The sequence below is a fragment of the Triticum urartu genome, chromosome 5A, assembly GCF_056163025.1.
Source record: "Triticum urartu cultivar PI428250 chromosome 5A, HENAU_Tu73, whole genome shotgun sequence".
Taxonomy (NCBI): Eukaryota; Viridiplantae; Streptophyta; class Magnoliopsida; order Poales; family Poaceae; genus Triticum; species Triticum urartu.
This window is the reverse complement of record NC_141877.1, coordinates 605138729-605282907: the sequence shown is the minus strand read 5'-3', so window position 1 is coordinate 605282907 and position 144179 is coordinate 605138729. Positions and strand designations below refer to the sequence as shown.

Genomic DNA, 144179 nt, shown 5'->3' with positions numbered 1-144179 from the left:
GTTTCTCGCAGTGTACAATACTGCAATATTTTTATTCCCGAGGAAATTTGACGCAACTTGTGACCTTGTGTTGTGCACGCACACTCCACAGTAACCTGCGCCATTGCACGTGTGGCTCGCCGCTCGATCGCCAGTAAAGGCATGCAATAACCAAGTCGGTATCTCAACGTACCCCATAGGTCAAACGCATTGTTAACTAGAGCAGAGTAAACAACTGTGTATTATGCACCAGAAATGCTGTCACGGGATGCTAATCCTGGCAGCTGGCTATACTGTCTAAGTTAATATAATATGAGCGCTGGCCGTGTTATGGGATCGAGTTGCAGCAGACCGATACAACAAACAAATGTTTACTTTTTTACGGGGCACAAAAAATATTAATTTAGTAGCAATGGTATATTCCTTTTGTCCTAACGGTCGACGCCAACTCGATCCTACAGTGATTTATGCATGCATGCATGTGCGCGCGTGTGCATGCACGATGCACTTGTCAATAAAGATGTTGGGTCCAGTCGCAAAAATAATAATAAAGAGGTCATACTCCCTCCTTCCAGAAATACTTGTTATCAAAATGAATAAAATGTGATGTATCTAGATGTATATTAGTTCTAGATACATCCCTTTTTATCCATTTTGATGATAAGTATTTTCGGACGGAGGGAGTAGGTTGCAACAGGGGGCACGTGCATTGGATATGCTCTATCTTTTGTTTTTTGTTAAGAAAAAAATATGTTTTTGATCCCTGTAGACTTGATCCCTCAAAAAAAAATTGATAGAAATTTGGCTCCTCGAGCCTCAAAACCGGGCAACTTTCGTTCAAAGCCAGATTTCGATCACGTTGAGCAGGTTTGACTGTCACGTAATCTATGCTTGGTGAACAGTAAATTTAAAAAAAGAGTAAACCTTTTTTAGAAAAACTCTGAAATATTTTGGCATCCAAAATGCTCGGGTGTACAAGGCGTGTGCAATTTTTTTTTCATCTTTGGACATTCAAGGAGCTCATGGTTAAAAACCAAATTTTGGCACACAAAAAATAGCCATCTTTTTTGTCTAGGGTTCCTTGGATGTCATTTGACCAAAAAAATTTGCACGTATCTAACGCATCCAAGCATCTTTGTTCCCACAAATTTCAGATTTTTTTAATCTTCTCACTATCTTTTTTGAGTTTACTGTTCGCCTGGCCAACATGGTCAAAATCTGGTATTAGACGAAAATTACCCGGTTTTGATACTCGAAGGACCAAATGTCTGCCAAAAAAAAATTGAAGGACCAAGCCTATACTTTCGGGGATCTTGAGGACCAAAACATACTTTTATGTTTTGTTAACTTTGCACTTATTTGTCTCTTTGATTTCAACACTTTAAACTAGATTTAAAACGGTCTAGTTATGGCTTATTCTAAACCTAATGTTTTTTTTGGTTTATTTGGTCCACTAATTTGGGCGGTCATCAGTGTGCACATTGCCAGTTAATAAGCGGCTATAGGTCACGTGATATCCCGTCATACCTTTTATGAGACCATTTGAGCTCCGAAAATACAAGGTAAACATGGTTCCGTGTGTTGAGTAATGTGATTGTATTAGTAAATATGGGTTAGACTAGGAAATATTCAAGCTTGCTTTGTACTTCAAGTAGATCATGTACTTCTATATATGTTCATGAGGCTCAAACAATACAACAAAATTATTTCACCAATCCCCTCTCTCCCTCTAACATGGTATCAGTTTCCGAGTTCTAAACCCTAGCGCCGCCGCTTCCGCACCCGCGCGCTACCCCTGGGGCGGTTGGCTTCCATGACCGTCGCTGGAGGCTGCGCCGCCCGTACCTAGGGTTTGTCCGCCGGCCGTGTTGCCTGGTTGCCCTAGAAAGTCTTTTTTCCTGATCCTTTGATCCGGGTTTTCTCTCTCTTGTCAGTCGATTTAATCGGCGTCCCCTTTTTGGTTTTCCGATCCATATGATTCCGTTTGCGTCGCCCACCGCCGCCGTCGACCCCGTGCGCCTCTACTCCAACACCGGCGCGATCGTCCGGCTTGTTGACCGACCCGGCGGCCTCGCGCGTCGTCCGCGCGTCTGCCCGTCGGTTGCCCCGACCCGGCGGCCTCGCGCGGCGTCCTTGCGTCGGCCCGCCGGTCGCCCCGACCCGGCGGCCTCGCGTCATGCGGCTGTTGGAAATATGCCCTAGAGGCAATAATAAATTGATTATTATTATATTTCCTTGTTCATGATAATCGTTTATTAACCATGCTAGAATTGTATTGATAGGAAACTCAGATACATGTGTGGATACATAGACAACACCATGTCCCTAATAAGCCTCTAGTTGACTAGCTCGTTGATCAATAGATGGTTACGGTTTCCTGACCATGGACATTGGATGTCGTTGATAACGGGATCACATCATTAGGAGAATGATGTGATGGATAAGACCCAATCCTAAGCATAGCACTATATCGTGTAGTTCGTGTGCTAAAGCTTTCCTAATGTCAAGTATCATTTTCTTAGACCATGAGATTGCGCAACTCCCGGATACCGTAGGAGTGCTTTGGGTGTGCCAAACGTCACAACGTAACTGGGTGGCTATAAAGGTACACTACGGGTATCTCCAAAAGTGTCTGTTGGGTTGGCACGAATCGAGACTGGGATTTGTCACTCCGTGTGACGGAGAGGTGTCTCTGGGCCCACTCGGTAGGACATCATCATAATGTGCACAATGTGATCAAGGAGTTGATCACGGGATGATGTGTTACGGAACGAGTAAAGAGACTTGCTGGTAACGAGATTGAACAAGGTATCGGGATACCGACGATCGAATCTCGGGCAAGTATCGTACCGATAGACAAAGGGAATTGTATACGGGATTGATTAAGTCCTTGACATCGTGGTTCATCCGATGAGATCATCGTGGAACATGTAGGAACCAACATGGGTATCCAGATCCCGCTGTTGGTTATTGACCGGAGAACGTCTCGGTCATGTCTGCATGGCTACCGAACCCGTAGGGTCTACACACTTAAGGTTCGATGACGCTAGGGTTATAAAGGAAGTTTGTATGTGGTTACCGAATGTTGTTCGGAGTCCCGGATGAGATCCCGGACGTCACGAGAGGTTCCGGAATGGTCCGGAGGTAAAGATTTATATATGGGAAGTCCTGTTTTGGTCACCGGAAAAGTTTCGGGGTTTATCGGTAACGTACTGGGACCACCGGGAGTGTCCCGGGGGTCCACCAAGTGGGGCCACCAGCCCCACAAGGCCCAAGGCGCAGCAAAGGAGGAGAAGGGGAAACCCTAGGCTTAGATGGGCCCTAAGGCCCACCCTAGGGGGCGCCCCCCTCTCCCCTCTTGGCCGCCCCCCCTTTTCCCATCTAGGGTTGCCGCCCCCCTAGGGGTGGGAACCCTAGAGGGGGCGCACCCTCCTCCCCTCCTCCTATAAATAGTGAGGCCTAGGGGCTGCCCAATACGCGATTCGATCTCTCCCTGTTGGTGCAGCCCTCCCTCTCTTTCTCCTCATATCTCGCGGTGCTTGGCGAAGCCCTGCAGGATTGCCACGCTCCTCCATCACCACCACGCCGTTGTGCTACTGCTGGATGGAGTCTTTCTCAACCTCTTCCTCTCTCCTTGCTGGATCAAGGCATGGGAGACGTCACCGAGCTGTACGTGTGTTGAACGCGGAGGTGCCGTCTGTTCGGCACTAGGATCATCGGTGATTTGGATCACGACGAGTACGACTCTTTCAACCCCGTTCTCTTGAACGCTTCCGCATAGAGATCTACAAGGGTATGTAGATGCACTCTCCTTCCCCTCGTTGCTGGTCTCTCCATAGATAGATCTTGGTGACACGTAGGAAAATTTTGAATTTCTGCTACGTTCCCCAACAGCGGCGGCCCTTCATCACCGCCGTTCGCGCAACGGCCCGCCCGTCGATCTACGTCGACCGTCACCGCCCTGCTCCGACTGAAACTCCTGCATCACCCCAACCCGGCGGCCTCGTGCCATGTGGCGGCCAATCATAGCCGCACTGCGGCCCGCCACCGCCGGCTTCATCTCGGACTCCGCTGCCACCGCGCCTTCACCGAGCGGCGTCCCCGACCTCGCGCGCGATCGGATTGATCACCCGCCCGCCGCCGCGATCCGCCTCATCTACGCCGTGCGACCGACCTGGCCCGTCGGTCGCGTGCGCCTCCACAGGCCCCGTGAAGACCGTCCTGAGTTCAGCGCACCCATCTACCGATCGAGCAATGGGCTGGCGCTGCGTCGCCCCGTCAGGCCGCAGCGCCGCCGCCCCGTGGTTCTTCTCCCAGCTGCACCGACCCGCGTCACCGCTGTGTCGCCCCTTCGGACCGTAGTACCGTGGCCCGCGGTCCACCGCCGTCGAGAGGCCGCCCGCTCCAGGTCGTCCCCGTGGTGGCACCGACCCTCGCGCCGCCACTACGTCATCCCGTCGGGCCGTAGCGAGCGTGGCACGCGGTCCACGCCGCCGTCCAGAGGCCGTCCCTGTGGTTGCACCGACCCGCGCTCCTCCGCCGCGCCGCCCCTTCAGGCTGTCTCGTCGCGGCCCGCGGTCCCTGCCGCCGCCCCGAGGTATTCCCGCCGTCACCCCGACCTGCCCGCCGCCGCTGCGTTGCCCCTTCGGGTCGTAGCGCGATAGCCCACGGTCCACTTCGTCGCCCACACACATTGACTTCCCGTGGTATGCGTCGTGCCACCTCCCTTGGCGCGGGAATGCCACCATCTGCGCCGGTCTTCGTCATGCTGTCGGGTTCTTTACCTACTTCGAGCACCGCCGCCGCGCTACTAACCTAGCCGCCGCCGCCGTCAGGCCGCCGCCGCCGCTACCCACGTAGCCACCGCCGCCCGTCACCTCCTTCGTCTTCGTCCAGCACCGGCCCGTCGCCAGCGTCGCCGCCATCTACCCCGACCACTTCGTCTACTCCGACAACCGCAGACGACATCGGCTCCGCGCTGATTGACGTCGCAACCGTCGTCGAGTCCTTCTCTGTTGGCCTCTCCGACTCCTCCGACATGGCGTACAACTTTTGCAGGTCCTCGTCTATGCATGCTCGGTGCTGGCAACACCGATGCGTGTCGTCGTCCACGACGTTTCCCCAGGCCTGGCAAGCCTGGTCTGGCGCCTCGTCAACTTCGTCTTCGTCCGTCTACGCATGCCCGGTGCTGGCAACACCGGTGCGTGCCTTCCTCTACGATGTGTCTTCGGGCTTGGCAAATCCACCGCGACGCGTCGTCAACAACGTCTTCTTCCCGGCGCACCACTACTTCGACACCACTGCGCCCATGCTAACTCGGCGCCCTCTTGCGCCCGTGGCTCCACGGTGACATCCTCGACACCGGCTCCTCGACTCGACATCGACCACGACATTCTTCGCGCGGCTATCTCGACCACGGCTAGACCACCCTCGGCTCTCGGCTACATCGACAAACGACACAAAGGGCTACCGCCTGCTTGAGCAGCCTCGTTGGTTTCCACTCCAGCCACGACTTCGCGATGCGTCGACCGTTCCGACTGTGGGGGGGTGTCCGTCGGCTTGCCTTCGGATTTCTTCTCCAGTCTCACCGTCTGCGTCGCTACCGTTGTGACTGCGGGGGGATGTTGAGTAACGTGATTGTATTAGGAAACATAGGTTAGACTAGGAAATATTCTGGCTTGCCTTGTACTCCAAGTAGATAATGTACTCCTATATATATGCCCACGAGGCTCAAGCAATACAACAATTATTCCATCAATCCCTCTCTCCCTTCCAACACCGTGCACACCCACGGAAATAGTAAATTTGTAAAAAAATACTAAAAAACTCTTAAAATTTCTGAAATTTCAAGGTATCAAACATGGCCAACTATTTTACTCATGCGTGAAGTTTCGTGAATGAGTGACACCTGGGCATTTCCTAGTGAAAAAAATACAATCCGACCTTAATATTCCTTAAACAGTGTTTTCGAATATAGCTTTTGAGCTTGTCATTCTTTCAGAATACTACGGATGTCATTTCTTCGTGAAACTTCATACACGAGTATACCAGTCGACCATGTATGTAACAAAAAAAATCAAAATTGTTTTTCCTAGTATTATTTTTCTTTCAAATTTACTATTCATAACGGGTACGTGTGGATTGTGGAACCGTGTTCCCAAATCGACGTCCTTTGAGCTCCCATCATATAGAGACCTCAAATTCACTCTCATTCCTTTCATCCTCAGTCTTGTGCAAATTTCTTAGTCATCGAAGCCATAAACGACTCTCATCCTCAGCATGCACCGACCAACCAGTGGTCTCCGAGCTAGCCTTTGTCGTCGTGACAACCTGGACGACCACTTGTACACTGCCTACCTCTATTTCAGTGTCCTGCCTGGCCCTTCATGCACCAATGTCGTTTCGTCAAGCCTACACCGGCCCGGGCTGCTACCTTTGTTCTAAGAGAATTTGAGGTGAATAAAGCAGACATACAATTTCCTGTGTACACCATAGGCAAAAACATATATACATTGATGAAAAATCATACACACATACCATACATCTATAAGTAGCACTACATGTACTCCCTCCATTTCTTTTTAGTCCGCATATAAGGTTTGGTCAAAGTCAAGTTTTATAGAGTTTGAGTAACTTTATATATAAAAAAATATAAACATTCACAATATGAAATCAATATTACCAGATGCACCATGAAACATATTTTCATAATATATAGTTTTAGTATTGTAGATGTTCATATTTTTTTAATATAAATTTGGTCAAACTTTGTGTAGTTTGACTTTGACCAAATCTTATATGCAGAGTAAAAAGAAACGGAGGGAGTACATTTTTTCATCGTTATTTTTGGTCACAAAATAATATTTTAGATATCTTCTTAATAAAAAAAAGGGCTCCATAGAGTTCGGGAATATCTCGCTTTTTCGAGAGAAGGTGCTTGTTTCCCACATGTCACATCTACTCCCTCCGTTTCGAGTTACTTGTCTTGGATTTGTCTAGATACGGATGTATCTAGCATGAGTCTAGATACATCCGTATCTAGATAAATCCAAGACAAGTAATTTGGAACGGAGGGAGTAGAAAATATAGCTCGGGATCTTTTCACCTTTTCGAGAGAAGGTGGTTGTTCCTACGTGTCACATCTGGATGATGATTAAGTCAAAAAAGAGCTTTATCAACATACTAGAAGATATAGTGTGCGTTCCTTTTGTAAATTTGAGCAGCAATACTCCTTTGCAAAGGTGGTATGGAAATATATATAGTCGTTGCTTGCGTGAAAATTGAGATACTACCGCCAAGTTGCTTGCCAGTGTCGCCATCCAAAAAGGCCTTATTGCGGATCATGCTTGCACACTTTGTGCGCAAGCACCCTCGTTCGTCGTTTGACTGCCGAGTCAATGCGCCGCACCACCGTGTGCATGGCGTGCCTCGCCAAACATAAGGAGTGGATGCCAACGGCATGAGGGATAGCACGAAGATCGTTGGGACAAAGAAAGGAACAGAACAATCTTTGAGTGCAAGTCATAAGTTTCCATGCAAGTTGGGGTGTTTCCATGCAAGTTGGAATGGAAAGGAGGTAAACATGTGGCACGCAGATCGCAGCACATTTTCTTGGGTAAGAGTAGTACGAGAATTCGATAAAGATGGCATCGTGGGAATTTTCTACGTGGTACATATACTATTTATTGGGGGCTGGCCTAACTAGAGTCTAGAACAACAGCTGTAGATTTCCTTTGTTTTTCCTGCAGACCGAATGGGGACTTATTCTTCAGAAGAACAAACAAGAAAGTCCTCGGACTCTCGGGTCGACACACATGCATAGTCTCATTTGTCCGCATCTCATTGTCCTCGATGAAATCTTGAAATTGCAAACACAAATCTTGTTGGTACGAAGCAACTCGAGTCATTTAAGGCCATAAAGGAACGTTTTCAACTCTTGGTGAGCGTTTCAAAAAAAAAAAATTTGAGGGAGCGTTTCATTTTCTTTTGCACCTCGGCATATGCGAGGTGACCTCGCTCGACCAATATCTCATCTTATCCCCTCTCATCCAGCCACTCTTTTTTCTTCTAAAAAAGGGGCATTTTTGTTCACTCATAATAAAGCATCAAGAAGTTACACACACACACACACACACACACACACACACACACACAAAATCAACCCCCAAAAGAGCAAAGTCAGATTTCGGTCCATGTTGAGAATCTCCCGCTCGAGACACCATTGTTCAAGATGAAACAGTCATCATAGCTCTGGACACCATTGTTAGAAGCGATTGAACATATTTTTGCGCATCTGAAAGCGCCGACAAAAGTTTCCGTGAATAGGGCACAGGGAAAAAGTAGTCGTTCATCAGCGTCAAATGCACTCCCGCGTTGTTCTGGTTCATCACTCGATGACCCTTGAACCTTGATCAATGACTTGAACTTGAGAACATGCACTTGTGCACGCTCCGCATCTGTAAGGATCGCCCGCATCATCACTTTCATTCTCATCCCTTTCATCCTCAATCTTGTGCAAAGTACCAAGTCATCAAAGCCATAGCCCACTCTCATTCTTGGCATGTACCGACCAACTGGTGGTCCCCGAGCTCGCCTTGTTGTCGTGAGAACCTACACGACCGCTTGCTACATTGCCTACCTCTATTTTCTATGTCCCGCCTTGCACTTCTTGCACCAGTATCCTTCCGTCAAGCCTATACCGACCCGGACTACTACCGTTGTTGGACTACACCAACAAAACCCATAAGCTCCAAGAGAGAATTTGAGGTGGATAAACTAGGCGTACAATTTCTTGTGTGCACCACAAGTAAAAATATATATTGAGGAAAAATCGTACACACATACCACACGTCTATAAGAAGTACATGCACAATTTTTTCATAATTATTTTTGGTCTCAGAATAATATTTTGGAATTTTCAGAAAAAGGGCTCGATAGAGCTTGGGGTCTATTTCACTTTTTTGAGAGGGGGTGTTTGTTTCCAACATGCATGTCACGTCTGGATGATGATTAAGTCAAAGGGCTTTATCACCCGCAAAAAAAGGGCTTTATCAACAAACTACTAGAAAATACTCCTATATAGCTCAGGATCTATATATTTGGCTTTTTGGGAGGAGGTGCTTGTTCCTATATGCCACATCTGGATAATGATCAAGTCAGAAAGAGCTTTGTCAATATATAGTGTGCGTTCCTTTTGTAAATTGAGTAGTAATGTTTCGTGCGAAGGTACTGCGAAAACCGAAAATATCTATAGTGGTTGCTGGCGTGAAAACTATGATACAAGGGGAGTGCTTCGGTACAACCCACCCACCCCCCTCCCCCCCCCCCCCCCTAAAACGTATAGTGGGTAGTATGGTAATTTCACATTAGGTATAGGAATACCCACCCGACGCCGTACGTCGCGCGCGACGTCGTACGCCCGCCCGCGTATGCCGCACCTGTCGCTGTACGCCCGCCCGCCCGCGTACCCGCACCCGTCGCCGTACGCCCTCACGTCTCGACATTGGCGTCGACAGTTGTTGGAGGAAAAAAAGACACGGTAGCCGCCGACGCCCGCCGTCGAAACCCTGAACCCTAACGCATCCACGCCGTCTCCACGTTGGCCCCCATCTGCACGAAGTCGCCGTCGCCCGAGTCGCGGCCCAAACAGGCCGCCGCGCGTGCCCCGGCGCCTTTACCGCTGCCGGCGCGCGTGCCCGCCGCCGCATTCCATTCCCGTCGCCCAGATGGCCGCCCACCCGCGATCTACGTCGCCGCCTCCCTCCGCGCACTACGCCTACTACGACCAGCCATCGTCCTCACGCCATCGACACCTGCCTCCGCCGGCCAGCAACGTCACGCCGTCATCACTTTCGTCATCGGAGGAAATGGATCCGGCTGAAATCCTCGCCGCCGTGCAAGAGGTTGGTTTGAGACATTGTTGTGCTTGATAAGATAGTTGTTTTAGGAATGATGTTACACGGCGTTTGATTCATCGTACAATTTTTTTTAACTATATATAGTTAGAGGAGGAGGGAGATTATGATGGCGATGATTACGGCGAGGACAGCGAAACCTCGTCACGGAATATGGATGAACCTCGTGAGGAGAACTACATGAGTTTGGATGAATCTTATAGTGGCAATGTAAGTGTGATCAATGTTGATAAAACAATAAATATGAGGGGGGTAAATATGATAGACCGCACGGAAAATTTAATATTTTTTTGCATGATGCAGCGACATGGCGATGATGATGATGATATGGATATAGATGATTCATTTGTTGAAAGTGCACTCCGGGTATGTTATTAATAAAATCAGAGAAGAAATGACATAATAACCATATGAGCGCTTACATGTTTTTTTTGCAATGCGCGCAGATGGACGAGGACGGGGACTTTGTGAGGAATATTGTGGACGATGAAAGTGACAAATCGCACGTTGATGCATCTCATGATGATAGCTCCAGCAAAGTAAGTTTTGAAACTTACATCACTACAGTACATTTTAAAATTATAACTGACTGACATAAATGGTTTAATGCATTAATTTACAGGGAAATGTAGATGGTACAAACGGGAATGATGAACATGTTGGTGATGATCTGTTTAATTTTGACATCGGATTTGATGAATATCAGCAAGAATCATTGGACATGCATTGAAAGGTCATGAGGAAGACGTTCAAGTCACTAGGAGATGCTTACAATTTCTATAGTCAGTATGCGTACGAGCGTGGTTTCAGCGTAAGAAATGACTCACTGAAATGTTCGAAAGGTCCTGAGGCAACTAAGCGCTTGAGAAAGTATGTGTGTGCGAGAACTGGGAAACGACAGGCAAAACGTTGTACAGTGGAAGGCAGGACCCCGCAGGCTGAGAGGGGAGACTCGTTGCTTCTGCGATGCACATATAACTTTGAAACTTGATAAAGAGCATGACGTTTGGTATGTCAGCAGTTTCAATGATGATCACAGTCACGTTCTAGCTAGACCGGATGAAGTCACGTTTCTTCGGTCTCACAATCAGATAAAAGAATATCAGAAGGCTGAGATCTTAACCATGGCAGGTGCTGGAATCAGGAAACATATGATTTATGATCAACTCGTCAGTAGGTCCGGGTCATATGCAAAGGCTGGTTTTGGGAGGAAGAAGCTTTATAACATGTGTTATAGAGAAAAAATGAAGTTGCTTGCACAAGGTGATGCAGACACTGCCATTGGGATCATGATGACCAGAAAAGAGAGAGATCCAGATTTCTTCTTTGAGCACACCGTCGATGATGAAGGAAGGCTGAAAAACATATTCTGGTGTGATTCTCAATCACGTCGAGACTATGTTGACTACGGTGATGTGACAGTCTTCGACAGCACATATAGGATGAATAGGTATGGCATACCATTTATACCTTTTGTCGGTCTGAACAACCACCATTGCACCACGGTATTCGGTTGTGCTCTTGTGTCTGACGAGACGGAAGATACATATGTCTGGCTACTTCAGACGTTTTTGAGGGCTCACTGTCAGAAGAGGCCCAGGTCAGTAATTACTGATGGAGATGCAGCTATGATTAAGGCCATAAGAAATGTACTTTTGGAGGTTTGGCATCGTCTTTGCTCGTGGCATATTGAGAAGAACATGCAGAAACACCTTCATCATAAGTCTCTAAAGGAGTTCAGATCTCTACTTTATTATGCCACTTCAAAAAAGGTATTTGAGGAGAGATGGGCAGCGTTTACCGCCAAATGGCAGTCGGAGAAAACAAAGACATGGTTACGTAGGATGTACAAGAAGAAAAGGCTTTGGGCTGCATCATATCTGTTAGGTGGATTTTTCTTAGGTATGCGAAGTAACCAGCGAAGTGAGAGTCTGAATTCATGCCTTCACTTGCATCTAGACTCCGGTATGACTATTGTTGATATGACTGTGCACTATGAGAACTGCATAGTTCGTCTCCGTGAGAATGAGGCGCATGACGATTACACAAACTCACAGACAGTTTCAGTACCAGTATTGGATGAGTGTAAAGATATTGAGAAATCAGCTGCCCGTGAGTTCACTGCGGCAAACTTTTATATCTTGTAGGAAGATATGAAGAAGGCACGGGAGCTAGAGGTCCTTGAGAGACTGAGAGGAGCAGACACTCACAGATTCATACTGACATGGAAGAAAAATAGAGATATCAGATTCACTATGGACTACACCCCAGGTAACTTAGAAAAAACTGTGAAGTGCAGTCGCAGAAGCATGTATCGCAAAGGACTTCCTTGCAAACATATTCTTCACGTTCTGATTCAGCTACGCTTATGTGAGATACCTAAGTGTTTAGTACTGCGAGGTTGAGCCAAGTTGCAAGGGGTGGACTTCCCGTGAAGCGCACTAGCTATCTGTTTGCATGGGGATGGGCAGGTGCAGGGGATAGAGCTAGGTACAACGAGTTGACTATCTTATCTGCTGAAGCAACTCATAAAGCATGCCATAAACCATTTTTATTCGACAAGTTGAAGGCGGCTCTGAGGGACATAATAGATAATGATTACACTGAGGAGGATGAGCCTGGTGCGGAGGTACAGTTTGTGAACGACGATGCATTCGAGCCTAATCAAGATCATGGTCTTGTTCGTGATCCCGCAAAAGTTAACACCAAAGGCGCACCAAAACAGAATGTTAAAGGCCGCGGTAAGGATGGTCCTGATGTCACTAAAAATGGGCGACCAAAAGCTTTTGATGAGAAAAGCAAATGTCAATGTGGACAGTGCGATGTTGCGGGTCATTATAAGTCCACGTGCCCTCAAAATCCTAAGTATGATTTTCTTATGTTATTGTATATGTTATTGTTCAAACCAAATTTATTTGTTCATTGTGAATTAACACATATCTTATTGTTATATAGGAACTTTGCTTAACTTATGGAGTATGGAAGATTGGTTCACCCTTTGATTGAAGACAGTTTTATTATGGATGGCTATGGAAGATCGTTCCACCCTTTTATTGAAGATAGTTTTTTAATGTCCTATACATTTGATCTTGAATAATTGTTATAATATGTTATATGAACTTATTTTACTTCGTTGATGTCAGACTATTTGGTTTTGATGACAGACTATGTAATGCAAGAATGAGTTTTACTTTGTTTATTTTGATGTGTTAATTTTTATTGTTAATTTTGTGCAAGTCGCTGTTATTTATTTTTGACGTGCTCATTTTTGCATAGTACTGCCGTCGCTGTTTACTGTATATTTTCTGCATTGCACGGTCGCCGTCGCTTAGAACGCCGTCATTTAAAAAAAACACCCGAAAAGTGCGTCGGCGGCACTGTCCCACAGTGGCAGCGTCGGCCGGCGGCACTGTCCCACAGGGCAGAGTCGGACGGCGGCAGCAGTACGAGGCAACGAAAGGAGTTCGATAGCCTATGTGCCGCCGGGTATATAAGCCGGTCGTCGCGCGCTCCGTCGGCCGAGGTGGGACTAAACATTCCAAGTCGCCCCGCGTGCTACTTGGGCCGTCGTCGCGCCGCGTGCTACTTGGGTCATCGTGGCACCGCGGGCGGAAACAATGGTATTGGGCCGGCCCACGCGGTCACGCGCGTCGCTGCAGGCACAGCGGCTACGATAGCTAAGTTTTAGTCCCACCTCGCCCGACGGAGCGCGCGACGACCAGCTTATATACCCGCGGCGCACTTGCAGTCGAGCATCCTTGATTAGTTATGCTACCCGTCGTTCGACGCTGCCCTGTTGGACAGTGCCGTCGGTCCTGTTTGACGTCAGACTGGCCGGCGCATTTGTCGGCAATTTTTTTTTGTAGAAAAGGAAATTAAGAACGTCGGTGTTATAATAAACGACGGTGACAGTGCTTTAAAGTGCATAATAAATACATGTAATTTTTTTTAACATTCAGCAGTACAGGAAAACAATTTGACGACTGCACAACTATAAATATGAAGATTTCAAATGTAAAGACAACAGCATGAAAACAACATAATAATCCAAATGTCATTCTCGACTTAAATATTCAAAATAGTAGTGTCTTCTTCATCACAAGACATGATAGTCGAAATAAATATAAACATTATTTGAGCCTACAAAATTTTCTTGTATAAATTTTTTGCCACATTTATTTCTTCTTTGCAAGCCGGGTAACTTTGTCCTTCACATCGTTGAGCGTATTTCTCTCCAAAAAAATAAGCTGCGCAATCATTAAGTCACTCGATTTATCAATTGACCCTTGTTAAAACTTCATATTAGTACAATTCAAATAGTATTACATAATGAATTTAATTGAATATAAGCATTTGAAATAAAACCAGACCTGAAAAAAATGGCTTGTCCATTTTTCACCGTTCCAATATTGAAAGCATCGAAGAACAAATATTCCACATGAATTGCTGGTCCGTACAAACAACGGTTCATAAGTTCGCATTTGAGGTAAGATATTAAAACAATATGAAAGTATTTACTCACCCATCTTCTTGTTGTGGGATGTTATACGTTTTGATAGGCCAGATAGACACATCCGGAAAATTCACAGCACCGCTCGCATTCGCATCATGTATGTCATATCCAAGTTGATTTTTCTGTTTATATACATGATAGCACGAAAAGAATTTAACATAGTTCAGTTACTAAATGATAATTTCAATATGCTCATGTAAATTTATGTCGTACCAGCTCCTCAACTTTTTCTGTAATTTCACTGTCAAGTTCGGGTCCCATCAAAGAATCAAGAACCTGGAACTCTTCCTTCGGGCGATGCATGACAACCGAAACCCAGTGGGTATTTTCCTTATTAAGTGGAATATAAAGCTGCATCACAACGAAAATATAATGCAATCAACATATACTATCTTATTATTTATATCCCATATATGCATACTTTAAGGCAGTTGAACTTACCTTATCTTTTTTAAAATACTCATCAGTGCATCTATTCAAGGGTCCATTCTTCTTCGCCACAACTTCGTTGTCATTTTTTCCTCCCTGGGTGTCCGGTCTAAATTCAAGTAACCAATTGACTAGCCAGGTCGGCATTATATGACGATCTTCACCAACAACTCCCAACAGATACGACGAATAAGCATTGATAACCTGAAAATAATTTAAATGATGTATAACAATTCCAATTTGCATTGAATGCTAATGGAAAACAGAACAATAACTTACATCACCGGTTAGCCATTCATGGTCAAGAATCTTACAAGCCCTCTCTGCACTCAGACCTTCGCGCATGCCATCATTGAATATTTCCTTCTTTCTATGTTTTGCTGACCGCTGATAAGCACGAACAAACTTAACACTAGCTTTAATCACATCGTATTCTTCTTCAAAGACTTCTTTCTCGAATAGTTCTGCAATACATGACGGTAATATGTTAATAATTCAACGATAAGTACTAATTACAGCTCGAAAATAATATGATAAAACTCACTTGCTTTTGCTGAACGCTTTGCACGCTTTGTAGGTATAACGGGAATATAAGGAGACTTTATAAGGTTTGATCGTCTCCGCTTCCGCTTCCGTTTCCCTACACCCTTCTCCTGTACCTCATCTTCTCCAATACAATCTACCGATCCACGTGATGCGATTTCATCTGTTCCTAAAGATGTAACGGATTTCTCATCAGATACCTCAGGAACTTCGATAGGATCTTCTTCATCACCCTTGAAACTATCGAAATATTCAGGTGTGCAATAATAAGGTGTCTTCTCTTCAGAATCATTAATATCATCTTCATCATCCTCTTGCACATTCTTTTTTCCCGGTGTTTTGAAATTGTCCACGTCAGGATTATATACAAATTCCTTACGAGGTTTTCCACCATAGTTTCTACTTTCACTATTTTCACCATAGTCATTCTCTTCTTCTTTTTCACTATCACCGACTTTGTAAAATACAACGCTTTTGTTCAATTTCTCTATGACCCTCTGTGATTAAAAATTAGTTGTAATTAGTTATGTGACACATCGAAAACCATTATGAACGGCAAAATCAGAAAACTTGTACCTGTGCGCATAGCTCCGGCATACGAAGCATATCCTTACGAATGTGCTTCAGCTCAGTCAAAATCCGATCCATAATAGGGTTCTGGGTAGCTGAAGCCTCTGATGTACTCACGCCTGTTCTCCTTCCAGTAATGTTAGACTTTCTCGTACTGGATTTCTTGTTCTTTTCAGCCTGTTCCATTCTTATTTTGTTTAAGCGGTACTCTTCAGTAATGGTGTCATCGATCTACAACATAAAGAATCATACAATCATATTTAATTAATAATTAATTGTAGACTTTAAATGGAAAATAAATATTTAACGTATTACCATTCCCACGCCTGTTCTCCTTCCAGTAATGTTAGACTTTCTCGTACGAATTTCTTGTTCTTTTCAGCCTGTTCCATTCTTATTTTGTTTAAGCGGTACTCTTCAGTAATGGTGTCATCAATCTACAACATAAAGAATCATACAATCATATTTAATTAATAATTAATTGTAGACTTTAAATGAAAAAATAAATATTTAACGTATTACCATTCCAACACCACGACCATTTTGAAAGTCGTACTTGTCTCTTTTCTCCGCTGCCGCTTCTGTCCAATTCCTCATCAAGGGGCTCAACAACGCTAAAGGATCATACTTTGGACCGGTGCTTGGCTGGACCTTCTCCCAATATAGATACTGCAAAACAAACAAACAACCATTTAGCATGTGTTACACTATTATTACATAATACAACTATTCAATTTAAAAAATAAATCATACCTGCAGAAGTGCTAGGTTGCCACGTGGCCATTCCCTAACACGACCGGGCTGCAAGACCGTACCAATCTCCGACAAACAAAACCGCAAAGTGAATGCGTTCCAGTTGAACTTTTTTATCTGCCTGACATCTTACACTAGTGCATAATAATTCTTCGGAATGTACTCATCAGACACTGGTGCAATTATAGTCCCTAACAGGACGAGAAACGCCATCCGAACAAATTCATCGTCCGCGTTTTTATTTCTCACAATCTTCTCAATAAGATCATCAATCAATATTTTACCATTCTTCTTGTTAACAAAACTAGCTGGAATTTTTTTATTGCTTTGCCTTGGTCCATACTCAAAAAACTAGAAACATCAACTCCTTCATTCTTCAAACCAAATATAGCAAACACATCATCAGGCCTCAGTGAAATCAACCCTTTTTTTCCGGCTGCCTCTTGCACCATGAATTTTTTACTACTAGGATTATAACCTTGAATCATAAGCGCAAGCAAATTATCACGCATCTTGACCGAAGGTATTCGTAACATGCCCTCCATCTCCGTTTCGTAAAACGTAAATCGCTGACTTGATGTTAACTTATCAACAAGAGTAACCCATTTTTCTACAGAACATGCAATCACACCATCGATGTCCATACTGCATATAAAAATATCTATGTGACATTGCACGCAGCTAATGTGTTATATAATGTTGAAAATTTTAAAATATATACCTGCCCGACGGCGACTACAGCGGGCGACCGCGATCACAGCGGCTGACGGCGGCGTCTGACGGCGTGTTCACAACCGGCGCTGACGGCGAGTGGTGACGTCGGCCGCTGACGACCGGCGCTGACGGAGGGTGGTGACGTCGACTATTGCTGGGTGACGACGGGCGTTGACGACCGGCGCTGACGGCGGGTGGTGACGTCGACTAGTGCGGGCTGACGGCGGCGCGACGCTGTCGGGCGGGGAACGACAGTGTGGACGGCGGCGGGCGACGGGGATCAGATCGGGCGCGTCGTCGGCACGTATGACGCAAAAAGGGCATGCGCGACGTGATTGGGCGACGTGCGCGGTTGTCGGGAATATTCCCTCGGATAGCGACGGCTCGTGCAGATATTGGGCAGATATTTTGCTGCATCGGGCCCGCGGCGATTATTAAGTGGGCGACGGCCAGTCTACAATATTGAATATGTATTTATTTATTTATTTGTATAATTTTGTTATTTAGTGTATTTTTTATAAACTTTGCACGAAAAACAAACATGTTTTGTGCCCAATTTTTTTTCACGGGCCACAGTGACCATGCAGGGCACGCACGCAAAAATTTGCCGCGTTTCGAGTCCGTATGGATTTTCTACGATTTTCCGGGCCGAAAACCCCTAAAATACTGCCCAGACGTGACGCAGCTTGCGTTCGTTGTCGGATTTCGTTCATTTTGGCCGTGGGTGCCCGGGTGAGGCCCCAAACGCGCTGCAAATAGTTGGGCGCATTCCGGCAAACCGCACTGGCACTTGCTGTGCAACCTGATGGTTTCGGTGCGAAAATGTTTGTACCGAACACTTTTCTTTTTGTAACTTACAAACATGTCCAAATTTTTTTTATCGCCTTCTATCTACATGAGAATCATGCGTGCCAATTTTATATGCATTTTGGGTCTGTTTGCATTTTCTACGGTTTTTGGCTTCGACAGTTCTAAAATACTGTTTTTAATTCGAAATTATTTCAAACTAATTTTCTTAAAAAAATTACAAATTCCTTCTTCGAATTTCATTTTATACGTTTTGCTTTCTTCCTCTCTTCATATTTTTTCAATTATACCGGTAAACTATCTAATTTTAATTTCTTTTGGGCTACTTTTATTTTATAAAATGATTCACTTTTTGTCCATAATATTTCATACTAATTTTCATTCCAACATAACGATAAACGAAAGTTCATTCAACACAACAACGGTTCATTTTACATTAAAACATAAAAAACTTAATTAAACAGGACTTAACTAAACTTAATTAAAATAACGACTTAATCCTAATCTACTCATCGTCGGAGTCGGCGAGGTCCACGATCTCCCCCGCACCGACGTCTCCGTCGTCGTCGTCTCCGCCGTCGCTGCTCTTGCCGCCGTCGTCCCAGTAGCCGCCGTCGCCCTCCTCCGGAGCCACCTGCAGCTGCACCGCTTCGATGGCCGCCGCCGCATCCAATGCGGCCTGCAGCTCGGCGGCCTCTGCTGCCGCCGCCATAGCCGCCGCCGCGTCGAGTGCGGCCTGCAGCTCGGCGGCCTCTCTCGCCTCCGTGGCTGCCGCTTCTGCTTGCGACGCCCGCAGTGCGATGAGATAGCCGGGGCAGTCGTCGGGGTCGCCGTCCTCGCGCAGTGCGAACTGCTCCGGCGGGATCTCGACGACGGGAGGGGAGGCGGGCCGGGCGATGGCGGGAACCGGACGGCGGGACGAGCTCGGAGACGGCGCGGCCGCCGGAGGGGGACGGCGGGGCCGGCGCAGGGCGGAAGACGAGCTCGGAGACGGCGCGGCCGCCGAAGGGGGCCTGCGCGGGGCGGACGACGAGCCGCGCGCGGCAGACGACGAGCTGCCCGTCCGCAACTCCCGACGAGCCTGCGCCACGACGGCCCAGTAGTTCTTGCCCTCCCAAAATCTCGCGCGGCCGGCGATGTTCCACCGGCCGCCCACGTGCTGGCGGAGCTCATCCGGGTTTGCCCCGGGCCCCCTCGTCGGGTACCCGTCGGCGGTGATGTGGAATACATGAGGCAGACGGCAGCCCGGCGACACCATCAATCCGAGACGGATGAGCTCGTCTGTCTCCGGCGTGCCCAGGCTCGTCGGCCACGATCTGCCGCCGCCGCCGCCGCCGTCGGACGCCATGGAGGCCGCCGGGAAAGGGAGCTCGTCGGTGGGTGGGGTGAGCGGGTCGAGGCGCGTCGAGTGGACTGGAGGGAGGCAGACGGGGCGACGAGCGGCGTTTTAAAGGCAGGCGTCGGTGGGTGGGGGAGGCCGTCCGGTAGGTGACCGACGCCCGGCTTAACGCCGGCATTAATGGCGCATCGGGTCGGTGGCCGCGTCGGGACCCGCCCTTGACCGACGCTTATACGGCACGCAACCGCCCGTCGTGTCGTCTCGTCCCCACACGTCGCATCGTCTTTTTTTTTTCGTCCAGCCGACGCCACGTCGCCACGAGTACGTCGCTCGACAGGTCGCGTCGTTTTTTTTTCTTTGGTCGTCGTTGTACGTACGCGGACGGACGCGTGTACGGGTAGTCGGAGTAGAGCCCCGTCGCGCGCGGGTACATCCCCGTCGCGCGGGCGGCGGCTTTTTATGTGCTGGAACGGTCCTGTCCTTTTTAATGAAGGGGTACGGTGCAATCTCGGCCGTTAAAGTGTTTAGGGGGGTTATATCGAAAAAGAAGTCATGATATAATATGTTGTCAAGTCATGGTTCTGGGATATACACTGCCAAATCAGCGTACACAGCCCAGTTTGATCATCTTGCAAAAAATGACTACAAGGAGCTGATCTGAAAGACTTGGGCGCCTGGAAAGATCAAAGCTTTCTTCTGGCTGCTGCTGCAAAACCTCTTATGGTGCAATGATAGATTGCAACGCAGAGGTTGGAAAAATGGATCTGCTCCCTATGCATGAGAAACTTGGAAACTGCTATTCATCACTTCTGGGACTGCCCAGTGACAAAGGAAATCTGGCAGAGAACCTCAATGTGGCCGGGCTGCAGGCAGCTTGTTCTCCTAACGCAAGGCACAGATGAGCCCTCCAAGCAAAGAATCAAGAGTGCCCTGCAACAGACAAGGCGAAACCTAAGGGCGAAGCTTAAAACAATGATCTCTCTTGTCACGTGGCACATTTGGATGAAAAGAAATAATCGCATCTTCAGAAAATACGCCAAAACAGATCAACGACACGCTGGCGGCCATTTGGAGTGACATAGACTCCTGGAAGCTGGCCGGAGCAAAGTGCCTTCAGACACCACTAGGCGACCCAGGCTGAAATGTCTCTTTTCTTTTTGGCCGCCCAAAACTCTTGTAACCACCATGATAGATTCTGATATTGAACGCATTTGCCACCTTCTCCCCGCTTAATATATATGAATGCCAGTGATACACTGGTTCTTTCAAAAAAAAATTGCCAAGTTGCATGGCAGTCTTGTCGCCAGTCGCCATCAAGACACTCATCGCAGCTCCTGTTTGCACGCTTTGCGTTGCGCGCAAGCACGCGCAGCCTTATCCGTCGTTTGACTCCGGAGTCAATGTGCCACCGTGTCCAGTGTCTTGCGAGAAACTCATGCATGCATGGCGTGCCGCACCATACTTAAGGAGTGGATGTCAATGCCACGAGGGATGGACGGGCTCTCTCAGCATGCGCCCATCCATACTTCCGTATACGTGGCATGATTTGATTGAAACAAAATAAGACATCTTCTTAAAATCATAGAGGAGTTGATTAGATTAGAAAGAAAAAAAAGAAAAAGACAGCCGTAGGATGAAGTGGGAGTACGGATGAGAGCATGAAGAGGAAGCAGGCAAGCCGGATCCACGAGGGATAGCATGAAGATCGTTGGCGCACGTGAGAAAACTCATGCATGCATGCATGGCGTGCCTCACAACATAAGGAGTTGCGTTTCAACGCCAAGAGGGTCGTTGGGACAGAGAATGGAACAGAGCGACCATTGAGTGCAAGCTATAAGTTTCCATGCAAGTTGGGGGTGGAAAGGACGTAAAAAAGAGGTACATGTTCGTATGCATCCACTCCAGCAGCCATGTAGTAGAACACACCTGCTTGGGGTACGAGAATTCGATAAAGACGGCATCGTCCTGGGGTATTCTTCTATGTACACACATATTTTTATTGGGGTCTGGCCTAACTAGGCTAGAACAAACAGCTTGTTTCTTAAGCAGTAACCTCAGACGACTCAGGTGGGCACGCATGCATAGCCTCGTTTGTCCTCGTCCCATTGTCCTCGACGAAATCCTGAAATTCCTAGCACAAATCTGCTATCAAGCAATTCGTCGAGTCATTTAAGGCACGAAAGCTACGTTTTCAACTCTTGGCGAGCGTTTCATTTTCTTTGGCACGTCGGTCGGCGTACATACGTGAGGTGACCTCGCTCGACCATCCTCTCTCACCCAGTCACACTACACACCCACACAATCATCAACCCCCAAAAGAACAAAGTTAGATTTCGGTTCAAGTTGAGAATCTCCAGTGTATTCCCTGGGGAAAAAAAGAGAGAATCTCCAGTGTACGTACGTAGCTATCATCTCGAGTTCAAGTGCACGTTGCTGCCAGCTACTTCTCCAAGATATCTCATTCGGTGATTGCGTGGTGCACGTGCATAGACTTTAGTCGGCGGCGGAGGAAAAAATATACTAGTCCAACCCTCAATTTTGTGCCGCCGTGGTGTTGTAGTGATAGTGAAGCGAGAATGGAGCAATTACACTCAAACGACAGACGGTGACACCCACATTAGAGCATCTCCAAAGTTAACTCTCAAATCAGCCACCGTATCCGTTTGTGGGTCGATGGGACCAGTCCGCAGATAGTGATACGAAATCTGGCTATGCAACCATGCCCGCGTACATACCAAACTGAAATTCAACAAACCGGACGAATTTCATCAAACATGATAGAATTCAGCAAAGTTCGAAACATTTCGTCCGTTTAACTAAACCAAGCTCGCAACACTCAAAGTAATTATGGAAAATCCATAAATAGCATGCAAATATCCTAGTACAAGAATTGTTCAAATTCAACGAGATAACCAGATGTTTGACAAATTTTTCGAAATCATCTATTCCAAATTCAATGATACTAGAGTCAGAACTAACACATGTCGTTCTACACAAACTGGCTCTTGAATTTCATCCAACAATGTATGTGTGTGAATGCCTTGCCCTAAGTGTTATAGTACACTAGTAGAAAAAGGCCCATTTGTCCTGGTTCCAGAGGGCCTTTAGTTTGGGACTAAAGGGTTGGTACTATGAGGCTGTTGTCAATGCATGGGTGCTTAGATGAGGTGCTAAGCACATTAAATAGCTTAGCAACTATACTCCACAATGCATAGGTGTTTAGCTTATGGTTGCTAAGCTTGCTTCATTTAATGATTTAACAACTAACATTCTTCATGTATTGGTGGGCTCCCTTGTTTTAAATGTTTTGCCTAGGTTCACGCGCTTAGCATTGGTTCTTCCTGGGGTCACCACACTCATCTCTCTCCTCTTAAATAATTTGCCACGTCAGATTTTTTACCTACGTAGAAGGCTTCGCACCTGTATAAGGTGAAGCATTGGGAGGGGCCTCAAGCTGCACCTTTCTTAATTTTCAAATTTCTAAATTATTTTATAATTTAATCTCTAATCACCCCTCATCGTTCCAAATCATCTAACTTCCTGCCCGTCACCCATCCTCTCACTACTCCAGCCTGAGCACACTTAACTTCCGGGTTCTATCCCCCTCGTTTCCAAGTCTGCACTTGTTGTTTTTCTGACAATAGTAAGATATCGATCCCTCAAAAAAAAGATGTCAATCCTATTAACCCTCAGGAGTGTAGCTTGAGCATGAAGTCACACGTTTGACTGTTTGAGTTTGAAACTATTATTCTAAAAAACAATAATTATTTAGTAACACTAATATTTTTTGAATAAATAGTTTGACCATTGTTTGACCACAGTTTGACCAGATTTGACCAAAATTCAAAAAACTAAAATAATTATTTAGTAACACTAATATTCTTAAATAATTATTTAGTAACACTAATACTTTTTGAATAAGTAGTTTGACCATAGTTTGACCAAATTTAACCAAAATAAAAAAACTGAAATTTGAGCGTAACTTGTTTCCTTTTAGAATTTGAGGATTCTAAAAGTTTGCAAACAGGCCTACCGCAGTAAAAATCGGATGCGGATTTTCGTGCTGAACATTTTGATATATTATACGGTTCTTTTCCGACATCGTATGCAAAAGTTATAGCCGTTTTTCTTTTTCCCTACACTTTTTGCAAAACATGTCCAAATTTAAGTTTTTAAATTTTCCTAACTAGTAGATGTAGTAATATAACTACATCTCGAAGGATTTTATTTTTTGAAGTTTTTATCATTTTCTTTTGTTTTTTTCAAAACTAAAATGTCGATAGGGGGGGGGGGGTAGAGTTTGAGACACGAACCCCATTAGTCCCAGTTCGTGTCTCAAACCGGGACTAATGCCTTTAGCCGCTTGAACCGGGACTAATGCTCACATTACTCCTGGTTCGTAATGCAACCGGGACTAATGTGTATATTGAGTTGTGACCAAAGCCCTGTTTTCTACTAGTGGTATACCATGGCAGCGCGTGCAGGCTATACAACGTGTAGAGCAACATCGAGTGAATGAATGAATTAACCAGCATGTTGAGTAACCTATGATCTTCATGTTTAACGAGCCTAATGCCCACATTTTCTCCACTCTTTTAGCTGTGGCGCAAAACTTCATGACGGAGTTGCATGTGGTGTATCGCCAATGTGTTTGTGACTTCACATTGCATTCATGGATGATGTGCATGTCGTAAGACATGAAGTTCTTTCTCTCATGAAACGAAGCATGCAAGCTTTACCAAAAGGCCAGGCCCTTGTTCATGCCTAAAAAGTCCACAGAAATGGCCTACCACACATCCCACAACAACCCATTCTCGATTACTGAGTACCCCGTCATCATGCTTCTCTAAAAAACAACAAGAAGTTCAAAATAAAAGCTCAATGCCATTTGACCGAGGACCTATCGGGTGTGGTGTCCACCATGGATGGTGTCAGCAGGCGTGCAGAGGGATTCTTGGGTGGATAGTGGTGTAGTCCAAGGCGAGCAGGCGCGTGGGTGGGGTCTGCGGACGTCTGAGGATACCTGAGCGGCGGATGATGAGGCTGTGCATGAACGGAAGGGCGGCGAGGGTGGAGTGGAAAAAGAGGACCGAGAGGGGGATTGTAGTGGGTTGGGGGCTTCAAAGTCCTACATGGCTAGTGTCCGGATTCCCGCAAAGTTACTTTGTCGACATACTAGAATATATAGTGGTTGCTGGCGTGAAAACTATGACACTTTATATCACCAAGTTGCTTTGCCAGTGTCGCCATCGAAGCACTCATCGCAGCTCCTGTTTGCGCACTTTGCGCGCAAGCTTGTCCGTCGTTTGTTTCCTGAGTCAATGAGCCACCGTGTCCTGAGAAAAGACTCATGCCACGAGAGATTACATGAAGATCGTTGGGACAAAGAAAGGAACAGAATAATCTTTGAGTGCAAGTCATAAGTTTCCACGCAACTTGTGGTGGAAAGGAGGTACAAATGTGCTACATATTGATATGTATCCACTCCAGCAGCCACGCAGAACACACTTTCTTGCGTAAGAGTACGCCAATTCGATAAAGATGGCTTTGTGGGATATTCTGCGCACATATATTATTTGTTGGTGGCTGGTCTAACTAGTCTAGAGCAAACAAGATATTCTCAAGCAGAAGAAAGACGAAAGAAACTACAACCTCAAACTCACTCTCAGATGGACGTGCATGCATATATAGCCCAAGCATCTCACTCTGTGATGGTGTCGTGCGCATGTGCCTTGACTTTAGTCGACGGCGGAGAAAAAGCTAGTCCTTCGTAGATTCGGTTCTTAAACTTGGCCGCGGTGTGGTGGTATAATCAAACGACTGACGGTGACACACATTATCTAGGGGATCAACATACCTTCTCCTCTTTGACATACGTCTCTGTATGCACTTTTTGCGAAGGGGTCATTTATCATATGACTCGTGGGCTCGTGGCGGCGTGCTACAAGATACTGCGATATCTCTAAAAGCTCCAAATCCAAATTCACACATGAGGTGCATTGCATGCGATCGAAACGGAGAAAGCGATGTGCACCAAGTCCAACCGGAATGGGCCGAAGGGCTAACCTTAGAATTACATAAACTCGAATGTATGTGTGGATCGACGACATAGATGAAATCTAACGTGACACTGCATATTGCCAAGTTGCATGCCGTTGTCCTCGCCGTCAAGAGTCAAGGCACTTACCACACCTCATGTGTACTTTACGCACTTGTTGTGCGTGCATGCGTAGCATAGCCTCGTCGATCGTTTGACTCCAAAGTCAATGCGTTAGGCGGCAACTCGTGCATGCCATGTCTCGTTAATTAAGCATCGACTGGATGTCGATGCCATAAGGGATTTCACGACAATTGTTGGTGTTAGATAATAATAAGAAATAAACGAGACAAAAAGACACGGATTTTTACATGAAAACCCTTGCGGGAGAAAAACCACGGACGCACGAAGGCGCAATCACTATGAGGAGGAGTATTACAAGCACGAGACGACAGGCCGTCTGAGGTGCGACTACATGGGGTATATATGAGGGACAATACATAGGAGTCCTTGTAGGACAAGTAAATGAGTTGTACTCGTACGCGTCGGTACCAACGCAAAAGGCCCACACCGTATGTACTACGTCTAGTCCAATACGGTACTAGAATTTGAATCACAATTTAACAATCTCCACCTTGAGCCAAATTCCCTCCAGTAGTCGAAGAAAGTGAATAACTCCATCCAAATCAGCTTAAACACCTTGTGCGTCAAAGTTCATAGGACTAGTGAAAATACCAACTAAGCTTGAGCAAAGCTCAAACTTATTGGTCGGAACTGGCTTTGTCATCATATCAGCAGGATTATCATGAGTACTTATCTTGCATACCTTCAAATCACCTTCAGCAACAACATCTCGAATATAGTGATATCTGACATCAATGTGCTTTGTTCTCTCATGATACATTTGATTCTTTGTAAGATATATAGCACTTTGACTGTCACTAAATACGGTAGGGCAAGATGAGTCTCCACAAAGCTCAGTGTACAAACCTCTCAACCAGATAGCTTCTTTGCATGCCTCAGAAATAACCATATACTCGGCATTAGTAGTGGAACAAGCCACAATAGACTGCAAAGTTGCTCTCCAACTCACAGCACAACCACCAATGGTGAAAACATAACCTGTGAGCGATCTTCTCTTATCCAAATCACCAGCAAAATCAGAATCAACAAAACCAACAAGTCCATCTCTAGTTTTCCCAAACTGTAAATAAGCATTAGAAGTACCTCGCAGGTATATGAAAATCCACTGAACTACTTTCCAATGTTCCTTTCCAGGATTAGCCATGTATCTACTGACAACACTCAATGCATATGATAAATCCGGACGAGAACAAACCATGGCATACATAAGTGAATCAACTGCACTTGAATAGGGAACTCTAGACATGTACTCCATATCGACATCTGACTTAGGACATAAAGCTGATGATAATTTGAAGTGTGCAGCTAACGGAGTACTTACTGGCTTGGCATTATGAATATTAAAATGATGAAGAACTTTATCAATATATCCCTTCTGACTTAGATACACTTTTCCAGATGGTCTATCTCTGGATATTTCCATGCCAAGTATTTTCTTTGCTGCACCCAAATCCTTCATCTCAAATTCATTACTCAATTGCTTCTTTAGTTCATCAATATCTGACATACTCTTTGCAGCAATTAGCATATCATCAACATAAAGGAGAAAATAAATAGTTGAACCTTTGACAGTTTTCAAATAAACACAACTATCATAATTAGACCTTTTGAAACCTTGAGAGAGCATAAAGATGTCAAATCTCTTGTACCACTATCTCGGGGATTGCTTCAATCCATAAAGAGATTTCTTTAACTTACAGACAAGCTTTTCTTTTCCAGGAATAACAAAACCTTCAGATTGTTCCATATAAATGTCATCTTCTAATTGTCCATGTAAAAATGCAGTTTTAACATCCAATTGTTCAAGCTCAAGATCATGCATGGCAACAATACTGAGTAAAGTGCGAGTAGAGCTATGCTTCACAACAGGAGAAAATACTTTGTTATAGTCAATACCTGGAATCTGACTGTAACCTTTAGAAACTAACCTTGCTTTATATCTTGTCTCATCATTAGGAGAAACACCTTCTTTCCTCTTGAAAACCCACTTGCAACGAATAGTTTTCTTCTCTCTAGGTAATCTTACTAAATCCCAAGTGCCATTCTTTTCAAGTGATTCCATCTCATCATGCATAGCAGTCATCCACTTATTACTATCACCAGAAATAATAGTCTCGGAATATGACGAAGGCTCAGCATTACCTTCAATTTCTTCTGCAACAGATAAAGCAAAAGAAACAATATTGCACTCTCCAATTAACCTGTTAGGTTTATTAATACCCCGCCCGACTCTATCACGTGCGAGATTCCAACTGGGTGGAACAATAGGCTGATTTGGAGTGGGAGTGACATGATCATTATTAACGGCGGGTTCATCATGTGCATCAACAATTTCATTACCAGATGAAACACCTGAATCAATAACATGCTCCACCTGAACAGTAGGCTGCTGTTCACTCTCAACGGGAACATTAGTAGATGAAACATCATGTAACATAGCAGATTCATTAAAGATAACATTTCTGCTAATAACATCCTTCTGGGTTTCAGGATTCCATAATTTAAAACCTTTAACACCAGACTTATAACCAAGAAAGATGCACTTAACAGCCCTAGGCTCCAACTTTCCATTATCAACATGAGCATAAGCAGTGCAACCAAAAACTTTCAACTGTGTATAATCAACAGGTGAACCAGACCATACCTCAATTGGAGTTTTCTTATTAAAGGCAATAGATGGTGAACGGTTAATGAGATAACAAGCAGTGGAAGCGGCCTCAGCCCAAAAACGCTTGTGCAGACCTGCATTGGACAACATACAACGGGCTCTGGAAATAATGGTCCTGTTCATACGCTCAGCAACACCGTTTTGTTGAGGAGTATAAGGAACGGTGTAATGTCTGACAATGCCTTCAGACTTGCAATAATTCTTAAATTGTTTAGAACAGAATTCCATACCATTATCAGTGCGAAGTATCTTTACCTTCTTTTCAGTTTGTTTTTCAATCATAATCTTCCACTCCTTAAAGACACAATGCTCACAAAATTTTAATTTACCAGGTTCATATCCATCAAGAAGACCTCTCTTATTTAACTCTGCCAAACCAAGTTCACTCATATGTCCAAGACGCATATGCCAAAGGTTAGCAGCATCACAATCAGAATTCTTTGAAATAGCTGGAGTAGCGTTACCTAAAACGGTAGAACCTCGAAGGTAATAAAGACCATTGGTCGAACTTAAATCACCTTTCATCACAATAAGGGAACATTTGGTGACTTTCAAAACACTATCTCCACCTGAATACTTGTATCCCTTTGCATCAAGGGCACTCATAGAAATAAAATTTCTCTTCATCTTCGGAATATACCGAACATCTGTCAAAGTTCTGATTATGCCATCAAACATCTTGATTCTAATAGAACCTGTGCCTTCAATCTTGCATGGTGAATTATCAAAACCCAAAACGGAACCAGCAGAAGTAGTGGAATCAAAAGTATTACACCAATCTCTATGTGGATACATATGAAAAGTACATGCAGTATCAAGTACCCACTCATCATTGGTCTCGGCACATCCAGCAATAACGACAAGAGCATCATCGGAACTATCATCACGAGCAACGTTAGCAGAACTTTCACCTTGTTTGTTACCTTTCCTCTTTTCCTTGTTCTGCAACTTGAAACACTCAGAGATGTCATGCCCGTCTCTCTTGCAATACCTGCAATACTTCTTATCTCTGGATTGCGACCGGCCCCTGTAGCCGTTTTTACTTTTGCCTCTGTTTCCATTATTGGAGTTCTTCTCCTTTGTCCTACCACGAACAGATAATCCCTCGGCTTGGGATGAACTCGAACCATCATGAGGCACCATTAATTTCATCTTCTCCTTAGAGTTCAAAGCTTCATAAACTTCATTAAGTGTGAGAGTATCACGACTGTATAATATGGTGTCTATAAAATTGGTATAAGAACTTGGCAGTGAACAAAGTAACATTAAAGCAGTATCTTCCTCTTCATACTTAACCTCCATTGCAGCTAGATCAGATATGATCTCTGTTGGGTTTCGTAGTAATTTCAAAAAATTTCCTACGCACACGCAAGATCATGTGATGCATAGCAACGAGAGGGGAGAGTGTTGTCTACGTACCCACGCAGACCGACTGCGGAAGCGTTGACGCAACGTAAAGGAAGTAGTCGTACGTCTTCCCGATCCGACCGATCAAGCACCGAAACTACGGCACCTCCGAGTTCGAGCACACGTTCAGCTCGATGACGATCCCCGGACTCCGATCCAGCAAAGTGTCGGGGAAGAGTTCCGTCAGCACGACGGCGTGGTGACGATCTTGATGTACTACAGCAGCAGGGCTAAGCCTAAACTCCGCTACAGTATTATCGAGGATTATGGTGGCTGGGGGCACCGCACATGGCTAAGGAATAGATCACGTGGATCAACTTGTGTGTTCTTTGGGGTGCCCTGCCTCTGTATATAAAGGACTAGAGGGGGGAGGCTGGCCGGCCAAGGGAGGGCGCGCCAGGAGAGTCCTACTCCCTCTGGGAGTAGGATTCCCCCCCCCCCAATCCTAGTTGGAATAGGATTCCTTGAGGGGGGAAAGAGAGAGAGGGGGCCGGCCACCTCTCCTAGTCCTAATAGGACTAGGGGAAGGGGGGAGGCGCACAGCCACCTTGGGCTGCCCCTTTCTCCTTTCCACTAAATCCCACTAAGGCCCATATAGCTCCCGGGGGGTTCCGGTAACCTCCCGGTACTCCGGTAAAATCCCGATTTCACCCGGAACAATTCCGATATCCAAACATAGGCTTCCAATATATCAATATTTACGTCTCGACCATTTCGAGACTCCTCGTCATGTCCGTGATCACATCCGGGACTCCGAACAACCTTTGGTACATCAAAATGCATAAACTCATAATATAACTGTCATCGTAACCTTAAGCGTGCGGACCCTACGGGTTCGAGAACAATGTAGACATGACCGAGACACGTCTCCGGTCAATAACCAATAGCGGGACCTGGATGCCCATATTGGCTCCCACATATTCTACGAAGATCTTTATCGGTCAGACCACATAACAACATACATTGTTCCCTTTGTCATCGGTATGTTATTTGCCCGAGATTCGATCGTCGGTATCCAATACCTAGTTCAATCTCGTTACCGGCAAGTCTCTTTACTCGTTCTGTAATACATCATCTCGCAACTAACATATTAGTTACAATGCTTGCAAGGCTTATGTGATGTGCATTACCGAGAGGGCCCAGAGATACCTCTCCGACAATCGGAGTGACAAATCCTAATCTCGAAATACGCCAACCCAACATCTACCTTTGGAGACACCTGTAATGCTACTTTATAATCACCCATTTACGTTGTGACGTTTGATAGCACCCAAAGTGTTCCTCCGGCAAACGGGAGTTGCATAATCTCATAGTCATAGGAACATGTATAAGTCATGAAGAAAGCAATAGCAACATACTAAACGATCGTGTGCTAAGCTAATGGAATGGGTCATGTCAATCAGATCATTCATCTAATGATGTGACCTCGTTAATCAAATAACAACTCCTTTGTCTATGGTTAGGAAACATAACCATCTTTGATTAACGAGCTAGTCAAGTAGAGGCATACTAGTGACACTCTGTTTGTCTATGTATTCACACATGTATTATGTTTCCGGTTAATACAATTCTAGCATGAATAATAAACATTTATCATGAAATAAGGAAATAAATAATAACTTTATTATTGCCTCTAGGGCATATTTCCTTCAGTCTCCCACTTGCACTAGAGTCAATAATCTAGATCACATCACTATGTGATTAACATCGATAGTTCACATCATCATGTGATTAACACCCATAGTTCACATCGCCATGTGACCAACACCCAAAGGGTTTACTAGATTCGGTAATCTAGTTCACATCGCTATGCGATTAACACCCAAAGAGTACTAAGGTGTGATCATGTTTTGCTTGTGAGATAATTTTAGTCAACGGGTCTGTCACATTCAGATCCGTAAGTATTTTGCAAATATTTATGTCAACAATGCTCTGCATGGAGCTACTCTAGCTAATTGCTCCCACTTTCAATATGTATCCAGATTGAGACTTAGAGGCATCTGGATCAGTGTCAAAACTTGCATCGACGTAATCCTTTACGACGAACCTTTTGTCACCTCCGTAATCGAGAAACATATCCTTATTCCAGTAAGGATAATTTTGACCGCTGTCCAGTGATCTACTCTTAGATCACTATTGTATTCCCTTGCTTAACACAGTGTAGGGTATACAATAGATCTGGTACACAGCATGGCATACTTTATAGAACCTATGGTCAAGGCATAGGGAATGACTTTCATTCTCTTTCTATCTTCTGCCGTGGTCGGGCTTTGAGTCTTACTCAATTTTACACCTTGTAACATAGGCAAGAAACTCTTTCTTTGACTCTTCCATTTTGAACTACTTCAAAATCTTGTCAAGGTATGTACTTATTGAAAAAACTTATCAAGCGTCTTGATCTATCTCTATAGATCTTGATGCTCAATATGTAAGCAGCTTCACCGAAGTCTTTCTTTGAAAAACTCCTTTCAAACACTCCTTTATGCTTTACAGAATAATTCTACATTATTTCCGATCAACAATATGTCATTCACATATACTTATCAGAAATGTTGTAGTGCTCCCACTCACTTTCTTGTAAATACAGGCTTCACTGCAAGTCTGTATAAAATTATATGCTTTGATCAACTTATCAAAGCGTATATTCCAACTCCGAGATGCTTACACCAGTCCGTAGATGGATCGCTGGAGCTTGCATATTTAGTTAACACCTTTAGGATCGACAAAACCTTCTAGTTGCATCGTATACAACTCTCCTTTAGTAAATCCATTAAGGAATGCAGTTTTGTTTATCCATTTGCCAGATTTCATAAAATGCGGCAATTGCTAACATGATTCGGACAGACTTAAGCATAGATACGAGTGAGAAAATCTCATCGTAGTCAACACCTTGAACTTGTCGAAAACCTTTTTGCGACAATTCTAGCTTTGTAGATAGTAACACTATTATCAGCGTCTGTCTTCCTCTTGAAGATCCATTTATTTTCTATGGCTTGGCGATCATCGGGCAAGTCAACCAAAGTCCATACTTTGTTCTCATACATGGATCCCATCTCAGATTTCATGGCTTCAAGCCATTTTGCGGAATCTGGGCTCACCATCGCTTCTTCATAGTTCGTAGGTTCATCATGATCTAGCAGCATGACTTCCAGAACAGGATTACCGTACCACTCTGGTGCGGATCTCACTCTGGTTTACCTACGAGATTCGGTAGTAACTTGATCTGAAGTTTCATGATCATCATCATTAGCTTCCTCACTAATTGGTGTAGGAGTCACAGGAACAAATTTCTGGGATGAACTACTTTCCAATAAAGGAGAAGGTACAATTACCTTATCAAGTTTTCTACTTTCCTCCCACTCACTTGTTTCAAGAGAAACTCCTTCTCCAGAAAGTTTCCAAATTTAGCAAAACATCTTGCCTTCGGATCTTTAATAGAAGGTGTACCCAACAGTCTCCTTTGGGTATCCTATGAAGACATATTTCTCCGATTTGGGTTTGAGCTTATTAGTATGAAACTTTTTCATATAAGCATCACAACCCCAAACTTTAAGAAACGACAACTTTGGTTTCTTGCCAAACCACAGTTCAGATTTTATCGTCTCAACGGACTTAGATGGTGCCCTATTTAACGTGAATGCAGCTGTCTCTAATGCATAACCCCAAAACGATAGTGGTAGATCGGTAAGAGACATCATAGATCGCACTATATCTAATAAAGTACGGTTATGACGTTCGGACACACCATTACACTATGGTGTTCCAGGTGGCATGAGTAGTGAAACTATTTCACATTGTTTTTAACTGAAGGCCAAACTCGTAACTCAAATACTCTTCTCTACGATCAGATCGTAGAAACTTTATTTTCTTATTACGATGATTTTTCACTTCACTATGAAATTCTTTGAACTTTTCAAATGTTTCAGACTTATGTTTCATCAAGTAGATATACTCATATCTGCTCAAATCATCTGTGAAGATCAGAAAATAATGATACTTGTCGCGAGCCTCAATATTCATCGGACCACATACATCAGTATGTATGATATCCAACAAATCTTGTTGCTCGCTCCATTGTTCCGAAGAACAGAGTCTTAGTCATCTTGCCCATGAGGCATGGTTCGCAAGCACCAAGTGATTCATAATCAAGTGATTCCAAAATTCCATCAGCATGGAGTTTCTTCATGCGCTTTACACCAATATGACCTAAACGGCAGTGCCACAAATAAGATGCACTATCATTATTAACTTTGCATCCTTTTGGTTTCAATATTATGATTATGTGTATCACTACGATCGAGATCCAACGAACTATTTTCATTGGGTGTGTAACCATATAAGGTTTTATTCATGTAAACAGAACAACAATTTATTCTCTTACTTAAATGAATAACCGTATTACAATAAACATGATCAAATCATATTCATGCTTAACGCAAACACCAAATAACACTTATTCAGGTTCAACACTAATCCTGAAAGTATAGGGAGTGTGCGATGATGATCATATCAATCTTGAAACCACTTCCAACACACATCGTCACTTTACCCTTAACTAGTCTCTGTTTATTCTGCAACTCCCGTTTCGAGTTACTAATCTTAGCAACTGAACTAGTATCAAATACTGAGGGGTTGCTATAAACACTAGTAAAGTACACATCAATAACATGTATATCAAATATACTTATGTTCACTTTGCCATCCTTCTTATCTGCCAATCACTTGGGGTAGTTCCGCTTCCAGTGACCAGTTCCTTTGCAGTAGAAACACTTAGTCTCAGGCTTAGGACCAGACTCGGGCTTCTTCACTTGAGCAGCAACTTGCTTGCTGTTCTTCTTGAAGTTCCCCTTCTTCCCTCTGCCCTTTTCTTGAAACTAGTGGTCTTGTCTACCATCAACACTTGATGTTTTTCTCGATTTCTAGCTTGGGAATTGTTTCCGTTATCCCTTGCATATTATAGTTCATCACGAAGTTCTACTAACTTGGTGATGGTGACTAGAGAATTCTGTCAATCACTATCTTATCTAGAAGATTAACTCCCACTTGATTCAAGCGATTGTAGTACCCAGACAATCTGGGCACATGCTCACTAGTTGAGCGATTCTCCTCCATCTTTTAGCTATAGAACTTGTTAGAGACTTCATATCTCTCAACTCGGGTATTTGCTTGAAATATTAACTTCAACTCCTGGAACATCTCATATGGTCCATGACGTTCAAAACGTCTTTGAAGTCCCGATTCTAAGCCGTTAAGCATGGTGCACTTAAACTATCAAGTAGTCATCATATTGAGCTAGTCAAACGTTCATAACGTCTGTATCTGCTCCTGCAATAGGTCTGTCACCTAGCGGTGCATCAAGGACATAATTCTTCTGTGCAGCAATGAGGATAAACCTCAGATCACGGATCCAATCCGCATCATTGCTAGTAACATCTTTCAACACAATTTTCTCTAGGAACATATCAAAATAAACACAGGGAAGCAACAATCCTTGAGTGCAAGCCATACATTTCCATGCAAGTTGTGGGCAAAAAATATCGTAGCTATGGAGTAGCACGTATGTTTATGTTCAGGACGCACTTTCTAGCTGGGTACGAGAATTTGATGAGGATCGCTTTGTAGGATGTCATATTTAATCCGTTGTGGGGGTTCTTCTAGAAGAAAGAAGAGAGAAAATCTAAGAGCTGACCCAACTAAGCTCGGAAGAAGAAGAAAATTTTGTGAAGAAGAAAGACGAAAGAAACTATGACCAACTGAGATTCTATGAGATGGACACGCACGCATCACCTCGTCTGTCCCGTTTCGTCGTCTTCATCCAAACTTTGGAATTCCGTGCATATATAGCAGGCCGTATCGAGCAGCAGCGCCTCGAGCCATTTAAGGCCGGAGAGCTAGGTTTTGGAGTTTTGGCGCGCGTTTCGTCTCATTGCATGGCACGTCGTCGCCCTGAGGTGACCTCGACCAATCTCTCCTGATCTTCGAGTCCCGTTGTACGCACCACCCAAAAGTCTAAGTCAGGTTTCGGTCCGTCCATGCTGAGTGAGATAGATGTTTTTTTTGAACGGAGGCTCCAGAGGAGTCCGACTTTAAATTAACAAAGCCATCAACCAGTCAGGATTACAAGATCAGACCACGAACAAAGCAACGGCTAAAGGATACAAGGGAGAAAAAAGAAAAGCTTACAACGCTACACCTACAACCAGCGAATGGAAAATGCAGCTAATTAAGCATAAGCCCACTACACAAAGGCCCTGAAACGACTACGGAAGAAGCCACGAGGATCTGTAGCCGCTAGAATAGGTCGGACACATGACTGAAACCAGGAACTGGAGATGACATAACACATGCCTTCTCTAACATAGAAGGGGAACCCTTCCCCTCGCCTATGCTCGAAGGCGTCGAACAGTCAAAGTGTAGAGACGCTCACCCGAGAGCTAAAGCAAGGTTGGGCTCAAGTCCGGGCCAGCCATGGATCACAACCAACATCACGCAGGAGCACACACACACAGGCTGCGACGCAGACGCCGTAGGGTACCGATGGAAGAGGGTAAGCCGCCGGGAGAGTCGCCGAAAGGAAGAAGCTGCCAAGCCACATGGCGAAGATTAGGTCCGCGGAAATCAAGAACCAGCCGAATCGGCACCAACGGCGCTGCTGCTGCCAGGAAGGGAACCCGATCCCCTTCCGCCCTGTCTCGAGGGCGCCGACCCGCCGGGGCATTGCAAAACACCGCCGCTGAGCAATTGTGGCTAGATCTGAAAACCTGCACCAAATATATACGCCATCGACTCCACATACGCCAGGCGCCCACCTGCAACTGCTACATGCCCCCAAAGCACCAACCTTCCCCAGACAGCGCCTCCAAGGAGGACACGACGCACCAGGCGCCGCCGCCGCCCATCACACACCGGGAATTGAGCTTTTGTCCGGGAGGCATGGCCGGGGTGTGAAAGGGAGCCCACGGCTGCGACTCCAACGAGCAGACCGACGCAAAAGGGGCGTCGCCGCCGCCGTGTTGGGACTACCAACAGGGGTTTCCCCCGGGCTCTACTAGCACCACCAGCTCAGGGAGCACCTCACCGGCACCGGATTCGGAGACCAGCGACCTGGAATCAGGCGAATCCAGCAAGGGAGAGCAGAGAGAGGGAGAACCTGTCCTTCAGATATGGAGCAGAGGAGGGAGCACCTCGCCACGCCGCGACCACTGCGCGCCAGGACCTTGCTGCCCGAGCAGCCGAGGGATCCGGCCCGCACCTCCCGCGCGCGCCGCCAGCCGAAGGACGCGGCCGCCGAGTGAGATAGATGTTGCTGCTGGTTCAACGTATGATCATGATAGATCCTTTTTGTAGGCGTCTTCGCCATGCACATTCATTTTCGCGTGCACTTTAATGTGCACTAGGAAGGAGTCGTCATTGTTGGCAGGGCCCGTGGTGGCTGGCTACAAGATATCCGTATGAATAGATATCATGTATTCCAAATTTCGTCCGTGATGTCTAGACTTGCTCTGGATAGCATGTTGTTGCAGAGGTTGGCTGGCTGTAATAGGTATCGTCTTGATATTAATATATTATTCTTTTTGTTGAAAAATGTGTTTCCAAATTCACACATGAGGTGGATACGATGCGACCTGATCGGAGAAAGCGATCAATCACCACAAATTAAAGTCCAACCAAAAAGGTGAAAGCAGGTACTGCTCGGAATTTGCAGTGACTAAAAATCTAGGCTAGAGAGAACAAATAGTCGCACGTCAGTCTCACGTACGAAAATGCTACTGACCGGAGCTGTCATGTCCTTAACGTTGCGGTCGACTGTTTGGCGTTGTGCGGTGCTACCTCTTGATGTTGTGTCGTTTGGTTGTGCCATGATCATGTTTGTGGTCAAGTCGTCCGCGTGTGCTCCATGTAGGGTTGCTGAAAGGGAGTTGCATTTCAGCCCGAAAAGTACTAGGTGGGTGGCAGGGAGAAGAGAAGAGGTAGGCGCCCCACGACCTCGAGGGATCGAAAGAAGAGAAGATGATGCCTCTGTTTGTTTGTAAAGTAATGGGGATTGTCCATGCGTGGATGGCAACAAATCTTTGGAGCAATATCACATGACATGATTCAGAACTGCCTAATCACAAACCTAACAGTAACATATCAAATCAGGCAGGCACCGCCACCGCCACCTCCACCTGAAACTGAAATGATAGGCTCCCTTCCCAGCAGAGTACAGTAGCACTGTGTACACCTCTTCTCTGGTGCGACGTGGCAGAGGACGCGGAGGACAGGACACTACAGAGTACTACTAGTAGTACGTGTGTGTAGTCTAGGCGCGCTGCTTGTCTGCTTTCCGGCGTACTACTAGAACAGAACGGAACGGTGTCTTGGTGACTGGTGAGTAACGGGTGGAGGGCGATCTGATCCATAGCTAATCATCTCGTTTAATGCGGCTGGTTAGGTTATAATCGATAGCTGCAGATGTGTTAGCTAAACATGCCAATCAAATAATGCATCATATATAACTGACTTGGTTACCCACATGACGAACACACCGCCGAAAAGACAAACATCGTCGAGTTTGCCAGCAAAGTGTCATCGTCATTTCTCCCCGCGCAAGCGACTCCGACTCCACCTTGGACGATAAACCAAGAACCATCAGACGGAACGATGCACAAGAACTCCTCTTGTCTATGCTAAACAATCGACCAAATGCGTCAAGGACTAGGGCGGTTCCAACTTCAGTGAGTGAATAGCAAAAAACTACCACATTACGGGCTATCGTTCCGAAAAACTACCGCTTTTTTTAATTTTTTAAAAAACTATCACAAAAGTGGCTGGCTGTTCCAAAAAACCCAAGTGACAAACGGTTAAGTTTTAATTGGGGTTATGACATGTGGGGCCCGCCCGTCAGGGTTTTGTCGGCCACAGTGCTCACGGCACGCGGGTGACGGCCGTTAGGGCGCACGGGCCGTCCCGACCAGGTCAAACGGATCCGGCCCGCCCTCACTCTGTCTTCCCCCTCTCTGTCTCCCTCTCTCTCGTGCGCGCCTCCCTCTCCGATGGCGGCGACGGCGGTGAAACTAGGCGATGGCGGCCATTCAACGGGTGGAGATGGAAGGGGGGGATGGAGGCGACGAGTTCTCAGAAGTTGATAACTGGCTGGGGAGTGGTAGCTTCGCAACCCAGGCGGAGGCGCCGCCGCCGCCGCAGCGGACACCACTGGCTGCAGCTCTGATGCAGGCTCCTACGCCACAGGCTACACCGCCGTCGCCTGATGATTGCCAGTTTTCGCTTGAGTACAGAGCAGCGAGGTCTCTTGCTAGCGCTGTGTAGGCAGATCCGACCAACTCTGATGAGGACATCAATACCATTGTTACACCCACAGCCCCTACTGTTACATATACTGGACCAATTACTAGAGCTCGCGCACGCCAATTAAATTACCAGGTACTTTCGTTTCTTGGTAATGATTCTAATATTCATGAGATTATGATGCTGCCTAAATTGGATACATTTGTTTTGCTTACAAATGAAGGGCCTAGCTTGGAGAAGGATGAACATTGGAGCAAGAACACGCATGGAGTTGATGGCATGCACAAGGGGATCAAGAACGGAGTTACAAGTGATGATTTCAGGACTTTGAAGCCGCCATAAGGAGTGCATGAAGCCTTGGGCGAAATATACAAGATGCCACTTCATAATATTCGTCCATAGGCTATTCTAGGTGCTGCGTCACCTTATTAATGGGCCAGGCCCATGTAATTTCGAAATACTTAAGTATATGCTATTTTTAGAGTCCGTATGTATGGGGAAACAAGAGTTAGGGTTGGTTTTGGACCCCACCCTCAAGGGCCACGAAATTCCCCCCCTCTTCCTCCATATATACAGCCCTTAGGCGTCGTTTAGACTTTGGGTTTTGTTTAGATTAAAAGTTCGCCATAGCTACAACTTCGCGTACTTCGTTTGTGTCCAACGACCAGACCAAGACGTCACAGAACCCCACCTTGATCAATAAAGCTTTCATCTTATATTCGCAATATCCCGATTGCAATCACAGTTTCTTGCTTGTTCTTCGTTTGCTCGCAGGAAACAGACCCTCGTGGTCAGGTTGATCGTGCTCCGGCGTGGTCAATAACCCTCGAAAGTTGGTTTAGCGATTGCTAAGGCGCGATGTCTCGCACGTTCGTAGTCGGATCGTCAAGGTCGACTCCCACAGAAAACGATAGCCACCATCTCATCGAAACATCGGGACACCTTAGCCTCTATCAAGTGGTATCAGAGTTCCAGGTTGCTCGGTGAGATTTTACAGTTTTTCATAGATTAGATCGAGTCTGTTCTTCGTACCTACAGTCCACGAAAAAGCCACACAAAAAAATTAGGGTTAGTTCATCATATCCGAACCAATCTGAGCCTTTGCATAATCTTTTTAGGGTTTTTGCTTTGTTGAATTTGCGGTTGCATCGTCGTGTCAAGTTGTTGGTCTTAGAGTCAGGTCTTTTAGAGTTTCGAGTTCTGGTCATAAGTTGTCACGTCGCCGCCGCACCATCATCATCGCCCATCTACCACTTTTGCTTATCCGCCACCGCTCTGAATCCATATCCATATACCACTACCAATCCGTATCCATATACCACCACCAATCTCTATCCATATACCACCACCGCTACCATATACCACCACCGCTGCCATATACCATAACCATATATCCACCACCAATCCGAGTTCTTCTCATATTAGGTTTGTTCTTGAGATCAATCTAAATTCCGATTCGTGTTTCCTTGCCTGCGTAGGTCTCGGAAAAAAAATTCACGGGCAAAATTTTTTCCCTATCCTATTTTTAGGCTTTTCTGAGTCTTTTGAGCCACGTGCCATCATAGTGATTTTTTGTCGCACTTTTTCGTCGGCGCTGCCCTGATTTCCGAAAAAAAAGTGAATTTTTTTTTCGTGCCCATCCTATCAGTTTGACGAGGGAAGAGTTTTGAGACACTCGCCATTATAGTGATTTTTCACAAAAAAAAGAGGAGCGCAAAAAAAAGAGAGTTCCAGAGTGTGCTTTTCCCTTATTTACGTGCAGCGCCGTGATTTTGTTAGTGTTCTAGGCTCGCGTCTCTAGCACGGTCTAGCCTAGGACCAGCACAGTACCGTCGTTGAGCGTTTATTCAACTTTGCATCTCTGAATTGATTATTGCTGACCCTTTTTGCTACCATACTATAAGCCTTCCCAGCTCCACATACATCTACGTCGTGCGTTTGACTCTCCCTGGCAATCGCTCTATCCAAGCTTTTGAGAGTTTTTGATTACAACGGTTGCCGATCACCGCCTGCTGCTGGGTAAGAACTGGTAAGAATTTGAGATTTGCTTGACGGATTTGTGACACCCGCCACCACCACCACTTGTTAGTAGTCTGTAGGATCATATTCTTGTGTGTTTCTATTGCTGCTAACCATGCCAGGATCACAAGCCGACGAGACTGCTGGGAGAACTTGACGAACAAGGACCTTCATGATACGTTTCAGCAAATGATGAATGGACAGGTGCAAGATATGATAAACAGATTTGAAGAGGCCATGGAGAAGATAGATGGCATGGAGAAGACGTTTGAAACAAAGCTCGATAACAAGTTTGCTGAATTGTTGTCGCGTTTTCCACCACCACCACCGGCTGCTCCTGCCGCACCTCTGCAACAACAGCAACAACACCGACTACCTCCACGTCGGGAAACAGCCCTCCGCCGAGCGAGCCGTGTCCCTCTTCAGTCGGGCCAAACTGCTGGTGCTGCTGTTGATACTTCTGTGGCTCCTACTGCTGATGTGGAGGAGGATGATTATGTGAGAGATTATGAGGATGAGGTTGATCAAAATCAGAACTACGTGCCACCAACAGCACAACAACCACCAGGTCGTCCACATGCAAATAATGGTAATGGTAGGGCTCACCCTCAGGTACGAGATCATGACCATCTCCCTAAACTAAAATTGAATATTCCACCATTTGAGGGTAGATATGTTCCTGATATATATCTTACTTGGGAGTTAGAAACTGAATAACGATTTACATGTTTACAATATCCCGAGGAGAGACGTGTTCCTGCTGCTGTTTGTGCTTTCACTAGTTTTGCATGTGTTTGGTGGTCTGAGCATTGTAGATTATATCCTATTCCGGCTACTTGGGCTGCTTTGAAAACTGCTATGCGTACTCGTTGGGTTCCACCATATTATCAACGTGAATTACTTCAAAAATTGCAGCGCTTAAGACAGGAAAAAAATTCTGTAGAAGAATATTATCAGGAATTACAAACTGGCATGATTAGATGTGGTATTGTTGAGGAGAATGAAGCTATGCTTGCACGTTTTATGGGTGGATTAAATAGAGAGATTCAAACGATTTTATAGTATAAGGAGTATACTAATATCACTCGTTTATTCCATCTTGCTTGTAAAGCTGAACGTGAAGTGCAGGATCGACAGGCATTGGCGCGGACTAACTTTTCTGCAGGTCGACCTTCATCATGGACACCACGTGCATCATCTACTTCCACACGTTCTGCTACACCGGCGCCTCCGTCGGCTGCCACCTCCAACCGTGATACAATAAAGCAGGCACAATCACCACTATCTGCCAAGAGCACACCTTCTGGGCCTGCAAAGAGCTCTTCTTCATCCATGGCATCAACAGGGCAAACACATGATATTATTTGTCGATGTTGCAAGGGTGGAGGTCATTATGCGAGAGAATGCCCATCTAAGCGTGTGATGATTGTTACTGAGGATGGTGGGTATGAGTCCGCTAGTGACTATGATGAGGAGACTTTGGCTCTTATTACACGTGAAGAACACGGTGGAGACGATTCTGATCATGAGACGCAATACATGGCTCCTGAAGATGCTGACAGATATGAATGTTTAGTTGCTCAACGTGTTTTGAGTGTGCAGGTTACACAAGCTGAGCAAAATCAGAGGCATAATTTGTTCCATACAAAGGGAGTTGTGAAGGAACGTTCTGTTCGCGTGATCATAGATGGAGGGAGCTGCAATAACTTGGCTAGCATGGAGATGGTGGAGAAGCTATCTCTCACCACAAGACCACATCCACATCCTTACTACATCCAATGGTTCAACAACAGCGGCAAGGTTAAGGTAACACGTACTGTTCGTGTGCATTTTAGTATCTCTACATATGCTGATTATGTTGATTGTGATGTTGTACCTATGCAAGCATGTTCCTTATTACTTGGTAGACCATGGCAATTTGATAAAAATTCTGTACACCATGGTAGAAACAATCAGTATACTCTTGTTCATAACGATAAAAATATTACTTTGCTTCCTATGACTCCTGATTCCATTTTGAAAGATGATATTAATAGAGCTAATAAAGCAAAACAGGAGACAAATAAGAGTGAAAATCAGATTGTGGCAAAAGAATTTGAGCACCAAATGAAGCCTAATAATAAACCATCTACTGTTGTTTCTGAAATTAAATTGAAAAGTGCATGTTTACTTGCCACCAAATCTGATATTGATGAGCTAGATTTTAGCAAATCTGTTTGCTATGCTTTTGTGTGCAAAGAGGCATTATTTTTATTCGAGGACGTGCCTTCCTCTTTGCCCCCTGCTGTTACTAACATTTTGCAGGAGTTCGCTGACGTCTTTCCACAAGACGTGCCACCGGAATTACCACCTATTCGAGGGATTGAGCATCAAATTGACTTAATTCCCGGTGCTTCGCTACCCAACCGTGCACCATACCGTACCAATTCAGAGGAGACGAAGGAGATTATGCGTCAAGTACAAGAACTGCTCGACAAAGGTTATATACGCAAATCCCTTAGTCCTTGTGCTGTTCCTATCATTTTAGTGCCGAAAAAGGATGGTACGTCGCGTATGTGCGTTGATTGTAGAGGCATTAATAATATTACTATTCGTTATCGTCATCCTATTCCTAGGCTAGATGATATTCTTGATGAATTGAGTGGCTCTACAATATTCTCCAAAGTTGATTTGCGTAGTGGATACCATCAAATTCGTATGAAATTGGGTGATGAATGGAAAACAGCATTTAAAACTAAGTTTGGATTATATGAGTGGTTAGTCATGCCTTTTGGGTTAACTAATGCACGTAGTACTTTCATGAGGTTAATGAACGAAGTTTTACGTGCTTTCATTGGACGATTTGTGGTAGTTTACTTTGATGACATATTGATTTATAGCAAATCTTTGGAGGAACATTTGGAACATTTACGTGCTGTTTTTATTGCTCTACGTGATGCACGTTTGTTTGGAAACCTTGGAAAGTGCACCTTTTGCACCGACCGAGTATCTTTTCTTGGCTATGTTGTTACTCCACAGGGAATTGAAGTTGATAAAGCCAAGATTGAAGCTATTGAGAGTTGGCCGCAGCCCAAAACGGTCACACAAGTGAGGAGTTTCCTTGGCCTCGCTGGTTTCTATAGGCGTTTTGTGAGAGATTTCAGCACCATTGCTGCACCTCTCAACGAGCTTACAAAGAAGGATGTGCCTTTTGTTTGGGGTACCGCACAGGAAGAAGCCTTCACGGTATTGAAAGATAAGTTGACACATGCTCCTTTACTCCAACTTCCTAATTTCAATAAGACTTTTGAGCTTGAATGTGATGCTAGTGGAATTGGATTAGGAGGTGTGTTATTACAAGATGGAAAACCTGTTGCATACTTTTCTGAAAAATTGAGTGGGCCTAGTCTAAACTATTCTACTTATGATAAAGAATTATATGCTCTTGTTCGGACCTTAGAAACATGGCAACATTATTTATGGCCCAAGGAATTTGTTATACATTCTGATCATGAATCTTTGAACCGTAGACATGCTAAATGGGTTGAATTCATTGAGACTTTCCCTTATGCCATTAAACACAAGAAGGGTAAAGAAAATGTTATTACTGATGCCTTGTCTCGTCGTTATACTATGCTTTCACAACTTGACTTTAAAATATTTGGTTTGGAGACCATCAAAGATCAATATGTTCATGATGCTGAATTTAAAGATGTATTGCAGAATTGTAAGGAAGGGAGAACTTGGAACAAGTTCGTTCTTAACGATGGATTTGTGTTTCATGCTAACAAGCTATGCATTCCAGCTAGCTCCGTTCGTCTTTTGTTGTTGCAGGAGGCGCATGGAGGAGGATTAATGGGACACTTTGGCGTCAAGAAGACGGAGGATATACTTGCTACACATTTCTTTTGGCCAAAGATGAGACGGGATGTTGAGCGTTTTGTTGCTCGCTGCACTACATGTCAAAGAGCTAAGTCACGACTCAATCCTCATGGTTTATATATGCCTTTGCCTGTACCTAGTGTTCCTTGGGAGGATATATCTATGGACTTTGTTTTAGGTTTACCTCAAACAAAGAAGGGGAGGGATAGCATATTTGTTGTCGTGGATAGGTTCTCGAAAATGGCACACTTTATACCATGTCATAAAAGCGATGATGCTGTTAATGTTGCTGATTTGTTCTTTCGTGAAATTATTCGCTTACATGGTGTGCCAAATACTATTGTTTCAGATCGTGATACTAAATTTCTTAGCCACTTTTGGAGATGTTTATGGGCTAAGTTGGGGACTAAGCTGCTTTTTAGTACTACTTGTCACCCCCAAACTGATGGACAAACTGAAGTAGTCAATAGAACATTGTCTACTATGCTTAGGGCTGTTTTGAAGAATAACAAGAAAATGTGGGAAGAATGCTTGCCTCATATTGAATTTGCTTATAATCGTTCATTGCATTCTACTACTAAGATGTGCCCTTTTGAAATTGTGTATGGTTTCCTACCTCGTGCACCTATTGATTTGTTGCCTCTTCCATCTTCAGAGAAGGTCAATTTTGATGCTAAAGAACGTTCTGAGTTGATTTTAAAAATGCATGAGTTAACTAAGGAAAACATTGAGCGTATGAATGCTAAATATAAACTTGCTGGAGATAAGGGTAGAAAACATGTTGTGTTTGCGCCTGGAGATCTTGTTTGGTTACATATGCGTAAAGATAGATTTCCTAATCTGCGCAAATCAAAGCTAATGCCACGTGCTGATGGTCCTTTTAAGGTGTTAGAGAAAATAAATGATAATGCATATAAACTTGAGCTACCTGTAGATTTTGGGGTTAGTCCCACTTTTAACATTGCAGATTTGAAGCCTTATTTGGGTGAGGAAGATGCGCTTCCGTCGAGGACGACTTCATTTCAAGAAGGGGAGGATGATGAGGACATCAATACCATTGTTACACCCACAGCCCCTACTGTTACATATACTGGACCAATTACTAGAGCTCGCGCACGCCAATTAAATTACCAGGTACTTTCGTTTCTTGGTAATGATTCTAATGTTCATGAGATTATGATGCTGCCTAAATTGGATACATTTGTTTTGCTTACAAATGAAGGGCCTAGCTTGGAGAAGGATGAACATTGGAGCAAGAACACACATGGAGTTGATGGCATGCGCAAGGGGATCAAGAACGGAGTTACAAGTGATGATTTCAGGACTTTGAAGCCGCCATAAGGAGTGCATGAAGCCTTGGACGAAATATACAAGATGCCACTTCATAATATTCGTCCATAGGCTATTCTAGGTGCTGCGTCACCTTATTAATGGGCCAGGCCCATGTAATTTCGAAATACTTAAGTATATGCTATTTTTAGAGTCCGTATGTGTGGGGAAACAAGAGTTAGGGTTGGTTTCGGACCCCACCCTCAAGGGCCACGAAATTCCCCCCCTCTTCCTCCATATATACATCCCTTAGGCGTCGTTTAGACTTTGGGTTTTGTTTAGATTAAAAGTTTGCCATAGCTGCAACTTCGTGTACTTCGTTTGTGTCCAACGACCAGACCAAGACGTCACAGAACCCCACCTTGATCAATAAAGCTTTCATCTTATATTCGCAATATCCCGATTGCAATCTCAGTTTCTTGCTTGTTCTTCATTTGCTCGCAGGAAACAGACCCTCGTGGTCAGGTTGATCGTGCTCCGGCGTGGTCAATAACCCTCGGAAGTTGGTTTAGCGATTGCTAAGGCGCGGCGTCTCGCACGTTCGTAGTCGGATCGTCAAGGTCGACTCCCATAGAAAACGATAGCCACCATCTCATCGAAACATCGGGACACCTTAGCCTCTATCAAACTCCCAGCACTGGGCCTCTGCATTTGGAGGGGTGGAGTAAGTCTTTTTTCCTCTTATGAGCTCCTTCAATAGTTTCTGCATTTCTGCTTGTTCATTTCAAACAACATAGCATAATTTAGTTAGTTTTTTGACCAAACCCTAGGTTGATGCTGCTGTGATTCATCTTAGAACATGAACATGCACTGAATAATAGTTGAGTAAACACTCTGTGGCATGTTTTGGATGCAACAGTATCACTTAGCACTGAAGGATTAGTTAGATTTAGTAGAAATGCATGGTGGATTCAGAGAAGCATTTGTTGGATTCAGATTCCTTACCATACTTTATAGTTAGTGTGCACTGAATTTTTGTAGTAAAAAACACTTACTTAGTTGGGCTTTTCAAATAACATATTATGTAATGCAGGCTGGATGATGAAATTTGGGATGTTAGGCTGCATTTCCAGGGCAGAGATAATATGGAAAGGAGGTTTTCTGTTTCAGACATCACATTTCTGAACTTGATAGCACTTACTGAGACTGAAGGCTATGGGTCAGATGACTACATGTACTGGGTAAAAGAACAAGGGATTGGACATGAAGGTTTATTTCTTCTGGACAGTCAAGATGCAGTTGAAGAAATGATAGACCACTCAGATTTCACAGTGCTCAATATCATTGTTTCCAAGGCAAATGAAGATAGAGATGTTGATTGTAACAGGGCTCACAATGTTTGTGAAGAACAAATTCCAATAGGCAGTCTAGTGGGGGGTCCTGGTTTTGTGTTAAGTCTGTCACAAGATGGAGTGGTCCACCCTCTTGAAGTTAATTTGAACACACAACAAAGCTGTAACTTCAACATTTCAGAAGCTAATGGTGGAGATGATGATGGACAGGCTGCTGGTCAAGAGGATGATGATATTGACAAATCATCCTCAGACTTTGAGATTGATAGGGGTGACTATAGAGGGATAAAGATATCTTACAAGTCTTGGAAGAGAGGTGAAGAAAATATTGGAAATGAAGAAGAAAGAGATGCTGTAGAAGACAGACCACAGTTTGAAGGTGACAGTGATGTTTCAGAGTTTTGGCAGGAGGAGAAAGAGGCTGACAATGGAGAGGAAATAGTTGTGGAAAAATGCAGGCCTGAGAAACTCAAGCCTGTGAGAAGAGCAGCAGCAAATCCAGGTCCAACTTCCAGAGCTCACAGTCAGCCAGAGATTCCAAAGTTTCAAGATTTTGTACCTGAAGCTGATGAGTATTGCTTCCCTGGTGATGTGGGCATTTCTGACTCAGATGGGGAGACTCCAAGACTACCTTCTGGAAGGAAGAGAAGATTGAAGAAGAAGAAGAAGAAAGAGAGGAAATGGTATGACCCAAAGGTAACTGATGCACATGAGCAGCTGTGTAAGGACCTTTGCTTCACCAATGTGTATGAGTTTAGAAAGGCATTGAGAAATTTTCATGTTAGGACTTTGAGAAACTTTCAGTACCATAGGAATGAACCATCAAGGGTTATTGTTTGGTGCCCAGAGAGGAAGAATGGATGTGAATTTTTCATGACTGCATCCAAAGTAGCCCATGAAGATACATTCACAATCATCTACCCTGTCACTGGCCCTGAATTCTGGCCCAACACCAACACACCACACTACAACAGGACCCCACCTATAGTAACGGATTTTTCCGTATCTAAAAGTCCATATATGCGTTGTTAGTGCCTTTACCAACGCTTTGGGATGCGTTGCCTTATCCAGTGTTGCTAGTGCATAATGCAACACTTACACTTTCGTTGGTAAAATGGACCGTTGCAAGAGTACAACACATAAAATCGACTATTACAACACTTTTATACGTTGGTGGTTAATGTGCAGGAATCCAAATATCATTGCTTGAAAGAATTTGCAACGCTTCAGGTGTTCATGCATATATTTTTAATAATAATATGCAATTAATGCTCTAGATAATGGAATAATTATCTATATCAAGTGAGGAAAAAAAATAAAAGAATATACTCACAAGAGAAAGAAAACATATATATTGATAAAACGGTTGGATTACAATAGTGGATATGAAAGGGGTACATCATCCAAATGTGATGCATAATCTAAATATATTTTTGAAAAAGAAACTTAAACCAAAAGCATTCATCAACATCCCTACAACTTAACAAAAACTTAACCTAGGAACAACATCCAACAAGAACAACATCCCTACAACTTAACTAAAACTGAAAGCATCCATCATCATCATCATGAACCAGAACATCATCATCATCATGAACCGGATCATCATCATCACATCATTGCAGTATACTTGTCACACCCATATAATCATCCATATATCTTTTGAATCTACAAGGAAAATAACAAAATGAACTGTTAACACACAATGCATTGACATGACGCAACTAGTGATAGAGGCAGGATATTAGAGTGTAATCTTTGTTGTTTCTGCATTACCAAGAGTATTGTAGTAGAACAATAGGAAGAGTGAGAGAGTATACCTTCCATGGTATCATCTATGACTTGCTCCATAGCGCCCCCTTCCATCCAGTTGGTGCATGCAACTGCAAAACCAAGGGAAAAAGGTGCAACACAAGTGAAGCGTCATCAAGTTCCATCTATTATATTATTTAAACAAGAGACAAACAAGCAATCATGTTCATCTACACAAACTAAATTATCTTGATCATCAATTTTATATATTAACGATTAAGATTAAAAAGATGTAGTATTACGTACAAATAAAATGATGTAAAAACAGTTTAGCGTGTTACGTGCACATCTTTCATCCAAGTCTTATATGCCTTTTCTACTAAAAAAAGATATCTCCAAGACAATCACATGCAAACTCATTCGTTGCTATTGCATAGTATGGGTGCCAACTATAAGGAATAAGGAAGAGTCCGACCACCACACAAAATATTAAAAAAATCCATGTGGACTCATATATATTACTAAAATAAAATCAGCCGCATATGCCTTTTTCGTACATCATTGATTTCTTCATTGATGATTGGGATTAACAGATATGTGCAAGTTACGTAACACCAATCTTATGCACGTACAAGTATACATAATCTTACATAATGATAAGTCCAAAAATGCATGAGCGAGATTCTCAAGGAAAAGAAAAAAATGAGGTCCGTCAATTCATCAAATATGTATATGCATATATCTATGTTTGTGCCCGAGACAAACAAGGTACTGTAGGCCAATCCGGCCAGCCGGCCAAGCCGTACGCTAATTCCATGCATGTGACATCATGCTTCTATCACCCATTGATTAGGATGTGTTTTCCATGCTTTTTTTAATTAAAAATTCCATTATGAATTCAAAGAGATACCAAACTAGACACTATTTGCATAAATGTTGTACATGCATACTAGCGTATCTAATAACAAAATATTTAGGCAGCACATGCAAGTATATGCGACTAGAGAAGAATGAAAGACTGACTCATGTGAATAAGAAAAGAAAAAGAAGGTTAACTAGCTTGCTGATATGCTTAATAATTTAACAAGCTTCAGCAAAATAATAACAAGTTTACTTTATCCAGTCAACTTTATGTCTTTTTCGTGTAGATGCATCAGATTGTACATTTCTAATTTTAAAAATATACGAGGTAAGACGAAAGAAACTATGACCAACTGAGATTCTATGAGATGGACACGCATGCATCACCTCGTCTGTCCCGTTTCGTCGTCTTCATCCAAACTTTGGAATTCCGTGCATATATAGCAGGCCGTATCGAGCAGCAGCGCCTCGAGCCATTTAAGGCCGGAGAGCTAGGTTTTGGAGTTTTGGCGCGCGTTTCGTCTCATTGCATGGCACGTCGTCGCCCTGAGGTGACCTCGACCAATCTCTCCTGATCTTCGAGTCCCGTTGTACGCACCACCCAAAAGTCTAAGTCAGGTTTCGGTCCGTCCATGCTGAGTGAGATAGATGTTTTTTTTGAACGGAGGCTCCAGAGGAGTCCGACTTTAAATTAACAAAGCCATCAACCAGTCAGGATTACAAGATCAGACCACGAACAAAGCAACGGCTAAAGGATACAAGGGAGAAAAAAGAAAAGCTTACAACGCTACACCTACAACCAGCGAATGGAAAATGCAGCTAATTAAGCATAAGCCCACTACACAAAGGCCCTGAAACGACTACGGAAGAAGCCACGAGGATCTGTAGCCGCTAGAATAGGTCGGACACATGACTGAAACCAGGAACTGGAGATGACATAACACATGCCTTCTCTAACATAGAAGGGGAACCCTTCCCCTCGCCTATGCTCGAAGGCGTCGAACAGTCAAAGTGTAGAGACGCTCACCCGAGAGCTAAAGCAAGGTTGGGCTCAAGTCCGGGCCAGCCATGGATCACAACCAACATCACGCAGGAGCACACACACACAGGCTGCGACGCAGACGCCGTAGGGTACCGATGGAAGAGGGTAAGCCGCCGGGAGAGTCGCCGAAAGGAAGAAGCTGCCAAGCCACATGGCGAAGATTAGGTCCGCGGAAATCAAGAACCAGCCGAATCGGCACCAACGGCGCTGCTGCTGCCAGGAAGGGAACCCGATCCCCTTCCGCCCTGTCTCGAGGGCACCGACCCGCCGGGGCATTGCAAAACACCGCCGCTGAGCAATTGTGGCTAGATCTGAAAACCTGCACCAAATATATACGCCATCGACTCCACATACGCCAGGCGCCCACCTGCAACTGCTACATGCCCCCAAAGCACCAACCTTCCCCAGACAGCGCCTCCAAGGAGGACACGACGCACCAGGCGCCGCCGCCGCCCATCACACACCGGGAATTGAGCTTTTGTCCGGGAGGCATGGCCGGGGTGTGAAAGGGAGCCCACGGCTGCGACTCCAACGAGCAGACCGACGCAAAAGGGGCGTCGCCGCCGCCGTGTTGGGACTACCAACAGGGGTTTCCCTCGGGCTCTACTAGCACCACCAGCTCAGGGAGCACCTCACCGGCACCGGATTCGGAGACCAGCGACCTGGAATCAGGCGAATCCAGCAAGGGAGAGCAGAGAGAGGGAGAACCTGTCCTTCAGATCTGGAGCAGAGGAGGGAGCACCTCGCCACGCCGCGACCACTGCGCGCCAGGACCTTGCTGCCCGAGCAGCCGAGGGATCCGGCCCGCACCTCCCGCGCGCGCCGCCAGCCGAAGGACGCGGCCGCCGAGTGAGATAGATGTTGCTGCTGGTTCAACATATGATCATGATAGATCCTTTTTGTAGGCGTCTTCGCCATGCACATTCATTTTCGCGTGCACTTTAATGTGCACTAGGAAGGAGTCGTCATTGTTGGCAGGGCCCGTGGTGGCTGGCTACAAGATATCCGTATGAATAGATATCATGTATTCCAAATTTCGTCCGTGATGTCTAGACTTGCTCTGGATAGCATGTTGTTGCAGAGGTTGGCTGGCTGTAATAGGTATCGTCTTGATATTAATATATTATTCTTTTTGTTGAAAAATGTGTTTCCAAATTCACACATGAGGTGGATACGATGCGACCTGATCGGAGAAAGCGATCAATCACCACAAATTAAAGTCCAACCAAAAAGGTGAAAGCAGGTACTGCTCGGAATTTGCAGTGACTAAAAATCTAGGCTAGAGAGAACAAATGGTCGCACGTCAGTCTCACGTACGAAAATGCTACTGACCGGAGCTGTCATGTCCTTAACGTTGCGGTCGACTGTTTGGCGTTGTGCGGTGCTACCTCTTGATGTTGTGTCGTTTGGTTGTGCCATGATCATGTTTGTGGTCAAGTCGTCCGCGTGTGCTCCATGTAGGGTTGCTGAAAGGGAGTTGCATTTCAGCCCGAAAAGTACTAGGTGGGTGGCAGGGAGAAGAGAAGAGGTAGGCGCCCCACGACCTCGAGGGATCGAAAGAAGAGAAGATGATGCCTCTGTTTGTTTGTAAAGTAATGGGGATTGTCCATGCGTGGATGGCAACAAATCTTTGGAGCAATATCACATGACATGATTCAGAACTGCCTAATCACAAACCTAACAGTAACATATCAAATCAGGCAGGCACCGCCACCGCCACCTCCACCTGAAACTGAAATGATAGGCTCCCTTCCCAGCAGAGTACAGTAGCACTGTGTACACCTCTTCTCTGGTGCGACGTGGCAGAGGACGCGGAGGACAGGACACTACAGAGTACTACTAGTAGTACGTGTGTGTAGTCTAGGCGCGCTGCTTGTCTGCTTTCCGGCGTACTACTAGAACAGAACGGAACGGTGTCTTGGTGACTGGTGAGTAACGGGTGGAGGGCGATCTGATCCATAGCTAATCATCTCGTTTAATGCGGCTGGTTAGGTTATAATCGATAGCTGCAGATGTGTTAGCTAAACATGCCAATCAAATAATGCATCATATATAACTGACTTGGTTACCCACATGACGAACACACCGCCGAAAAGACAAACATCGTCGAGTTTGCCAGCAAAGTGTCATCGTCATTTCTCCCCGCGCAAGCGACTCCGACTCCACCTTGGACGATAAACCAAGAACCATCAGACGGAACGATGCACAAGAACTCCTCTTGTCTATGCTAAACAATCGACCAAATGCGTCAAGGACTAGGGCGGTTCCAACTTCAGTGAGTGAATAGCAAAAAACTACCACATTACGGGCTATCGTTCCGAAAAACTACCGCTTTTTTTAATTTTTTAAAAAACTATCACAAAAGTGGCTGGCTGTTCCAAAAAACCCAAGTGACAAACGGTTAAGTTTTAATTGGGGTTATGACATGTGGGGCCCGCCCGTCAGGGTTTTGTCGGCCACAGTGCTCACGGCACGCGGGTGACGGCCGTTAGGGCGCACGGGCCGTCCCGACCAGGTCAAACGGATCCGGCCCGCCCTCACTCTGTCTTCCCCCTCTCTGTCTCCCTCTCTCTCGTGCGCGCCTCCCTCTCCGATGGCGGCGACGGCGGTGAAACTAGGCGATGGCGGCCATTCAACGGGTGGAGATGGAAGGGGGGGATGGAGGCGACGAGTTCTCAGAAGTTGATAACTGGCTGGGGAGTGGTAGCTTCGCAACCCAGGCGGAGGCGCCGCCGCCGCCGCAGCGGACACCACTGGCTGCAGCTCTGATGCAGGCTCCTACGCCACAGGCTACACCGCCGTCGCCTGATGATTGCCAGTTTTCGCTTGAGTACAGAGCAGCGAGGTCTCTTGCTAGCGCTGTGTAGGCAGATCCGACCAACTCTGATGAGGACATCAATACCATTGTTACACCCACAGCCCCTACTGTTACATATACTGGACCAATTACTAGAGCTCGCGCACGCCAATTAAATTACCAGGTACTTTCGTTTCTTGGTAATGATTCTAATATTCATGAGATTATGATGCTGCCTAAATTGGATACATTTGTTTTGCTTACAAATGAAGGGCCTAGCTTGGAGAAGGATGAACATTGGAGCAAGAACACGCATGGAGTTGATGGCATGCACAAGGGGATCAAGAACGGAGTTACAAGTGATGATTTCAGGACTTTGAAGCCGCCATAAGGAGTGCATGAAGCCTTGGGCGAAATATACAAGATGCCACTTCATAATATTCGTCCATAGGCTATTCTAGGTGCTGCGTCACCTTATTAATGGGCCAGGCCCATGTAATTTCGAAATACTTAAGTATATGCTATTTTTAGAGTCCGTATGTATGGGGAAACAAGAGTTAGGGTTGGTTTTGGACCCCACCCTCAAGGGCCACGAAATTCCCCCTCTCTTCCTCCATATATACAGCCCTTAGGCGTCGTTTAGACTTTGGGTTTTGTTTAGATTAAAAGTTCGCCATAGCTACAACTTCGCGTACTTCGTTTGTGTCCAACGACCAGACCAAGACGTCACAGAACCCCACCTTGATCAATAAAGCTTTCATCTTATATTCGCAATATCCTGATTGCAATCACAGTTTCTTTCTTGTTCTTCGTTTGCTCGCAGGAAACAGACCCTCGTGGTCAGGTTGATCGTGCTCCGGCGTGGTCAATAACCCTCGAAAGTTGGTTTAGCGATTGCTAAGGCGCGACGTCTCGCACGTTCGTAGTCGGATCGTCAAGGTCGACTCCCACAGAAAACGATAGCCACCATCTCATCGAAACATCGGGACACCTTAGCCTCTATCAAGTGGTATCAGAGTTCCAGGTTGCTCGGTGAGATTTTACAGTTTTTCATAGATTAGATCGAGTCTGTTCTTCATACCTACAGTCCACGAAAAAGCCACACAAAAAAATTAGGGTTAGTTCATCATATCCGAACCAATCTGAGCCTTTGCATAATCTTTTTAGGGTTTTTGCTTTGTTGAATTTGCGGTTGCATCGTCGTGTCAAGTTGCTGGTCTTAGAGTCAGGTCTTTTAGAGTTTCGAGTTCTGGTCATAAGTTGTCACGTCGCCGCCGCACCATCATCATCGCCCATCTACCACTTTTGCTTATCCGCCACCGCTCTGAATCCATATCCATATACCACTACCAATCCGTATCCATATACCACCACCAATCTCTATCCATATACCACCACCGCTACCATATACCACCACCGCTGCCATATACCATAACCATATATCCACCACCAATCCGAGTTCTTCTCATATTAGGTTTGTTCTTGAGATCAATCTAAATTCCGATTCGTGTTTCCTTGCCTGCGTAGGTCTTGGAAAAAAAATTCACGGGCAAATTTTTTTCCCTATCCTATTTTTAGGCTTTTCTGAGTCTTTTGAGCCACGTGCCATCATAGTGATTTTTTGTCGCACTTTTTCGTCGGCGCTGCCCTGATTTCCGAAAAAAAAGTGAATTTTTTTTTCGTGCCCATCCTATCAGTTTGACGAGGGAAGAGTTTTGAGACACTCGCCATTATAGTGATTTTTCACAAAAAAAAGAGGAGCGCAAAAAAAAGAGAGTTCCAGAGTGTGCTTTTCCCTTATTTACGTGCAGCGCCGTGATTTTGTTAGTGTTCTAGGCTCGCGTCTCTAGCACGGTCTAGCCTAGGACCAGCACAGTACCGTCGTTGAGCGTTTATTCAACTTTGCATCTCTGAATTGATTATTGCTGACCCTTTTTGCTACCATACTATAAGCCTTCCCAGCTCCACATACATCTACGTCGTGCGTTTGACTCTCCCTGGCAATCGCTCTATCCAAGCTTTTGAGAGTTTTTGATTACAACGGTTGCCGATCACCGCCTGCTGCTGGGTAAGAACTGGTAAGAATTTGAGATTTGCTTGACGGATTTGTGACACCCGCCACCACCACCACTTGTTAGTAGTCTGTAGGATCATATTCTTGTGTGTTTCTATTGCTGCTAACCATGCCAGGATCACAAGCCGACGAGACTGACTGGGAGAACTTGACGAACAAGGACCTTCATGATACGTTTCAGCAAATGATGAATGGACAGGTGCAAGATATGATAAACAGATTTGAAGAGGCCATGGAGAAGATAGATGGCATGGAGAAGACGTTTGAAACAAAGCTCGATAACAAGTTTGCTGAATTGTTGTCGCGTTTTCCACCACCACCACCGGCTGCTCCTGCCGCACCTCTGCAACAACAGCAACAACACCGACTACCTCCACGTCGGGAAACAGCCCTCCGCCGAGCGAGCCGTGTCCCTCTTCAGTCGGGCCAAACTGCTGGTGCTGCTGTTGATACTTCTGTGGCTCCTACTGCTGATGTGGAGGAGGATGATTATGTGAGAGATTATGAGGATGAGGTTGATCAAAATCAGAACTACGTGCCACCAACAGCACAACAACCACCAGGTCGTCCACATGCAAATAATGGTAATGGTAGGGCTCACCCTCAGGTACGAGATCATGACCATCTCCCTAAACTAAAATTGAATATTCCACCATTTGAGGGTAGATATGTTCCTGATATATATCTTACTTGGGAGTTAGAAACTGAATAACGATTTACATGTTTACAATATCCCGAGGAGAGACGTGTTCCTGCTGCTGTTTGTGCTTTCACTAGTTTTGCATGTGTTTGGTGGTCTGAGCATTGTAGATTATATCCTATTCCGGCTACTTGGGCTGCTTTGAAAACTGCTATGCGTACTCGTTGGGTTCCACCATATTATCAACGTGAATTACTTCAAAAATTGCAGCGCTTAAGACAGGAAAAAAATTCTGTAGAAGAATATTATCAGGAATTACAAACTGGCATGATTAGATGTGGTATTATTGAGGAGAATGAAGCTATGCTTGCACGTTTTATGGGTGGATTAAATAGAGAGATTCAAACGATTTTATAGTATAAGGAGTATACTAATATCACTCGTTTATTCCATCTTGCTTGTAAAGCTGAACGTGAAGTGCAGGATCGACAGGCATTGGCGCGGACTAACTTTTCTGCAGGTCAACCTTCATCATGGACACCACGTGCATCATCTACTTCCACATGTTCTGCTACACCGGCGCCTCCGTCGGCTGCCACCTCCAACCGTGATACAATAAAGCAGGCACAATCACCACTATCTGCCAAGAGCACACCTTCTGGGCCTGCAAAGAGCTCTTCTTCATCCATGGCATCAACAGGGCAAACACATGATATTATTTGTCGATGTTGCAAGGGTGGAGGTCATTATGCGAGAGAATGCCCATCTAAGCGTGTGATGATTGTTACTGAGGATGGTGGGTATGAGTCCGCTAGTGACTATGATGAGGAGACTTTGGCTCTTATTACACGTGAAGAACACGGTGGAGACGATTCTGATCATGAGACGCAATACATGGCTCCTGAAGATGCTGACAGATATGAATGTTTAGTTGCTCAACGTGTTTTGAGTGTGCAGGTTACACAAGCTGAGCAAAATCAGAGGCATAATTTGTTCCATACAAAGGGAGTTGTGAAGGAACGTTCTGTTCGCGTGATCATAGATGGAGGGAGCTGCAATAACTTGGCTAGCATGGAGATGGTGGAGAAGCTATCTCTCACCACAAGACCACATCCACATCCTTACTACATCCAATGGTTCAACAACAGCGGCAAGGTTAAGGTAACACGTACTGTTCGTGTGCATTTTAGTATCTCTACATATGCTGATTATGTTGATTGTGATGTTGTACCTATGCAAGCATGTTCCTTATTACTTGGTAGACCATGGCAATTTGATAAAAATTCTGTACACCATGGTAGAAACAATCAGTATACTCTTGTTCATAACGATAAAAATATTACTTTGCTTCCTATGACTCCTGATTCCATTTTGAAAGATGATATTAATAGAGCTAATAAAGCAAAACAGGAGACAAATAAGAGTGAAAATCAGATTGTGGCAAAAGAATTTGAGCACCAAATGAAGCCTAATAATAAACCATCTACTGTTGTTTCTGAAATTAAATTGAAAAGTGCATGTTTACTTGCCACCAAATCTGATATTGATGAGCTAGATTTTAGCAAATCTGTTTGCTATGCTTTTGTGTGCAAAGAGGCATTATTTTTATTCGAGGACGTGCCTTCCTCTTTGCCCCCTGCTGTCACTAACATTTTGCAGGAGTTCGCTGACGTCTTTCCACAAGACGTGCCACCGGAATTACCACCTATTCGAGGGATTGAGCATCAAATTGACTTAATTCCCGGTGCTTCGCTACCCAACCGTGCACCATACCGTACCAATTCAGAGGAGACGAAGGAGATTATGCGTCAAGTACAAGAACTGCTCGACAAAGGTTATATACGCAAATCCCTTAGTCCTTGTGCTGTTCCTATCATTTTAGTGCCGAAAAAGGATGGTACGTCGCGTATGTGCGTTGATTGTAGAGGCATTAATAATATTACTATTCGTTATCGTCATCCTATTCCTAGGCTAGATGATATTCTTGATGAATTGAGTGGCTCTACAATATTCTCCAAAGTTGATTTGCGTAGTGGATACCATCAAATTCGTATGAAATTGGGTGATGAATGGAAAACAGCATTTAAAACTAAGTTTGGATTATATGAGTGGTTAGTCATGCCTTTTGGGTTAACTAATGCACGTAGTACTTTCATGAGGTTAATGAACGAAGTTTTACGTGCTTTCATTGGACGATTTGTGGTAGTTTACTTTGATGACATATTGATTTATAGCAAATCTTTGGAGGAACATTTGGAACATTTACGTGCTGTTTTTATTGCTCTACGTGATGCACGTTTGTTTGGAAACCTTGGAAAGTGCACCTTTTGCACCGACCGAGTATCTTTTCTTGGCTATGTTGTTACTCCACAGGGAATTGAAGTTGATAAAGCCAAGATTGAAGCTATTGAGAGTTGGCCGCAGCCCAAAACGGTCACACAAGTGAGGAGTTTCCTTGGCCTCGCTGGTTTCTATAGGCGTTTTGTGAGAGATTTCAGCACCATTGCTGCACCTCTCAACGAGCTTACAAAGAAGGATGTGCCTTTTGTTTGGGGTACCGCACAGGAAGAAGCCTTCACGGTATTGAAAGATAAGTTGACACATGCTCCTTTACTCCAACTTCCTAATTTCAATAAGACTTTTGAGCTTGAATGTGATGCTAGTGGAATTGGATTAGGAGGTGTGTTATTACAAGATGGAAAACCTGTTGCATACTTTTCTGAAAAATTGAGTGGGCCTAGTCTAAACTATTCTACTTATGATAAAGAATTATATGCTCTTGTTCGGACCTTAGAAACATGGCAACTGAATCTTTCCCAGGAGAGACCATGCCCTGCAAGCTGCTGCCGTTCGGCACTTGCTACTGCAAATAATCCACACAGGCTCGATGGTACATGGAGCTACAGAGAGAAAGATAGGAGGTCAGAGGTGTTGCTAGCCTGCTCCGCACAAGCCTCCGCTCTACTCACATCCAGCAGCAGCCAACCTACTGCACAAGTGCAGATCCAGTGATGGCCATGCTCACCTCTACACGTTGCCGGTCTGTGATAGCTTGAACAATAGTAAAATAAACTTATACAAGTTAACTCACCTCTTTATTCTAGTGTTGTCATTTTGATTCCGGTGAGTTTTGCAACCTTTGTCACTCCGTTAACATCCTTCTCCATGCACCTTTTTATCTCTGTAATTCAGAAAAAAAAATGTATTTGCAAATTAGAATTCGAGCAAGGCAAAAAGTTAGCCAAATCATGTTTGAAGAAAACAAAGCCAATTGCATATGTTACCTTCCATAGTTGTTACTTTGACGACAATTCTGATTTCTCCTCCGAGTTCTACATACAGATACAAGACTGTTAGAGAAATGATAGAGAGCATCTTATTTCTGTTCTTGTTAGAATGGACATATTCAAGAAAAAGGACACAAAGAAGCCACTGAAACCAGGCTGCATGGAGCTCAACATACTTGCAAATCTAGCTCAATATCTATATTTTCTGGGTGGTCGTTCCTCTTTACTGAGCAATGAGGAACACTGGCCTGGCCCCTGGTGCGCATGCAACACTACTGGGGAAATCTTATTGTGATTACGCTAGCTAATATGCTCTGTCCTGGCCCCTGGTGCGCATGCAACACTGCTGGAGGGGAATCTAATGTGCATATGATGGATAGATTTCTGCCAAAATCCAACTTTAGAGGTAAATTATTGATTAACAGGAGTGGACCAACTCACCTGAAGTCAGAGAAGGAGGAGAAAGCTACATGGTTGCTTCATCCCGAGCAGCAGCAAGGCTGTCCAGTGGCCGTTACTCCCTGCACGTCTACAGGAGAAGAGAAGAGTAGAGGTTAAAAAAGGGGGAGAGAGATAGGACGGAGCAAGGGGAGAGGATGGGATGCACTCACCGGATGAAACGAGGACGACATGGCCAACGGCGCCGGAGCCGACGCCCGAAACCCTAGGCATGGGGGGAGGGTTGCAGGTGGGCTTTGGTGGCCGCGAGCGCCGATCTAGGTGGATGGGAGGGCGCCGCGGTGCGAGAGGACCTCAGGATGTGTTTCGCAGTGGCGGGATTGGCCGAACGTCGCCGGAAGCAGCCACCGCCGGTGGCGCAACGAGGAACCGTGTGAAGAGAGAAATTGGACGCGCGAGGGATGTGTGGGTGGGGGTGCGGCGGATCCGGTAGCCTCCGGGGTTGCGAGATGGAGAATGGAAGGAGAAGGGCCGGTGGCGAGGTTGGGCGGAGGAGGGAGACGAGACGGTTGGTGTCGGCGATTTGGGAGAGACCAGGGCAATCAGAGGCTCTGTTTCTCGCGTCTCTCTCTCTCCTTTCCTATGTTTATTTATTTTCATATATGTATATCAATCTGCAACGCATATGCTGCACCGTTTATATGCGTATCTATTATTAATTTTACAACAAATAGTCAAAATGTTGTACAATTTGTGTTGCTTTATAAGGGGTATCCTTGTAGTGCCAGACATAGAACCACCCGTTTTTAGGGAGAAGAAAGGCAAGAAGCACACAACTAGGAGAAATGATGAATTTGAGGTGCCAGCTCCAAAGGATACATCAAGGATGGGCACAATAACATGCAGTAACTGTGGTCTGCAAGGCCACAAGTGGACAATGTGTGGAGACAGACTTAAGGCCAAGTTTATGAAAAGGAAAAACAACCACCAGGTAACTAAGCCAGTTCAACAAGGAAAATCTGCTACTTGTTTTTAATGCATACATCTTGTGAGCTACAACTTGTTTTTAATTGTAGGAAAACAGGGCATCCTACCCAGCAACTTCAGCACCAACCAGGCCACCTCCAGCTAGGGCCACATCATCAGGTCCAGCTCCAGCTTCAGGTCCAGCTCCAGCTGCAGGTCCTGCTCCATCTTTAGGACCACTTAGGGGCAGGAAACCAGCAACAACTTCAACAAGGGCAACCACATCTGCTACAACAAGGGCAACCACATCTACTGCAGTTTCAACAGGTGGATCAAGAAAGAGAAAGAACCCACCACCTGCTTCAACACCAGCCAACAACACCAGGTCAAGTGCATCATCTCCAGCAAAGAACACCAGGTCAAGTGCAAGAGGTTTCAATGCTCCAAGGGCAGCATCAACATCAGGTCAAGCTGATGTTGGTTCTAAGAGGAAGAGGAAGGCCCCAACAAACTTGCTTTGTATTTCACAGCCAGTGGCAACCATTGAATGTGTTGCACTCAACTATGCTTTATGCCTTGAACTCTGCTTGTTAGGCATGCTTGCTATCTGTGTTATTTGTAGTGAACTCTGTTTTCATTTGAACAATTAAGTTATGTGGTCTATGTATGAACTGCTTGGAACAATTAAGTTATATGGTCTGTGTTTGAACTGCTTGGAACAATTAAGTTATCTGCTGTCAAGCTCTATTTTGATTTGATATGTCCTAGGTTATGAATTGTTTCATATGAAATTATTTCTTATGTTGAGCATTGTTATGTAGATCAAGTGATTTATTTTGTTGATAATTGATTGATAGATTAGGTCAATTTGGTCACTTTGGGGGGCAACTTGTCGACCAACCCCAACAGTGGCTAGTTGTCGACCAACCCCAAAGTGGCCACATTTGGCCACTTTGGGGTGGAACTTGTCGACCAACCCTAAAGCCACCCAAATTTGGCCACTTTGGGTGGCTACTTGTCGACCAACCCCAAAGTGGCTATCTAGAACCAAAACCTAACATATCAAAGCTAAAACATCAAGATTTGCCCATCTAGGCACCAAACCCTAAGAGATCAAATCTAAAACAATAAGATATGGCCATCTGACCAAACAATAACATATCTAACTTAAAACATCAAGATCACCAGATCAATTCATTCATACATACAAATATAGATAAAAGATTCACTCATAAATTGCATCATAGACAGATTGATTCATCACATAGATAGATCATTCAACATTATTCTTTCACCGGCTTCATACATTGCATTGCATCATAGACAACTTGATTCATCACATACATAGCTCATTCAAAATTGTTCTTACACCAACTTCAAACATCACATAGATAGAAAGACAGATCTAGGAACATAGAAACATAACAGCAGCATCATGGGTACAGAATCCTAGTCCACCTCTGCCTAGTGACCTGAAAGGGATGCAAATTTGCCCTCCTCCTTGCCGAGTAGATGATATCATCATCACTAGGGTTGGAACTAGGGGGGAATGCCTCCAGGAACTGCTCTATGTCCTTGTGGTTGCGTGCTGCAAGGATCATCTCAGCAAGTTGCCTTCTCGCCCTCCTCCTTGCATCTTTGCGCCTGGCTTGCCTGGGCACCTCTTCTTCTCCATCTATGACCTCTCCAGGATCCATCTCTCCCTTGGATTCTAGGGTTTCTTTGGTGGCTGGGGGGTTGAGAAGGGTGGGGATGGGGGGATTGACTGTGGTTTCACTCAAGGGGTGGGCTTTATAGACTACTAATGGTTGGTGGTAGGTAGGTGGAGTAATAAAACAGCCCAGTCTAGGCCCACAATGTGTACATGATGGTTTTAGGCCCAAAAATATACTAGTTCAGTATTGCTACTTTCAGGAAAACAACCTAAAGAAATAAAATAATTCTTCACTGCATTACTTAAGATAGATAGGTTCTTAACAGTACAATAACATAAGCTAGACTTAGCAAAGGTTCTCCACCACTCTAGTTACCATAACTTAAACAGTTCATATAGGACTACACAAAATATACTCCTACCATCATCTTGCAAGGCCTGTTATATGTGTAGGCCACCTTACTTACTTAACCACCATTGTCCAAATCTTCAAGCCTCCAGTATGGCCTTAATTTTCTCAAGCTTTTCCTTGCTCCCATGGCCAGCATTCAGCAGATCAGCAACTACTTTCTCAAGGTCTGTCTTCTCTTGTGCAAGAAGATCCCTGTCCACCTTTATCTCTTTCATTGCCTTCCTAGTGTTGTGAATTATGTCTGCCTGGGCCTGAAGGATACACCTCTGTTCTTTTGCTAGCCTTAGCTTCTCCATATTCATCTCCAGCTCTTCCTTCTGCTTCTCAAATTTCTCAGCATCCATTGCTTTTTGGTAGTCAATCTTGCCAACACCATCCTGCCAGTCAAACATCTTGCTAACATCATCAACCATTTTATGATACTCAGTGCAGAGCAGATCATAGTCCTTTTTCAACTTGGCAACCTCATCCTCATATGCATGCTTGTCTTGAACCCTTCCAAGGTTTTGCTCATGGAACATTTCCCACAACTTGATGAGGCAGTTCTTAAGTACATCAGGCCAGACAGGATCAACCCACTGAACTACACCACAATTCACACCTCCCTGTAGTTTGATCAGAGAACACATACTTCAGAAAATGCATAAATTCAGTTCTAACTTCAATTCAAAAAGAGGATTGGTACACAAGGAGGACATGTAACCATAAATTCAGTACTAAATTCAGTTCAAACAGAGTTAATATACAAATTCAGTAACCACTGGGCATAACTGAATCCACTGGGCATAACTGAATCCACCCAGCATACTCAATTACTCACCTGAACAGGGCATCCATAAAACCTCCTCCCAGTGTTAGCACCTTCAAAAGCAACACACTTCCTAGGCTTCATATCGTGCAGAGTACACTTGGCAACTTCCTCCATAGGAGCACCACACCAGAGTGGCTCAGGGATGGTGTCAGGTGTGTCCTACATGCAGTAAAAGGTAGATCAGAACCAATGCATCAACTAGTTCAACTTGAGTCAAGCTTTGCCTTGCTCAAGGTCAGATCAGACATCACAGTGCCATCCATACCCTAGATCAAAACTAATAGATAACCAAACCAAACGAATCCATCCATACAAATATACAGCTCATCAACCCTCATTCCCAAATCGATTCAACCCTAATCCTAACCCTAGATAATGACAGAGAGGAGGATGAGGCTTACAAAGTACTCCATGTCCATCAGGTTGCCCCCCATGCTGTCGTCGGAGCTCTCATCCCCATCATTCCAAGAAGGCATCCTGGCCGGCGACGAGGAACTGAGGTGGTCGGCGACGATGGAGAGCTCGGCCAGGGGAAACAGAGCGAGGGGGAGAGTGAGAGTGAGTGAGCGCGAGGGAGACAGAGTGAGGGGGCGGCCGTTTTGACCTGGTCGGGACGGCCCGTGCGCCCTAACGGCCGTCACCCGCGCGCCGTGAGCACTGTGGCCGACAAAACCCTGACGGGCGGGCCCCACATGTCATAACCCCAGCTAAAACTTAACCGTTCGGCCACTTGGGTTTTTTGGAACAGCCAGCCACTTTTGTGGTAGTTTTTTAAAAAATTAAAAAAAAACGATAGTTTTTCGGAACGATAGCCCGTAATGTGATAGTTTTTTGCTATTCACTCCAACTTCAGTAATAGGCCTTGCAGGAGAAACAAGTGCCGCTTGCATCAACCAGGCCCAACCTGTTCATCAGATGGCATCGTTGTCCCGTGCCGCTCGGCTCTGCTATAGCTCCGACTTAACGCTCACGGACACATCGGACGCTCGACAACAAAGGGCATGCCATGACCGCGCTCGCTCCTCAAGCCGTCATCATCATTGCCACACAAGTCGCGATGTCACCGAATGCAAGGCCGCCACCCCGACGTCCGCACATGCACCGGAACACACCCCAAGCCAGCCAGACACCCCCGGCAAGCACCGCCGGAACAACAAGGCAGTTCCGGTTCCGGCGAAGCCGCCGTCCTTTGATGTAATGCAGAACTCAAGTGATCTATTTCTATGGAAGAAATGACTGGGCCCAACGAAATACAGCTATGCAAGTGTGCCATGTGGGATCGGAATTCTGTCTGCTTCCTCCAACTCCAACTGAAGTGGCGATGTCTACTGAGGTATCCACTGGTTAATCCCAATGTTAATCAACTGTTTAGCTAATGATTAAGGAATGGGACGCAGACTAGTAACCACTACGTACACAACAAGGACCAATGGCATTAATAAGACTAAACTAAGCAACCACATGAGTGGCACTGTCTTCTCTTAATTAGGTACGTACTCCAAGCTGCAGCTGGGAACGTACACACAGTCCTAGTTAATTAGTGGTACTGTACCTGTTAATTAAGCCCGTGATTCATCTGCGGTCGCCGTATGGCATGGCATGTACGCATGTGCATGCCGTTCGGCGCATAACTCCGACAGGTTCGCTACAAACGGCTACACCTCAGTGGGTCGCTGCTGCTATGCGGGATTGAAGAGTGCAGTGGCCAAGTGGGGTTACCACGGCAATCCTCCATTGTTTATCTAGTGCAGCAAGGGGCTCTGCTCACGTGACTATAAAATAATTAAAGTACATGCATAAAAATTGCACTTGCGATAAATATGAGAAGAAGTACGATATGAAAGTTAAAAATAAGCAAAAAACAAATCTATAAAAAGATAAACAAAACATAGTAATTACAAAATAACCCCGCAATTGTTTTTTTAAAAGTGACCAAAACATAAAAAATGCCTGAAATATTATAAAATGACCAAAACACAGCTGAATTAAAAATAGTAAATTTTTACGAACGGTCACGTGTCCACACGGTCAAAGGGCCCGCACGCAGACATCTCTCGTATCCCTCTCCTTCAATTTTTTTTTCCTTTTTTGTCGCTCATCTCGCTCTCCTTCCCTGCTTCGTTCTCAGGCCCCGTCGTTACCATGGCCACATGCAGGCCTCCGAGACGCCGCGGCCACGGGAATCAGCCGATCCGTCCGCCCTCGGCCGGATCTACTCGGATCCATGCCACCGGAGCTCTGCCTGCCTCGTCTGACCCGACCCTGTCTGAACTGCAACCGACCACGCGCAGAGCTGCAACCATTGAACCTTTTTTTTCTCCCGGAACGGCACCGCGGCGACGATGGCCATGGGCGGGCGTGAGAGCTCGGTGGAGTAGCAGCAAGTAGCTGTGAAAATGGTTGTAGCAAATTCCAACGCCGGTTGTAGCGAAACCAACTATGGTTGCAGCAAAACGACGTCAACGTCATCACGGGGTTCACAGCTAAGACAAATCAGTTTGAAGCTTTTTTCAATGTCGGTTGTAGCTTTTGCTACTACCAGTTGTAGCTTTTCGTTTGTCATTCATGGCTTACGGCTCCACAGTTGAAGCTTTTTCCATCGCCGGTTAAAGCTTTTTTCGTCGCCAGATGAATCTTTTTTTGTCACCAGTTGTAACTTTTCGTTGGTCATTCATAGTTTTCCGTCATACGAGTTGAAACTTTTTCCATAGCTTGTTGAAGCTTTTTTCGTCACCGATTGTAGCTTTTTCCGCCATAGGTTGCAGCACTGGGCATCTCCCTAGGCGCTTGATTCTTTTGTTGCAAGCGGGGGATGAGCGCCGGCGAGCACACCGGTGAGCACGCCGGTGAGCTCCGGTCGTCGCCATCGGAGCTACAACGGTTGCCGCGGAAGCTACGACCGCATGGGTGGGCTGTTGCATGGGCGAAGCAGGTGACGAGGACGGCCGCCGAGGGCAGGGACCCGCGACCAGGGCGGCTGGCGAAGACGGGCGGCGATCAGAGACGAGGAGGGCAGGCGAGGGGGCGGCGACGAGGGAAAATGCATGCGGCCGGCGAGACGGGGTTCCTTTTCCCGTCCGCGCTCGCGGAAGGAAGAAGACTACATGATTGGATAAAGATCCAATGGATCGGGACGGGGCAATCTGACAGCAAGGGTTGGACTGGCCGAAGCGTTCGGCCGGCGCCTAGCATCACCCATTAAAAATTGACTAAATCTTCAAACATATTTTGCCATTTGCATTTTAGCAATTCCGAAATAACACATGCTTGATTTTGAAGGAAATATGCCCTAAAGGCTATAATAAACTTGTTATTTATATTTCCTTATATCATGATAAATGTTTATTATTCATGCTATAATTGTATTAACCGGAAACTTGATACATGTGTGAATACATAGACAAACAAAATGTCCCTAGTATGCCTCTACTTGACTAGCTCGTTAATCAAAGATGGTTAAGTTTTCTAACCATAGACATGTGTTGTCATTTGATGAACGGGATCACATCATTAGAGAATGATGTGATGGACAAGACCCATCCATTAGCTTAGCACTATGATCATTTAGTTTATTGTTATTGCTTTCTTCATGACTTATACATGTCCCTATGACTATGAGATTATGCAACTCCCGAATACCGGAGGAACACTTAGTGTGCTATCAAACGTCACAACGTAACTGGGTGATTATAAAGATGCTCTACAAGTGTCTCCGATGGTGTTTGTTAAGTTGGCATATATCGAGATTAGGATTTGTCACTCCGATTGTCGGAGAGGTATCTCTGGGCCCTCTCGGTAATACTCATCACTATACGCTTTGCAAGCAATGTGACTAAAGAGTTAGTTACGGGATGATGCATTACGGAACGAGTAAAGAGACTTGCCGGTAATGATATTGAACTAGGTATTGAGATACCGACGATTGAATCTCGGGCAAGTAACATACCGATGACAAACGTATGTTGTTATGCGGTTTAATCGGTAAAGATCTTCGTAGAATATGTAGGAACCAATATGAGCATCCATGTTCCGCTATTGGTTATTGACCGAAAGTGAGCCTCGGTCATGTCTACATAGTTCTCGAACCCGTAGGGTCCGCACGCTTAACGTTCGATGACGATCGGTATTATGAGTTTATGTGTTTTGATGTACCGAAGGTAGTTCGGAGTTCCGGATGTGATCATGGACATGACGAGGAGTCTCGAAATGGCCGAGACATAAAGATCGATATATTGAAAGGCTATGTTTGGACATCGAAATGGTTCCGGATGAGTTCGGGCATTTACCGGACTACATGGGCTTTAGTGGAAGAGAGAGGAGAAGGCCAAGAGGATCCCCCCAAGCCCAATCCGAATTGGGAGGGGGGCCGGCCCCCCTTTCCTTCCTCCCCTCTCTCCCTTCCTTCCCCCTCCTAGTAGGACTAGGAAAGGGGGGAACCTACTCCTAGTAGGAGTAGGATTCCCCCCTTGGGGGCGCGCCCAAGGTGCCCGGCCGGCCCCCTCCTCCACCCTTTTATATAGGGGGAGGGGGGCATCCCATAGACACACAAATTCCATCTCGGTCATATCGTTGTAGTGCTTAGGCGAAGTCCTGCCTTGGTAACTTCATCATCACCATCATCACGCCGTCGTGCTGACGAAACTCTCCCTCGGCCCCAGCTGGATCAAGAGTACGAGGGACGTCACCGAGCTGAACGTGTGTAGATCGCGGAGGTGCCGTACGTTCCGTACTTGATCAGTTGGATCGCGAAGACGTTCGACTACATCAACCGCGCTTCAGAATGCTTCCGCTTTCGGTCTACGAGGGTACGTAGACATACTCTCCCCCTCTCGTTGCTATGCATCTCCTAAATTGATCTTGCATGATCGTTTTTTTTTGAAATACTTCGTTTCTCAACAGCTTTTTATACTGCCTCAAGTACACTATATTAACTAAGACTTTTTACCGCTCGTGCTACACATAACCACCATGACAACAAAGTTGCATGGTAATTTACAAAATAGAGTATTACCCAGGAGAACCTGGGTGCTCCACCCGCCCCATATGAAATTTAAATTCAAAAAATACCAGGAAAATTTAAAAAATCTGGAATATTGGGACATCAAACTTGGGTACCCAATCTACTCCCATGTGAAGTTTCATAAAAAAAATACTAGGAAATGCATCCGTGGCGAAGAAAATACAGTCCGGCCCAAGATAAATCCAAACCATTTTTCTATACATAGGAATTTTTTATCCTTTTTACTGAGAATGCGTTTCCTGTTTTTTTTACGAAACTTCACATTGGACACCTAGGTTTGATATCCCAAAATTCTAGGTTTCTTTTTGAATTTTCTTGGTTTTTTCTGAATTTAATACCCTTATATGGGGTGGAGCACCCGAGTGCTCCAATCCTCTTTCGTTACTCACTGGTTACAAAAAAATAATATTGTGAACATGTTTGTTGGAAAATATCCAACTCTGATCGAGTTTAAAGCACTCGGCGAAGCAAGTATAAAAACAGATTGTCAAATAGAAATATATGGTTGGAGCTAAAAAATATTTTAAATTTCTTAAATCAGTTTGTAATGCATTGATGTCATTAGTCCCGTCACATCTTAGCAATGTAACTTCGTCATCCGTGTGCACCTAAATGTTTATGATTTGCGCCCAAATAGTAATAAAATATTATTGTACTGTTTTCGATGATCTAGGATGTTAGACTCGCCTATGGACATATGGGAGATATAGAATTCATTATATTTTTTCTCCATGCCCATAATCAATATTATAAACTAGATAATGCCCCGCGCTACTGAGGAAATTTTTAGCAATGAATTTATCAAAAATAAAATGAGAATATATGAGAATAGCACACCACATTCAACCTAGCGGTAAATAGAGCGTGGATGCAAGTTATATTGGCTTGTAACATTCAAGTTCAATTATTTAGTGTTGAAAAATGAAAATAATGATTTGGAGGGTTTTCATGTTCTTTGATGATGTGGAGGGCTTGCGTCTGGTAGAAAACTAGAAAGTTGAATGGTTGCTTGTGCGCTTGATGATGTGCAGGGCGCACATGTGGTGGAAAGTAGAAATTTAATTGTTTGCATGCGCTTGATGATGTGGATGGCTTCCATGTGCACTTCAGATGAGAGGTGGCATATGTGATGAAGTGGACATGCTGCATGTTAAAGATACTCCATCTGTTCCTTTTTACTCCGCATATAAGATTTTTGTCATGTCAAACTTTACAAACTTTGACCAAATTTATATAAGAAAATATTAACTTCTACAATACCAAATATACATAATATGAAGCTACATTCCATAATGAATCTAAAGATATTCCTTTGGTCTTGTAAATGTTGATACTTTTTTCTATAAGTTTAGTTAAAACAGAGATATTGTGACTTCAGACAAAGGTTATGTGGAGACTAAGAAGAAACGGAGGGAGTAAATAAGATAGTGGAGATGAACTTCTATAGGATTGGTTTAGCTAGGAAATTATAAATAAAAGAATGCCCCACGTTGCTCCTAGGAGAAACCCTAGTTGTCTGCTGTTGTCCCATCTCCTATTGCCTTCCTCGCTGCCGTCAAAGGAAGCTGGCAGCTAAGGGGGTGTTTGGTTCAGGGACTTTTTAGTCTCAGAGACTAGAAAAAGTTCCTAAAAAGTCCCTAGAAACCAAACAGGAGGGACTTTTTTTACAGGGACTAAAAGAAGACTCTACTGAAAAGTTATTTTTAATTAGTCCCTGGGACTAGAAAAAGTCATAAGACTTCTGAACCAAACACCACCTAAGCTAGCTAGGCTGACAATGGCGATGAGGTTGTCTCCTCGCTGCACTGAGCCCTCCGTCTCGGGATCGACAACAACCCTAGACAACATGCGATCAAGAGGAGCCCAGACATCGAGTCAGCGACAGCCCAGCAGGCCGCCTCGGGCCACCATTGTATACTGTAGCAACTGCTATCGTATTTTGCTATAGTATACAAAGGATTTGGGCCTCATGCCTCGGGGCCTAGATCGGCCGCTGATTGTAGGTTGTCATGTCACCATGGCTGTAGGGACGGTGTGGTGCATGTGAATCTGACCCTATTTCAGCTCGCACTTTCTAGCGCGGCTGCGCGAGGATCTAGTCGACTATGGCAGCGATGACTCATGCCTCGACATGTAGTGGAAGAGTGTATTACGGCCTGATCCGGTGAGGGCCAATGTGTCGGGGTGTGCTACATACTGGCATAGGTAGATGTAGCGCCTCAACAATTGCCCGATGTGTCGATTGGTTTCATCCCGATCCACGGTCTAGTGCTAATCAGGACATTGTAGCAACACTTGTGGCAACTTGGCGGCGGCAACCACGTGGGCTTCATTTTTGGTGGACATTGTACCAAGTCGGTGATGATTAAGTCAAAAGGGGCTTTATCAACGCACTAGAAAATATAGCTCGGGATCTATTTCGTTTTTTTTTTAGAGAGAAGGTGCTTGTTCCTACGTGTCACATCTGGATGATGATTAAGTCAAAAAAGGGCTTTATCAACATACTAGAAAATTAATATAGTGTAAATTCAGTGGCAAATTGAGTAGTAATATCTCGTATGAAGGTACTATGAAAATATCTATTGTTGTTGCTGGCGTGAAGGTACTATGAAAATATCTATCGAAAATTCTAAACGCACGGACTGGTTACTGGGTTTTACGGGCATATTCCAAACTACTCAACCCCCCCCCCCCCCCCCCCCCCCCCCCCAAAGCATGCCAATCTAGCCAGTCCGTTCATCCCGTAAAAAGGAGCCCGTGCGTGTAGCGTTGCCCAAATATCTATAGTTGCTCGCCGGTGTAGAAGAAAGACAAAAGAAACTATAACCTGGGACTATTTCAAATGGACACGCATGCATTGCTTCGTTTGTCCTCATCTCGTTGTTCTCAACGAAATCCTCAAATGCCAAACGCAAATCTGGTTGGTGTCAATCAACTCGAGTCATTATAGGCCCGGAAGCGACGTTTTTGAGCTCTGGTGATCGTCTCGTTTTCTTGGGCACGTCGGCGTACATACATACGTGAGGTGACCTCGCTCGATCGACCAATCTCTCATCTCATCCTCTCCCCGTAAGCACACAAAATCAACCCCCAGAAGAGCAAAGTCAGATTTCGGTCCATGTTGAGAATCTCGAATGCACGTAGTTATCATCTCGAGTTCAAGTGGACGTTGATGCTACGTACTTCTCCACGATATCTCATTCTGTGATGCTATCGTGTGCATTTTTTTTTGAAAAGGTTGCTATCGTGTGCATGTGCCTTGACCTTAGTCGACGACGGAGACGAAGTTAGTCCTTAATAGATTTCGGTTCTTAACTTGGCCGCCGTGTAGTGGTATATAATTAAGCGAAATGGGAGGAATTGCACTCAAACGACTGAGACGGTGACACCACATTACGTATGAGATTAACTTACCTTCTCCTCTTTGACATCCGTCTCTGTATGCACTTTTGCGAAGGGGTCGTCGGTCATATAGCTCGTGGCGCGGCGTGCTACAAGATACCCTATCTAAACTCCAAATCCAAATTCACACATGAGGTGCATGCACATGCGATCAAAACGGAGAATGCGATGTGCACCAAGTCCAACCGGATTGAACCCAAGAGCTAACCTTAGAACTACGTACATTCGAATATACGTGCGGATCGACGACATAGATGAAAGCTAATATCACACCGCGTATTGCCAAGTTGCTTGCCATTGTCACCATCAAAGAGTCAAGGCACTGATCACAGCTTCTAGAGGAAAGGAAAGAAGAGAGAAAATCTATTGAGTTTTTCTTTTTTGCGAGTAGAGAAAATCTACGAGGTGACCCTAATAACTAGGCTCCAAAGAACAAATTTCTACGAAGAAGAAAGACGAAAGAAACTATATATAACCAGGTGAGACGTGAGAGCCTGAGACTTATCTCAAATGGACGCTCATGCATCATTTCATTTGTCCCGTTTGGTTGTCCTCATCCAAATTCTGATATTCCGGCGCATAGCATCAAGTGACTCGAGTCATTTAAGGCAGGAGAGCTAAGTTGTGGACTTTTTGACGTGCGTTTCGTCTTATTGGCAGGGCAGGTCGACCTGAGACGTGACCTCGACCAATCTCTCCTGATCTTCGAGTCCCATCGCGCACACCACACAACACATAGTCAGGTTTGGGTCCATCCATGTCGAGTGAGATTCTTCGTGCGTGTACGTACTTCCTCCGTTCCGAATTACTCGTCGCAGAAATGGATGTATCAAGATGTATTTTAGTTCTAGATACATCTATTTCTGCGACGAGTAATTCGAAACGTAGGAAGTACTTGTCATCCAAAGTCCAGATAGATATTGCCGCTAGCTAGTTCAATGTAGTATGATCATGATATCTCATTCTTTTTGTAGGTGCCTTGGTCTTGGGCATCGATTTTCGTGCGCACTTTTGCACTAGAAAGGAGTCGTCAAGTCCAACCACAAAGGAAGGGAAGAAAAAGGTGATTGATATTTGGGCTCAAGAAAATCTTGCCGAAACCAACAGAGAATAGATGGTTGCGTACGTCGCTCTCATGTACGAAAACGTCGTCGTTACTGACTGTAATCTTCAGAAAAGAGAGCCCCGCTGAATGTGAACACCACTTTTTGGTTTCTGAGGCATACACGCTGAAAGGGAGTTGCATTTCAGCGTGGCAAGCACGAGTAGGACGGAAGCTAGCTGGGCGACGGGAGAAGAGAGAGGCGCCGCACGACCACCAGGGATCGAAAGAAAGAGAAGATTCCGTCTGGATCCGTTTGTACACATACATGCGGATTGTGGATGGGACTAGTCTCTCCAGCTGATGGCGAACAAATCTTGGCAGGCCAGCAGCCTCACTCTCACTTTACATGATGCGGTGCCTAATTGCAGACCTAGCACAGATCAAATCAAAGATGGCACTGGCAGGCAGGCGTCACCAGCTGAAATGACAGGCTCCTTCCCTGACAGAAACAGAGTAGTACACCTCTTGTGGATCTAGAGGCACGACACAAATGTCTACAACTAATTTAAAGGTGACCACTGTTGATTGAAAACAAAAACACAATCAGGCCGCGTTTGTGTCATGGGCAGGAAGGAAGCTACGTAGTGCCGTAGCCCGTAGTGGCAGCCTCGGGGATGGCGGACGTTGAAGGCAAAGCCGGGCGGCGCGCTTGCCTGACACCGACACGACGTGATTTGATTTGGCGAGCTGGGCGCCGCTTCGTCCTTCCGTCTCGTCAACCTCGAGCCCATGGCCGCGCAGCCCGGACGGAGTTGAATGCCCAGGGAGGGGAAAGCAATGCGGCCGCCGTCGGTATGGGCATGGGCTGGTGAGGAGAGGAGTGTCCTTGAGATGCAGAGGAGGAGCCATCATTGCCGGCCGGCGACCCCGTTCCCAGATCCACCAAGGAAGCGAGATGCCGCCGCAAGGAGGCGAGAGCGAATGGTCGCATGATCGAATTAGATTGATCGGTCCAAAGACTCCGAACAGTGAGTCACCAGAAACAACATCAGTGCAGTGCAGTGCAGCAGTCAAAGCAGGGCGGTCCCTGTCTCAGACAAATACTACGTTCAGACTTAGGCTTAGCACACTGGCACTGGCCATGTCACATCGATCAGGAATGAGGTAGACGTGATGCGCCGGCGGCGACAGGTCTCGGAAGCTCTACATACTAGGAGAACCAAACCCTTGAATTATTTCCGTTTACCGTGGCTGTTTTTCTTTTGTGATGACAAGCGTTCCTGATTTTCTGCACCGACCCACGACCATAGCAATTGAACACTGCTTTATGGGAATTGATTTGTGTTTCTCCTGTCAGGATGATCTGATTTGCAGTGCTAGCTTTTAGCAAATCAGTACTACCGAGGTTGAGTCTTGCGAATATTGTTGCATTATATAAGAGTTTTTCTAATTCTCAGAGAATATCCAATAGTACCTTTAATAATAGTACAATAGGCTTTCTAAATAATTTGTTCATCGTGTTTGGCCTCGTTAAACAAGTTTGGAAAAACAGACAAATGTTCTTCATCATGTTCAAACTTTTGTTCGGAGACTTGCTTACTAGTAAATCTTTGGCCGTTGCTTCTAGAGTCCATTGGAGAATTTATTCATACCATCTTTCCTCAAGCACCCGAGTCTTGTGTAGTTGATTATTCCCTCTGTATTCTGTGGCACATTTCAAAAGCTAGAACGATGAGAACTGAAGGCGCGGGAGTTCGCAGCTAGCCCACCAGGGTTCAAGTCTCGGCTTGAGCATTTGGTGTTCACGGAGTTTTCTTGTGTAAAAAAATGCCAAGAGGCGGCTAGTGTAGCCCGGGTTGGTCTCGTTTTTTTTTGAAAGCTAGAACGATCCAAGGTGACACTGCTAATGCTGCTTATCGCTCTCACGCTCTGGCCTAATGTTTTGCAGGTACCATCGCTGTTTAATGGAGCAGATCGACACTGACGGTGAACAGCAATTTGCTTCATCCTCTTCTCTTTCTCAGTCTCATGCTACAGGTCTTGGAATTTACAGTACATTTGTGACAACACGCCGTACATCTCTGCATGTATGAAAGTGCAAGTAGCTGATGCAGAAGCTCATGCTTGACGTCTACATATGCCGTTGAATGCAACCATGTCTTTGATCAGAGAGGTTCCTCGTGCCACTAGTGCAGATTCCATGACATATCTAGAGATTGAAATAAACAAGGGGGGTCTCCCCCAGCTCACCATCGTCACAACAGTATAAACCGACGATGTATCTAGGGATCCTACGCTCCATTTTCCGCGCTACACATGCAGACGGACACCAGGGCGATCGACGAGATGACCACACCTGTCCTCTTGTGTTTGATTTTCTCTTCTCCGAGCACTTCACACTGGTGCGATGTACTGCTCACTAGCCCGCCGTGTCCACACACGGAAAGCAGTGACCAGAAAGAGACAACACCAGCGCAGCAGCAGTAGCAGTCAAAGCAGGACGGTCCCTGTCCTCTGACCCAACACTCGGATCTCGCTTCGATTGCTCAGACCTCAGAGAGGCGAATGGTCACACTCGCCGCCGTTGGTGACCCGACTCTGACTGCATCACCACACACCACACAGATCTCGCTCGCCCAGAAAAATGTCACTTTCAGGCTTGGCAAACTGGGCATCCGTCGGATCATGAGGTAAAGCTGATGTGCCGGCGACGTCAGCTCTCCACAACTCTATATACATACAATCGATGCTCCACGGAAACACATCAAAAACTGACAATTGTTGGAAAATTTATTTATTCCAGTTCTTCACCCATTCCTTCCAGTCTTTGCTGCACATCAAATCACTATTTTGACATGCACACAACTTCTGCTGCTGCATAATTCTGAGGTTCAGTACACAGTTACCTTCTTTTTCTCGCTTATAATCTGCTACATTGGAATGCCTGACACGACCGCGGTGTATCGACCAACCACTGTCTTGAGGACCTCAAAGTATCCTGGAACTTGGAAGTGACAAGTAGAACCAACGCAAGCATCACCATAATCCAAACATTCTGGTTACTCTAATCTGGCACCTCTTCATTTACCATTTGAAATTTACCGCCTCCCCCGGTAATCTCATGCCATTACGTAACATCACCATCTAGCAGCAGGAGCCACCGCTCAGGTCACGTACAACATGATGTTTCTGCTGTTGCAGATTCTGTCACGCATTTTGTAACAACAACAACAACAACAACAACAAGGCTGCCATCACTTCAACAATAAGGTCAATCTAACTTTGAGGAAAAATAAAATAAAAAGGGCATAAGAAAATCTACAACAATCTGCTCTTTTAGTCTAAGCCCTCGGCATTCACAATAAAGTAAACCCATCTACAGTATCGGCAAAAGTAGCATTTGAAACCAGACGTGCAGACAAATGTTACCTTAACATGACCGCGACGTCAGGTCATCAAGTAAAGGTGGTGTGCCCGAGACGTCAGGTCTCTGAATATATATGATCGATACTCCAGAGAAATAGAAACTATAGCTGAGGTGACAGTGCAACTGCTTATCATCTTCAGGACACAAGAAAGATTGCAGTTACTTATTCCATGCTCTCAAGCAACATTCCTTTCAGTCTGTGCTGCAGATCAAATCACAAGTCTGACATGCCCACTACCGCATGTTGTGAACAAGATCATTAAAAATAGACACACGATCATATATCACAAATAATTGCATCACTTAGTGCTACACAGTAGCTACTGCCATGCAGCGACAACCAGGCAATTTAATGTTGGCCCATAGTAACATGAACAATAGTGTGGTATAACAATTTTTCCATGAAATTCTATTATTCCAATGTTGGCATAAAGGTAAAAATGCCACACACAATGGACCTCTTGAGTATAGTATGGTGGATTTAAATCTCCATAACTTTGGAGCATAGGTGTGGAATAGCTCCAAGGTGCAGGTCGGAACTTCTGCGTACAATTAACCCAAATTTCTCGGACATGTCCACCGACTCCGAAATGACTCCATCAGGAAGCATCCAGTCAAAGTGATAGAGAAAGTTAGCCAATGCCATCCCTAAAACTGATGAGGCGAATGTTATCTCAGGACAAAGGCGTCGCCCGAACCCGAACGGAGTGAATTCGAAGCATGACCCATTATAATCCATGTTATTGTTTTCAAACCTCTCTGGATTAAACTCTTCAGGCTTGTTCCAGTGCTGAGGATCCCTGGAAATTGCGAAGGCATTAATGTATATATTGGTACCTTTAAGTATATCATAACCCATAATTTTGCAGTCCTCTCCATTCTTGCGGTTGAGTAGCAGGTGTATGCAATCTTAATGTTTCCTTGATGACCATCCGCATATAGTGGAGTTCTGCAAGGTCGCTACTGACAATGATAGCTTGGTCTGGACCTAGTACCCCACGGACCTCTAATTGTGCCTTAGCCATGGCTACTGGATGATTGATGAGTTCCGACATAGCCCATACTCAAAAGTGGTTGAAGTGGTATCAGTAGCGCCTCCAAAAATGTCCTGGATTGGAATTTTTTTTTAGAAAAGGAGGAGGACCTCCGCCCTCTGCATCTGGGCGATGCATATGGCCACTTCATTAATTATTCTCACAAGACCTTATAAAGTCATACAACAATAAGACTAAAGCCACCGTTTAAGCAACAACTGTCACTACTCCTATCCAATTGATGAAGGGGCGCTGATAGTCTGGGCCTAATACCAAACAGACAGCGTAGCCAAACCTAAACATCTAAGACCTGAGGTCCCAACCAGGACGCCTGTTGGGTATGGGGCACCTACCAGTCCGGCGCACTCCTCAATCAGGACGCCTGCCGGGTATGAGGCCGCCGCAGCCACCTGCCACCAATCCATCTTCAGTACTGTACTGCTGCACCACCTTGCCTGGCCTCTCTGCCATCGACACCACCACGACGTCTGATAATGTCACCCTCCTGCGCGAGTCCCTTGCCACACATCAGGCGCCGAGTCTCCACTGCGCCACGCCGCCGAGAAACGCCACCATTAGTGTGCAGGATGAATCATCGCTCCACCAATTATTCTGTTCACTGGTCCCTCGATCCCGTGTACACCTCCAAGAATGACGCCACAAGAGGGAAACGACACAATAATGCCACCGTCATCCGATCTACTGATCTAGGGTTTCCCCCGGAGGTAGCAGATAGTGGCCTGAAAGTTCTCAACAGCGATGCCTTCAACAAGGGATCGACACCGAATAGTGCCACCATCGTCGGCCTCGGCAGCAGCCGCGAGCAGGTCTTCACCCAGATCTGTTCCAATGGCCTCCATCAAGCGTCTTGTGCACGGATCGTCCACCATCACGGCCGCCCCGTCGCCCGTCGCGAGTCCACAGCCACCGACACATCCTCCGCCGTCCGGGGCCGCCGTCCCGGGATCCATCCCTCGTTGGCCGCTGGAACAAAGCCACCGAGCCCCATCGAGGGCGGCCAACGGGGGCGGAGAAGCTAGATCCGGCCAAGCGCGGCCAGGATCTGACCTCTCCCCGCGCTGAAGCCGAGGTTGCACTCGCAGGGCCAGGTCCGAGCCGGATCCGTGCCTGCGCCAGCCCCGATCCGCCGCCATGCCATGGTCTTGCACCGTGCAGCCACCACGGCCTGGACGCCCGCCCGCATCGCACGGCCGAGAGCCCCGCCGCCGCCACGCCCCGCACCAGCGTCACGCCCCCGCCGCGCCGCCGCATCTCGCGCTGCCGCCACACACCGGGAGGAGAAGAGAACCCCGCCGCCGCCGACGCCCACGGGCTTCGCCCTGCGGCGCCCTTCGGCGGCGGCAGGGGAAGGGAGGTTGGAGGAGGCGGCCGCGGAGTTGAGTCTAGGGTTCGCCCGACGCCGCTCGCGAGGGCGACGCGGGGCGTGCGGGCTCTTCCCCTCCTGGATTGGACATAGACAATCATTATTTCGAAGAAATGCTATCCAATACAGAGCTATTAGTTCTGTATTGGATATTAAAGTTTAAATAGTCTATTCGATGCTTGCTGACGGAGATTTATAATTGATCGAGTATTCTAGGATTTTGCACACACACAGAAGGTCAATTACTTCTACTTTATGAACAGGAAGAGTCCCCCTGCCCTCCTGTAGAGGTAAGTACAAAAAATGTGTGTCAGACATATAGTGTTAACCATAGTTTAAAAAAGCCGGACCGCGGTGAATCATTCAGGCGACTGATACAATTCACTGATTCGGTGGTCGGACCGCCGGCTCACCTGGTTTGTTGGCGACAAAAACCATTCTTTTTAACTAAAATTTAAGGAATTTCCGGAATTTTTTTGCCGCATAATGTATATATAGTGTATACTTGATACTTCAAAATAATCGAAAACCAGGTCAGTGCAAGTGGTATTGTGCCTCGCCATGGTGTACTGATTTTCTCCTGTTTTTCTGTTTTCGACCGGAGCCTCTAAACTATGATATTTACTGATTTAGATTTTAGAAATGATATCTAACACACTTATCTAGAAAAAAGTTCAACCATGAGTATCTTTTTGTTTTGTGAGGGACCAAGCTATGATGCTAACTTTAGAAAGTCCAAAGTGAGGCCGAGCTACATCTAGCTCGGTTAAAAAAAATTGAATCTGCATTTATATGTTTTAAAAAAATTGAAAAATATTCTCTGGTGTAGATAATATCGAGATCTACCATTGTGAAAAAAAATCAATCACAAATTCGTCGTATTTTGGCCTGGGGCAAAAAGACAATTTGCGGATCTGGATTGGTGAACGGTGTACAGTCTAAAAAGTTCAAAATTTTGCGAGATTTGTCATTTTTGTGTAGCCTAGAATAATACTCCCCCCGTCCAGAAATACTTGTCAAAGGAATGGATGTATCTAGACGTATCTTAGTTTTAGATACATACATTTCTATGCATTTCTCCGACAAGTATTTTAGGACGGAGGGAGTACGAATTTTGACTTGAAAATTTACAGACGGGTAGATCTCGACTTTAGCTATATCTAGGATTGTTTTCGAATTTTTCAAAACACAAAAATGCAAATAAAATAAAATTATAAACAGAGCTACATGTGTAAGTCGGCCTCCAAAACACCGCTCTCGCTAACTTTTCTTTATATTAGTAGACATGATCAGATGCATGATTCTGCCCAGACGTACAGATTTCTTGATAAAGATGTGTCTTAAGTCGTAACCAAGCACATGCATGAGATGGCAATAGAAAGGAAAATATATACTCACAAACAAGACGGTGGTTATCATCTCTGTGGTTAGAGGGGATTCCAGCGAGTCCTCCTCCTGGCATGTGAGCAGCACGTCTAGCAGCCCACAAAGTTTTTTTTAGCTCAGGCCACATGGAATCTCTTATCCTCAACCCTACAGCCTTGTTTTGAGATCCGTACTTTCCAACTAGCAGCTCTTCGTCGCCGTTACTGGCAGCTCGCACCGCCTTGCACTCGACGAGGATATCGGTGATGATGCGCTGCATGAGGTCGAGGCTGCTCTTCATGCGGCGCTCCTCGCTGCTCAGCCACCGCACGAGCCTCGAGGACGGGAAGAGGTCGACGAGGGAGAAGCCTCCCAGAAGGTTCATGACCTGATGAGACGCGTGGATGTAATCCTCCCGCTGGCTGAACTTGCCGCCGAAGACCGCCCGTGCCACGACGTCGTTGCTCAGCGCCGCCACCTTCTGGCTGACGTTGACGGTGGCGCCAGGTGATGCCGCCATGGAGCGGAGGAGGCTGCCCATCTCCTCGGACCTGACACTCTCCATGCGCCTGACCTGCTTGGAACTGAGGAGCTCCGTGGCGCACACCTTGCGCATTCGGCGCCAGTGGTCGCCGTAGGGGGCGAAGCTGATGCCCATGCCACCATAGCCGACGATGTCCTGCATCCCGGTGGTCCACCGGTTCGCGAACAGGAGGTCGCTGGCCTTCATCATCTGCCCCACCGCCTCCGCGCTGGAAACCACCACGGTGGGGACCTCGCCTAGCTGGAGGTACATCATGGGCCCGTGCCAGCGACACAGCTCTGTCATGGTGCGGTGCGGGAGGACGCTGACGACGTGGTGGAGGCTGCCGATGATCGGGAGTCTCCATGGCCCTGGAGGCAGCCGCTGCTTCTTACCGCCGGAGAGCTTGAAAAACCAAAGGGCCAGTAGCGTGGATAGTGCTATCAAACTTAAGGTCAACCACCCCTCCATGATATGATTTGCAAGTGAGCACTTCGCTCCTCCTGTCCATCAGCTAATAATGGCCAACCAGCCATGCCAAATTCTAGTTTGCATCCTGTGCCTGGCAGAAGAGTAAAAAAAAAAGACGTATATTGTTCAACTCGTGCAGTTTGCATCTGGATCTACATATCAACTATTACTACCAATTGCCCGTATACTTTAAGACATTGGGACTCGTAGTCAAGGCTCGTTGATAGTAGTAATTTGAGACGCTTGAGATGTATTCAGCCAGCCAGTCCCACACTCCAACAAGAAGAGGCCTTTCACTTAGTACAGATATACGCGCTAGTTGGGCTTGTATATTGAGTAGGTGCGATGCTGAGATGTGTAATTTTATACTCCCTCCTGTCCTTTTTAATTTGCATATAAAATTTGTCTCAAGTCAAACCTCGTAAAGTTTAACCAACTTTATAGAAAAATATACGTACATCCATAATGTGAATTCATTATCATCAGATGCGTCTTGACTTAAATTTTCATATTGTATAACTTTAGCATTGTAGATGCTGATATTTTTCATATAAATATGGTCAAACTTTACAACGTTTGACTTCAGACAATTCTTATATATAGAGTAAAAAGGACTGGAGGGAGTACTTAGTAGGTGGAGGGCCTCCTCCTCGAGCATCGTAAGATTTTGGGTTTAATTTTGCACATACACTGGATCAATTAGTTCTACTACTTTATGAATTGGAAGAGCATCAGTAAAGGTAAGGTAAGTGCAAACAAATGTGTTCCAAACATTAAAAGATTTAGAGCAAACACTAACCCGATGGGGAGCCGCTGCTGGTGCGGCTCATGCATGCAGGAGCGTGTTGTGTGCACGCAAATGCTGGCGCTTCGTCCGCCGGCGCGACGCTGCGCTCCAGTTCAAGCTCATCCCTAGGCACGGCATGGAGGAGGTGACTGTAATGTCTCAAGACCGGAGATTTAGATGCCTTTTAGAGTTTACGAGTTTTTCGTCATGTAAGTTGTTGGTTTATTGCATTCAGTTTTGCATCATGTGCATTGCATCATGTCATCATGCCATCATGTTATTTATTTTTTCTTAACTCAACTAAATAAATGACATGGATCTTTGATCCATTTAAACCGAGGGAATTCACATAGTGAATTCTTTTTATAACATATCCTCCCAATATTTTAGGGAGCTATATTAAATATTCCATTAATTTGGAATCATTAAAACACACTTGCAGATTAATTCCCCGTGCCTTTGTCCCATGCATCATCTCCTTCTCTTTTCCTTCTATTTCCTTTCTTTTGCAAGTGCCATTTTCCCCTTCTCTATTAATGTTCATTCTTTTCCGATAAATTCTCAACCATGCCTGCAACCTCTCAGTCAAATTTCAGATCCTTTGGAGTTGTTTTGGTTAGGTTCAAAAATGCTTCAAGTTTGAATCATATTTAAACTTGTTTTATTTTTTTCTACCTCTAAAAATATCCAAGACAATTTAGCAAATAGAGTATAGTTCCAGGAGATTGAGGATATTTTTATATCTGAAAAACTCCTCTTCTAGCCCCCTGTCCTTTTTCTTTTATTGTTACTATTTATCTAAATAAACATGAAGTAAATGATAAAAGAAAAGGTTTTCCTGGGCCTCCCTAGGCCAACTTCCGCTCCGGCCCACCTAAGGCCATCCCGTCCCGCAGGCCGGCCCATCCTCCTCCCCCAGCCCACCTAACCTAACCTAAACCTAGCCCGAGCCCCCCGTGCACCCCCTCCTCTCGGTCTCCCTCGCGCCGCCAGGAGACAGCGAGCGTGCTGCCTCGCTCGATCCCCTTTTCCCCTCCCTCTTCCTCTCGCTCGCAGGGAGAGAGCAGCAGAGCCAGTGCTGCGCCTCCCTACGTTTCTCCTGATGCCGAGCTCCACCACGGGCCCTGACGTCGGCGACCGGCGTCGTCCCATCCGCGCCTCCTCCTCCCTCCGCTTGGCCACGACGCCCCGCGCCTCTCCGCTGCCTGCATCCCCATGGCGCCCGCGTTCCGTGCCCGAGGCCTCCTCCTCGACCTCGCATCCCTCGCCGTCTGCAACCTCCGTCCAGCGAGTGGTGCCGCGTATCCTCGCGCCTCCCGACCCGGTGCTCCCCTGCACATGCGCCCGAGGCCGCGGCTTCCTTGTCCCGGTCCATGGCGGACTCGCCGGAGCCCAACCGTCGGACCAGCAGCTCCCGCGCCACGCCTCTGCTCCGCCCTCCGCCTTGCTGCCCCGACGTGCCTCGTCCTCGTCGCCTTGCTGCACCACGCCTGTTGCCGGACCTCGCGTCGCCGGCCCGCCGCCCTGAAGACTGTGCCCTGCCAGACCTCCCCTGCCGCTCCCTGCATCAGGCCTACCGCCGACCCTCCCATCCGCAAGCAACTCCGGCTGTTGCTGTTGTCGCAACGTCCCCAAACATGAGCACGACCACGGACGGCTACCTCCATATGGATTTCGTCAAGTTCCGCTTCCACAAGTGTACCCCTACGTGTTGGATTCGTCAAGTACCGCACCAGAACGCCAAGTACATGGATTTGCCAAGTTCCCCTCCGAACATGTACGAATATGCCCGGTGATGCGACAAGTACCCCGACAACGTGTACATCTACTCCGTCAAGACCGGACCGACAAGTACCCCAACGTCGTGTGTACCACTACCGTCGCCCCGAAGACGTTGGAGTCATCAAGTACCTCACCGAACGAACGTGAACGACTACCGTCGCAAGAACGGGACCGGAAAGTCCGAAGACCCCAAGTACCATGACACCGATGACATGAACATCTACGGATACTCGTGCTTCAATAAACATGTACCACTACCATCGTCGAGATCGCGAGAACCTCTACCGTCGACCCTAGAGCATGCGAGATCGACTACTTCCACTACCGCCGTCGTGAGAACGCCTACTTCCCTCCACGAGCGAGAACCGTCCCCTTTGCACGCTCCGAAGGTATAACCTCGAGACAACGTCCGTGAACGAATGCTTGCGATGTTTGAGATGCTCGTGTTTGCACCGTGTCCAATTTGTCACTCGTTTCCTTGTCGCCCACTCGTGCGACATCCGGAATCCGGGAGCGCCCCACCATCTTTTGCACGCATCCGCACACTTCTCCTTTGCATCGGTATCTCAATCGAGTTACCGGAACGGGAATGCTGCCGTGGCATCGTTTTTGTATCGTTGCCGTGGCACCCCTTTCCTTTCCACCACGGTGACAAATGCTTCATAATGCTCTTATCAAGTTTTAATTAAAAAATTGCATAAACTTGTTCATGTCATCCGCATCATGATAACAACAATTAAAATGTTTAAATTGTTGTTGCACCAAATTGCTAAATGCATATGGGGATTTAGCGAAATTGTTGTTTGTTATTTCCGGCCTCATTTAAACTTGCCTAAATGTTTAGTTTACTCATGTTTCATCTCTTGCCATGTTTAACAACATTTAATATTGTTGGGTACATAAACGAGAGTGAACTAAATAAGTCATGTGGTGTTTCGTCAATATGCAACTCGTTGCATATTGAGCTCCACTTAATTTATAGTATTGTTTGTGCACTTTGCCATGCCATGCTTCATTAAACCGGACATGCATCATACTTGATTGTGCATCATGCCATGTTTATGTGATAGTTGTTTACTATGTTGTTTGCTTCTTTCTGGTGTTGCTTCTTCGGGTTAGTTCCGTTAACGTCGCGTTTGTGAGGAACCGTTCGACTACGTCCGTTTGTCCTCTTCATGGACTCGTTCTTCTTTCTTGCGGGATTTCAGGCAAGATGACCATACCCTCGAAATCACTTCTATCTTTGCTTGCTAGTTGCTCGCTCTATTGCTATGCCTATGCTGCGATACCTACCACATGCTTTATCATGCCTCCCATATTGCCATGAGCCTCTAACCCACCTTGTCCTAGCAAACCGTTGTTTGGCTATGTTACCACTTTGCTCAGCCCCTCTTATAGCGTTGTTAGTTGCATGTAAAGATTGGAGCTTGTTCCATGTTTGAAACATGGATATTTTGTTGGGATATCACAATATCTCTTATTTAATTAATGCATCTATATACTTGGTAAAGGTTGGAAGGCTCGGCCTTATGCCTGGTGTTTTGTTCCACTCTTGCCGCTCTAGTTTCCGTCATATCGGTGTTATGTTCCCGGATTTTGCGTTCCTTACGCGGTTGGGTTATAATGGGAACCCCTTGACAGTTCGCTTTGAATAAAACTCCTCCAGCAAGGCCCAACCTTGGTTTTACCATTCGCCACCTAGCTTTTTTCCCTTGGGTTAGGCCAGCCCAAGGGTCATCTTTATTTTAACCCCCCGGGCCAATGCTTGTCTAAGTGTTGGTCCGAAATGGGTAGCCTGCGGGGCCACCTTAGGGAAACTTGAGGGCTGGTTTTACTCGTAGCTTGACCTATCCGGTGTTGCCCTGAGAACGAGATATGTGCAGCTCCCATCAGGATGTCGGCGCATCGGGCGGTCTTGCTGGACTTGTTTTACCATTGTCGAGGATGTCCTGTAACCGGGATTCCGAGTCTGATCGGGTCTTCCCGCTAGAAGGAATATCCTTCGTTGACCATGAGAGCTTGTGATGGGCTAAGTTGGGACACCCCTGCAGGGATTTGAACTTTCGAAAGCCGTGCCCGCGGTTATGGGCATATGGAAATTTGTTAATGTCCGGTTGTAGAAAACCTAAAGTTTAACTTAATTAAAATGCATCAACCGCGTGTGTAACCGTGATGGTCTCTTTCCGGTGGAGTCCAGGAAGTGAACACGGTGTTGGAGTTATGTTTGACGTAGGTTGTTCTAGGATCACTTCTTGATCATAGTTTCTCGACCGTACTTTGCCTTCTCTTCTCGCTTTCATTTGCGTATGTTAGCCACCATATATGCTAGTCGCTTGCTGCAGCTCCACCTCATACCTTTTACCTTACCCATAAGCTTAAATAGTCTTGATCGCGAGGGTGTGAGATTGCTGAGTCCCCGTGACTCACAGATACTTCCAAAACCAGCTTGCAGGTGCCGATGACGCCATTCCAGGTGACGCAACCGAGCTCAAGGAGGAGCTCGATGAAGATCTTGTCCTTTATGTTGTTTCGTTCTAGTCGATCAGTAGTGGAGCCCAGTTGGGGTCGATCGGGAATCTGTGTAGCTTTTGGGGTAGTCTTCTTTTATTTTGGTTCCGTAGTCGGACCTTGATTATATCTGGATGATGTAATGCTTTATTCATGTATTTTGTGAAGTGGCGATTGTAAGCCAACTATGTATCTCTTTCCCTTATGTATTATATGGGTTGTGTGAAGATTACCTCACTTGCGACATCGCTTTCAATGCGGTTATGCCTCTAAATCGTGCTTCGATACGTGTGAGATATAGCCGCATCAAGGGCGTTACAATGACCGACGAACGGCGCGTGCCTGCAGTTTGAAAGCGGTGAGAAAGCTAACTTGTTCTCAACTTGTCCTGCGGTTTGCATCTGGATCTACATATCAACTACTGCCAATTACCCGTATGCTTAAAGACACTAGGACTCGTAGATAAGGGTCGTTGATAGTATTTTTCAGACTCTCACAAGAAGAGACGACCTTTTGCTTTTGCTAACGTTGCTTCCTCCATGTCACCATATGATAGTACAAATATATACGTCAGTTAGGCTTGTACTCACTCCGTTCCAAATTATAAGATGTTTTACATATTTATAGGTGTGGACTAGATACGGACCAAAACGACTGAATCTACACTCTAAAGTACTGAAAATGTCGTTACTAACTATAATCTTCAGAAGACCCCCACTGAAAACTGGACCCAGAATTTTGAGAAAAGTACCGATAGGACGGCAGCTAGCTGGGTGACAGGGAAGAGTGGCACAACACAAACTTCCTTCGTCCCGGATCTATCAATTTCTGCGACAAGTAATTCGAAATGGAAGAAGGATGTATTTTAAAGGTGATCACTGTTGAAATAAAAAAAATACAAGAAGCCAGTGGTGTTACTGGTGTAGTGGCAGCAGGGTGGCGGACGGACGGACGTTCAAGGCAAAGCCGGGCGGCGCGCTTGCTTGACGTGACTTGACGAGCACCACTTGGTCCTTCCGTCTCGTCAACCTGGAGCCCCGCGACATGGGCAGGCCGAGCCGAGAGCAGCAGGAGGCCAAGGGAAAGCGACGCGGCCGGCCGCCGTCGGCATGGGCATGGGCTGGTGCCTGGTGGAGAGCGCCCTTGGGGATGCAGAGGAGGAGCCATCAATGCCGGCCGGCGACCACGTTCCCAGATCCAGGAGCCAGAGCCAGAGCCATGCCCATGCGCGACTGGTCGAGCCGTCGCCGGACTAGATAGATAGGTCCGTCCAGGACTCCGAGCACCAGTGCAGTGCAGCAGTGGCAGTCAAAGCACCATCTCTGTCCCCTGACTGAGCACACGGATCTCGCCTGCTCAGACAGACAAACCGTTGATGACAGTCTTCAGGTTTCTCCCAAACTCTATACATGATCGATCGATGCTCCAGAGAAACAAAAACAATAGCTCAGGCGACAGTCTTCAGGACACAAGCAAAGATTTAACCGCGATAAAAAGTAGCACTGCCTCTTGTTACCTGATACATATAATTCTTGGTTATCACAATTACTAGTTCCAAATTCTCAAGGAACTATTCTTTTCAGTCTTTGCTGCAGAGCAGAGCAGATCACTAGTAGTTTGACATGCACACAATTGCTGCCAGTGATCGAAACGCCTTTATATTTCTTTACAGGGGAGGCAGCAACACAGGTTTTTTAGTGCATTTGCATGACCAACAGTAATATATCTACAAACCAATGCTTTGAGAGGCGCTCAAAGTATCCGCAAGATATAGTGAGTTTAAACAACTGATTACCTCATAATCCAAGTTAATGTGGAAACAACTCTTGTCAAAAAGAAGAAACATCCGGTGCTATGGCTGTTACCTACCTCTAGGTGTGAGCCATCATCGTCAGTGCCAAAGATGGTTACTAGTAATGTTGATTGATGCTGCAGTGTTACATCACCACCTTGATGATGGGCGTGGGGGTGGTGATGTCCTGGTTCGCTTTCACCACACTCTTCAAGGTGTCACCATCCCAGAACTGGCTGAAGCAATATCGGTTTCACCAAGGTCTGCAATTTGCTCTGTCGGAAGGCTACCGACGAGTAGTGATTTTGGCTGGTGAACAAGCTACAGGCTGCAGCTAGTTGCTGATTCAATTTCCATTTCTCTTCAGATACAGAGTTGTTTTTCCTCATGCTAATCGTATCTGCACTCAGAATGTACAGGAATCCGTTGTGTTACTCCAAGCCCTCGGCTCATTCGAAACCAGTCCTGTTGTGTTTGATTTTCTTTTCTCCGAGCAGTACGCACTAGTGCGATGCCAACAAGATGCTGCTCACTAGTCCACCGTGTCCACACAGGAGGAGGCGGAGCCATGCGTGAATGGATGATCAGTCGCCTCCGCCGACGGATACATCCAAGGAGTGACAAGAAACAACACCAGTGCAGCAGCAGTAGCAGTCAGAGCAGGACGGTCCCTGTCTCCTGACTCAACACACGGATCTCACTTTGCTTGCTCACAGAGGCAAATGTTCACACTCGCCGCCGTTGGTGACCTGACTCTGACTGCATCACCACACAGTATACAGATCTCGCTCGCTCAGACGAATGTTGCTTTCAAGCTTGGCACACTGGGTGATGTGCCGGCGATGTCAGGTCTCCCAAACTCTATATACAGCCGATGATCCACAGAAACACATCAAAAACTGACAATTCTTGGCAAAATTTATTTATTCCACAGTTCCCCACCCATTCCCTTCAGTCTTTGCTGCAAATCAAATCAAACCACTAGTTTGACATGCACACAACTGCTGCGGCTGCTGCATAATTCTGAGGTTCAGTGCACATGGTGTCAGAGCAACTCTAGTCATGATATAAAGTGACAAGAAGCATCACCATGATCCAACATTCTGGTTACTCTAATCTGGCGCCTGTTCATTTACGTCTGAAATTTATCGCCTCCTCCAGTAATCTCATGCCACTACGTAATATCACCATCTAGCAGCAGGAGCCACCGCTCAGGTCACGTATAACATGATGTATCTGCTCCCCCAAGTTCCACCCGAGCTTAGATTGCTGCAAAGGGATGGCATACATCCGTGAAGATTTGCTTGCTTCCATGGATCTGGGATCAAGCTCCACTGCTGGGGTGAGCTCTGCCGCCATTCAACGCCGAGTTCCTCCGGGTCCGCTCGACGCTGGCGGTAGTGAACCGTTGCAGTCTTGCAGATTCTGTCAAGCATTTTGTAACAACAAGGTTGCCATCACTTCGACAAAAAGATCAATCTAACTTTGAGAAAAAATAAAATAAAAAAGGGCGTAAGAAATGTACAACAATCTGTTCTGTTACTCTACAGTATCGGCAAAAGTAGCATTCGAAACCAGAGGAAGACAAATGTTACCTTCACACTTAGGCTTGGCACAATTGGCATCTCAGATCATCAGGTAAAGGTGATGTGCCCGCGACGTCAGGTCCCCGGATATATATGATCGATACTCCAGAGAAACAAAAATGATAGCTGAGTCAACAGTGCAACTGCTTACCATCTTCAGGACACAAGAAAGACTGCAATTACTTGTTCCAACTTCTCAAGGAACCATTCCTTTCAGTTTGTGCTGAAGATCAAATCACGAATCTGAAATGCCCATAACCGCTGCATTTCTACGAAACACTTTTCCTGGGAGCAAGATAGATTTTTCATCATAATATTGAGGTAAGTTGCCTTTTTCCCTTGCTTAATCTGGTACATTTGAATGCCTAACAGTAATATATCTACAAACCAATGCTTCGAAGCGCTCAAAGTATCCTGGAACCGCAACATATAGTGACTTGAACCATTCATTTGCCTCATAATCGAAAGCATGTTACTGTCGAAACAACTCTAGTAAAAAAGAAGAAACATCCACTGCTATTGCTGTTACGTGTCGGTTTCCATGGGACGCATGCAACGAGGCTCGGAACAGCAAAGGCGATCCTGTTCCGTGAAGGGCTGTGCATAAGATCAGGGGGCTTATATTGATATTATCCAACAGCGTCTTATTTCCGCGGTGTCTACCTCTAGGTGTGAGTGCCATCACCGTCAGTGTTAAGATGGTTACCTGTAATGCTGATGATGCAGTGTTTCATTGATGATCAAATGATGGGCGTGGGGGTGGTGATGTCCTGGCTCACTGGCTGAAGCAATAGCGATTTGACCAAGGTCTGCATTTTGCTCTGTCAGAAGGCTACCAGCGAAGTGATGATTCTGGTTTCAGATTGTCTGATGGTGGTGAACAAGCTACAGGCCGCAGCTAGTTGCTGATTCGACTTCCATTGCTCTTCAGATTCTGAGTTGTTTCATCTCTCATGTTAATCCTATCTGCAGTGAGAATGTACGAGAATGTGTCGTGTTACTCCAAGCCCTCAGCGCATTTGAAACCATAGGTGCAGAACTTGAAAGTGGCCCTTCACTCTATGATCTCTACGGACTCTGTTCAGGAGGTTTAGGGCAAGCACCGTATCTTCGGAATTCACCTTGGCAGTGAGATCCAGTGGTTCCGAGGTATGCCCTTTCACGACGATGGTGATCAGGCAGGGCTTTGAAGTGCTCAGAGTCTCGCTCCTGAGTCGCCTGCATATGCCGGGGGCGTCATCGATGCCAAAGGCCACCAGCATATCCATTAAAACTAGGTGGACATTGGCGTTGCTGAGCACTTTTGACGCAAGAGCCTGGGATACTGCAAGGTTCTTTTCGGTGCAGTCTGCACTCTCTTCGGTGTGCTTATACTTTTGAAGATGATCTTTGAAGGTGCACCTGTTGCAATTCCAACAAAATTACTTCCAACATATATAGTCGATAGATAAAACTCATGAAGCCTAATTGCTTGTTGGTAAAATGGTCAAGCAACTGATTCAGCAAGCATGGAATGAAAGAAACAACAAATAAAATTCATACATCATTTTCTGATGTTATGAGCAGAATTACATGAGTTTATGATATTGTAGGCTCAGGTTATGCAACAACAACAACAACAACAACAAACAAGTTGGGGTAGGCTAGTGGTGAAACCCATAACATCTCGCGACCAACTCATGGCTCTGGCACATGGATAACAAGCTTCCATGCATCCCTGTCCATAGCTAGTTCTTTGGTGATACTCCAACCCTTCAGGTCTCTCTTAACGGACTCCTCCCATGTCAAATTCGGTCTACCCCGACCTCTCTTGACATTCTCCGCACGCATTAGCCGCCCACTATGCACTGGAGCTTCTGGAGGCCTGCACTGGATATGCCCAAACCATCTCAGACGATGTTGGACAAGCTTGTCTTCAATTGGTGCTACCCCAACTCTATCTCGTATATCATCATTTCGGACTCGATTCTTCCTCGTGTGGCCACACATCTATCTCAACATACGCATCTCCGCCACACCTAGCTGTTGAACGTGTCACCCTTTAGTCGGCCAACACTCAGCGCCATACAACATTGCGGGTCGAATCGTCATCCTATAGAACTTTCCTTTTAGCTTTTGTGGCACTCTTTTGTCACAGAGAATGCCAGAAGCTTGGCGTCACTTCATCCATCCGGTTTTGATTCGATGGTTCACATCTTCATCAATACCCCCATCCTCCTGCAGCATTGCTCCAAATATCGAAAGGTGTCCTTCTGAGGCACCACCCGCCCATCAAGGCTAACCTCCTCCTCACACCTAGTTGCACTGAAACCGCACATCATGTACTCGGTTTTAGTTCTACTAAGCCTAACCCTTTTGATTCCACCACCAGGTATTCTTATCTTCGCTTCTCCTTGCCCTGGACACTTCAAACTCCTCCGAGGCCACTTTACGAATGCAAGTCGCCATCTTCATCCACACATTTCCGCATCCCCTCCTTCCTCCCAAGGGCCCTCCTTAATGACCCTCTCCTTGAATGCCTGAGCTACCTCTCCCTTGAGTTTCCACCACTTCGTTCTAGCGACTTTGGCACACTTATCCCGCTGGACACGAATCCGAAAGCGGAAGTCAGCAACCACCAGCTTATGCTGAGGTACAACACTCTCTCCAGGTATCACCTTACAATCTAGGCACGCACGCCTATCTTCTCTTCTCGAGAGGATGAAATCAATCTGGCTAGAGTGTTGGCCACTACTAACAGTCACCAGATGTAATTCTCCCTTTCTAAAGAGGGTGTTAGCTACAATCATGTCGTAGGCTAGAGCAAAGCTTAAGACATATTCTCCTTGATTCCTGATGCCATAGCCAAAGCCCCCATGCACCCCTTCAAAACCTGTGTTAGATGTACTCCCTCTTGGTGTTCTCATTGTGGCCTACTTGCGGGGCATACGCGCTGATAACATTGAGAACTAAGTCCCCGACTACCAGCTTGACCAGGATAATCCGGTTCCCACGTCTCTTGACGTCTACCAATCCATAATTGAGGCTCTTGTTGATCAAGATGCATATGCCATTTCTCTTTGCAGCCATCCCCGTGTACCACAACTTGAAGCGGGTGTCCTCCTCCGCCTTCTGTCCCCTCCATTTGGTTTCTTGGACGCAAAGGATATCAACACCTCTCCTCACCGTTGCATCAACTAGCTCCCAAAGCTTCCCTGTTAGAGACCCTACGTTCCAGCAACCTAAGTGAATCCTCCTAGGTTCGGCTAGCTTCCTTAACCTTCGCACTCGTCGAGTCAAATGCGAAGACCCTTCCTCATTTTCCAATACATCCGGGCGCCGATGTAGTGCGCCACTAAGGATGCGACGACCCGATCCTCGCCCACTTGCCACCGTATCCAGACAAGATACGGCACGCCACCAAGGGGGTGACGGCCCGGCCCTTGCCCATTTGACACCACACCCGGGTTCTGATGTGACGCGTCGCTGAGAGGGTTACGCCCAACGAAAATCTTTTTGGTTTCATCTCCATAAGATTGGCTGAGTTTTTACGTTGGCTCACGAAGCCTATCACAACCCTCCTCCTTTATCCGTGCTTGGGATCGGCTATGTTGAGACAACATAGGCGGAGTTATTCATCATGAGGATGCACAATCAGATAATCTACTGCACATGAAAATAATCTTAATTCCTTGCTTAAAAAACTTAATTTAGATTTACATTCATATGCATGGTGCAAACTGCAAAATAAGTACCATGTGCATTACTTTCAGTCTGACGGCACTCATGAAATGCAAACCAAATTGCCTAAAATGTTACTTATCTGTTAGCAAGATGAAACTTGCTGGGCACTCATCAAATGCAAACCAAATTGCCTAAAATGTTACTTATCTGTTAGCAAGATGAAACTTGCTGGCAGATTAGAAGTCCTGATTTTTTTTTTGTGTGAGTGGTTGTACTAAAATAGAATTGAGAACATATTCCTAGTTTCTTACTCCAATTTTTCTGGGCACTATCAATTGGAAACATCATGAAGATATTCTTTTTGATAGTATGATATGTTAGAAACACTGCTCTTTGCTGCAGTTCCTCTCAACTTCTTTTGGTGTTATTAGTGACCAGTGACCACAAAAATGATTTGTTTTGTTACTGTATCTATTTACTTTGCTGAGATCATGAACAAAATCCTCACTTTTAAAAGATAGCACAGTGAACCTTTAGCAAAGTAGCCAGGAGATTTTCTGTAGTTATAACTATCTCAAATTACTTTTGTATTGATCAAATATACATATGATACTGCTCATGAGGGAGGCTGCAACATCACTGCATCATGCTATCAAGTTCAGTAGAGATAAGATGAAGCAAAACAAAGAAGCTGTTGATTCTGACTTGTATATACCTATTTATATTTCTTCATTAGTTACTATAAAAGTTGTTTCTTTAGTTCTAAAACCTGTCTTGGCCTCTTCTCCAATGCGATTTGCTACAAGTCAACGGTTTTCAATGGCTTGGGCTATGTAGCAACATATACATGGGCCTTTGACGTTGGCTCTGCTTTTCATTTATATCAATGAGCATTTTACCGCTGCCAATATGTCACTTACACTTACGAAGCCTTTTATCCCAAACAAGTTGGGGTAGGCTAGATATGAAACCCTTTCACAAGGACTTCCCAGGAGGTCGCCCATCCTAGTACTACTCTCGCTCAAATGGGTTTCATACCTATGGGACTGGCTAGTTTTTACGTTGGCTCGCCAAGCCTATCACAACCCTCCTCCTTTACCCGGGCTTGGGACCGGCTATGCCTAGAAGACATAGGCGGAGTAATGCACATGCTACTTATTTACCTCAGAAGTTTGCCAATATGTCGTTTTAGTTATTTACTCTCTTTCTCAAACTTGTTTGTATCCTATCTATGCAAAGGCCGAGTGTCGCTCAATGTGATTGTATCTGCTTGATGAAACATTTTGAGTTAATAAAAGCGCCCCCCTCCCCTCCCCCGACCATACCATCAAGGCCGTCTTGGTCGGATCCTCGGAGTGCACTTGGAACTTTTGGATCTCCTGGTCGGCAGGAATGACATCGACTTGGTGCGCTTGGTGAGTATAATGTCGTCCTTGGACCGCATGTCGGCAAGCTCCTCAACTGTCAGGGCTCCAGCAACTGCCTCGGCTGCCTAGGGCCAACTGGTCTGCTCAGTCTTCAAAGACCGCTCGATGTTCCCGTAGATGGTGATGACACTATTAGGGCCCGACATCTTGAGATTCAAGCAAGCATAGTGTGGTACAAAGCTGAATTGAGGTCCGACCTAGGAGGGCGTGGTAGCCGCTTCTGAAGGGTGACCCTTTCGATGCAACGGGCCTCCATGCCTAGGATGATACCCTTGAACTGGGTCGTGATTGTCTCAATGCGCCACTCGTCGAACTGCATCTTCTTCAATATTTCGGCATAGATGAGGTTCAAGCTGCCGCCGCCGTCCATCAGGACCTTGGTAAGGTGGAAACCATCAACAATTGGGTCCAGAATGAGTGCGGCAGTTCCACCATAGGGGATGATGGTCCGATGGTCACGTAGATCAAAGGTGATCAGAATTTCCGAAAAAGGGTTGTGCTTCGGCTCAGCGAACTCCACGGCATATACCTCGCGGAGGGCGCACTTTCACTCTTTTTTTGAGGTGTGAGATGGATAAATCATATTCAGATACTTTATTGCAGTGGGAACTGCTTCTGACCGCCCGTTGCCTTTTCCGGGCTGCGGGTTGTCCTCGTCATCATTATTGCAAGGATTTGGCTTGTCGGCATTGCCCTTGCTGGACTGCACGGCCTTCTTGTGGACCCAACGGTTCTGGTTTGTGTGGGTTGCAGGAGGGTCACCGTCCTTCGGACCATGGGTGTTGCAGGGTCGATCTAGGATCTTATCCAGGGTCGAGTTGCTGCCCTCGCCTTTCTTTCCTTGAAACAACCTCTCCACCGCCAGCCTGACACTTGTTCCTGCGGTTGTGCCTAGACTTCCCGTTCCCGTCCTTCGTATCGGACGGCCCGGGGGTCTTCTCCACGACCATTTTTTTGGCGAGCCATGTGTCCTCACCAGCGCAAAATCTAGTCATCATCTCCATGAGATCTAGCATGATCTTGGCTTTGAAGTGACAGAAGTCCCAGGAGAGGAACTCATCATTGGAGCCGTGCTTAAAAGTAGCGGTGGCCTCGACATCGTTGCAGTCAACGATCTCGTTTTTCTTTTCCAAGAATCAGTCTAGCAGCTACGTACTGACTCATTCTTCCCTTGCTTCATGATGCTCAGGTCGCTGGCATCAGCAGGCTGGACATATGTACCTCAGAAGTTTGCCATGAACTCAACCCGAAGGTCCTCCGAGCTTCTGATCAACCCGAAGGGAGGGTGGGAAGCCAAGCTCGTGCTAGTCCTTTCAGCATGACGGGAAGATGCTTCACTACATGGTAGTCATCGCCGTTAGCAACCTGGATTGCAAAGATGCAATCCGAGATCCAAATCGCGGGATCCGTGTCACCATCGTACTTGTCACCATTGGTGATCTTGAAGTTTGACAGGAAGGGACGAACAATGATCTTATCCGAGAAGCAGGGCGGATACATCATAGATGGACCCGCCGTTGCTGATCAGATGGCTTCTATGGTATAACGTGCATCGTTTAGGCCGGCTGCCTGATCATTCTTGCTGAAGGCTGGCCGGTGTCTGTCCACAGCTTGGACACGCAGCCAAGTTGATATCTCTCTAAGGTCTCGTACGAGGCGAACCGTGTGGTACGTCGGGCCGTGTGGCGTGCCCCCAAGCATAATTGGGCTGGTAAATCGTCTGAGGAGCCCCCTCGCCGGTCAGAGGCCGATGGCAATCTTGGTGACGGGACTTGGACTTGTCAATACGCCGGGAGGCCGTGCTGGCCAGATCGCCAGAAGTTGTGATCTGGCTCGTGGACCAGGCATAAGTTTTTTGCCGGTGCGCCGCTGTGTCCTGGCACATAGATTGCGCTGGATTCATTTTGAACACCCATCAAGCCTCTGAGTTCACCTAGCAGGCTGGCATGGGCCACCACTATCGGAGACAATTTCCGCAGATTAGAGTATCCCGGCTAGGCGATTAGGCTGGGTAAGAGGAGGCGAGCTTTTACCCAGGTTCAGGCCTTCATGATCGAGGTAATACCCAATCCTGCTCTTGTATATTGCGATTGGGGTGTGTACAAAGTACAAGTGAACACCAAGGGATTATATTGTGTTCTATCGATGAGCCCGGTCCTAGGGTTACAGATCCTAGTTGGCTACATCAGTGGAGGTAGGGGCCCCCGGGCTCTGGCATCTTCGGCTTGTACTACAAGTTTCTAGAGTCTTCCGTATAATAGTTATGGGCCGCCAACGTGGCCCCAGGCGGAACCTACCTAGGGGTCCTCAGCCAAGCCCACGAGGCCGGGAACCGACGTGGTGAGAGATCCCTAGGTTGGGACATCGTCACCCTTTATCATAAAAATATATGTGCTTTTTAACATCCATTTTGGTTGTTGAAGATTCTGCTTCATCTTTCATAATCCATCATGAAAATTGGTTCAAGATCACAATCACCTAACTAAATCCAAATTGTTCCAAGATTAATTAAAAAATTGTTTATCCACCAATATAATAATCATCATGCTCATCTACTAGACATAAATTCTCATAATCCATCGAACTTATTTGACCATCTCCTCAAGATAATAATCACATAACTAAATCCACCTAAAACCTCATAATCCATAGTGAAATTTGGTTCACCCTAACCAAATCCAAATTATTCCAAGATTAATTAATGATTATTTTATCCACCAATATAATAATCACCATACTCACCTACTAGACCGAAAATCTCATAATCCATCAAACAACTTCAACTATCTCCTTAATAACAGAGGTACTCGATGATGCAGCTTCTGACATATAGCTTTAGCAAGGACAAGAAGTCGAGATCTCATGTAAGTTGGATAGGTGTGGGGGTCGACACCTCGGTGGTTGTCTTAGCAGAGGTCGGGTTTGATGAATTATTTGATTACCATAGCTTCTTGGGTATCTCCAAGGTCTGAAGGTAAACTCGGTACCTGTAACAACCTTCTTGAGAACTTCATGGAGAGTTAAAATCTGGAAGAGGTTGTTATCAGCCAGTCGGCTCGCAAATGTTTGGTGTGAAGTCTTAATGGGAGGATGACAAGCTTAGGCAAATGGTCAATTATGACCCAAATAGAATCATGGCCTTGACTTGACATTGGTAAGTAGGGGGGCTATATAAAACTCCATTCTGTCCAACCAAGAACTCCTTGAGGTCCTGGTATAACTTGGGTACTCCCTACGTGGATGGAATAAAGTGGTGCCACGAGTTTCTGGTAGATTCCACTTCTTCATACCTTTTTGGTTAGGTACGCAGATGCGACCTCCAAACCAAAGAACTCTGTGGCCGTCTTTTGAGAATCCAGGGCTCTGCCTTACTTGATCATTTTCTTGATTTCTTCTATTCTTCTTTATTCAAGTGGGTCTAATCTCGAAGTTTGCGAGATGGGCACTACTGACTAGCTCTACGCCAAATTTCTCGAAGCCTTAATGTAGCACTGGTTGCTTTGCTTGGTCAAGGTATAGCAGGGACATGGCTTCCTGCTGATGGTATCCATGGCGACATTAGCCTTATCAAGATGGTAATAGATACCAAAGTCATAGTGGTCAAGTCCATCTGGCAGAAGACAAACGTAAAGCTATTGCATTCCGTGTAGATCTTGAAGAGATTACCTATGAAGTACTAATGCCATGTCTTAAGAGCATGCACTACTGCTACTAGACCCAAATCATTGTTAGGGTAGTTCTCATCATGAGGACGATGTTGCCTTGATAGATAGGCTACGACTCTTCCTTCTTACATCAAGACAAAAAGAAGTCCATGCTTAGATGCCTCACAGTAACTTCAAAACTCCGGCGGTGGCTACGAACGAAGCGGCAGTTAACCTTTTCTTGAACTCTCGAAAGCTCTCTTGACACTTGGACGTCCATTCAAACTTCTTACTCCCTCAGTTCCATAATGTAGTGCGTATAGATTTTTTTCAAAAGTCAAAACTTTTGCAAAAGAAGAGCCAGGTTTGGTGTTTACAGGACGACGTGTGGAGCTTGGTGAGCATGCTCCGCTCCCACCCCCACCTAGCTCTCTCCCACCTCTAGCCCCGTTGTCATTGAATCCTCGTCGGCGGCCCTTCACCCAACCCCGAGCCCCTTCCCCAGCCTCCTCCTCAGCCCCCGCCATGGCGTCTTCCGGTGTTGACCCTGCTGGGCGCCGAGCGACCCTCTCCGACGGCGACTGCGTGTCCTCTGGTGGCAGCGTGTTCGACTTGGAGAGCGAGCCCTCGCCGCGTTCCTACAGCAACGTCGCCCGGACCCCGCCGGCCCCGGCGCCCCCTCGGCACCCCGCCTCGACCCGCCTCGGCCCCCGTTCCGAGGTGCACCGCGTCTCCGGCAGGGTTCACGTCGATGCCGACGGCTTCCAGCAGCCACGATGCAGGCACCGCAGTAGCCGCCCGCGCACTCCGGCCGAGCCAAGCCCTCGCCGCTGCGCTGGTGCAGCCCATCGCCAGAGAAGGTCATGGGGCTCTGCTTCCGCTGCCTTGACCATCGTCATTGGGTTCGGGACTGCCCCAACGACATCCGCTGCCGCCGATGCCTCGAGTCTGGCCACGACTCACGCTCCTGCGGAAGCAGGCGCCACGACGCCGCTGGACGTGCCCGCACCACCAACAACCGCGTTGGCCCCTCTGCCATGGACGCCGCCATGCACCAGGCCGCACCTCCGCCGCCACCCCCGCCGCAGGCGATCGCCCTGGTCGTTGCCCCCCCCCCCTCGCACGCCGGAGCCCGAGCCCATGCGGGTGATCATGGCACACTCCGTCGAGATGGAGGAGGCTGAGGAGGTCCTAAGCCGCGAAATGGTCGCCTCCATCATCGGCAACCGACCACGTGTATCCAGCGCAGAGGTCTCCGACGTGCTCATCAACACGTTCGAGCTGGACGACGACGACTTCACCGTGCACGAACACCATCCCGAGGATTTCTTGATCCTCTTCAGCTCCCACACCACCAAGCGCCGCCTCGACGGAGAGCACTTCATCAACTTGCCGCGGTTCTCGCTCTCCCTCAGACCATGGAGTAAGCTCGCCCACGCTGGCTCCGGCGAGCTCGAGTACTGCGTTGAGCTGGAGCTCCGCAGCGTTCCGGCACAGGCTTGGCACCTGTCCAGCGCCGAGCATGTCCTGGGTACGAGCTGCTGGATCGAACGCCTCCATCCCAGGACGTGCTCCAGGGCCAATCTTGCGACGTTCAAGCTGGTTGCGCGCACACACCACCTCGACAACATCCATCACGCCGCCGTTCTGGAGATTGTTGAGCAGATCCCTGCACGCCTGAGCTCCGACAAGCCCACCATCAGGACCCTCACCTACCCTATCGCCGAGAGGATTGGCTGCGAAAACAGCTCAAGATCTCATACTTGGGGCTGGCTTCTATCGAGCGCACGATCGCGAGGCAGCGAGCGCGGATCACCACGCTCAAGGACGGTGACGCTAACACGACCTTCTTCCATCGACAATGCTCATTCCGCCGACAGAAGAACCACATATTCAGCCTCGTGGTCGAAGGACACGCGATCACTGACCAGGAGGGAATGGCCCAAGCGGCCTTCACGCACTTTGACGAGCTACTTGGCTCCTCCGTCGCCCGCAACCACGTGCTGGACCTATCGCAGCTCATCGAGCCGCATGACCTGACCGACCTCGAGGCACCATTTAGCCCGGAGGAGATTTGGGATGCCGTCAAGCGCCTCTCGGCCCGTAAAGCGCCGGGACCAGATGGCTTTACCGCGGAATTCCTACGGGCCTGCTGGAGCATTGTTAAACACGACTTCATCGACGTCTTCCAGCAACTTTTTGAGTTGCGCGGTCGCGGCTTCAGCAAGCTCAACCAAGCCCTCTTGACATTGCTCCCGAAGCGTGCAGACGCCTGCCAGCTCCGCGACTACCGGCCAATATGCCTCATTCACCTCGTGGCGAAGATCTTCGAGAAGGTGCTATTGCTCCGCCTCGCGCCCAGATTGGGAGATATGGTTAGCCGCAACCAAAACGCTTTCATCCCGGGACGAAGCCTGCACGACAACTTTGCCCTCGTCAAGCAATCGATGAAGCTGCTGCACCAACTAGGAGTCCTGAGAGTGATGCTCAAGCTTGACCTAACGCGAGCCTTCGACTCCCTATCTTGGCCCTTCCTCTTTGAGGTTCTTGGCCAGTACGGATTCAGGCCTCGCTTCAAGGAATGGCTTGTGATCTTGCTATCATCGTCGAGCACTCGGATCATGATCAATGGTGAGCCGGAACCGCCAATTTGGCACCGCTGCGGGCTGCGTCAGGGCGACTCCGTATCATCGCAGCTCTTCGTGCTCGCCGTGGACATCCTTGGGCGCCTGATCAGCCGCGCCCACGACGCCGGCATCCTAGAGCGGCTGCACCCCCGACGTGACATTCCGGCCATACCTTTGTACGCCGATGACGTGATGCTCTTCTGCCATACCACGCAAGGCGACGTGGAGGCCGTCCGTGGGATCCTGAACCTGTTTAGTGAAGCAAGCGACCTCCGAGTGAACTATACCAAGAGTTCTGCTACTACCCTCAATGGTGACCCCGAGGCGGATGCTATAATTGCTCAGGTGGGATGTGCGAAAGCGAAGCTGCCCATTACTTATCTCGGGATCCCGCTCACGCTACGCCGCCTCTCTGCCGCCCAACTACAACCCCTCGTCGACTCGGTGGCCGCCCAGCTCCCCACTTGGAAAGCTTGGCTCATGAACAAAACCGGGCGGCTGGTTTTGGTCAAATCGGTGCTCGCCGCGATCCCGATACATAAACTGCCCGCGTTTGCGCCACCCAAGAAGACCCTGAGGCAGCTCGAAAAGATCCAGTGCGGCTTCTTGTGGGATGGGCGCGTTGCTGCTAACGGCGGACACTGTCACGTGAACTGGCGCCGTGTGTGCCGTCCGTTTGAGTACGGCGGGCTGGGGGTCCAGGACCTGGAGCGCGCTGGCCTCGCGTTGCGCCTGCGCTGGCTGTGGTTCTCCCACACGGACGCCTACCGCGCATGGCATGGGCTCGACCTCCAATTTTCCCGCGAGAAGCGCGCGTTGTTCTTCGCATCGACGACCATGGCGCTTGGCGATGGATTGACGACACTGCTTTGGGATGACAGATGGCTCAACGGTCAGTCCGTGCGTGAACTCGCACCGACACTCTACCAGTGCATACCCAAACGGCGACGCAAATCAAGAACGGTGGCCGCAGGCCTTGCGTGCAACGCTTGGGCTCGTGACATTCAAGGAGTGCTCGGGATTCATGAGATTGGCCAATACCTGATGCTATGGCAGGCCGTGCAGCAGATCAGCTTAACACACATGCCTGACCGAATGATATGGAGATGGACTACAAGTGGCACCTACATGGCATAGTCCTGCTACGCTGCAACCTTCCACGGGTCCATGAAATGCCCCTCCTGGAAGCTTACCTGGAAGAGCTGGGCGCCGCGCCGTGTCCGATTCTTTCACTGGGTGGCTAGCCAGAAACCGATGTTGGACGGCAGAACGACTCGCCCGTCGTGGCCTACAGCACCACCCACGATGCCTCCTTTGCGATCAGGCCCTAGAGACAATGTGGCACGATGTCCTTGGCTGGGCGAGGATACCTTCACAGCCGCCGAACAACGAGCCCAACCTTACGGACTGGTGGTAGCGAACGAAAGGGCAGACCCCACATGCGCTACGGAAAGGCCTGCAATCTATCGCCATGCTAGTTCCTTGGATGATCTGGAAGCAGTGGAATGAGTATGTCTTCGAGAACGCTCGACCCTCGGTTAACACACTCGTAAATAGGATTAAGGCCGAAGCCAAATGTTGGGCACAAGCCAGCGCTATGGGCCTCAGGGTAGTCCTTCCCACTGACCGGGATGTTCACTGATAGGGTGCTAGCCCATGTAACCCCCACCTCCTAGGAGGACTGTACCTTCTCTTCTTTTCAATGAAATGAAACGCAAAGACTATTTTGCGTTTTCTCGAAAAAAAAAGTTTGCAAAATTTGACCATAATTAAAGAAAAAAACATTTATATTTAGAATACCAAATACATATCATCGTATACATCGTGAGTTAAAATTTCATATTATACATGTTTAGTATTGTAGATATAGATAGTTTTTTTCTTAAACTTGGTCAAAGTTTGCTAAGTTTGACTTTTCAGAAAATTTATATGCACTACATTATGAAACAAAGGGAGTATCTTTCTTCATAACTCAAGTAATCGGTAATGCTCGAAATCCATCCATAAATAATATCCACCAATATAATCCATCGCACATTTTTTTACTATATCCTTTTCTTAAACTCAAAGACTGGTAACTTTTCATAAACCTTTTCTTCAACTCTCTAAAGCGCTCATACTCCATCGAACATGTTTGACTATCTCTTCAAGATCACAGTCACCTAACCAAATCAAATTGTTCCAAAATAAATTAAAGATCTGTTTATCCACCAATACAATAATCATCATGCTCATCAACTAGACCTAAAATCTCATAATCCACCGAACAACTTTTGACTACCTCCTCAAGATCACACTCTTCTAACTAAATCTACCTAAAATCTCATAATCCACCATGAAATTCGGTTCAATGTCACAATCACCTAACTAAATCCAAATTGTTCCAAGATAAATTTAAAATATGTTTATCCACCAATATAAGAACCATCTAAAATCTTATAATCCCCCGAATATCCACCTACAATCTCATAATTCACCGTGAAATTTAGTTTAAAGTCACAATCACCTAACTAAATCCAAATAGTTCCAAGATTAATTAATGATTGTGTATCAATCAATATAATAATCATCATGAACACCAACAGACCTAAAATCTCATAATCCATCGAGCATCTTAGACTATCTTCTCAAGATCACAACCACCTAACAAAATCCATCTAAAATTACATAATCCACCATGAAATTTGGGTCAAGATCACAATCACCTAACTACATCCAAATTTTCCAAGATAAATTAAAGATATGTTTATCCACCAATATAATAATCATCATGCTCATCAACTAGGCCTATAATCCATTAATCCACCAAACATCTTTGACTATCTCCTCAAGATCACAATCATCTAACTAAATTCACCAAAAATCTTCTAATCATAATCACCTAACTAAATCAAAATAGTTACAAGAAAAATTGAAAATCTATTTATCCACCAATATAATAATCATCATGCTCATCAACTAGACCTAAAATCTTATAATACACCAAACATATTTGATTATCTCTTCAAGATAACAATCACCTAATTAAATCCATGTAAAATCTCATAATCCACCATGAAATTTGGTTCAGAATGACAATCATCTAACTAAATCCAAATTGCTTCAAGATTAATTAATGATGTGCTTATCCACCAATATAATAATCATGATGATCACCGACCCGACCTAGAATGTTATAATCCATCGAGCACATTTGACTATCACCTCAAGATTACAATCACCTAACTAAATCCACCTAAAATCTCATCTACCGTGAAATTTACTTCAAGATGATCACCAATCACACCTAAAATCTCCTAATCCACCGAGCATATTTGACTTTCTCCTTATAATCACAATCACCTAACTAAATCGGACTAAAATGTTATAATCCACCAAGCATCTTAGACTATCTTCTCAAGATCATAACCACCTAACTAATCCATCTTAAATCTCATAATCCACCATGAAATTTGGGTCAAGATCACAATCACCTAATTAAATCCAAATTTTCCAAGATATGTTTATCCATCAATATAATAATCATCATGCTCATCAACTAGGTCTATAATCTCATAATCCACCGGACATCTCTAACTATCTCCTCAATATCACAATCACCTAACTAAATCCACCTAAAATCTTATAACCACCAGCCTAAATCCAAATTGTTCCAAATAAATTAAAATCTATTTTCCCACCAATATAACAATCATCATGCTCATCAGATGGGCCTAAAATCTTATAACCGACTGAACATATTTGACTATCTTTTCAAGATCACAATCACCTAACTAAATCCATCAAAATCTCATAATCAATCATGAAATTTGGTTCAAAATAAGACTCGCCCAACTAAATCCAAATTGTTTCAGGCCCTGTTCAAGAATTCGTCCAATTAACCAGTTAACTGACCGATTAATCCCTACTCGTAGGGTCCCCAAGTAGCCAATTAACTTGTCGATTAGCCTATTAATCCCGTACTCGCCAGCCAACCGGGCAGCTACCAGTTAACGATTTTCTCAACATTGGTTTCAAGATTAATTAATGATGTGCTTATCCACCAATATAATAATCATCATGATCACCTATCAGACCAAGAATGTCATAATCCACCAAGCATATTTGACTATTTCCTCAAGATCACAATCACCTAACTAAGTCCATCTAAAATCTCATCTACCATATGAAATTTGCTTCAACGAGATCACCAATAAGACCTAAAATATTATAATCCACCAAGAATCTTTGACTATCTTCTTAAAATCACAATCACCTAACCAATCCATCTAAAATCCCATAGTCCAACGTGAAATTTGGGTAATGATCATAATCACCTAACTAAATCCAAATTGTTCCAAAATAAATTAAAGATCAAGTTATCCACCGATACAATAATCATCATGCTCATCAACTAGATCTAAAATCTCGTAATCCACCGAACTTTGACTACTCCTCAATATCACAACTAAATCCATTTAAAATATCATAATCCACCATAAAATTCGGTTCAATGTCACAATCACATAACTAAATCCAAATTGTTCCAACATAACTAAATTCAAGATTACAATCATATAGTTAAATCCACCTAGAATCTGAAAATCCATCGTTAAATATTGTTTAAAAGCACAATCACTTAACTAAATCCAAATAACTCCAATTAATGATTGTTTATCCACCAATATAATAATCATCATGATCACCAACAAACCTAAAATCTCATAATCCACCGAGCATCTTAGGCTATCTTCTCAAGATCATAACCACATAACTAAATCCATCTAAAATCTCATAATCCACCATAAAATTTGGGGCAAATCACAATCACCTAATCATATCCAAAATTTTCACAATAAATTAAAGATCAGTTTATCCACCAATATAATAATCATCATGCTCATCAACTAGGCCTATAATCTAATAATCCACCGAACATCTTTGACTATCTCCTCAAGATCACAATCACCTAACAAAATCCACCTAAAATCTTATAATCGCCTAACTAAATCCAAATTGATTGAAGATAATTAAAAATATGTTTACCCACCAATATAATAATCATCATGCTCATCAAATGGGACTAAAATCTTATAATCCACTAAACATACTAGACTATCTTTTCAAGGTCACAATCACCTAACTAAATCCACCAGAATTCTCATAATCAATCGTGAAATTTGATTCAAAATAAGAATCTCGTAACTAAATCCAAATTATTTTAGGCCCTATTCAAGAATTCATCAGATTAACCAGTTAACTGACCAATTAACCCCTACTCGTAGGGTCACCGAGTACCCGATAAACTAATAAATCGTCCGATTAATAGATTAACTTGCCGATTAGCCTATTAATCCCGTACTCGACAGTCAACCGAGCAGCTACCCCTTAACGATTTTCTCAACAAACGTTTCAAGATTAATTAATGATGTGCTTATCCACCAATATAATAATCATCTTGATCACCTACCAGACCTAGAATGTCATAATCCATCGAGCATATTTAACTATTTCCTCAAGATCGCAATCACCTAGCTAGATCCATCTAAAATCCCATCTACCATGAAATTTGCTTCAACATGTTCACCAATAAGACCTAAAACTTCATAATGCACCGAGCATCTTTGACAATCTCCTTAAAATCACAATCACCTAACTAAATCTGTCTAAAATCTCATAATCCACCGTGAAATTTGGGTAAAGATCTCAATCACCTAACTAAATCCAAGTTGTTCCAAAATAAATTAAAGATCTATTATCCACCAATACAATAATCATCATGTTCATCAACTAGATCTAAAATCTCGTAATCCACCGAACAACTTTTGACTACTCCTCAAGATCACAATCATCTAACTAAATCCATCTAAAGCATCATAGTTCAACATGAAATTCGATTCAACATCACAATCACGTAACTAAATCTGTTTATCCACCAATATAATAATCATCATGCACATCAACTACGCTTAAAATCTTATAATCCACTGAAATCTTTGACTATCTCTTCAAGATCACAATCACCTAACTAAATCCATCTATAATCTCATAATCCATCGTGAAATTTAGTTTAAAATCACAATCACCTAACTAAATCCAAATAACTCCTAAGATAAATTAATGATTGTTTATCCACAAATATAATAATCATCATGATCACCAACAAACCTAAAATCTCATAATCCACCGAGCATCTAGACTATCTCCTCATGATCATAACGACCTAACTAAATCCATCTAAAATATCATAATCGACCATAAAATTTGAGTCAAGATTATAATCACCTTACTAAATCCACCTATAATCTTATAATCATCTAATCAAATCCAAATTGTTCCAAGGTAAACTGAAAATCTATTTACCCACCAATATAATAATCATCATGCTCATCAAATAGGCCTAAAATCTTATAATCCACCGAGTATATTTGACTATCTCTTCAAGATCACAATCGCCTAACCAAATCCACAAAAATCTCATAATCTACCCTGAGATTTGGTTCAAAATCACAATCACCTTACTAAATCTAAATTGTTTCAGGCCCAGTTCAAGAATTCGCCGGATTAACCAGTTAACTGATCGATTAATCCCTACTCATAGGGTCACCGAGTAGCCGATAAACTAATAAATCGTCTGATTATGGATTAACTTGCCGACCAGCCTATTAATCCGCTACTCGCCAGCCAACCGAGCAACTACTAGTTAACAATTTTGTCAACAATGGTTTCAAGATTAATTAATGATGTGCTTATCCACCAATATAATAATCATCATGATCACCTACCAGACCTAGAATGTCATAATCCACTAAGCATATTTAAATATTTCCTCAAGATCACAGACAGCTAGCTAAATCCATCTAAAATCTCATCTACCATGAAATTTGCTTCAACATGATCACCAATCAGACCTAATACGTCATAATCCACCGAGCATCTTTGTCTATCTCCTTATAATCACAATCACCTAACTAAATCCATCTAAAATCACATAATCCACCGTGAAATTTGGGTAAAGATCACAATCACCTAACTAAATCCAAATTGTTCCAAAATAAATTAAAGATCAATTTATCCACCAATACAATAATCATCATCATGCTCATCAACTAGACCTAAAATCTCGTAATCCACCGAAAAATATAACTAAATCCATCTAAAATATCATAATCCACCATAAAATTCGGTTCAATATCACGATCACATAACTAAACCCAAATTGTTACAACAAAAATTAAAAATTTGTTTGTCCACCAATATAATAATCATCATGCACATCAACTACACCTAAAATTTTATATTCCACCAAAATCTTTGACTATCTCTTCAAGATCACAATCACCTAAGTAAATCCACCTAGAATTTCATAACCCATCATGAAATTTTGTTTAAATTCACAATCACCTAATTAAATCCAAATAGTTTCAAGATTAATTAATTATGGTTTATCCACCAATGTAATAATCATCATGATCACCAACAGATCTAAAATCTCATAATCCACCAATGTACTTCGTCTAGCCTCGTCCCATATAGGGTAATGTGCTTGCACATGTAAGGTTGATATGACTTGCAGCACTTGCGCACTATGCCTTTTTAAAAACATCTCCACTTCATCTCCATTTTGTAAAACCTTATTTTCATAATTATCCGATGGGCATTAGTGGCACCCTTAGGTTTTTGTAATACATTTATGAGTAACAAAGATTCTTCCCAAGCCTATGATTTATGTGACTAGCATGCCTAAGCATAACTATTAAATTTGCACCTATGACCACATTTATTGGTAACCAGTTGGTATTTGTAGTACTATTGTTAGAAAGTTGGGAATTGAGAATGTCAAAGAGGTGCGGCAATATCAGGAACATAGGGCACAGTTAAGCCCAAGCTAATTTACTTAGCATATCAATACTAGTAAACAATATTTTATGCATGAAAAATAATTCTAAGTGTGTGCAAATATGGATTGAGCATGATCAAAGTAGGTTGCTTGCCTCGCTCTGCAAAGTCTTCAATGCTTTTGGTCACTCGTCAAACGTCCTTGAATCTTCCAAAAAAAGTTTACTACTCATCGGAAAAAATTAACACACAATCAATAAACAATACATGCAAAGGGCTCCAAAATTTATAAAAATAGTATTATTGGAAGGAGGAAAATATTAGATGAATTTAGGAAAAAAAATCAAATGATATGAAATTGCAGTTTTTTAAATATAACTAGCAAAATGCCCATGTGTTGCAATGGAAAATAATAATAATCAATTAACACATACTACATCAGATTACGTAATTTCCTTATTAATAACTCCATGAAGTCCAGTTAACATTGCTTAGGCTCGACTTTTAGTTTAGTAACAATATACATTATGTTATGTCAAGAAGGTGTGAAGCAACACTAATGATCACATCCTAAAGTGGTCCTCAAAAACCAAGAGTGGACATCTACACTCAATCATAGGTGTCGTATTTTTCCAATGAATTAACATGCCTTTGTCAAAAGATGCTAATCATCAATGTGACCTTGTCTTACAGCATGCATGTATATTTAGTGAGCATAATAGATTGGGTCCAATAGGCGTGAGATACTGCCCAATTCTCTTTTTTTCTTGCGGGGCAGACACTACACTAACTCTAAATTTAACTCTTCTAAATTCATCATTCCTTCCCTTAAAAGCCCAAAAGATAAAAAAGAATTAGCCAAACATTCAAAAGGCCAGTAAATATATTAGTTCAATGAGAATAGACAGATGAAGCAGCAATGATCAATAATAAATACTTGGACGGGGAATGAATTACTCCTACTGAGTTAGCTATGGTGCAGCGCCGTAACCTTGCAATAGCAGCCCACATGGAGGTGATCCGGCTTGCATTCCCGGTCCACAACTGTTGTGGCCAGACGCTGCTCCTAGTGTAGGATTCTGCAATCAAATCCAGCCTTGGCAGTAGCACCTATATGAATGTAACTCAACTGTTCAACATCACAGTGTCTTCAGCAAAGGATGAATGGACAGTAATCCTCTGCTCGTGTTGCGATGTTAAAATGTGATGTCTATGAAAGAGAGACTAAGAAGAATTAGCTAATCTTAATAAGCAATCATCGATTTAAATCCACGTTGGTTGTAATGATTTTACTGATAGCACATCAGTTTCTCAATTCTAAATTCATATTGCGATCACCTACGCGTTACTGGACAATGGTTCAGACTTCAGACGGGGAGTGGCTTCTATAGCCTACCGCTCCAGTTAGTAATACTAAGGGGGAAGAATAGTAAGCGAAACGAAAATTGCTGGAGCCGAGGAAGTCGATGATGAACTGACCATGTGGTACACAGTAGGCAAAAGACGTAAATCCAAACATAGTCCATGCAGAACCGCCTCACTGGTGAGAAGGCGTTGTCTTCGTAAGTAATACTGAATGCCAGCAACTCAAAAGTACTGACAAAATCTACCTCTTGGCTAGTTAACAGAAAGGAGTACTGATAGCATCAAGGTAAAATACAACAGTTCTAATAACTTATGATTTCCAACTATGAGTTCATCAGTTAGGGGCGACAATAAAATGAAAGAGTCGTTAGTTGTTAAGTTTACCCAAACAATATCCAGACTTTTTAGTTTAAATTGTTAGACCCGGACCAGCAGCGCCGAACAGTCTCTACCACAGGTCCACGGTCGAATCAGAGCTATTAATTGTGTCATCTATGTCACTCATTAAATGTGAAATATCATCGGCCTTGCTACAACTACTCCAAAGTCAAACAATAAAGGAAAATAACATAATGCTCTTTCCAGACTACTCCATATTTGAAAACAGGAACTAAGCAGAATCTCATGAAGCAAGAACTACTTATCGACTGCACATACCACCATAACCAAGCCTACTCGAAGCAAACAAGAAACCGAGCTAAGTCCCGTGAGACGCCACCAAATCAAGTACACGCCAGCCTACCCAACTCACAGGTCACCTCAATGACCCGTCCCCGCCTCATCGAAATTCCCCAAGAAAAAACCCAGAAAGAGATTGGAGAGGGAAACAGACAGGGTGCCTCTCACCTTGGTATTCAGGTTCAGTTCAGAAAGTGTATAAGACTCGTCGATTCAGTTCAGAAAGGCTAGCATAATTCTGAGGTTATGAGCTTACTGACGCTCGTAAATTCTTTCTAGTTCAGTATGTGAGAACTGAGCTAGTGAGTTATATAATCCCAAAGCCATATATGCTACCTACATTATTGGACACAACATGCAAGCACGGTGCACTGGTTAGATCTTATCAGGTAAGCTATCTTTACCATCTCACCCTAACGAATACTCAGTAGTTAGCCATAGCCACGGACAGCGCCATCAGCCTCCCGTGCACATGCACGCGCACGCGCACACACACACAAAGCAAAGCAAAGCTGGCCGCTCGTTGCACTATACTGGGACAGGCGCAGTTTCTTCACTAGAGAAACAATGCATATGGTTGAGACTTTTTCAGACAACTCAATTGCAACATCACATTCTAATTTCTAACCTACAAGTGCAGAACATCAAGTCTGTTCAGGTAGGAGTAGAACCAGGATTACCAACAGCCAAGATTTAATTTTGTCAGAGTTTTGCACTCCATGCACTACGCTGAACGCGGACGGAAGTTTTTAACCGGAGAAGGATTGTACACGTTTCAGACTGCCTCGGACAAAATAGTTTGCCTGATTGCAACTAATTAGCTTCGATCTGTCTCAACTCACAGGGAAGAAATTGCAGACGAATCTATTTGGATTTGGCAGCGACCTATCACAAGGCAGAGCGAGGGAGAAGTGCAGATGAGGGCGGGGGGCTGAGCTTACCTCCCGGCGTAGTGGAGCAGGTAGAGCCGTAGAAGAGACGAGCTTCTTCAGCTCAAGCGACTGCGCCACCACGTTCTTGACTGCCTGCGCCGCAAGCACACACGCAATTCAGTCGCCGGAATCGGCCGGGTGAGATGGACGAGACGAGAGGAGGGGGACGCTAGTCGGACCTGCGGGGAGAGGTGGGCGACGTCGACGCCCTGAGAGATGAGGGCGAGGAGGTGGTTGAGCGCGTCGAACTTGTCGCCGTGGAAGCGGGAGCGGAGGAGCGTCGGGATGGCGGCGTCGTTCGGGTCGCCGTAGAGGTGCGCGTCCGTGGCTCCGTGCCCATCCGCGATAGAGATGCTACCGTGGTGCTCGCCCGCATTCCTAACATCCCCGACCCCTCTCTGCCCCGGCTCTCCGCGGCAGCGAGGCTGAGGCTGGGCGCCGCCGCCGCCGCGGATCTCGGCTGCCGTCGCCCGTTACAAGAGGGACGCGGTCCTGGTCCGTCTCGTTCACGGTCACGGGCTCACGCGAGCACACATGATATGTAACCTGGGCCGTCAATGGGAGGACCCGGCCCGTATTTTCTATGGGCCCATATCCATCCACCTGCACGGCCGTGTTATAGAGTGCGGAGGTGCATCGACCTCAAAAAAAAAAAAGTGCATCAATCTCAACTCCGGCCGTCTCCTCTCCCAAATCCCTCGCCGAAGTGCAGCCTCCTCCGCCGCATTCCTTCCTTCTTCCTCCCTTCCAGCCTCGCCGCGCCATCCCGCGAGTGTAGGATAGGATCACTTCGAGTCGAGGCCAGTGAGCAGGGGAGGGGACGACCGCCGGCGGCCACCGTGGGAGGAGGAGGAGGAGGAGCGCGGGGCTCCCGCATCGGCGCGTCGCCGTCGTTCCCCACGCCGGACACGAGTTCCTCGACGGCGGACGGAAGCGGGACTCGCGGTTGAGTGGGAGCAGACGCCGGCCGGCTGCTACGGGTAAGCTCTACCTGGAAAGTGGAAACTTTAGTCCCACATCGCGAATTTAGTGGGATTTCCACGGATTTATAAGCGTTTTCCTCAGCCAGGGTATCACCAAGCAGCAATACAAGGAAGTAGTAGAGTATACTGTCTGGTATAGGGTATAGTGCGGTAGTGGGTGTAGGCAGATATGGTCTAGGGTTGCAGGGGCGCAGGTATAGGTGGGAGGTATGCCCGGCGGGGGACGGGTGGGGCGGTGGGGTATAGTGGGGAGGTATGTCCGGCGGGACGGGTGGCGGTGGGGAGATGGTCTGGCAGCGGGGGAGGGGGTATAGGGGGTAGCTATGCCTCTCAGGAAAAATGCCAGAAAGAGGGGGGGTTTGGGGGGGTTCAAAATTCCTAATCTGGGTTTGATTAGAGAAAATAAAGAAAAATGATATCAGGAAAAAAAATGTAATTCAAACCCCATGCAGTCCTGCGTTTTGTTAGCTTCGATGATCTGCAGAATTTTTTTATCTACTTGGCTGAGTGCTTGTCCTGAAAACTTGAATAATACTTTCCCTGTAATATGTTTTTTGTAAGCTGCTTGAGATTTGCAAGGACAAGAACTTGTTCACATTTATTTTCCAGTAAAAAATATTTTGAACTGAGTGTAGCGCTGCATCTCTATAGCATACATGTATTCCGGAAAAAATTCCAAGACATCCCAGTAGCCCAATGGTTCATTAACCCTTTGTGTGATCCTACATGGATGAATCAAATTCTGCAGCTGATTGGATAGGTTGATAAAATTGTGTGGTTGTGTATCCAGTTGAGTACTATGTTGTGTGTTGCTTTCTAGATTTTCTTACCCTTCAGACTTTGCAATCCTGTGTGTTCATGTAACATGGACTGTATTATTTTGATATCTTTTGTTGTTTCCATGTGAGAACATTTGTGTTTTCTCATAAAAAATATTTTGAACTGAGTGTAGCGCTGCATCTCTATAGCATACATGTATTCCGGAAAAAATTCCAAGACATCCCAGTAGCCCAATGGTTCATTAACCCTTTGTGTGATCCTACATGGATGAATCAAATTCTGCAGCTGATTGGATAGGTTGATAAAATTGTGTGGTTGTGTATCCAGTTGAGTACTATGTTGTGTGTTGCTTTCTAGATTTTCTTACCCTTCAGACTTTGCAATCCTGTGTGTTCATGTAACATGGACTGTATTATTTTGATATCTTTTGTTGTTTCCATGTGAGAACATTTGTGTTTTCTCATAAAAAATATTTTGAACTGAGTGTAGCGCTGCATCTCTATAGCATACATGTATTCCGGAAAAAATTCCAAGACATCCCAGTAGCCCAATGGTTCATTAACCCTTTGTGTGATCCTACATGGATGAATCAAATTCTGCAGCTGATTGGATAGGTTGATAAAATTGTGTTGTTGTGTATCCAGTTGAGTACTATGTTGTGTGTTGCTTTCTAGATTTTCTTACCCTTCAGACTTTGCAATCCTGTGTGTTCATGTAACATGGACTGTATTATTTTGATATCTTTTGTTGTTTCCATGTGAGAACATTTGTGTTTTCTCATAAAAAATATTTTGAACTGAGTGTAGCGCTGCATCTCTATAGCATACATGTATTCCGGAAAAAATTCCAAGACATCCCAGTAGCCCAATGGTTCATTAACCCTTTGTGTGATCCTACATGGATGAATCAAATTCTGCAGCTGATTGGATAGGTTGATAAAATTGTGTTGTTGTGTATCCAGTTGAGTACTATGTTGTGTGTTGCTTTCTAGATTTTCTTACCCTTCAGACTTTGCAATCCTGTGTGTTCATGTAACATGGACTGTATTATTTTGATATCTTTTGTTGTTTCCATGTGAGAACATTTGTGTTTTCTCATAAAAAATATTTTGAACTGAGTGTAGCGCTGCATCTCTATAGCATACATGTATTCCGGAAAAAATTCCAAGACATCCCAGTAGCCCAATGGTTCATTAACCCTTTGTGTGATCCTACATGGATGAATCAAATTCTGCAGCTGATTGGATAGGTTGATAAAATTGTGTTGTTGTGTATCCAGTTGAGTACTATGTTGTGTGTTGCTTTCTAGATTTTCTTACCCTTCAGACTTTGCAATCCTGTGTGTTCATGTAACATGGACTGTATTATTTTGATATCTTTTGTTGTTTCCATGTGAGAACATTTGTGTTTTCTCATAAAAAATATTTTGAACTGAGTGTAGCGCTGCATCTCTATAGCATACATGTATTCCGGAAAAAATTCCAAGACATCCCAGTAGCCCAATGGTTCATTAACCCTTTGTGTGATCCTACATGGATGAATCAAATTCTGCAGCTGATTGGATAGGTTGATAAAATTGTGTTGTTGTGTATCCAGTTGAGTACTATGTTGTGTGTTGCTTTCTAGATTTTCTTACCCTTCAGACTTTGCAATCCTGTGTGTTCATGTAACATGGACTGTATTATTTTGATATCTTTTGTTGTTTCCATGTGAGAACATTTGTGTTTTCTCATAAAAAATATTTTGAACTGAGTGTAGCGCTGCATCTCTATAGCATACATGTATTCCGGAAAAAATTCCAAGACATCCCAGTAGCCCAATGGTTCATTAACCCTTTGTGTGATCCTACATGGATGAATCAAATTCTGCAGCTGATTGGATAGGTTGATAAAATTGTGTTGTTGTGTATCCAGTTGAGTACTATGTTGTGTGTTGCTTTCTAGATTTTCTTACCCTTCAGACTTTGCAATCCTGTGTGTTCATGTAACATGGACTGTATTATTTTGATATCTTTTGTTGTTTCCATGTGAGAACATTTGTGTTTTCTCATAAAAAATATTTTGAACTGAGTGTAGCGCTGCATCTCTATAGCATACATGTATTCCGGAAAAAATTCCAAGACATCCCAGTAGCCCAATGGTTCATTAACCCTTTGTGTGATCCTACATGGATGAATCAAATTCTGCAGCTGATTGGATAGGTTGATAAAATTGTGTTGTTGTGTATCCAGTTGAGTACTATGTTGTGTGTTGCTTTCTAGATTTTCTTACCCTTCAGACTTTGCAATCCTGTGTGTTCATGTAACATGGACTGTATTATTTTGATATCTTTTGTTGTTTCCATGTGAGAACATTTGTGTTTTCTCATAAAAAATATTTTGAACTGAGTGTAGCGCTGCATCTCTATAGCATACATGTATTCCGGAAAAAATTCCAAGACATCCCAGTAGCCCAATGGTTCATTAACCCTTTGTGTGATCCTACATGGATGAATCAAATTCTGCAGCTGATTGGATAGGTTGATAAAATTGTGTTGTTGTGTATCCAGTTGAGTACTATGTTGTGTGTTGCTTTCTAGATTTTCTTACCCTTCAGACTTTGCAATCCTGTGTGTTCATGTAACATGGACTGTATTATTTTGATATCTTTTGTTGTTTCCATGTGAGAACATTTGTGTTTTCTCATAAAAAATATTTTGAACTGAGTGTAGCGCTGCATCTCTATAGCATACATGTATTCCGGAAAAAATTCCAAGACATCCCAGTAGCCCAATGGTTCATTAACCCTTTGTGTGATCCTACATGGATGAATCAAATTCTGCAGCTGATTGGATAGGTTGATAAAATTGTGTTGTTGTGTATCCAGTTGAGTACTATGTTGTGTGTTGCTTTCTAGATTTTCTTACCCTTCAGACTTTGCAATCCTGTGTGTTCATGTAACATGGACTGTATTATTTTGATATCTTTTGTTGTTTCCATGTGAGAACATTTGTGTTTTCTCATAAAAAATATTTTGAACTGAGTGTAGCGCTGCATCTCTATAGCATACATGTATTCCGGAAAAAATTCCAAGACATCCCAGTAGCCCAATGGTTCATTAACCCTTTGTGTGATCCTACATGGATGAATCAAATTCTGCAGCTGATTGGATAGGTTGATAAAATTGTGTTGTTGTGTATCCAGTTGAGTACTATGTTGTGTGTTGCTTTCTAGATTTTCTTACCCTTCAGACTTTGCAATCCTGTGTGTTCATGTAACATGGACTGTATTATTTTGATATCTTTTGTTGTTTCCATGTGAGAACATTTGTGTTTTCTCATAAAAAATATTTTGAACTGAGTGTAGCGCTGCATCTCTATAGCATACATGTATTCCGGAAAAAATTCCAAGACATCCCAGTAGCCCAATGGTTCATTAACCCTTTGTGTGATCCTACATGGATGAATCAAATTCTGCAGCTGATTGGATAGGTTGATAAAATTGTGTTGTTGTGTATCCAGTTGAGTACTATGTTGTGTGTTGCTTTCTAGATTTTCTTACCCTTCAGACTTTGCAATCCTGTGTGTTCATGTAACATGGACTGTATTATTTTGATATCTTTTGTTGTTTCCATGTGAGAACATTTGTGTTTTCTCATAAAAAATATTTTGAACTGAGTGTAGCGCTGCATCTCTATAGCATACATGTATTCCGGAAAAAATTCCAAGACATCCCAGTAGCCCAATGGTTCATTAACCCTTTGTGTGATCCTACATGGATGAATCAAATTCTGCAGCTGATTGGATAGGTTGATAAAATTGTGTTGTTGTGTATCCAGTTGAGTACTATGTTGTGTGTTGCTTTCTAGATTTTCTTACCCTTCAGACTTTGCAATCCTGTGTGTTCATGTAACATGGACTGTATTATTTTGATATCTTTTGTTGTTTCCATGTGAGAACATTTGTGTTTTCTCATAAAAAATATTTTGAACTGAGTGTAGCGCTGCATCTCTATAGCATACATGTATTCCGGAAAAAATTCCAAGACATCCCAGTAGCCCAATGGTTCATTAACCCTTTGTGTGATCCTACATGGATGAATCAAATTCTGCAGCTGATTGGATAGGTTGATAAAATTGTGTTGTTGTGTATCCAGTTGAGTACTATGTTGTGTGTTGCTTTCTAGATTTTCTTACCCTTCAGACTTTGCAATCCTGTGTGTTCATGTAACATGGACTGTATTATTTTGATATCTTTTGTTGTTTCCATGTGAGAACATTTGTGTTTTCTCATAAATGATGAAGCTGCTACAGTTCAAATGCTGTATTATGCTTGAAGCTCTGTTTGCTGTTAGGTTACCAATCCTGTTGCTGAGGGATTAGAAAGGATTCACATTCTTCTGTAATATGTATGTAAGAATTCATCTTTTTTGTCATATATATGGGAGAACTTAATTCCTTGGGTCAAGGGATGAGAGCATCAATTTAGCTTGGAACAAATCATTAATCTGGGTTTGGGGGGGTTTGGGGGGGTTCAAAATTCCTAATCTGGGTTTGATTAGAGAAAATAAAGAAAATGATATCAGGAAAAAAAATGTAATTCAAACCCCATGCAGTCCTGCGTTTTGTTAGCTTCGATGATCTGCAGAATTTTTTTATCTACTTTGCTGAGTGCTTGTCCTGAAAACTTGAATAATACTTTCCCTGTAATATGTTTTTTGTAAGCTGCTTGAGATTTGCAAGGACAAGAACTTGTTCACATTTATTTTCCAGTAAAAAATATTTTGAACTGAGTGTAGCGCTGCATCTCTATAGCATACATGTATTCCGGAAAAAATTCCAAGACATCCCAGTAGCCCAATGGTTCATTAACCCTTTGTGTGATCCTACATGGATGAATCAAATTCTGCAGCTGATTGGATAGGTTGATAAAATTGTGTTGTTGTGTATCCAGTTGAGTACTATGTTGTGTGTTGCTTTCTAGATTTTCTTACCCTTCAGACTTTGCAATCCTGTGTGTTCATGTAACATGGACTGTATTATTTTGATATCTTTTGTTGTTTCCATGTGAGAACATTTGTGTTTTCTCATAAAAAATATTTTGAACTGAGTGTAGCGCTGCATCTCTATAGCATACATGTATTCCGGAAAAAATTCCAAGACATCCCAGTAGCCCAATGGTTCATTAACCCTTTGTGTGATCCTACATGGATGAATCAAATTCTGCAGCTGATTGGATAGGTTGATAAAATTGTGTTGTTGTGTATCCAGTTGAGTACTATGTTGTGTGTTGCTTTCTAGATTTTCTTACCCTTCAGACTTTGCAATCCTGTGTGTTCATGTAACATGGACTGTATTATTTTGATATCTTTTGTTGTTTCCATGTGAGAACATTTGTGTTTTCTCATAAAAAATATTTTGAACTGAGTGTAGCGCTGCATCTCTATAGCATACATGTATTCCGGAAAAAATTCCAAGACATCCCAGTAGCCCAATGGTTCATTAACCCTTTGTGTGATCCTACATGGATGAATCAAATTCTGCAGCTGATTGGATAGGTTGATAAAATTGTGTTGTTGTGTATCCAGTTGAGTACTATGTTGTGTGTTGCTTTCTAGATTTTCTTACCCTTCAGACTTTGCAATCCTGTGTGTTCATGTAACATGGACTGTATTATTTTGATATCTTTTGTTGTTTCCATGTGAGAACATTTGTGTTTTCTCATAAATGATGAAGCTGCTACAGTTCAAATGCTGTATTATGCTTGAAGCTCTGTTTCCTGTTAGGTTACCAATCCTGTTGCTGAGGGATTAGAAAGGATTCACATTCTTCTGTAATATGTATGTAAGAATTCATCTTTTTTGTCATATATATGGGAGAACTTAATTCCTTGGGTCAAGGGATGAGAGCATCAATTTAGCTTGGAACAAATCATTAATCTGGGTTTGGGGGGGTTTGGGGGGGTTCAAAATTCCTAATCTGGGTTTGATTAGAGAAAATAAAGAAAAATGATATCAGGAAAAAAAATGTAATTCAAACCCCATGCAGTCCTGCGTTTTGTTAGCTTCGATGATCTGCAGAATTTTTTTATCTACTTGGCTGAGTGCTTGTCCTGAAAACTTGAATAATACTTTCCCTGTAATATGTTTTTTGTAAGCTGCTTGAGATTTGCAAGGACAAGAACTTGTTCACATTTATTTTCCAGTAAAAAATATTTTGAACTGAGTGTAGCGCTGCATCTCTATAGCATACATGTATTCCGGAAAAAATTCCAAGACATCCCAGTAGCCCAATGGTTCATTAACCCTTTGTGTGATCCTACATGGATGAATCAAATTCTGCAGCTGATTGGATAGGTTGATAAAATTGTGTGGTTGTGTATCCAGTTGAGTACTATGTTGTGTGTTGCTTTCTAGATTTTCTTACCCTTCAGACTTTGCAATCCTGTGTGTTCATGTAACATGGACTGTATTATTTTGATATCTTTTGTTGTTTCCATGTGAGAACATTTGTGTTTTCTCATAAAAAATATTTTGAACTGAGTGTAGCGCTGCATCTCTATAGCATACATGTATTCCGGAAAAAATTCCAAGACATCCCAGTAGCCCAATGGTTCATTAACCCTTTGTGTGATCCTACATGGATGAATCAAATTCTGCAGCTGATTGGATAGGTTGATAAAATTGTGTGGTTGTGTATCCAGTTGAGTACTATGTTGTGTGTTGCTTTCTAGATTTTCTTACCCTTCAGACTTTGCAATCCTGTGTGTTCATGTAACATGGACTGTATTATTTTGATATCTTTTGTTGTTTCCATGTGAGAACATTTGTGTTTTCTCATAAAAAATATTTTGAACTGAGTGTAGCGCTGCATCTCTATAGCATACATGTATTCCGGAAAAAATTCCAAGACATCCCAGTAGCCCAATGGTTCATTAACCCTTTGTGTGATCCTACATGGATGAATCAAATTCTGCAGCTGATTGGATAGGTTGATAAAATTGTGTTGTTGTGTATCCAGTTGAGTACTATGTTGTGTGTTGCTTTCTAGATTTTCTTACCCTTCAGACTTTGCAATCCTGTGTGTTCATGTAACATGGACTGTATTATTTTGATATCTTTTGTTGTTTCCATGTGAGAACATTTGTGTTTTCTCATAAATGATGAAGCTGCTACAGTTCAAATGCTGTATTATGCTTGAAGCTCTGTTTGCTGTTAGGTTACCAATCCTGTTGCTGAGGGATTAGAAAGGATTCACATTCTTCTGTAATATGTATGTAAGAATTCATCTTTTTTGTCATATATATGGGAGAACTTAATTCCTTGGGTCAAGGGATGAGAGCATCAATTTAGCTTGGAACAAATCATTTCTGGTAAACGAATTGACATACTTTATTTGCCAGAGAGTAAAGGAGAAATAAACTCAGAACATAGTGCTTTGCTCCGTTCCTGGATACGGCAGTCGTGCTTAGAGTAGAGGGGTATTTTCATCATTTCATGTATTTACCCCCTGGGTAGGATAAATGGTGTATGTCCTAAAGACATAAAGCATGTGTCTTGTACTTCTTGTCACATTTCTTTTAGTACAGTTGATAATTTGGTTGTATCGGTATGTCTAGTGCACTGTATTTGTGCTAACAGAGGTTTTGCTCTATTGCTTATATTCTCCATGAATCTAAATGTAGCAGCATGGTATTTTTATTATAATGGCTATTATTTGAGTGTCTTTCATATGCTGTATGGTGACAGATTCTGATTATCATTTGCATACAGGCAATTTTAGGATGGGTACTGAAGACTCTAAAGATATGCTGAAGAATGCAGACTGGAAGACTGTGAGTGGTGCAGTTACTGAGTCAAGTCAGCCGGTTGTTAGGAAGCGCCTTCCGAAGAAAATAAGACAAGTTCCTGAGTGTTACTTTCTCCCTCGACGATCTTTGCCTTCTGCACTGGCAATCTATGGTGCTGTTTGCGCCGCTGGAGTTGGTGCAGGGATGTTGCTCGAGGTTTGGATCAACAAAAAGATCAAAGGTAAATCCTATCTTTCATGGCCGGAGCCTGGAGGAACCACTTACCTTAAGAAAACTAATCTATCTGGAAATCCAAGATCTTGGACTGTACCACGGAAATCATTAATTGCGTTATGCATATCTATTTTGCTTCATCGATTGTGTTTTCTTGCATCCTCTTACTTTTTTTGTTAAATTGCTGCATGCAGAGGATGGCGGCGTTGTCTGGGAAATGGGCAAATGATGTTCAGGCCCTTCTGTTGCTGTTAAGTTGTATCACAGAGATAAGCATGTTTTTGTTGTTTTGGAATATCTTTTAACTTGCTGACGAAAGCAAACAATGTTTCCCAGTGTAAACTTGTCCCTTTGTTCCTGGTTTGGTTGTAGAAGCTGTTTGATGCTTCAACTTTATATTAGGCAAGCAAGGTGAAAACACCAGGCAGCAACACATCTCTACTTGTCATCTTATAAGAATTATCTGAATATGTGTAACCGTGCTAAGCTGGAAGGGCCTTTGATTTATCTTGGTTACACATGCGTGAACGTTCATCGTCAAGGTGGAAACACAATGTGCTGATTTTGTGGAATTGCCATGGGCATACTTTTTTTTGTGTGGAAATGAAGTCACAAAGATTACAGCACAGGAGGCACATGGTATACGATGTACAGAATTCAACACTTGGTGTACAAAAATGTGCCTGCTTAGGGTTCGATACCACAAAACAATGATCATTTCAGACACAAAACCATTTGGTCATACAATGAAAGGGCTCATGAGGACGAGGCATTGTGTCAACAAAAACAGAGGATAAGGAACATTGTTGATATTAGGCATGGACTCTGATCATCAGAATTCAGACACTAGAGGATCGTTACTCTGAAATGTGCACCCTATGGGGTTACACCAGGTTTGTGTGCTTGAAGAACGTGTAGAACAGTATTGCCGATGTCACGAAGAGGCTCAAGAATACCAGCCAAATTTGCCAAACTGCAATGGGGAAAGCGTACACCGGAAAATCTTGGTAAATACTTTATCCAATACTTATGTGCAACATACAAGAACGCCATCTACAGCAACATGCATGTATGTACCTCTCCAGTCAGCAGGGACGTTGAGCTTCGTAATCTCTGCTCCCCATTGGTGCGAGGTGGATATCACAATCCTGCAACAACAGCAAACAAGAGGCCATTCAGTTCTTTCATTCAAGCTTGGACCATCAACCAGTGAGGATTCTTCCAAGTGAATAGCTGAATAAACTCTGACTTCACTATGAACAAATACTGAACTAGTTGCTACTTCACTAGTTTGGCAGTGCTTCAGGAAGACAGGTTATCTCTAAAAACTTCTGTTCTGGATACAGTCAGCGATTATTTCAGGTTTGTCTCGCTTCTTGTTACAGGAAATACCAGTAGTTACCATTTACCTTTCAGTAGGGCAAAATTCAATGGAGGAAATTGGGGAGCCAAGATGGACCTTCTTCATCAAGTGAGAAACTTGCATCTTCTGTACATCGGCAACACAACAGTCTCCATCACGGCTTCCTCTAGATAAAGATGAAAAATGTATCCATGTCAGTACCACTTCACAGCCAAAAGAAGGATGTCGCGTCGACGCGGAAGGCTCAGCAGATCTAGACAAGCACATTAAGTCGGACGATGAACAAGTAGATGGATTGTAGACAAGCTCTTTTTGTTACGAAATGTACGCAGAATAGCAGGTAAGTGGTTTCTTCCAGTAAAATGATTATCTCAGAGGTGACCAACCAACATGATGTTCAGTCAACTGGACACACTTCAGGTACTAATGCTGCATATTTTGAAATGTACAACTAGATGGATTGTAGCTGAGAAGTGTGAGAAAAGACGATTCAGAAATTGTTTGAATTCTGGAAAGGAAAAACTATCCTGAATACCTCAGACTTCGGCGATGCAGGTATGCCTAGGAATGCTAAATATAGAAGTACTGTCACAGCCAGTATTACATGAGATGCACCACCACATCCACTTACAGTGCGAGATACTTCCCATCCAAGCTAACTGAAAGTGTGGAAATGGGCTTTCGCAGGAGTCTTTTGTATCCAATTCTCTTCCAGTTACTTATGTTCAAAACCATAGTCACGATATCATTTCCTATTTCATCAATAAAAATTCAATTAAGTCTGTTTGGTGTTGCATTTCTTGACTTTATCGACGTGATTACCTTTTACAAGTGTGCAAAACAGAAAAGGTTTCTTTCCATCCCTAGAAAAGCGGCAACACTCAATCCTCTCATCCTGTAAAGCATTTACAGGAAGAAATGTAAACAGTATGGTCAAATAAGCAATTCAGTTTCAGTTATTGTAAAGGGGAAAGTACATGGATTTTACCGAAGATCTAGTCAAATTTACGAGTGGAGCTCCCTCATCAATCTTCCATATTCTTGCAGAACCATCAGTTGAAGTTGATACTAAAAACGCTGAATCCAAGCTACATGAGAAAGAGGCATTTCAGGATTAAACATGCTACCAAAAAGAGCTTATTTTGTAATTTAATGAACAAATAGAAATTGGCTAACTGCCCTAATTAGTAATAAAGATCTCTTGTGCAAAAGTTTGTACTAAACTATCAAGACACACCCAGCAGCTTTGGTACTCGAGGGAGTATGTACAGTTCGTCAGATCCTATTGATCCACGAGGTAATAATCATTTGTTGATTAAAACAGGCGTCTACTTTTATAGTTTCATTCACCTGATGTCCATGTCCCGGAAGGATTTATGAGCTTTAGGTTCATCCAGAAGCACGCTGAGATTTGGCCAGTGAAATATTCTGAGATGTCCATTCTGTTTTAGTGGAATATAAATATAGCAAAATTTAGTTAAGAAATCAAATATGTGATTTGCAGAATGCAATCATAATTTTACAGTTCAGCAGATTACAACATGTCATAAATTACCCTTGAAGTTGCATAACTTTCCCCACAGAAAGAAGTTACTACAGAACTCTGAACAAAAGAGACTTACCAACTAGCAGAATCATTATATACATAGTAAATAAAAATGCATGAAAAGAAAAGCAAGGTGGAATGGGCTGATGATACCTCGCCGCCAATAGCAAACTTAGTACCATCAGTACTGAATGCCAAACATCGCTGAGGCCCAACTGATTGGAGGGGCGGCGAATCACTTGAAATAAGGTTGATACAAAAGTCATCATAGACCAGCTTGAACAGCCTAAAGGTGCGATAGAATGATGCCTTAGCCAGGTGAACTTAGAATATGAATGAAAGAGTTGATGTATAGCAAGGAGAAATATCAGAAGCCTGAAGAATGCCTATGATCTCCTACTGATTATTCTCTCCTATGATGTCCTACTGATTTCTTGAACTTGTACGTTAAGATATTGGAAGTATCATACTGACTGAGGCCGAGTAATTCGATCGGCACGACAAAGCGACGAGCACGCACGCACCTGCAGCCTTTGGCGGTGGCGCAGACGAACTCGTCGCCGGCGGGGTGCACGGCGATGGCGCGCGGCGTGTCCGCGTCGGCTCCCTTTTCGCCCATCACGACCCTCAGCTGCAAATTCATTAATCCCGCGGTCAGAGACACGGCCGTAGCAGCAGCAGGCGCCGAAACCCCGCCGCGCACGGGCCGCTCACCAGGGGTTCGGAGGCGAGCTCGCACGGCCTGGTGTCGAAGGCGAGGAGGTCGAGGAGCGGCGGGGACGAGGCGGTGGCGCCGCGGCCGTACACCACGAGGAGGCTGCGGCTGCTGGACACGGCCGGCCCGCCGCCCGGGCGCCGTATCCACGCCGCGCAGGTCACCTTCCCGGCCACCCCCGCTTGAGCCTCGTCGCCGTCGCTCGCCATCGGAACCAGCCAACAGCTGCCGAGAGCTTCGGTTCTCTCCAGCTCTGCCTGCTCCTAATTTGCGCTTGTAGTAGTATTAGCTTTGCCGTAGTGCCGCCGCGGTGCGCGTTGGAGCCTGGCGCGGGCTGGCGGGCGGAGAGCGCGACGGAAGGGAATCGTTTCGTCTGGGGACAGAAGCCGGGATATTCTCAGGCGGCAGCGCGCCCGCCCTGATGTCAGCGCTTTGCAACCTCCGCCCTGATCGAAGCTGGTATCCTTGCTGTCCCGCCGGCGCCGGCGCCCATTTCGGCTGGTGACTGGCATTGCTGGTGGAGTTGGAGACTGGAGTGGGCACCCGGATGCGGATTCCTGCGCTTACGATCGACACCAGCTAGCTGTTTTTTTAAGCTACACCACCTAGTTACTACACCACTGGTACATTTTCTTTTAGAGGTATACACATGAAAACATTTACAACGCGTGTCTCAAACCCATCTCAAATGGTCGGGCGAACTCCTTAAACCGAACCAAAACGGACTCCTCAAACGTCCGGACTAACCGACACCTCTAATATCCAGTCCAAATTCAGGACGGATATAGAGTGGACCTCGGGCACGTCCGGCACGTCGGAGAGAAAAATCTATCGATTTGAATCCCTTCCAATCTACAGTCGAATCCATTATGTCGATGCATGCCCCACGGAATTCGGCTTCAATGCAGAGCAAGCTGTACCTTACACTGTCAAAGATCTCTCCGTTTCCATGTGAAGCAAAATAAACCCCTGGTTGGCAGCTTCGCCACAACGTACGGAAGCCCATGGAGATAAACTAAGATCAGGTACTTCCCTTAATCCCTTTGTTGAAACATATTCACTTAGTGAAATTGTATTCACTTACTAAGCACTATATATGACCTGCATAAGATAGCAATCAAATCTAGAAAACTGGCACTCCCTCCGTTCCTAAATATATGTCTTTTTAGAGATTCTATAATATGGAGTACGTACGGAGCAAAATGAGTGAATCTATACTCTAAAATGCGTCTATACCATCTACATGTACAGTAGTTCATATAGAAATATCTAAAAGGACTTATACTTAGGAACGGAGCGAGTATTACATACCAACAGAAAAACATCCTTGATTACTGACAGGAAACTGATATTTCCCAAGGTAGTACAACCAAGTGACACACACATAAATCCTGTGTACGGGGTTCCACACTATTACAGACCAACGACATACAAGTAAGTTCGCCGTTCAAGATTCCACGGTACACACTATATAGGATTATAGGAAAATAAATAAACTCAGAAGTCACAAGTTGTAGCGCCACGACACATGTCGCATCCTCTGAAACGTATAATAGGACAAGTGTTACCAACCACACAAACCCAGATAGGCAATCCAGTTAAGCTTGTAGATTGGCTGGAAGGCTGGCGGATTGGAATGAACTCATAAACACCGTCTCCATTGTGTTGGGGCGCTTCAAGCATCAATGATGCAATGATGGAGACATAGCTTCAGCTCCCGCCTCAGCGTGTAGGCTGATATTTAACAGGATAACAAAATAGAATAATGAGCATAAAGGTTAATCATACCGACTCTTAATTAACATGTGTCATAGAGCTACACAAAGGAACAAAGGAATTTGCAGATGTAGTACCTTCCAACCCATGCATGTTAAAAAGGCAAAATAAGTTTATCGGGAATGTGCTGAATCTTTTGCCAGTTTAGATGTCCAATTGTTGCATGACCTCATGAACTCCTCGTTGCCGGCCGTGAGACAAAACTTCTCAAGGGAGGAGGGCAGTGTTGGAAGGGATTGGATATTCGGGCAACGATTAATGTCCAGTAACAGGAGTGACGCCAGCCGCTCCATATTATCGGGCAAGGCGTGCCAATTGCTGAACCCAAGCCTAAACCAACGAAGATGCACCAAGACCTCAAAAAGTTGAGGAGCCGGTTCAAGTCGGCTGCAGCTGTCGAGCCAAAGATTACGCAAATGCTTTGGGCCGCCATTCTGCTGACCCACCATCCAATCTGGGTACGTCCAACCATGGTAATCCCCAACTTCCAGTCTCTCAAGATATTTCGGTGGGCAAAGGCCCTCAAGCACCTCCGCTTCAACTTCTGGACTGCAACTCGTGTCATCCCAGGATAGTGCAAGTTTTTTCAGCCGCTCCTTGTGTGCAAGACTGGCTTCAATAGATTCTTCCTTGCTTTGGACATTCTCAAGACCCGTGATACTTAGCGTGCCTTCAAGCTTGTTTAGGTCCTTCACTTGTCGTAGCTCGTACCCCTGTGTCTTGCTTATACTGAAGCGTACTAGCTTTTGGAGCCATTTCAGCCTGCCAATGTCTGGAAAGTTTTCCATGCTGCGTATACACCGCAAGTTAATGAGCTGACTAATATTTTTACTACCAGTAAAAACCACACCCTTCCTTCCACATTAAAGTCAAAATACCTTAGATGCTTTAACAGACCAATACATACTGGAAGTGAGAAGATATAGCCATCATCTGCGGAGAAACGCAGAACCAGCACCCGCAATTTCTTCAACCTCCTGAACATTCTCTCAAAGACTTTTTTATCTCTTGAACCAATATTTATATGGCAATCAATGATGAGAGTGCGCAAATTCTGCAATTCATATATATTCTCTGTAAGCATCTTTATATCACAACTCTCGACGAATAGATGACGAACATCTGGAGGAACTTCTTCTGTGACACCTTCCTCGATTCTGAAGCAATCTCCTCTAGCAGCCTCCTCTGCTAAATCATGCAGCAGGTCATGATCAGTGAAGTAATCAACCTCACATCCATGTTCCACTTGTCTCTCTCCTAATTGCAGAAATGAGACTGACAATAATTCATCAAAGTAATTCTGACCAACATCATACAGATCCTCTGCAGCATTAGTTGTCTCTATAAACGCTTGTGCCATCCACAACTGTACTAACTCATCACGTTTGAAATGATGTCTTTTGGAAAAAATACTGCAATAAGCAAAGCATTGCCTCACATGCTCATCAAATTGCTGGTAGCTCCACCAAAGAGCTCTAGTCGTCTCGTTCAAAAGGTCCCTAACTTTGACACTCCTCCAGAACCTAACATCTTTTCTTCTATGTAGCTGTCCTCCCACGGTTCTCGCCGCTAAAGGTAACCCCTTTAGCTTCTTCGCTATTTCAGCCCCAATATCTTCCAGTTTTCGACGCTCACTGTCATCGAGGTCTGATCTTCCCAATGCATAATGCATGAACATTTTATAGAAGTCATCATCATTCAAGTCAGGTATTGGAACAGAATTGCATGTCAGGCCAGGACTTAGATCGGCAAATGCATCTTTATTTCGACTTGTGGCTAGGATCTTGCTTCCTTCCAACCCAAATTGCAATGGAAACATCAACCGTTGCAGATTCTGCTCATGGGGATCTTTGTTGCACCAGATATCATCAAGTGCTAATAGAATTTTTTTTCCACTTAGTTCATTCTTTAGTTTTGTCTGCAGGACATCAAGGCTAGTATATTCAGCCTTTTTACCTGAAGCTGCTTCCAACATCTCACTGAAAATGGCATGCACGCTAAACTTCTGGGTGACGTGAATCCACATAAAAAGGTGGAAATTGCGTTTCCTTTCCTCTTTCTCTCCCTCTTCCTCTTTCATGGCGTTACAAACATATTGTGCAAGTGTTGTCTTCCCAGACCCCGCAATGCCATAAATGCCAACTACATCAGATTTTGAAGCATGAAGCATTGTTCTTATGTCCTGACAAATCTCATTTCTGCCAATTATCTTTCCCACTGGATATGCTGTAGTCTTCTGTCTATCTCCAGTAGTAACATCTGCAGTATGCGTGCCAAGTTCGTTTCTTCTTTGCTGGTTCGCCTGCCCAATAGTTTCTTGCACTTTGTTTTTTAATGCAAAAATTTCCTGTGTTTCATCAATGAGTTTTTCTAGCTTTTTCATATTTTTCTTTAGAAGAATATATAAAGGTCCCATGATAATGCAATTTGATTCCATAATGACGGCCTGCAAAAGCAATCAGTTTCCAAATCAAAACAGTATAGCAACTTTAACGGGTGTCGCAGAGCAGCCGCAATCACAACTGCCAGAGCTTACATCACTGCTAAGCACGGATCAACAATATGTCACGCCCCCTCTGCTACAGAAGACACCGACAAGCAGGACCCAGAGACCAGCGGCTCGCACGGCTCGCCAGCTGCCCAAAGGCTACCACGAACCAGACGGCCCAACCCGCGTAACACTGGGCCGGAGTGGACCCAATGAAGCCCAGGTGACGACTGCTACTTAAGCCATCTCCTCTGACTGGCTAGGCAAACGGCGGCGGCAGCTTACCCTAGTTCTTCTCTTCAGCTATTCCCATTTTGTAATCCGAATTCCAATGTAACCGAGACAACAAACTTGAATTCGTGAGCGAGATCAAGCTAGTTCGAGTGAATCCCATCCCGTACCTTACATCTGGTATCAGAGACCACTCCACCCCACTCCCTCTCCGCCACTCTGGCCCAAATTGTCGAGACGCGGCGCGTTCGGCAAGCGAGATCGCAGCTGATGGCCATGGATCCATCGATTGAGGCCTTCCTCGATCGCCTCGACAACACCCTGAAGGCCCAGAACAAGGTCATCGCCGAGATCCAGGCGTCCACAGCCAAGATCAACGAGCTCGTCAATTGGCGCCCTGATCTGGAGAAGCGCGTCGCCGATTTGGGCGATGCGGTGGCAGCACTCCAGCTCGCGCAACCAGCACCAACTAAGGAGGTCGAGGGAAACCGGGCGCCAGCACCTTCGTACACTCCGCCAGCGACGACCGGTGCCCACATCGGGGCCGGTACCGGCACGGTTGACGCTCCTCAAGGGCCCACAGGCCACGGCGTCTTCAACATACCTCGGGGGCCCCCGGCGGCGTCGTTCCAGACGCCGCCCCCGCCCCTGGCATCTGAGGGCCTGCGGAAGGATATCCGAGCGGTGGTGCTAGTTCAACGCCCGCCTGACTTGGATACAGCTTGTGCGCTGGCCCTGCTTCAGGAGGAAGTGGCCGACGGCGTGTTTGGCAGTTTCTCAAGACCACCTGAGGCCGCCCCGCGCGCGGGCACTCCCCTGCCTCTACCTCCACCACCAACACGTCCTGTTCCGGCTGCACCGGCGGCAGACCGTCGCGGCACTGATGCGGTGCGAGCAGATACAACCAAGATAAAAGCGCTGCGGGACTATCGACGTGCTCGCAGGCTATGCTTCAAGTGCGGCGAGCGGTGGGGGCAGGATCATGTCTGCCCCACCATTGTCCAACTGCACGTAGTCGAAGAGCTCCAGCTCTTCGGCGTCGAGACCAACTCCGACACCGAAGAGGGCGTACAACAAGTGCACGCCATCTCGCGCCCAGCATTGGATGGTGGCGTGTCGCCAAAGGCATTTCAACTGCTGGCTACTATGCAAGATCAAGAGGTGCTCATACTTGTGGATAGTGGGAGTTCTACGTCTTTCATCAATCAGAATCTGGCGGCGCGATTGTCAGGTGTGCAAGAGCTGCGCCGGTCTTGCAAAGTGAAGGTGGCTGACGGGGGTGAGCTCATTTGCTCTTCCTCCATTCCGAGCTGTCGTTGGTCATCTCAAGGGTTGGAATTTGTGACGGATATGAAGATCTTACCGCTGGGAGTATATGATGCTATTCTGGGAATGGACTGGCTTGAGCAACACCCGGTGACTGTCGATTGGCGAAACAAGCACCTGCGCATTCCGACAGCGCTGGGCACAGCCAGTTTGTTTGGGCATGAAGCGCAGTCAACACAATGCCATGTGATCAACAGCGCGCAATTGCAACAACTGCATCGCCAAGGGGCATTGCTGCATCTGTGTTTACTCTACCCAATCAGCGAGAAGCAAGAGACTCCGGTGCAGGATCCCCCAGAGCTGCAAGCACTGCTGTCAGAGTTCGAGGATGTTTTTGGATAACCCAAAGGCCTACCCCCGCGGCGAGCCTGCGATCACACAATCCCACTCATGCCGGGGGCGCAGCCTGTCAACATCAAACCTTACTGTCACAAGCCGGAGCACAAGTCTGAGATCGAACGACAGGTGCAAGAATTATTACAACCTTGGGTGATTCAACGCAGCCACAGTACATTCTCGTCACCGGTCATTTTGGTCAAGAAAAAAGACGGGACCTGGCGATTGTGCGTGGATTACAGGCATCTTAATGCCATGACACGTGTCAGTAAATTTCCGGTGCCAATCATTGAAGAGCTGCTTGATGAATTGCACGGCGCAGTCTGGTTCTCGAAGTTGGACTTAAGAGCGGGCTATCATCAGATCCGTTTAGCAGAGGGGGAGGAATTCAAAACCGCATTCCGAACGACAGGTGCAAGAATTATTACAACCTTGGGTGATTCAACGCAGCCACAGTACATTCTCGTCACCGGTCATTTTGGTCAAGAAAAAAGACGGGACCTGGCGATTGTGCGTGGATTACAGGCATCTTAATGCCATGACACGTGTCAGTAAATTTCCGGTGCCAATCATTGAAGAGCTGCTTGATGAATTGCACAGCGCAGTCTGGTTCTCGAAGTTGGACTTAAGAGCGGGCTATCATCAGATCCGTTTAGCAGAGGGGGAGGAATTCAAAACCGCATTCCATACGCACTCAGGACAGTACGAGTTCAAGGTCCTCTCATTCGGACTGGCAGGGGGACCAGGCACATTCAACGGAGCGATCACAGAGACAATGCACCCTCTCCCGCGACACTGTGTGCTGCTCTTCTTTGACGATATTCTGGTATTTAGCAAGACCTGGACAGACCATTTGGCACATTTGAGGCAGGTCCTTGAGCTCCTGCGTCGTGATCAATGGATGGTGAAGAGGTCCAAGTGCGAGTTTGGCCAGCAGCAGCTATCGTATCTGGGGCACGTCATCAGCAGCCAAGGAGTGGCCACGGACCCAACAAAAATCCGAGCGGTAGAGGCGTGGCCGACACCAGTCGACGCCAAGGAAGTGCGCCGATTCTTGGGACTCGCCGGATACTACCGCAGATTTGTTCGGGGGTTTGGGATTACTGCACGGCCCCTGTTCAACCTCTTGAAGAAAGGCGTTCCTTTCGTCTGGACAGAGAACACCAAGCAAGCTTTTGAGAATCACAGGGAGAACATCAGTGGTGCCCCAAGCAATTTTTTTATTAAACTGTCATTATGTTTTTTTCATGTGGGGAGGACGTTTTGGTAGACGATGCAATGCAAACCTCTTCTATCAGCTTCTTCTAATCTCCTAGCCAGACGAACACTTGGATCGACCGGTTCGTCGTCACTGTCGCTGCTCGATGAGTCTGAGTTATCATCCGCTGCCCACTTTCCTTTTGCAGCTGATAGTTTCTTATCATTACCATTTCTTCCGTAGTCGCAAGCTGGCCCCTGCCCCCCTTGCCTTTGCTCAGACAACATGCTATGCTCCTGGATGGCAGTAATTTTTCCGGAGTCATAATCTGGCTCCTGTCCCCTTTGCTCTTGGACGGACACCATTGCATCCTGTTGGCTGGCAGCAATGAGTTCCAGAGCTGATCGGAGCGCAGCTACTTATTCTGTTTGTGAAACAAGAAACAGAGCATGTCTGTGAGAATATATTTTTGTTTTTTCATGCATTTTTCCCATTTTTGCATCAGATATCTGACCCCGCCCCTTCTACTAAATTGATGTACCTGGTTGTTGTAGGAATCCACCATACTCTCCGACTACACCGTGCCAAACATCATCGAGCGGGTTGAACGCATCATAAGGCTTTGTCTGCAAATTTTCAAGCAACATTTGTAAGTTAGTTAGTTCTACTGATAACATATGTAACTGTTGCTCATGAACAGGGCACTCTCTTACAGTGAATATATTTGGATACTCCCTTATAAGGTAGATTAGCCTCCTGCATATCTGCCCCGTGTAAACACTGATGCGGGGGACAGTGTGCGGCTCGACATTATTTGCTCCAAAATCAATCCAATCGAAGAACCACGGCTGCAAGTATTTAAGCAAAACAGAGAGAAAAAAGCAAGAAGCATGTTAGAGCTGCAACAACTTCATTTTGCACATAGCTTAGATGTGTTCAGATACATTGAAAAGCAATCACTTACAATGAGTGCCAAATGGCTGCCGCCTACTATTAGTGTTCTCACCCCAGCCTCCAAATCTTTTTGCAATTTCTTTACAGCTGCTCTGATGATTTCAAATGCCCACTCGGCGAGATCATACTCACCAGTTCCACCGTTACAAAGGACACAGGCAAACATCTCCTAGGGGATCGACGAGTATGATTGCTTGGGGCCAACACATGTACCAGCTGCTAAGAGGGAGTAGGCCATCTCAAAGGCCCTGGGGTGGTAGTTGCCAATTCCTGAAGCCATCATTCGTGTGATGGCATCATGCACAGCTCCGATTGTTAACCCACCGTCCCTGGCGTGACTTCTAGTCTCGATCCCTAGTATGGTTCTGATGCGCAGGGTTAAATTCTGCCTATGTTTTGCGGGTAATTTTACCATACTCACTTGGCGCCCACTGTTTTTCAGACCCAAAGTCCTAACGATGGATCGGGGGCTGAAATATCTATATTCCCCGTCAGGGAACGTGAATCTCATGTCTTCCCAACTAAATCTACTAAGCAGCCAAGCATAAAACCTCCTATCGGCCTCACCAGTCCATGCAGCTGTTAACAAACTCGCCATGCCAGTTCTATCCACCAATCCGTAGGATCTTAATCCTAGATGGAGGATTTGATGACAGCTCCAAGTACATTTCACCACCCTACCACGTAATACGGCAGACTCTGCTAGGAGACTCGGGGGTTGAGCTGGGACGACCTGACCTGCAACAGCAAGGTATTCGGGCACAAGAACTAGTGTACGGCGAGATCTACGCATGCTCGGCCCCCCTCCGCTGCAATCGTTGGCTAGAACTCGCTTTCTTTTTCGCTTGGCATATGGCGGCATCTCACTGTCTTCGGAAGCCACGCCCTAAAAAATGCATTTTCAGAGATTCGCATCCATCTGGATTTATCAATCGCACCAAGTCGTATAGCCGCATTGGAATCAAGAAAAGAAACAAAACCGAAACATCACTGGCTCGATAGGAGCTGGGCGATGACTTTTCACCATGAAAGCAAGCACTCACCAATGGAGCAGCTGCGCCGGGAGCAGTGCGATGGCCTTGCGAGCCGTCGCCTTCATCGGATTCGCCGCCTCGTGTGCTGGATCTAGCTTTTTTGTTCTTTCCGCTGCCATCACCTTCCTCACATGGCAGTGTCCTTTTCCGCGGTGGATCCGGTGGTTCCATGGTCATGTGTCTACGGAGGGAAACAAGGATTGGAGTAAGAGAAGACCAGCAGCACCAACAAAAAGGGAGCAGCAACCTCAAAAGTGCAGCCCATAGAAAAAGAGCAAAAAAGGGAAGATAGGAAAGCGGAGCCGCCTCCTAGGCTGCTACCAAATCGGGAAAGCTTACCGTCGCAACTATCGGCGCCGGCTCTGCCGTTGTAGTCGCCGTCCCAACCTTCGGCCACCGGATCTTGGTTCTTTCAACAGTGGTTTGGTGGGGGGAGGGAGGTGGATGGAGCAGTGGAAGAGGATGAAGTGAGCAGTGGTGTGGGAGAAACTACAAGTCTATATGTGCGAGGTAGGCTTTTGTAAATGAGGCTGCTAGCTGTCTCCCCCCCGTGACCCAGTGTCTTGTCAAGTCACCTCTACTCCTCGCTGCCCTCGCCACCCAAAAATTCCAACGCTTGCAAATTATTTTTTTAGCACTAAATCTAGCAATGGTTCGGCGCGTACCAAAATTACGTTCCAGTCTGGGGGAGAACTCACCGCACGCCGCACGTTGACGTAGCCCTTTACTTGATGATCATGAGCCCGTTGCAGAAAAAACTTGTCACGGAGAGTATATGATCACTTTTTAAAATTTATTATAGTTGTTAAACGCGCGGAGCAGCTGAGCTGGTTACTAAAAATGGTCAACTGGGCAATCCTCCAGGTGTGACCATGCCTAGACAAGAGGACACAGCAGTTGTACCCACATCCTTTTTCGCGGAACCAGAATGGAACTCCCTGATATGCTCACCCGGTCGGAACAGTACATTAACTGTTCATTCTTTTGCGGTCCATGCCAGCGACTGCGAATAATGGGAAGCAGGGGTCCTGCTTGGCGTTGCATGCATGCAAAACGCCCACTAACCCATGCATTTATTAATTCTTCCCCACCCGGCATGCTATCTCTACCGTACTAATGACACACCAACTCTAGACCTAATCGATCACGCACACATACACCAGCCCAATACGCTGATCGTTGCGAGTGGTTTGTTTCAAAATTTTCAGTCATCACCGTCACATGGTGGAGGCCTTGATTTGTTGTTGTTACTTGTCCCAAGTTAACGTCACGAAGACCCAAAGCACAAGAGAAAATACGCTTATTTAACTAATGTAGAAACCCGGGCGCTAAGCTATTCAGACTTGTCAACTCAAGCCACAGCTCATACATGCAAAGATGCAACCAGGTACTACATGCAGCGCAGTCACGGACGAATGCGTGGAGCGTACTAATGAACATAGCTACGGTAGCTACAAAGGAGTCGATTAGCTTTCATAAATCGCGCCATCTAATCTAGAATCCGGCGGCGTTTGGGTGGTACGCTGGTAATTTCATCATCATCTTCAGAATCTTCTTCGTCGCCATAGCCTACCACACCAGACTCGTTGTCCGCGGTGGAGCTACCAGTGCTACGAGGTGAGCCTGGGTCAGCAGCTGGATCGAAATCACCAAAACCTTCCTCCCATGAAACCTGCTCCACCACGCAGCCTAATTCTTGCGTTTCAGACTCTTGCTCCTGTACGACCTCGCCCTGAAATATGATAACATCAAGACATTAGAGCGACACTCTACAGGTATGCATCTGCCACCTGCCCGAGAGTGATTTGCCGATTTGGCATTCTTACCTCCTCATTGGCGTCGCCACCCTCGGCCGGCAGATCCGTCGTGCTCCATGCGCTACTTGTGGAAATCAATCGCGAGGGAGGCGAAGGCTGCAATACGAAATGGTTTTCATGTTGGTTCAGAATAGATTTGCCACTGAATAATACACAGACATCACACTGGGAGTGTATGAAAAAGCAAGGGACAACTCACAGGAAGATTCATGCCGTCGAACTCATCTCTAGCCGCTCCCATGGTTGCGCCACTGGTCGCTGAATCAGCTACAGAAACCTCCATCAGATGCAGGACACCGTTTTTCAAAGAAATTCGAATCAGTATGGCAATGGTGATTCTCAAGGGGAGGATGCAGACCACACCCCCAACCCACTTACTCTTACTTATACCTGTGGCGTTGCCAACCCAAAGGGCCGTCTCCACATGCATTAAATCTGGTTTTTTCAAATTTCAAATATCGCCCACGCGTGCGGGGTTGGGGTGATGGGTCAGGACGCAGGGGTTCGTGGTGTGTGTGTGGTCGCGGTCTTGGGTCGCAGTGCTGTGTGGCGGGATCCACGTGGATGTGCATGCAAGCTGACTAGGTGTGTACATGTAGTAAGTAAAACGATCCAAGCAGGGAAACCAATGTGCCTTTTTTCAGGTCAGACGCTGCAAATCATAGACAAAACCGCCATTTTTTTTAGCTCCATGCAATGCGGAAAATAGTCTAAGTCTAATAGAAAATTAGATTTGTCCTCCCGTCTCGATACAAGCAGAAAACTCAGCAGAACTAGCATGCAGCAAGCAGCACTGCTATATTTGAACATAAATCTAACTCATACACCCCTCCCAGGGAAACACATACATGTTTGGAAAAATGAAACACCTACATCAGTTATCAGCAAACCCAATCGGCCTTTTGCATGTAGTACGCCGATGTCCTTCTAACCCACAGTTTTTACATTTGCCTGGTTTCCTTGGCTTCCTGGGCTCATCACCCTTTTTAGGGCATGTGGTCCTTTTATGACCTCCGCGCCGACACAGGCTGCAGAACCGGGTTCTCTTACTAAGACCTTCATACGGCGCCTTATCCCTGCTGTTTGTTGGCCTGCCTGGACCCTTCCTTTTCTCCGGCGCTGCGAGACACTGTAGGGCATTCGTGCTGAAAGAATTGGCAGCACTCTGGTTGCGATCACCCTGAACACCAGCTAATGCGTTCTCGCCATTGGCAGAGTGCCTGGCATCTGCATTTGCTATGACACGTTCCTCAAAACCCAGACCATTGTTGGGGAACGTAGTAATTTCAAAAAAATTCCTACGCACACTCAAGATCATGGTGATGCATAGCAACAAGAGGGGAGAGTGTGTCCACGTACCCTCGTAGACCGAAAGCAGAAGCGTTATAACAACGCGGTTGATGTAGTCGTACGTCTTCACGGCCCGACCGATCAAGCACCGAAACTACGGCACCTCCGAGTTCTAGCACACGTTCAGCTCCATGACGATCCCCGGACTCCGATCCAGCAGAATGTCGGGGAAGAGTTCCGTCAGCACGACGGCGTGGTGACGATCTTGATGTTCTACCGTCGTAGGGCTTCGCCTGAGCACCACTACAATATTATCGAGGATTATGATGGAGGGGGGCACCGCACACGGCTAAGAGATCAATGATCAATTGTTGTGTCTATGGGGTGCCCCCTGCCCCCGTATATAAAGGAGCAAGGGGGGAGGCGGCCGGCCTAGGAGGAGGGCGCGCCAAGGGGGGAGTCCTCCTTCCCTTGTTGGAGTAGGAGAGAAGGAAAGAGGGGGAGAGGAACAAGGAAAAGGGGGCTGCACCCCTTGTCCAATTCGGACCAGAGGGGGGGCGCGCGCCTCCTTTCTTTCGGCCTCTCTCCTCTATTCCCGTATGGCCCAATAAGGCCCATATACTTCCTGGCGAATTCCCGTAACTCTCTGGTACTCCGAAAAATACCCGAATCACTCGGAACCTTTCCGATGTCCGAATATAGTCGTCCAATATATCGATCTTTACATCTCGACCATTTCGAGACTCCTCATCATGTCCCCGATCTCATCCGGGACTCCGAACTCCTTCGGTACATCAAAACTCATAAACTCATAATATAACTGTCATCGAAACCTTAAGCGTGCGGACCCTACGGGTTCGAGAACAATGTAGACATGACCGAGACACGTCTCCGGTCAATAACCAATAGCGGAACCTGGATGCTCATATTGGCTCCCACATATTCTACGAAGATCTTTATCGGTCAAATCGCATAACAACATATGTTGTTCCCTTTGTCATCGGTATGTTACTTGCCCGAGATTCGATCGTCGGTATCTCAATACCTAGTTCAATCTCGTTACCGGCAAATCTTTTTACTCGTTCCTTAATACATCATCACACAACTAACTCATTAGTTGCAATGCTTGCAAGGCTTTAGGTGATGTGCATTACCGAGAGGGCCCAGAGATACCTCTCCGACAATCGGAGTGACAAATCCTAATCTCGAAATACGCCAACCCAACAAGTACCTTTGGAGACACCTGTAGAGCACCTTTATAATCACCTAGTTACGTTGTGACGTTTGGTAGCACACAAAGTGTTCCTCTGATAAACGGGAGTTGCATAATCTCATAGTCATAGGAACATGTATAAGTCATGAAGAAAACAATAGCAACAAACTAAACGATCAAGTGCTATGCTAACGGAATGGGTCAAGTCAATCACATCATTCTCCTAATGATGTGATCCCGTTAATCAAATGACAACTCATGTCTATGGTTAGGAAACTTAACCATCTTTGATCAACGAGCTAGTCAAGTAGAGGCATACTTGTGACACTCTATTTCTCTATGTATTCACACATGTATTATGTTTCCAGTTAATACAATTCTAGCATGAATAATAAACATTTATCATGATATAAGGAAATAAATAATAACTTTATTATTGCCTCTAGGGCATATTTCCTTCAACCATATGTCAACAATATGTCATTCACATATACTTATCAGAAATGCTGTAGTGCTCCCACTCACGTTCTTGTAAATACAGGCTTCACCGCAAGTCTGTATAAAACTATATGCTTTGATCAACTTATCAAAGTGTATATTCCAACTCCAAGATGCTTGCACCAGTCCATTTATGGATCGCTGGAGCTTGCATATTTTGTTAGCACCTTTAGGATTGACAAAACCTTCTGGTTGCATCATATACTACCCTCCTTTTATAAATCCATTAAGGAATGCAGTTTTGTTTATCCATTTGCCAGATTTCATAAAATGCGGCAATTACTAACATGATTCGGATAGACTTAAGCATAGATACGAGTGAGAAACTCTCATCGTAGTCAACACCTTGAACTTGTGGGAAACCTTTTTGCGATAATTCTAGCTTTGTAGATAGTAACATTACTATCTGCTTCCGTCTTCCTCTTAAAGATCCATTTAATCTCAATGGCTTGCCGATCAATGGGCAAGTCAATCAAAGTCCATACTTTGTTCTCATACATGGATCTCATCTCAGATTTCATGGCCTCAAGCCATTTCGCGAAATCTGGGCTCACCATCGCTTCCTCATAGTTCGTAGGCTCGTCATGGTCAAGTAACATGACCTCCAGAACAGGATTACCGTACCACTCTGGTGCGGATCTCACTCTGGTTTACCTACAGGTTCGATAGTAACTTGATCTAAAGTTACATGATCATCATCATTAGCTTCCTCACTAATTGGTGTAGTAGTCACAGGAACAGATTTCTGTGATGAACTACTTTTCAATAAGGGAGCAGGTACAGTTACCTCATCAAGTTCTACTTTCCTCTCACTCACTTCTTTCGAGAGAAACTCCTTCTCTAGAAAGGATGCATTCTCAGCAACGAATATCTTGCCTTCGGATTTGTGATAGAAGGTGTACCCAACAATTTCTTTTGGGTATCCTATGAAGACACACTCCTCCGATTTGTGTTTGAGCTTATCAGGTTGAAACTTTTTCACATAAGCATTGCAACCTCAAACTTTAAGAAATGACAGCTTAGGTTTCTTGCCAAACCATAGTTCATACGGTGTCGTCTCAACGGATTAAGATGGTGCCCTATTTAACATGAATGTAGCTGTCTCTAATGCATAACCTCAAAACGATAGCGGTAAATCAGTAAGAGACATCATAGATCGCACCATATCTAATAAAGTACGATTATGATGTTCGGACACACCATTACACTGTGGTGTTCCAGGTGGCGTGAGTAGTGAAACTATTTCACATTGTTTTAACTGAAGGCCAAACTCGTAACTCAAATATTTTACTTCTGTGATCATATCGTAGAAACTTTTATTTTTGTTACGATGATTCTCCACTTCACTCTAAAATTCTTTGAACTTTTCAAATGTTTCAGACTTGTGTTTCATCAAGTAGATATACTCATATCTGCTCAAATCATCTGTGAAGATCAAAAAATAATGATACCTGCCGTGAGCCTTAATATTCGTCGGACCACATACATCAGTATGTATGATTTCCAACAAATCTATTGCTCGCTCCATTGTTCCGGAGAACGGAGTCTTAGTCATCTTGCCCATGAGGCATGATTTGCAAGCATCAACTGATTCATAATCAAGTGATTCCAAAAACCCATCAGCATGAATTTTCTTCATGCGCCTTACACCAATATGACCTAAACAGCAGTGCCACAAATAAGTTGCACTATCATTATTAACTTTGCATCTTTTGGCTTCAATATTATAAAAATGTGTATCACCACGATCGAGATCCAACAAAACATTTTCATTGGGTGTATGACCATACAAGGTTTTATTCATGTAAACAGAACACCAATTATTCTCTAACTTACATGAATAACCGTATTGCAATGTAACATCCCAAATTTTCAATTTGGAATGTTATACATTAGGTCATCATGCATATCATATTTTATTTTGCTTTTGGTTTTGATCCTAGAAAATCCTAAGCAACTCAAGGACCCACGGAGAGAGTTGGGGATTTCGTTATTTACATATTTGAGTTTTCTTAAATTATGTAAACAAGATCATTTGATTTTATTTATTTTATCATCAATTATTTCTATTACAAAAATATGAGAGAGGGAATAAAATGACTTTCCCAAAATATAGAAATATTTAGGATTTAATAAAAAAAATCAAATAAGATTTATTTCGGAGTTTTTTGGTATTTTAATTTGAATTTAGGAAAAATGCGCGTTTTTCAAAGTTGTAGTTTGGGCCCAGATAAATGTTCACTTTATCGGGCTTGATTTTAGAAGCCCGGAAAATTTATTTCGTGATTTTTGAAGTCCGTTTAGTATTTCTTTTTATTTTTCTTCCGAGCGGAATTATTTAAAAAAAACGCGGAACCGACTACGGGCCGTACCCGGCGAGGAAACCGCCGGCCGAGGCTATATAAGCCGCCGCCCTGGCCCGAGAGAGGGAGCCCAGCCGCCAGCCCTAACCCTAGCTAGCCGCCGCCCCAGCCGCCGCCGCCGTCGGAGTTGCGCGCCGCCCGAGGTTCGCAGCCGCCTCGTTTTCCGTGCCTTTGAAAAAAAAATCTGTTCATCGTTTTTCTTTTTCGTCGGATTTTTCGCGGTTATTTTCTGATCGCGATTTCTGATCCGATTTTCGTTTTAGTATAACTTTTCGCTCGTTTATCGGAATCAGGCGATTCAAGCGCCTGGAGTTTCATCTCGAAACCCTCTTTCCGAATAATCAACTTAAACAAGTTTTCTCTACTGTAAAATTTGACTTAGATCCAGATTACTAGAACGAAGTTGTTTTCTTTCGCCGTTTGATTTCTTTTGCTTCGTTCGATCTGATTCTTTTTGCAAACCAGGGTTCTTAAGTTGAACTTTCTGGTTAGATCTTCTATTTGAGTTTTACCTATGCATTAGATGAGTACTTATTGTATGCTTGTTGTTTGTCTGCGATAGAATACCCGGAGTGCGCCGCCTGTTACTTCGAATCTCTAGGTTTCGCGGATCATCAGCAAGGCAAGTAACACTTTGATCATACCTTTTTCTACAACCCAGTTTTATTGCATTAGATCAATCCTCACACATTGCATGATTAGGATCTAATTAAATTGTGGGATGGGAAGTAGATGAGGTAGTACCTATTACCTGTTTATTATCAAACCTTTGGGAGTTACTTCTACGTTTGCTTATTATGCCATGCTATGCTAGTAGACGTGGATTGGGTGAGTGATATCCATGACAGTTGTGAGATTGATAATTAAAGGTTTATCTAAGGTGGCAACCTAACACACATCTGGGTGGATTGAGGCACCTGGGGTTTCCAGGACTTGCCTGTTTTCTTTTGGACCGCCACCCAGGCTCAAAGGGATCATGAGATTATTCATACTAGAAACTTACGTGTGCAGCCACAAGCCATTATGGGATCTGGCATAGTTGACTAAGTTGTGTGAACTCTTATAGTGGTAGACTAGCAGATGTAGGGGATGTAGGTGGTACGGTCTTCCCGATCCTAAGGTGCTAGCGCTTCTGAAAGACTGTGTCTCGGTCATCCGTTTCTCAAACACCATGTAGTGCGAGAAATCCAACGGAGGCGATCGAGTCTTGTGGGGAAAAGTGCGCAAACCTCTGCAGAGTGTATAAACTAATCATGGTTAGCCGTGTCCCCGGTTATGGACATCTTGAGTATCTGGTACCTGGATTATCATGTGAATCTCAACATGTTACCCTAAAATTAATATTTTTGGGTTTTAATGATGTTACTTAATTGGGATTGAGAATGCTGTCAACCATTCTCAATGTTTCACAACCACCATGATAGTAATTAAATTTATTCCTTTGAAGTAGGGAAAATTGGCTTTACGCAAAAACTGTAACCATAGAGCTTTCCACCAGCCAAATATGCATATAGTATAGCTGTTGCATTTCCATTATTCTCTATGTGTTACCTTGCCAGCATATTCCATGTGCTGACCCATTTTCGGGATGCAACGTTAATGTTGCAGACTTTTCAGATGACGATTGAGGAGTTTTAGGTCGTGGTTCTATACTCAGTGATGCCGTTGGAGTTGATGGACTCACTTATCT

The 144179-nt window shown here is 45.1% G+C and overlaps 7 protein-coding genes, 1 long non-coding RNA gene and 3 pseudogenes across 13 annotated transcripts; 3 read left to right on the top strand and 8 right to left on the bottom strand.

Moving 5' to 3' along the window:
* The first annotated feature begins 10046 nt into the window (after positions 1-10046).
* Positions 10047-12895, top strand: LOC147973279 (uncharacterized). Its single transcript, XM_087524917.1, has 6 exons — positions 10047-10103; positions 10197-10259; positions 10340-10432; positions 10516-10551; positions 12593-12758; positions 12849-12895. The coding sequence occupies exons 1-6, from the start codon at positions 10047-10049 to the stop codon at positions 12893-12895; spliced, it is 462 nt and encodes a 153-aa protein (XP_087381043.1).
* Positions 10630-12298, top strand: LOC147973280 (protein FAR1-RELATED SEQUENCE 5-like; annotated as a pseudogene).
* A 5832-nt stretch (positions 12896-18727) lies between the features above and the next one.
* LOC147973278 (uncharacterized) lies at positions 18728-19570 on the bottom strand. Its single transcript, XM_087524625.1, has 2 exons — positions 19275-19570; positions 18728-19205 (listed from the first exon to the last, which is right to left on the bottom strand). Exons 1-2 carry the CDS (start codon positions 19568-19570, stop codon positions 18728-18730), a joined length of 774 nt encoding a protein of 257 aa, XP_087380751.1.
* Positions 19571-63567: 43997 nt separating this feature from the next.
* Positions 63568-64415, bottom strand: LOC147973277 (uncharacterized). Its single transcript, XM_087524624.1, has 2 exons — positions 64311-64415; positions 63568-64095 (listed from the first exon to the last, which is right to left on the bottom strand). The coding sequence occupies exons 1-2, from the start codon at positions 64413-64415 to the stop codon at positions 63568-63570; spliced, it is 633 nt and encodes a 210-aa protein (XP_087380750.1).
* Positions 64416-77676: 13261 nt separating this feature from the next.
* LOC125506162 (desmethyl-deoxy-podophyllotoxin synthase-like) lies at positions 77677-82058 on the bottom strand (annotated as a pseudogene).
* Positions 82059-87615: 5557 nt separating this feature from the next.
* Positions 87616-113103, bottom strand: LOC125510979 (uncharacterized). 6 transcript variants are annotated; one of them, XR_015602871.1, is made up of 7 exons: positions 112761-113103; positions 112591-112674; positions 111086-111146; positions 110598-110716; positions 109762-109831; positions 90437-91828; positions 87616-90266 (listed from the first exon to the last, which is right to left on the bottom strand). It is a non-coding gene; the product is annotated as an uncharacterized LOC125510979 (long non-coding RNA). The 6 variants fall into 6 exon arrangements; XR_015602872.1 differs by lacking the exon at positions 111086-111146 and having other exon boundaries at positions 87616-88565; positions 88919-90266; XR_015602874.1 differs by lacking the exon at positions 111086-111146 and having other exon boundaries at positions 87616-88401; positions 88919-90266.
* Positions 113104-113245: 142 nt separating this feature from the next.
* LOC125510977 (uncharacterized) lies at positions 113246-122848 on the top strand. The gene is made up of 3 exons (XM_048676264.2): positions 113246-113561; positions 122091-122348; positions 122536-122848. The coding sequence occupies exons 2-3, from the start codon at positions 122102-122104 to the stop codon at positions 122568-122570; spliced, it is 282 nt and encodes a 93-aa protein (XP_048532221.1). The 5' UTR covers positions 113246-113561; positions 122091-122101; the 3' UTR covers positions 122571-122848.
* Positions 122849-122901: 53 nt separating this feature from the next.
* On the bottom strand, positions 122902-135458 carry LOC125510975 (SEC12-like protein 1). The gene is made up of 11 exons (XM_048676261.2): positions 135318-135458; positions 125965-127699; positions 125775-125881; positions 125404-125536; positions 125055-125146; positions 124693-124792; positions 124527-124599; positions 124336-124456; positions 123751-123870; positions 123419-123489; positions 122902-123314 (listed from the first exon to the last, which is right to left on the bottom strand). Exons 2-11 carry the CDS (start codon positions 126172-126174, stop codon positions 123226-123228), a joined length of 1116 nt encoding a protein of 371 aa, XP_048532218.1. The 5' UTR covers positions 126175-127699; positions 135318-135458; the 3' UTR covers positions 122902-123225.
* Positions 127725-130390, bottom strand: LOC125507471 (putative disease resistance RPP13-like protein 1; annotated as a pseudogene).
* LOC125510976 (uncharacterized) lies at positions 132561-135324 on the bottom strand. The gene is made up of 4 exons (XM_048676263.2): positions 134285-135324; positions 134034-134168; positions 133862-133946; positions 132561-133744 (listed from the first exon to the last, which is right to left on the bottom strand). The coding sequence occupies exons 1-4, from the start codon at positions 134438-134440 to the stop codon at positions 133740-133742; spliced, it is 381 nt and encodes a 126-aa protein (XP_048532220.2). The 5' UTR covers positions 134441-135324; the 3' UTR covers positions 132561-133739.
* Positions 135459-136797: 1339 nt separating the features above from the next.
* On the bottom strand, positions 136798-137408 carry LOC147973276 (uncharacterized). The gene is made up of 3 exons (XM_087522007.1): positions 137325-137408; positions 137135-137221; positions 136798-137040 (listed from the first exon to the last, which is right to left on the bottom strand). Exons 1-3 carry the CDS (start codon positions 137406-137408, stop codon positions 136798-136800), a joined length of 414 nt encoding a protein of 137 aa, XP_087378133.1.
* Positions 137409-144179: the final 6771 nt, after the last annotated feature.

Excerpts from the sequence above, each read along its gene's own strand:
- LOC147973279 (XM_087524917.1), top strand. The coding sequence starts at position 10,047 with ATGGATGAACCTCGTGAGGAGAACTACATGAGTTTGGATGAATCTTAT. Across the intron at positions 10,104-10,196 it reads ATGAATCTTATAGTGGCAAT|CGACATGGCGATGATGATGA; the intron begins GTAAGTGTGATC and ends TGCATGATGCAG. Across the intron at positions 10,552-12,592 it reads CAAACGGGAATGATGAACAT|TTAACACCAAAGGCGCACCA; the intron begins GTTGGTGATGAT and ends ATCCCGCAAAAG.
- LOC125510976 (XM_048676263.2), bottom strand. The coding sequence starts at position 134,440 with ATGTTTGCCTGTGTCCTTTGTAACGGTGGAACTGGTGAGTATGATCTC. Across the intron at positions 134,169-134,284 it reads GCAGCCATTTGGCACTCATT|CCGTGGTTCTTCGATTGGAT; the intron begins GTAAGTGATTGC and ends AAATACTTGCAG. Across the intron at positions 133,947-134,033 it reads AGTATCCAAATATATTCACT|ACAAAGCCTTATGATGCGTT; the intron begins GTAAGAGAGTGC and ends GAAAATTTGCAG.
- LOC125510975 (XM_048676261.2), bottom strand. The coding sequence starts at position 126,174 with ATGGCGAGCGACGGCGACGAGGCTCAAGCGGGGGTGGCCGGGAAGGTG. Across the intron at positions 125,537-125,774 it reads GCCACCGCCAAAGGCTGCAG|GCTGTTCAAGCTGGTCTATG; the intron begins GTGCGTGCGTGC and ends TCGCACCTTTAG. Across the intron at positions 123,490-123,750 it reads GAATTTTGCCCTACTGAAAG|GATTGTGATATCCACCTCGC; the intron begins GTAAATGGTAAC and ends CTGTTGTTGCAG.
- LOC147973276 (XM_087522007.1), bottom strand. The coding sequence starts at position 137,408 with ATGGAGGTTTCTGTAGCTGATTCAGCGACCAGTGGCGCAACCATGGGA. Across the intron at positions 137,222-137,324 it reads TCGACGGCATGAATCTTCCT|CCTTCGCCTCCCTCGCGATT; the intron begins GTGAGTTGTCCC and ends TTCGTATTGCAG. Across the intron at positions 137,041-137,134 it reads GTGGCGACGCCAATGAGGAG|GGCGAGGTCGTACAGGAGCA; the intron begins GTAAGAATGCCA and ends ATCATATTTCAG.
- LOC147973278 (XM_087524625.1), bottom strand. The coding sequence starts at position 19,570 with ATGGCGTCCGACGGCGGCGGCGGCGGCGGCAGATCGTGGCCGACGAGC. Across the intron at positions 19,206-19,274 it reads GAGTTGCGGACGGGCAGCTC|CTCGTCTTCCGCCCTGCGCC; the intron begins GTCGTCTGCCGC and ends GCCGTCTCCGAG.
- LOC125510977 (XM_048676264.2), top strand. The coding sequence starts at position 122,102 with ATGGGTACTGAAGACTCTAAAGATATGCTGAAGAATGCAGACTGGAAG. Across the intron at positions 122,349-122,535 it reads GATCAACAAAAAGATCAAAG|AGGATGGCGGCGTTGTCTGG; the intron begins GTAAATCCTATC and ends TGCTGCATGCAG.
- LOC147973277 (XM_087524624.1), bottom strand. The coding sequence starts at position 64,415 with ATGGAGGAAGTTGCCAAGTGTACTCTGCACGATATGAAGCCTAGGAAG. Across the intron at positions 64,096-64,310 it reads TTTATGGATGCCCTGTTCAG|GGAGGTGTGAATTGTGGTGT; the intron begins GTGAGTAATTGA and ends ATCAAACTACAG.